A 132,137-nucleotide genomic window follows, 5' to 3' on the forward strand; every position below is an offset into this window, starting at 1 on the left:
CACCATGACATAGTAATGATTGAGGGAGCTAAAGCAGTACAGTGACTACAAACACTAGTTCCATGCCATGTCAGTTGTACAGTTCTGCATGTACCACTGTGGAACTAGCCATGGTCTGGCCAGCCAGCCTGACCAGATGAAAGAGTGTTTGAGTGGAGCAGTCCGTGCGCAACAGCTGGGATTACATAATCGGAGCATTGCTCTGTGTTTGTAATTACCGTGAGAGGGTAGGCACTGCTGTTCTCTCAGAGCCTTATCAGCATCAACATATCATACAGAGTTTGAACTGCAGCACACAGCTCTGCCCACAGCTCACGCTTGTTTGTTCTCACAAACACTCCCAGGACATCACAGTGCAGCACCCAAATTACACTGCCACATTTGGATTGAGCAAAATGCATTCTTCCCCCACAAAGGTGACGTTATGCTAATTATGCATTCTGTTGATGGTGGGTGTATGTTAGGGCAGAGGGAAGTCCTGGTGTCAAAGTGACCTGAAGAAAAAAGATGAGAAGAAAAACAGTAAATGAAAGTCATAAGGGCCCTTGGTTAGGGAACTAATATTGTAAAATAAAAACACTGCACTAAACACACTGCACTGCACAGGCAATTCTATAACTTCCTAGGGGACTTCTAGAACACCCCCCTTTGCAGCTCCTTTTGATTAATTTGATTAATTTTTTGATTCACCTTTATTTAACCAGGTAGGTCAGTTGAGAACAAGTTCTCATTTACAACTGCGACCTGGCCAAGATAAAGCAAAGCAGTGCGACAAAAACAACAACACAGAGTTACACATAAACAGTCAATAACACAAAAGAAAGAAAGATTTTTCAACGTATGTACAGTGTGTGCAAATGTAGAAGAGTCGGGAGGGAAAGCAATAAATAGGCCCTAGAGGAGAAAATAATTACAATTTAGCATTCATAGATGTGCAGATGATGATGTGCAAGTAGAGATACTGGGGTGCAAAAGAGCAAGAGGGTTAGAAATAATATGGGGGATGAGGTAGTCGGGTGTGCTATTTACAGATTGGCTGTGTACAGGTACAGTGATCATTAAGCTTCTCGGACACCTGATGCTTAAAGTTAGAGAGGTTAGAGACTCCAGCTTCAGAGATTTTTGCAATTCGTTCCAGTCATTGGCAACAGAGAACTGGAAGCAAAGACGGCCAAAGGAAGTGTTGGCTTTGGGGATGACCAGGTGTTGCTATGGTGACCAGTGAGCTGAGATAAGGGGGGGCTTTACCTACCAAAGACTTATAGATGACCTGGAGCCAGTGGGTTTGGCGCCGGATATGTAGCGAGGGCCAGAGAGCATACAGGTCGCAGTGGTGGGTAGTACATGGGGCTTTGGTGACAAAACAGATGGCACTGTGATAGAGTACATCCAGTTTACTGAGTAGAGTGTTGGAGGCTTTTTTGTAAATGACATTGCCAAAGTCAAGGATCCCCTGCAGTTGCAGAACCCTGTAAGTTTAGTGCAGACAGAGTCTACCAGTGCAGATATGGCTTCCTCCCTGGGTAAAATCCTCCCAGGCCTGCCTTACATAACACAGTCCACCTCCTGTAGAGAGGTCAGGAAAGAGGAAGTGGAACTGCATAGAGCTGCTTCTCCTTGCTAAGGGAACTACATGGCTGACTGGTGGAGGGGATAGGGGTTCAATGTGCTAGGTCTACAATGACAGTATATTTGTATGTCATTCATCACTAGGGACAATAAATCACCTGGGGTGTGTGAGAAAGTTGGGCCTGCAGGAAGATGAATTAGCACTGTGTGGTTTACATTGTAACTCCAGCCATAAGAAATAGTTACATTTAGTGAGAAAACATCATCAATGCACATTTTTGAATTGAAATGTAGCCGAGTACAAGAGTAGGCACCCTGCCTTCACAGCTAATTATTTGGATGTGTGGTTCTCAACGGCGTAGCTTGGCAGGTAGAGACATGGTAAAGTGCCCTAGAGGGAAAGGTGGATAATCTAAGAATAACACAGTGTAGCCTTCAACCTTGTCATTGAGTGAACTCTGGGCCAGGGTCTCCAAAGTGGTGCAAATGCATCAGTCCTCCAGTCACAGAGGCCCTGCGAGGGGCCATTTATCATCATGAAGCCTAGTTCCCTCCACCCACCCCTCATCAGAGACCGCTCAGTTTCATATAGGCCTCGTTACACAAACACCCTGAGTCGCAACTAACCCATCTCTGCCTCTCCACTGGCGTCCCACTGAGACGTCCCACAGAGATGTCCCATAGAGAGCATTTATCAGGTGAGAGTCAGACTGCTCCTGTTGTCTTAATGTGCGGCTGAGAAAGCACCAACATACAGCCTGAATGATAGCACACTCAGCATGAAGTCTGCCTATTGGACAGGGACTCAGCATGAAGCCTGCCTATTGGACAGGGACTCTAATTGACTGTGAAAATCTGCCGTGTTACATTTCGTCAGCAGTGTATTGTATTTGCTAGGCTTAATGCATGATGGGGTTCGAGTTGAAGCATATTAACAAAGGCCCACGACCTATTGCTGAGCTGTATACGTGTGTATGCACACCAACTGGCTCTTATGCGGTCAATCCTAGAGCAGATAACATTTGATTGAGAACAAACAACTAAGTCAATATTAATTCTGATGCGTAAGGCATAGGTGCTTGATGACAGAAAACTATGTACACTCTGTACACACATCAAATCAAATCAAATGATTAGCAGATGTTAATGCGAGTGTAGCGAAATGCTTGTGCTTCTAGTTCCGACAATGCAGTAATAACCAACAAGTAATCTAACTAACAATTCCAAAACTACTGTCTTATACACACAAGTGTAGGGGGATAAAGAATATGTACATAAAGATATATGAATGAGTGATGGTACAGAGCGGCATAGGCAAGATACAGTAGATGGTATCGAGTACAGTATATGAGATGAGATGAGATGAGAATGTAAACAAAGTGGCATAGTTAAAGTGGCTAGTGATACATGTATTACATAAAGATGCAGTAGATGATATAGTGTACAGTATATACGTACACATATGAGATGAATAATGTAGGGTATGTAAACATTATATCAGGTAGCATTGTTTAAAGTGGCTAGTGATATATTTTACATAATTTCCCATCAATTTCCCATTATTAAAGTGGCTGGAGTCGAGTCAGTGTGTTGGCAGCGGCCACTCAATGTTACTGGTGGCTGTTTAACAGTCTAATGGCCTTGAGATTGAAGCTGTTTTTCAGTCTCTCGGTCCCAGCTTTGATGCACCTGTACTGACCTCGCCTTCTGGATGATATTCGGGGTGAACAGGCAGTGGCTCGGGTGGTTGTTGTCCTTGATGATCTTTATGGCCTTCCAGTAACATCGGGTGGTGTAGGTGTCCTGGAGGGCAGGTAGTTTGCCCCCGGTGATGCGTTGTGCAGACCTCACTACCCTCTGGAGAGCCTTATGGTTGTGGGTTGAGCAGTTGCCTTACCAGGTGGTGATACAGCCCGCCAGGATGCTCTCGATTGTGCATCTGTAGAAGTTTGTGAGTGCTTTTGGTGACAAGCCAAATTTCTTCAGCCTCCTGAGGTTGAAGAGGCGCTGCTGCGCCTTCTTCACGATGCTGTCTGTGTGGGTGGACCAATTCAGTTTGTCTGTGATGTGTATGCCGAGGAACTTAAAACTTACTACCTTATCCACTACTGTTCCATCGATGTGGATAGGGGGGTGTTCCCTCTGCTGTTTCCTGAAGTCCACAATCATCTCCTTAGTTTTTTTGACGTTGAGTGTGAGGTTATTTTCCTTACACCACACTCCGAGGGCCCTCACCTCCTCCCTGTAGGCCGTCTCATCGTTGTTGGTAATCAGGCCTACCACTGTTGTGTCGTCCGCAAACTTGATGATTGAGTTGGAGGCGTGCGTGTCCACGCAGTCGTGGGTGAACAGGGAGTACAGGAGAGGGCTCAGAACGCACCCTTGTGGGGCCCCAGTGTTGAGGATCAGCGGGTTGGAGATGTTGTTGCCTACCCTCACCACCTGGGGGCGGCCCGTCAGGAAGTCCAGTACCCAGTTGCACAGGGCGGGGTCGAGACCCAGGGTCTCAAGCTTGATGACGAGCTTGGAGGGTACTATGGTGTTAAATGCCGAGCTGTAGTCGATGAACAGCATTCTCACATAGGTATTCCTCTTGTCCAGATGGGTTAGGGCAGTGCGCAGTGTGGTTGAGATTGCATCGTCTGTGGACCTATTTGGGCGGTAAGCAAATTGGAGTGGGTCTAGGGTGTCAGGTAGGGTGGAGGTGATATGGTCCTTGACTAGTCTCTCAAAGCACTTCATGATGACGGAAGTGAGTGCTACGGGGCGGTAGTCATTTAGCTCAGTTACCTTAGCTTTCTTGGGAACAGGAACAATGGTGGCCCTGACATCTAACTAAACAGCTGTGGACATAGGGCATGTTCCCTTTTATATGCAGTCAGAGTAGGATTTCCAGTGAAACAACAGAGCTCTAACAAAGATGCATTTATTGTACATAGAGTGTGTACAGTAAGTAATAAAAGAAAACCTTGGAGCTTGGGAACTGTCAGAACATCAGGTAAACCAAACAGACTGTAAAAACACAAAAAAGGTTTAGTGCACAGGGATCAAATACACTGAGTGTACAAAACATTACACTCTGCTCTTTCCATGACATAGACTGACCAGGTGAATCCAGGTGAAAGCTATGATCCCTCACTGATGTCACTTGTAAAATCCACTTCAATCAGTGTAGATGAAGTGAAGACAGGTTAAAGAAGTCAGAGACAATCAAGACATGGTTTGTGGACTCCTAAGTGGCGCAGCAGTCTAAGGCATTGCATCACAGTGCTAGAGGCATCACTATAGTCCCGAGTTCAATCCCGGGCTGTATCACAACTGGCTGTGATTGGGAGGTGCACAATTGGACCAGCATCATCTGGGTTAGGGGAGGGTTGGCTGGGGGGGGCCTTTACAAGTAGGCCGTCATTGTAAATAAGAATTTGTTCTTAACATTCACCATCTGTGCTGTTCAGAGGGTGAATGGGCAAGACAAATGATTGCCCAAAGTGCCTTTAAATGAGGTATGGTAGTAGGTGCCAGATGCACTGGTTTGAGTGTGTCAAGAACTGCAACGCTGCTGGCTTTTCCACGCTCAACAGTTTCCCTTTTGTATCAAGAATGGTCCACCACACAAAGGACATCCAGCCAACTTGACACAACTGTGGGAAACATTGGAGTCAAAATGGGCCAGCATGCCTGTGGAACACGTTCGGCAGCTTGTAGAGTCCATGCCCTGACAAATGTAGGTTTTTCTGAGGGCAAAAGGGGGGTTAAATCAATATTAGGGAGCTGTTCCTAATGTTTTGTACACTCAGTCAATGTCATTATTTGGCAACACTTACAATACACCTATCTTATACAATTTAAATTAATTTCTCATTGAAAGACGGCAATCAGTAGAATTCTAGATAGCTGAGCATCGCCTTTTTGAAATCCACATCACATATACCATGCAGAAAAAACATGTCTCTGATAAGGAATCACAACCTCTCGTCGTTGCATTTCTGTCTGTACCATTCCTAATTTGTTGCCGAAACACGGTCCAAGTGATAGTGTTGCTTCTGATAGAAACATACCCAGAACATGGTTGCTATAATCTCAGAATATCAGAAATATATATAGTATATTTATGCCTGTACTTTCTCACATTTGCCATTTAAGCAATGAGGATGCCAGGTATACCAGAACAATGCACAACACATAGTTCCATCTCCAAGTTGTAATGTGGAAAAATAGATGAATTGCAACAGAATCATTCAGGACCAGTGATATATTACAGAAATATATTTATTGTATGAGTAACAGAGTAATATAAAGAGTTACTGTATTCAAATATGGTAATAGCATTAGTTTATTTTTCAAGAAACCTGTACATTACTTTCAGAATCAAGAGGTTCTGTATTTTTTTCAAAATTTGCCTTGTTCTGTTCAATGTTCTCTCTATATACAGTTGAAGTCAGAAGTTTACATACACCTTAGCCAAATACATTTAAACTCAGTTTTCACAATTCCTGACATTTAATCCTAGTAAAAATTCCCTGTCTTAGGTCAGTTAGGATCACCACTTTATTTTAAGAATTCTCTCTCACAGTAGAGAGAATGATTAATTTCAGCTTTAATTTCTTTCATCACATCACCAATGGGTCAGAAGTTTACATACACTCAATTAGTATTTGGTAGCATTGCCACTAAATTGTTGTACTTGGGTCAAACGTTTCGTTTGGCCTTCCACAAGCTTCCCACAATAAGTTGGGTGAATGTTGGCCCATTCCTCCTGACAGCGCTGGTGTAACTGAGTCAGGTTTGTAGGGCTCATTGCCCGCACATGCTTTTTTCAGTTCTGCCCACAAATGATCTATACGATTGAGGTCTGGGTTTGTGATGGCCACTCCAATACCTTGACTTTGTTGTCCTTAAGCCATTTTGCCACAACTTTGGAATTACGCTTGGGGTCATTGTGCATTTGGAAGACCCATTTGTGACCAAGCTTTAACTTTAACTTGCTTGAGATGTTGCTTCAATATATCCACATAATTATCCTACCTCATGATGCCATCTATTTTGTGAAGTGCACCAGTCTCTCCTGCAGCAAAGCACCCCACAACATGATGCTGCCACCCCGTGCTTCACAGTTGGGATGGTGTTCTTCGGCTTGAAAGCCTCCCCCTTTTTCTGCCAAACATAACAATGGTCATTATGGCCAAACAGTTATATTTTTGTTTCATCAGACCAGACGACATTTCTCCAAAAAGTACAATCTTTGTCCTCATGTGCAGTTGCAAACCGTAGTCTGCCTTTTTTTATGGCGGTTTTTGAGCAGTTGCTTTTTCCTTGCTGAGCGCCCTTTCAGGTTATGTGGATATAGGGCTTGTTTTATTGTGGATATAGATACTTTTGTACCTGTTTCCTTCAGCATCTTTACAAGGTCCTTTGCTGTTGTTCTGGGATTAATTTACACTTTTCACACCAAAATACATTCATCTCTAGGAGACAAGAAGGCGTCTCCTTCCTGAGCGGTATGATGGCTGCGTGGTCTCATGGTGTTTGTACTTGTGTACTATTGCTTGTACAGATGAACGTGGTACCTTCAGGCATTTGGAAATTGCTCCCAAGGATGAACCAGACTTGCGGAGGTTTACAATTTTTTTTCTGAGGTCTTGGCTGATTTCTTTTGATTTCCCCATGATGTCAAGCAAAGAGGCACTGAGTTTGAAGGTTTGAAATACATCCACAGGCACACCTCAAATTGACTCAAATTATATCAATTAGCCTATCAGAAGCTTCTAAGCCATGACATAATTTTCTGGAATTTTCCAAGCTGTTTAAAGGTACAGTCAACTTAGTGTATGTAAACGTCTGACCCACTGGAATTGTGATACAGTGAACTATAAGTGAAATAATCTGTCTGTAAACAATTTTTGGAAGAATTACTTGTGTCATACACAAAGTAGATGTCCTAACCGACAATCCCCAAACAATTCAAGCTTCTACTTTTAAAAAGCAAGTTAATTACTTAAAAATCATACAATGTGATTTTCTGGATTTTTGTTTTAGATTCCATCTCTCACAGTTGAATTGTATCTATGATAAAAAATTACAGATCTCTACAAGCTTTGTAAGCAGGAAAACTTGCAAAATCGTCAGTGTATCAAATACTTGTTCTCCCCACTGTATATAGTAACCAAAAAAGTGTTAAACAAATCTAAATATATTTTATATTTGAGATTCTTCAAAGTAGCCACTCTTTGCCTTGATGACAGCTTTGCACACTCTAGGCATTCTCTCATCCAGCTTCATGAGGTAGTCACCTGGAATGGAATGCATTTCAATTATCAGCGGTGCTTGTTAATTTACTATTTGGTAAAAGACCAATTACATATTATGGCAAGAACAGCTAAAATAAGCTAATTTACTTTAAGGTCAGTCAATGCCGAAAATTTGAAAGAACTTTGAAAGTTTCTTCAAGTGCAGTCGCAAAAACCATCAAGTTCATCAAGTGATGAAATTGGCTCTCATGAGGACCGCCACAGGAAAGGAAGACCCAGGATTACCTCTGCCTAACAGGCCAAGTACATTAGTTAACTGCACCTCAGATTGCAGCCCAAATAAATGCTTCACGTGGTTACAATATATACAGTATATATACCTGAGGCATACAACGTATTAGCATAGCCTATGTGCATGTTATGTTGGCTATGACATGCTGTGGCTGTGGTTTTTGAGTTTCTTATTGCCTATTGGTCCACATATTTCATTATAGTGATTGTGTTCCCCATACTCTATATAATATACACTGCTCAAAAAAATAAAGGGAACACTTAAACAACACAATGTAACTCCAAGTCAATCACACTTCTGTGAAATCAAACTGTCCACTGATTGACAATAAATTTCACATGCTGTTATGCAAATGGAATAGACAACAGGTGGAAATTATAGGCAATTAGCAAGACACCCCCAATAAAGGAGTGGTTCTGCAGGTGGTGACCACAGACCACTTCTCAGTTCCTATGCTTCCTGGCTGATGTTTTGGTCACTTTTGAATGCTGGCGGTGCTTTCACTGTAGTGGTAGCATGAGACGGAGTCTACAACCCACACAAGTGGCTCAGGTAGTGCAGCTCATCCAGGATGGCACATCAATTCGAGCTGTGGCAAGAAGGTTTGCTGTGTCTGTCAGCGTAGTGTCCAGAGCATGGAGGCGCTACCAGGAGACAGGCCAGTACATCAGGAGACGTGGAGGAGGCCGTAGGAGGGCAACAACCCAGTAGCAGGACCACTACCTCCACCTTTGTGCAAGGAGGAGCAGGAGGAGCACTACCAGAGCCCTGCAAAATGACCTCCAGCAGGCCACAAATGTGCATGTGTCTGCTCAAACGGTCAGAAACAGACTCCATGAGGATGGTATGAGGCCCCGACGTCCACAGGTGGGGGTTGTGCTTACAGCCCAACACCGTGCAGGACGTTTGGCATTTGCCAGAGAACACCAAGATTGGCAAATTCGCCACTGGCGCCCTGTGCTCTTCACAGATGAAAGCAGATTCCCACTGAGCACATGTGACAGATGTGACGGAGTCTGGAGAAGCCATGGAGAACGTTCTGCTGCCTGCAACATCCTCCAGCATGGTGTGGGGTGGCATTTCTTTGGGGGGCCGTACAGCCCTCCATGTGCTCGCCAGAGGTAGCCTGACTGCCATTAGGTACTGAAATGAGATCCTCAGACCCCTTGTGAGACCATATGCTGGTGAGGTTGGCCCTGGGTTCCTCCTAATGCAAGACAATGCTAGACCTCATGTGGCTGGAGTGTGTCAGCAGTTCCTGCAAGAGGAAGGCATTGATGCTATGGACTGGCCCGCCCATTCCCCAGATCTGAATCCAATTGATCAAATCTGGGACATCATGTCTCGCTCCATCCACCAACGCCACATTGCACCACAGACTGTCCAGGAGTTGGCGGATGCTTTAGTCCAGGTCTGGGAGGAGATCCCTCAAGAGACCATCCGCCACCTCATCAGGAACATGCCCAGGCATTGTAGGGAGGTCATACAGGCACGTGGAGGCCACACACACTACTGAGCCTCATTTTGACTTGTTTTAAGGACATTACATCAAAGTTGGATCAGCCTGTAGTGTGGTTTTCCACTTTAATATTGAGTGTGACTCCAAATCCAGACCTCCATGGGTTGATAAATTTGATTTCCATTGGTAATTTTTGTGTGATTTTGTTGTCAGCACATTCAACTATGTAAAGAAAAAAGTATTTAATAAGAATATTTCATTCATTCAGATCTAGGATGTGTTATTTTAGTGTTCCCTTTATTATTTTGAGCAGTGTATATGTTTATAGATATGTATTGATGCAGGGCTCACCCACTGCTAAAATAATGGTTGTATAAAATAAGTAAGCTTGAGTTCTAACGGATTTTTTTATATTTAAAAAATATATATATATATCAAAAGTGGTAGAGATGACCTCTGGCAGACAACTCAAAAGAGACCATATTCAAGTCCTCCAGCCCCCACTCATTCAAACGTAGGAACTGGTTCCTCCAGTATAACCCCTGCTGCAGTATCTGGCTCCACACCCACCTCCGCCCGGCCATCTAGAAGTGTGAAGAGGCCAGCCCAGAAGCGGAGGAGGGCCAGTGCACTAGTAGCAACTACCACCGAGGGAGAGGACAGTTGGCTCATTGTGCTAGAGAGGATGACGTGGAGCCACTTCCACCAACATTTCGACCTAAAAGGTAGCCAGGACCTGAGCTGGACATGACTGGAAAGTATAGCCCCTTTCATCTTTGTGTGTAAACATTTTTGATGCTTTCTTTCGTTATATACTTGAAAAATGATTAACTGACCCCAATTCGGCCACTTGGTTACATTTGGGGAAACTAGTGAGGGACACTTGTGAGACTTCATATGAATTATTATGTGGCTCTCTCATCCTTGAATGTATCCGTCTGAAACTTTGCACACACACACTGTTGCCCTGTTGTGGACAGCTTCCTATCTCAATGTATGGCCAGTCTTTGCATTTCAAAGATAATACAAATATATATTTTTAAATATTTGACCAGATCTATTGTTATATTCTCCTACATTAATTTCACATCTCCACACATTTCAAAGTGTTTCCTTTCAAATACTATCAAGAATATGTATATCCTTGCTTCAGGTCCTGAGCTACAGGCAGTTAGATTTGGGTATGTCATTTTAGGCAAAAATTGAGATGAAGGGTCCTATCCAGAAGTGGTTTAACAAGCTGTATCGACTGTATGTTGCCGACTGCAGATACAGTTGGGCCCTAGCGACATCAGATGGCTGCAATAATTAGCCTGGCCACTTCATCCTCATTATACTAGCAGTACCAAAACACTTTGCTCTCATTATCCTCAGCCATTGTGTCCCCAAGCAGTTAGAAGCCATTTTGCCATCCCCATGGAAAAACAGTGTAGGTAAAACAGTTTACCCACAAATCTGCCTTTGTGTGCTTGCTGGTTCATTCAACTTGTTGAGGCAGGAAACTAAAGACCATCTGCTCTTTTCAGACAAAAACCCCACCTCAAAATCCTCCCTAGCCCAAGTCACATTCACCACATTCATAACCATTGGCAAGTAGATTGCTTTACCAAACACCCCCTCTCTCCCTCCATCACAGGAGCTCTTTATCCGAATGGGAGCCAAGGTTGGTAAAGCGACTGCTAGGGGGGATTGTACGTGTGACTGTGAGAGCCAGGGAGTCTCTCAATGGCTCATCTACTACTCACACAGATTGAATGGCATCAGCAGAGAGAGTAGGACAGCACATGGTCACAGCCATCAGTGTCACTGGACCAGCCATGACAGGCAAAAGGATGGACAGCTGCTCTTCGCCAGGCCTGGAATGGGCAGTAACATTTACAGCTAATGGGAAGCCCGGGCTTGGAATGTATTGTTCAGCTTCAGAACTGGCCTTCAGTGGAATACTGGGTGGATATGGGTTACTGTGTGTACAGTTGAAGTCAGAAGTTTCCATACACCTTAGCCAAATACACTTAAAAGCAGTTTTCCACAATTCCTGACATTTAATCTTGGCAAAAATTCCCTATCTTGGGTCAGTTAGGATCACCACCTTATTTTAAGAATGTGAAATGTCAGAATAATAGTAGAGAGAATTATTTATTTCAGCTTTTATTTATTTCATCACATTCCCAGTGGGTGAAAAGTGTACATACACTCAATTAGTATTTGGTAGGGTTGCCTTTAAATTGTTGAACTTGGGTCAAATGTTTTGGGTAACCTTCCACAAGCTTCCCACAATAAGTTTGTGAATTTTGACCCCTTCCTCCTGACAGAGCTGGTGTAACTGAGTCAGGTTTGTAGACATCCTTGTTCGCACACACTTTTTCAGTTCTGCCCACACATTTTCGATGGGATTGAGGTCAGGGCTTTGTGATGGTTACACCAATACCTTAACTTTGTTGTCCTTAAGCCATTTTGCCACAACTTTGGAAGTATGCATGGGGTCATTGTCCATTTGGAAGACCCATTTGCGACCAAGCTTTAACTTCCTGACTGAGGTCTTGAGATGTTGCTTCAATATATCCACAAAATGTTCCCTACCTCATGATGCCATCTATTTTGTGAAGTGCACCAGTCCCTCCTGCAGCAAAGCACCCCCACAACATGATGCTGCCACCCCGTGCTTCACAGTTGGGATGGTGTTCTTCGGCTTGAAAGCCTCCCCCTTTTTCTGCCGAACATAATGATGGTCATTATGGCCAAACAGTTCTATTTTTGTTTCACCAGACCAGACATCATTTCTACAAAAAGTACAATCTTTGTCCCCATGTGCAGATGCAAACTATAGTCTGGATTTTTTATGGCGGTTTTGGAGCAGTGGCTTATTCCTTGCTGAACAGCCTTTCAGGTTATGTTGATATAGGACTCGTTTTACTGTGGATATAGATACTTTTGTACCTGTCTCCTCCAGCATCTACACAAGGTCCTTTGCTGTTCTGGGATTGATTTGCACTTTTCACACCAAAGTACGTTCATCTCTAGGAGACCGAAGACATCTCCTTCCTGAGCGGTATGACGGTTGTGTGGTCCCATGGTGTTTAAACATGCTTACTATTGCTTGTACATATGAACGTGGTACCTTCACGCGTTTGGAAATTGCTCCCAAGAATGAACCAGACTTGTGGAGGTATTGTAACGGATGTTGTCTGGAGATAGAGAGGAGGACCAAGGTGCAAAGAGGCAATGAGTTTGAAGTTGTGCCTGGAAATACATCCACAGGTACACCTCAAATGATGTCATTTAGCCTATCAGAAGCTTCTAAAGCCACAACATAATTTTCTGGAATTTTCCAAGCTGTTTAACGGCAGTGAACTTAGTGTATGTAAATTTCTGACTTGTGAAAAAAAAAAGACGTGTCATGCACAAAGTAGATGTCCTAACCGACTTGCCAGAACTATAGTTTGTTAACAAGAAATTTGTGGAGTGGTTGAAAAACAAATTTTAATGACTCCAACCTAAGTGTATGTAAACTTCTGACTTCAACTGTAGCTTTCAGCTGATGAACTTCCACTCTAACTGTGCCAGTGCTTGTTATGGACAGTTGGACACTGATACTTGTTTGTTCGAGGTTTCATCCTGGTTATTCCTCCACCACAGTAGCTGTCCCTCTGTCTTACTCATGTTATGGGTGGATCTGAAGACATCCACGGGTACGGTGCCCGTGCAGTATGTGGTTTACTATGGCTGTCTGCTCTCGTACTGGGCAGCCACACACAGCGTCCGCAGGCCTGTTTCAAAGCACACCAGGTGGGGACAAACAAACACACATTAATCTACGCTTTTTATGAATATTCAGACACAGCTGTCTGTGACAGGGAGATAGCAGCTGGTGCGTTTGTGCCCTGCTGATACCTCAGTGCCATCCCTGGACAGGAGCTCCTGCATCTGGGCCAACAGTGCAGCAAGCCAACCTGCCTGTCTGCCAGGCCCACTCAAACCCCACGGCTGACATCTTTTACACGCAGAGGGTCAAAGACTCAATCAGACACTTCTAGGGGCCGGTCAGCGGACACAAGAAGTCACTTGTCACTACTGTACACAGTAACTTTGTTGCATGTTTGTGCATCACAACGACAAGGAAAACATTATTTTACAGCAACTACAGAAGCTCAACAAACTATCCCTAATCAATTACATTTGTTAAGTGTCAACTAACACCAATAAGGCTCTATCAAAATGACTGATTAGTGTTTTCCGCTGAACCATTAGACCATATTAGGCTACTCTGTACAAATACTTTTATCCTGCCAATCTTTAATCCTAAAAGGATCATCTTACATCCTTTCATTTTTTCTCTAATGAAACAGCAGGTACATAGGTTGTAATGCTAGTGTTAAAACAGATGGCATTCCTTTCTGTATCACTTTTCATTTCCCATTTAGAGCTTCTGTTAAGAAATCCTAACAAACAAGAGCATCTAAAATGTATTTGAATTAAACGTAATTGAATTGAATCATAAGGACATGTATGTTCAGCTGTATGTGATGTGACTGATGGAGCATAACTTATTGTCATGTCTTAGCACCAGACTGTCTAGGAACAAATTTACGTTTACGTTTACGTTTAAGTCATTTAGCAGACGCTCTTATCCAGAGCGACTTACAAAGATAGTTTCCACATGTTTGTGGAAACATACATGTATGATTGACAGGGAGTCAAATAACACTAAATACATTCCTCGTACCACATAGTACGTATTACTTAACATGGTGTACCATGTTAACATCTGTTGTTGCTGTATTTGTAGTTGATTGTCAACTATAGAAATCATATAGAAAATCGTATGATGGCATACGAATAACTAGGGAGCATCTTTCAGCTAGCCTTTGTAGTGACCAGAAAATGGGTACTGGCGCTAAACATGAGACCCCATGTCTATACGTGTTTAGTGCGCCATTTTAGGGGCAACATACAAAGCTGCTTTTTGTTTTCAGTCCGTATGGTTTCTTTTAAAACCAGATCTCAGCCACCTGAAATCAGAGAAAGTTCATTCCATTGTCTCAGAGTGATGCCATATTTGCTGTTTGTGAAAAGCTCAATGGACCTGACCCAATGTGTAATATCATTCTAATGTCAAGTTAAGAGTTTTAAAAAAAACTATATTTTCTAATGTATAATGTTATGACCTTGTAACTTTGATCCTCTTTAATAAAAGGCTTGGATGTTATTCACGGAAGTCTTTCTTAGTACAGGAAGTGAAGTCAAAGCTGGGATCCTTAATTGGTGAAACCGCCACGTCTGTTTGTAATGTTACAACAACAAAGACGTTGCTGCAAAGCAATGAACACAGTTGTCCCCCTGACATCACTGCGCGTACGCTAGAACAGCAGTGTTCCAAACCTGCTGTCGCAACCTTCATGTAAGTCACATGAACTAAGCACAGACATGGTTATTGTTTGTGGGAGACAAAAAAAGAGATAAGAAGAATAACATGCTTAGAGGTCTGCATACTGTACACCCAGAAGTGTCTGCGTGTGATTACTACATGCATATGTGTGTTTGAGTGTGTGTGTGTGTGTGTGTGTGTGTGTGTGTGTGTGTGTGTGTGTGTGTGTGTGTGTGTGTGTGTGTGTGTGTGTGTGTGTGTGTGTGTGTGTGTGTGTGTGTGTGTGTGTGTGTGTGTGTGTGTGTGTGTGTGTGTGTGTGTGTGTGTGTGTGTGTGGATTTTTCATGCATATGAGTTCACAAAGAGGGTTATTCCGTCATGTATTTCACATTCAAAATCCCGGGCTTGGAAGGACTTGATGCAATGTGCTCCTGGTCAACATTAACAGATAGATAGTTACACAAGATAAAACAAGATCAAAGACTTGAATAAATGATTGAACTCAAGAATATCTTGGAACCAGAGACATGTAGGATTCTCATCTCGACACGCCAGCAAATAAGGCCATTTTTTTATGCCTCCCATGCTGGGCAGACAGATCAACGCACACATGTACACAGACACACCAACACGCTCACGCACACACACACACACACATGCACGCCAACTACCCATCTTCTCACCCACTCACATATAGCTTTGCCTTGGCCTCTCTCTCCTTCAGGCAGAGCTACAGCAGACTACAGACAGGTCGAGATCGCTCTCACACTGTGTCTAATCAGTGAGTAATGCTTGGCCAGGTACAGCCTCATCAAACATAGGCCTGCTCTGCTCTCCACTCCCCTGACCATAACTCGTTTGTCTGCCCCTTTTCACCCCAGCTTCAGCCTCGTTCATCAGGGCCCAGCGCTAAATTTAGCCTGACTCACTGCCTGTCTGCCTGGGGTCTTGGATGTCAGAGTGCCCGCATGGACTTGAAAAAGTATGCCAGGACTGTGATTTGTGCCACATCTAAAGAGTGTTTTGTCCACCAAACTTTTTCTCATGGTAGTATGATATATAAATGTTGCAGTACTATAACTTTGAGAGTACAACAAAAACAATCAGAGGCTGTCTCACTCGGTAAAGGTTTGAGTAAGGATTTGTAACTGACCTGGTATTGAACTCAAGTCAAATATGAGCTCAAAGACCATTCTAGCCCACTGAGCTTAAGCCTCCATGTTAGCTCTGGGAGTTAACAAGAGTCTGCAAGTCAGCAAAGTTACTCATCATCAACTGAGCACAGTTCACTACACCATCTCTGCTACAGAGAGGAAGACAGGACTGACCAGGGATACTAGCCGTCTACCTGGGGTATTTATACAGAGGTTGCTACATGGAACCCAAACGGGTTCTACCTGGAACCAAAAAGGTTCTACCTGGAACCAAAAAGTTTCTTTAAGAGTGTAAGGAAACATACTGTAGGCCCTGGTGTTAATGATCCAAAACACTAATTCATGTGGTGTGAAGAATACTGTATGGTGACATTTTTCATTACTGCTGAATGTCAGCTAGGCTTAAAGTGGCATTTACAATGTCCCACATGAGATCAATCAATTTTGCCCTTTTAATTGCCAAACTTAATCCACCACTAATCCAATAATATTCCCAAAACAAGTAGAGAGAATGGTGAGTAGGTTTGGAGACAAAGCCTGATGGAGCGACTGGAGGAGTTTGAGTTTGGTGGGCCTGGCATTGGCACCTCCCAGATATGTTGTCAGGGCCAACCTGCAGACTGGCATCATCCTGCCAAGCAGGCTGTCAGTGTGCCAGGAACAGAGCACAGCTGCCAGGCCAAACCAGCAGGCACTAATTCATCCAGCCACAGGGAGCCTTCTTCCTCCCCAAGCCTTCCCTGTGGCTATAATCAACCGTCCCCCACAATCTCCCACTTTTTTTCTTCAAAAACATTTGTGACAGATGATGGTGCCAATATACAGATGACTAATTACCAAAAATTCTGGTGAATAAACACATTTTCTTCTATTGACCAGCACGCCCTTTCCTCAAAGCCGCTAAGCCTATGAGATTCCCAGAGCCAGCAAGGCAAGAAACCTCACTGAGTAATGTGCCTTTGCATCTTCATTGATGTTTAGAAAAATTCTGCACAGGTACATTCTATTGTGCTGTCAGTGTCTGCTGTACAATTGGAGATACAGTAGATCTCTAATCTGTGGAACATCAAGTAGAGAGGTTCCATTCATTATCATGGATCTCTTTGACACATGACCATGTTCATATTTGTGAATAATTAATGTCCTATTTGTTTGGTCATTATCCCCCTGGTTTAGAACAAGGCTTTGAACCAAAGGGACTGCAATGAGGCCAGTTAGTCAGCAGTTGGTAAACTTAAGTCCAAAATGCATCAGAAACGTTCAGCTGGCATTCTGATTGTTCTAGATCTTCTCTGTTGACATCCCACTGTGTCCCTGGCCTCTACCCTGGTCTCAGGTTGGGATGGGAAGGCTACCACTTGTCCTCCAGTGATGGGCGTAGAGTTTCCTGGTGCCATGCCATAGGGTCCATCATCAAGGTCAAGTGAAAAGCTCCAGCCCTACATAGCAGACAGGCTGACAGACATGGTTGGTTCCTCTCTGGTCCTCTCACACCCCCTAAGGCAAGAGCCACCTCTCCCCATGTACATACAGGTAACTGCCAAAATAAAGGAAACATCAACATAAAGTGATAAAATGTCTTTATACCACGCTGGGTCACCACAAGCCATCAGAACAGCTTCCACGCGTCTTGGTATAGAATCTACAAGTGTCTGTAACTCTATTGGAGGGATGCAAGCAACACCATTCTTCCACAAGAAATTCCATAATTTGTTGTTTTGTTGATGGTGGTAGAGAACACTGTCTCAAGCACCGCTCCAGAATCTCCCATAAGTGTTCAATTGGGTTGGGGGGTTACTAAGCTGTATGGAATTTTAAGAAGGTCATAACCAATCAATCAAATGTATTTATAAAGCCCGTCTTACATCAGCTGATGTCAAAGTGATGTACATAAACCCAGCCTAAAACCCCAAACAGCAAGCAATGCAGGTGTAGAAGCACGGTGGCAAGGAAAAACTCCCTAGAAAGGCCAAAACCTAGAGAGGAACCAGGCTATGAGGGGTGGCCAGTCCTCTTCTGGCTGTGCCAGGTGGAGATTATAACAGAACATGGCCATTGTCATACCAAGGATCATTTAGCGATTTCATTTAGAATTTTAAGACCCCTTGAAGTATCAAAAAAACACATTGATGAAACATTCTTTGGGGTCTTACTGCTATTACATATTGAATAACAGATTCACTACATTGAATAACAGTCCCAAAAACAAATAAAATAGAAGTATATTCTGAAGTGTCTCTCCTATATATGAAATAAACCCATATTTTTGGCATTAAACAGTCTTCATAAATGCCAGGCGTGGGCAAATCCAGTCCTCCAGGGCCTGATTGGTGTCAAATGTTTGTGAGAGTCTCACCTTTGCAGAGAGGGGTCATTTTAGTGTGTAGCCCAAACGGTTCGGACGCTACAGACAGAATTTGGCAGATCAGCTGTACCGACTTCAGACGAGGCTCCTGACACTTGTGGAGCAAAACGGAGAACACCATGTTTGTAGGTCAAAGCGTTCAAATGCTATAGACGGTTTTGTGAGAAGACAGATTTGTGGTGAGGTCTCATGGACTGACAAACACCACTAGATCTGTTATCTTTCACTGGAGATGCGGAAGTGCGACATAGGCGGATATGGTGGATTGAGACACATCCAATGCAACAAAACATATCTCTAGCTTAAACTGACAGATTTTTATTGTGATTTTTTGTATAATACTAATTAGATTTTCATGGGGGCGCAGACATCAACCTTAGGGGGTTAAAGGCCTGGGTGCGAAACAGGGCATTTAATGCCAGTTGTACAGATTGGCACAGGGGTATTTGAGTACTATTCCGCAGGCCTGCCCTCTGCCCGGCTACACACGGCTCATCTGCTCACTCAATCTGTTCCCACTGTCGATGATTCAGTCTGCTCTGGCTGAAGGTCACAATATGGCACGGGCTTCTGGTGGAGAGAGAGGGTCCTCCAAAGGCCCCAGACAGCTTAGTCTCCAGCCTGCTGCCTCCCTGTGTACACAGGAGAGGAGAGGGAGAGATCACTGCAGAGAAGCCTGTGCAGATATTACACATTCAAGAACTTAGGCATGATGTACAATCACTATTTAGTATAGGGCCTTTAAACGCAAAGGCCCTTACATCTGAAGGCTGATCATTAGGTTTGGTCACAGCTCTCCTCATGTCCTGGTGGAGCCTGACTAGTGACCACAGGGATACCTTAGCTAGTCTTCAGTAGAGCATACTGCAATATTAATGCAGTGTTTTCATTTTTGCCCTACCTGAGTGGCCATCTGTGAAGCTTGGCTGTCCTCACATTAACTATTCATTCCTCTGTTGAATATGACCAGTGCTGCACAATGGGATCTAATCGTGTAACTCTAGAGAGAGAGAAAAGGGGAGCAAAAGAGGGACTATATATGTAGGATGAATGAAAGGGATCTTATGATAACAGAGTAATGTATTATACAAGCAGATGGAAGGTGTGAAATACTGTAGAACCTGATGATGTGTTTGTCCCTGTGGACAAGGATAATAAAGTACAGATTATTAGTTCTATTGTTTTCACATTTAACCAGGATTGGCAGCTAATGCTCAACCCGCCTACCTGCCTCAGTGCTCAGGTAAGACTGACTAATCAAAACTCCCCAACACTACAGGGCAATTAAATCACCCACCTCTGACTGACTCTGCTACTCAGGCAAAACCACAGACACCCAGGGGAGAGATGATGGCTGCCAACAGCAAAGCTCTCGCTGACACCTTATGCCAGTCATCACACCTAACGGCAGAGAAGTGTTCACTTGTGGAGCCACAACCACCCAGGCCTGATGATCAAGACCTGTCGGGGGGGGGGGGGGGGGGGCAGATGTGAAGAGTGCACACACACACACAGGGGGTGAGATGATCAAGTCAATGACCCGGACACCGCTCTCTGCTCCTCTCCTTTCTGCTCAATCTGCTTAATGACCGGCAAGCTGTGGGCAAGATAAGCGCTTGCCCAGGCGAGCGCTCAACTCAAGTGTGAATGTTAATGATGGTTTTGGCCAAGATGTGCTGGTGCAAACCAACAAACTGAATGATAATTCTAGAAAGAGGAGCTGAAAAGGAGAGGGTGGGACAATTCATTCCCCCCCCCTCTATGGTTAATAATTCATGAAGTCCTATTAATTATGAATCAATCTGTAACCTAACAATAGTCAAGAGGGATGGTGGTTTCCTAAGAACATTGACCCATTTTAAATAGGACAGCGGTAACATAGTAGAAAGTAGTGGGTTACAACCGTTGTTTTGGGTCCTGTGACAAAGGGGATAATATACAAGCCACGGCAATGAATAATGCTGTTGTGTGTCGTGTCACAATGCCTCTGTGATCAGAGGCATTCATCCAATGAACCTGGTGAATACGGTGAATACAATCGTGAATGTCTGTAGTAGAGGTCGACCGATTATGATTTTTCAATGCCGATAACGATTATCGGAGGACCAAAAATAAGCCGATACCGATTTTTTTATTTATTTTTGTAATAATGACAATTACAACAATACTGAATGAACACTTATTTTAACTTAATATAATACATCAATAAAATCAATTTAGCCTCAAATAAAGTTCCTTGCTAAGTTCCTTGCTCAGAACATATGAAAGCTGGTGTTTCCTTTTAACATGAGTCTTCAATATTCCCAGGTAAGACGTTTTAGGTTGTAGTTATAGGAATTATAGGACTTTCTCTCTATACGATTTGTATTTCATATACCTTTGACTATTGGATGTTCTTATAGGCACTTTAGTATTGCCAGAGTAACAGTATAGCTTCCACCCCTCTCCTCGCTGCTACCTGGGCTCGAACCAGGAACACATCGGCAACAGCCACCCTCGAAGCAGCATTACCCATGTACAGCAAGGGGAACAACTACTCCAAGTCTCAGAGCGAGTGACGTTTGAAACACTATTAGCGAGCACCCTGCTAACTAGCTAGCCATTTCACATCGGTTACACCAGCCTAATCTCGGGAGTTGATAGGCTTGAAGTCATAAACAGCGCAACGCACGAAAGTGCTGTTTGAATGAATGCTTACGAGCCTGCTGGTGCCTACCACCGCTCAGACTGCTCTATCAAATCATGTTTGAATGAATGCTTACGAGCCTGCTGGTGCCTACCACCGCTCAGACTGCTCTATCAAATCAGACTTAATTATATCATAAAACACAGAAATACGAGCCGTAGGTTATTAATATAGTCGAATGCAGAAACTATCATTTCGAAAACATTATTTCAGTGAAATACGGAACCGTTCCGGCATTTTATCTAACGGGTGGCATCCAAGTCTAAATATTGCGGTTACATTGCACAACCTTCAAATGTTATGTCATAATTACGTAAAATTCTGGCAAATTAGTCCGCAATGAGCCAGGCTGCCCAAACTGTTGCATAAACCCTGACTCTGCGTGCAATGAACGCAAGAGAAGTGACACAATTTCACCTGGTTAATATTGCCTGCTAACCTGGATATCTTTAAGCTAAATATGCAGGTTAAAATATATACTTCTGTGTATTGATTTTAAGAAAGGCATTGATGTTTATGGTTAGGTACACGTTGGAGCAACGAGTCCTTTTTCGCGAATGCGCACCACATCGATTATATGCAACGCAGGACACGCTAGATAAACTAGTAATATCATCAACCATGTGTAGTTATAACTAGTGATTATGATTGATTTTTTTACAAGTTTAATGCTAGCTAGCAACGTACCTAGGCTTCTTACTTCATTCGCGTAACAGGCAGGCTCCTTGTGAGGCAGGTGGTTCGAGCATTGGACTAGTTAACCGTAAACTTGCAAGATTGAATCCCTGAGCTGACAAGGTAAAAATCTGTGGTTCTGCCCCTGAACAAGGCAGCTAACCCACTGTTCCTAGGCCGTCATGGAAAATAAGAATGTGTTCTTAGGGTTAGAAAAGGAAAGAAAAGGAAAAAAAACTGCAAATCGGCATCCAAAAATACCGATTTCTTTCCGATTTAATCGGTCAACCTCTAGTCTGTAGTGGATGTGTTCTTATGGAAATATTGTATACCAATAATAGTCCCCCAAGTATAGATAGAATGGTGAGATTGTTCCTGTTGAATATATAATCAATTCCCATGTAATTAAGATGAGCGGTTTTGAAGGTTGGGTATTAAGTTTATAGTAGTTAAAGCATCCAGTAACTGAATGGAGTTTATTAATTGTATTGTTGTTTAACTGTGGAAGGAATTGCATCTAACACACATGTAGACACCATGAGCAAATAGTAGACCTCCACGTTCCTCCGGGGAAGAGCCACAACATGGAAACAAGTTTCTAGTAACCAATGAACGAACACAGCTGGAATTTCTGAAGATTGTGTTTGTCTGTGTCCTACCTTTCCGACACTAAAAATAACCATGCACATCCTGCTGCGATGTTCAAGGTGTAGTCGACTGTCCTTCTGGTAGGAAGCCATGAATATCGTGTGACAAGCGCCCTGTTCCTTCCTCTCGGGCCTGAGAAACAGGAAGTGGAGCTCATAATGCATTATTGTGACAGACAGGAAATGCAGTGTCCTCTAAAATAAGGGTCCCTCTCTACCCGTCAATGACCGGTCCTAGCTGTCTACAGCCCTGTGGTAGACCTCCCTCTTCCTGCACCCCTTTCTTCACATCAGCAAAACAGAGACTGGGGAGATACAGCCTCCTGAACAACTAGAACCAGAGTGTTTAGTCAGACCCTGAAAAAAAATCGACATCCCCTTCATCATATAGTAAAGAAAACGATGGATAAACAATGGGAACGTTGACTGTTTTATGACCAAAGGCAATGACAGACTGGTCCTGCGCAGTTCCAGGAACTGGAAGAGTATGGCAAACAATGGATTGGGCCATGTGATTTCTGCCAACCATACACAGTACACTTCATATGTACTGACTGACACAGCCCAACAGTGAAGAGAACCTTGTGAAAACCTTAATGCAGAAGGGCTCTTACAGCCACTAGTCAATGTCTCAAGGCTAAATTGATTGGAATTCTATTTTCAGTCACATTACTGGAAACAAGATGACAGTTTCAATTTGAAATCTAAAAGAAGCTCAAAAGGCCTAGGAGGCTAGGAGATGAAGTACAGAATAATCCATGATCTCACCATAAGTCTGCTGCAGAGGGACAAGAGAGCCATGAAAAAAAAGTTTTGATCAGTCATGGAATTTGCTGAAAACAAAACTGGCTTCCGATTTTCTTTTAAGTAAATGGAGAACAAGCTATGCCATTTTGGTGCAGGCTGTGCCTGCACCAAACTATTGCGATAGTCAGAACAATACAATATATAGTCAAAAATATCCCGATATGCAACTATTAATCTGCCCGCCATTCACTACTATCGATCCAGTCCCTAGCAGAAGCTGAGGAGCCAGTTGCTAAGAGAGATGGGTCTTTGTGCTCTGCTCCCTCCTAGTTAATTAATACTACTTTATCTGTTTCATGCCTTCAATGAGGGTACCTGGCATGAGCCTAAGCTGCTATACGTAGATAACCATGGCAATAAGACGTGATTAATGTGGGCCCCATTTGTACTGCGCGCGGTTTAAACACATTGATTTTTTGTCTTAATATCCTGTTGATCCCAAACTGCACCTCTGAAAATGAAATCAAAGTGGCTCTTTGTGGAACACGTGTGTAATATCTGCATTGCAGGATCCTAATTCAGGAAGCCCATAAATTAAGACATGGCTTTGTTTTCCTATGTAAAACATAGGCAGGTGTTGGGTACTTATGATCGCCAGCATCTGAACTTCTTGAGTGATTAGTGCTGCAGACAGGCAATATCAATTTCATGTCAACATCCTGCATTCATTCTGTGCCAGCTCTAATGGTTTTGCAGTCATCTGTAATCAAAGCAACCTTCCAGAAACAATGTTTTTCTTTCATTAACAGCACATCTATCAATGCTTTCCTGCGTTCCACTTCAATTAACAGCAACCATGAAGCCAAATTTAGTAAATTGATCATCCTAAGTTATATTGGGTACTTTATTCTGTGTTAGCATTTGTTTTACACAACTGACTATTGGACTTTGAGAAGAAACATTTTGAAATTAATTAATCATAAAAAGGTTTTTCTTGTATACAATATTTGAACTTGATGTGCTTCATTTGGCTGAACTATAATTCTGCTGGTGCTGCACAGATCATCCAGGTGTGGGCTGGTATGAATTAATACACTATGTTCTGTATTGTTATCAAAGGAATTAGTTGAACATAATCAGGCTGTAGCCTGACAGAATATTCCCTGTACGCAGAGGGGCTCATTACCAAGTGAAATGACTGCACTTAACAGATTCAGAATGTACCATTACTCACGCAAATCAGGCCAGAAAGAAAGAGAATAAATCAGAGTATTGAACTGGTGTTAAAATTAATTTTGTAAAGGAACAAGTGATGAACAGCAATTTAAAAATAGAAGCTTAAATAAACAAATGTACAGGTTAACCAGATACCATGGACACAACTCTAAATATCACTCATCCAATTATGTGATTGAAATAGAAGAGCAGTTAACTAAAACACCCAACATTGGTGCAATTTATATTGCAAACAATTGACAATTTACCGCCACCTAGTGGTCTTAGTAGAATAAAAATGTACAAGTAATTTTGAGCCAACCAATCCCAATCATAGGTGGCTCTTTCTAAATGAACTGAAGGAGAGACTGAGAGGAGAGGTGAGAACTTGGGGTTTCTGAATGAGGCCTCTCCCTGCACCAGGAATGTTTTCAGATGGCTGTACTGGGCTGGGTCTTGGGCCTGGGGGGACAGGCAACTCCACCCTCCCCACTGGGGCCTGGGTCTTCAGTCCTCCGGGGCTCTCCTTGGGGACCTGGGCTGCTGGTATCGGGAGAGCCAGGCCTCTTCCCAGGGAGGGGAACACAGGGAGAATGGCTGGTGTTGGGTCTTTCAACAGGGACGTCCCTCTGCCTGCCATTGTGTCCATCACTATCTCCAAGAGTCCTGGTGCTCCTGATTTAGCCACTGGGCTGACGACTCCAGACGGCTGTTTCCTGTAGCTCTGCTGGGCCTCTTGTGTCAGGGCACTGGTCATAGCATGGAGGTCAGAGGCCCCCAGGGTATTGCTGGGACAGGGTGTCTCTGCTGGGCCCTGCCCTGGTGCTGGGACTACAGGCGCCACTGCTGTGGGGACAGGAGGGTCTGGTTGTCTTTGGGTGGCTGTGTCCTGGCCCTGCGCATTCTGTGATGGGGGTAGGGGTCTGGGGTTGGAGCGCTCCAGCAGGCCCTGCTCAGTGACAGGGTAGCGGTCGACGGCCCACTTCTGGCGCTTCTGACGCATGTGCTCCAACTCACGCAGCTCCCTGGGCAGCTCCAGAACACTGCTCTGTAGACAGACACACAGCTGCCCATTAGCTTATATATCATCACAACACACAGACATTTATATTTCAGACCATTACTGCCATGGAGATCTATTCATTTTTATGTCACTAAATATTCTCTCAACATTGCCATATGGACAGTAATGAGTAAGTGGCTCTGGACGTTTGAGGATGTAAATACTATATCTGCATGATTGTGTTGGGTCGTGTGTGAAGCTCAGTGGCTCACCGAGCCGATGTTCTGCATGTGGACAGGTTCCTCTCGGCTGCCGCTGAGGTAGGAGTCCACCAGGCCTGTGTAGTCTGCCATGAGGGCATCCAGCAGCACCAGTCTCAGAGGCTGCAGGTGGATCACCGACAGGGCCATGACCTTCAGCAGGGACAAAGGGCAGGGACGCACGTACCACACCTCTTTGTCCTCCTACAGGTTTAGTACAGACACACCGATACAGTTTAGTAGACACCTTGTAAACCTTTAACACACACACAAATACAAGTCTTTCAACAGTTCTGTTCCACTGAGACAAAGACAAACACCACATCCATAATGCTGTGCTATGTTCCCTCCTTTAGGGTTCCGTACCTTGGTGATCAGAGACTTGATGTTGAGAGAGGAGAGTTGTGACGAGGACATCTTCAAATGTAGGCTCACCACCTTCGGTAGGGTACTGACCCTGTCTGGCAGGAAGCCACCAGTCTCTGTGTAGAAGCACAGGATATCTGCCACCTATGGAGAAATAACATGACTACATTGCTGTGATAAGGCAGGTAGGACAACACCTGGTATGATGCCTACAGGTAAGTAAGAATCCATTCATAGAACAACATGTAGGCTGCACACTCTACAGTATAGTACCTGAGTGTCAAAGACGTTGGTGAGATTTACTCCAAACTGAGCCATCAAACATCCGGCGAGGCTCCGGCAGTCATGAGTGACCTGAACAACAAATATATACAGACAGAAATTACAGGAGGTGGAAATGAAATGGGATAATATGTCAAACTCTCCCATCTAAATTAGTCACCTTTAATATGTGGTTATTTTCTAGGATCATGGACAGGCCGTTTTTGAAGGCCCGGGCTCCAAGCAACAGGATGTCAAAGAGGTACACCTTGTTCTTAGTGGCAATCTACAAAGAGACATAGTTCAGTTCAAATTTCCAACGATGAAAGGTAATAGATTGTGTGAAATAAAACACGCATATGTAAAAGCCTAGGTAGGAACAGTCTCTTTCCTCACCTGCAGCCAACAGAGTCTCTCGTGCTGGAACGTCCCGACCCCGTCAGCTCCTATCCCGATCACCTGCTGCTTCCGGATGTGCATCATCTAGGTGGAAAGAATGACCAAGCAAGGTGCTAGAGAGTTCAATCCGTACGCCCACAGGACAAGACACACCCCCTTAGGCTCCCACTAGATTCATTTCCCTCAACTGTTATCCACCTTTGTATGCCAATAGGCTATGTAATGTGAAGCTTACACCCAGGGGCTAGGTGATATGAAACTGTGATTGTGAGGGTTAGGTACTCACAGCAGGACCAAACTTCTCATGGAACTCATCAATGACCACAAAGTTGACATGGCTCTCATCATCGTCATCTGAGGATGGCAGATATCTATTTGTAATACTACATAGATCATATAAACCAACTAATGACAAAGGCTAATGATGCAAATCTATGGCTTCTACTAGCTAAACGTGTACAATATAGTATTTAACCTGAGGTCAACTCACTCAGTATGAGACCCTTCCTGTAAGGCTGGAACTCTGCCACTGTCAGGTGACCTTCAGGTCTGTGGTCACTGGTGTTATCTCTGAGCAGACAGTCTTTTGGTATTATTGCATGCAATACTAATGACAAATTAATTTTTCCGTGAGCAAAGTCAACTATTGTAAAATATGACAGATGAATACAAAGAATGATTCCATGGTTAGATAATGATGTCAATATCGGACATACCGTTCAGACTTTGTTACATTTGGGAATTCCACTGAAAGATAGAAGGGTAACTAATAGTTATACATAGCAGAAGACCATAGACGATTAGATTCAACTTGTAAAAGTAGCTAGTAATAATGACAGAAATAAAAGTGCACGATTCTGGCTGCCTACCATTGAGAATTTCATGTCCAAAGAATAGTTTCACTCCAGGGAATTTCCTTCCATTCTTGACATCCACAACTGAAAAATATTAAAGCCATACATTGCAGACTACTGGCTTAATGCAACAGTCAAATACTAGCTAGCTACACTACTGTTCAAAAGTTTGGGGTCACTTAAATATTTCCCCCAAGAATTGTCCTTTAAAATAACATAACATTGATCAGAAATACAGTGTAAACATTGTTAATGTTGTAAATGACTATTGTAGCTGGAAATGGCTGATTTTTAATGGAGTATCTACATAGAGTTGAAGTCGGAAGTTTACATACTTAGGTTGGAGTCATTAAAACTTGTTTTTCAACCACTCCGCAAATTTCTTGTTAACAAACTATAGTTTTGGCAAGTCGGTTCGGACATCTACTTTGTGCATGACAAGTCATTTTTCCAACAATTGTATACAGACAGATTATTTCACTTAATCACAATTCCAGTGAGTCAGAAGATTACATACACTAAGTTGACTACCTTTAAACAGCTTGGAAAATTCTGGAATATGATGTCATGGCTTTAGAAGCTTCTGATAGGCTAATTGACATTTGAGTCAATTGGAGGTGTACCTGTGGATGCATTTCAAGGCCTACCTTCAAACTCAGTGCCTCTTTGCTTGACATTATGGGAAAAATCAAATCAGCAACAATTGTAGACCTCCACAAGTCTGGTTCATCCTTGGGAGCAATTTCCAAACGCCTGAAGGTACCACGTTCATATGTATAAACACCATGCAGCCGTCATACCGCTCAGGAAGGAGACACGTTCTGTCTCCTAGAGATGAACGTACTGTGGTGTGAAAAGTGCAAATCAATCCCAGAACAACAGCAAAGGAACTTGTGAAGATGCTGGAGGAAACGGGTACAAAAGTATCTATATCCACATAACCTGAAAGGGCGCTCAGCAAGGAAGAAGCCACTGCTCCAAAACCACCATAAAAAAAGCCAGACTATGGTTTGCAACTGCACATGGGGGCAAATATTGCACTTTTGGAGAAATATCCTCTGGTCTGATGAAACAAAAATAGAACTGTTTGGCCATAATGACCATCATTATGTTTGGAGGAAAAAGGGGGAAGCACGGGGTGGCATCATCATGTTGTGGGGGTGCTTTGCTGCAGGAGGGACTGTTGCACTTCACAAAATAAATGGCATCATGAGGTAGGAAAATGATGTGGATATATTGAAGCAAGACATCAGTCAGGAAGTTAAAGCTTCATTACAAATGGACAATGACCCCAAGCAGAATCCCAAAGTTGTGGCAAAATGGCTTAAGGACAACAAAGTCTAGGTATTGGAGTGGCCATCACAAAGCCCTGACCTCAATCCTATAGAAAATGTGTGGGCAGAACTGAAAAAGCATGTGAGAGCAAGGTGCCTACACACCTGACTCAGTTACACCAGCTCTGTCAGGAGAAATGGGCCAAAATTCACCCAACTTATAGTGGGAAGCTTGTGGAAGGCTACCTGAAACATTTGACCCAAGTTAAACAATTTAAAGGCAATTTACATTTACATTACATTTAAGTCATTTAGCAAACGCTCTTATCCAGAGCGACTTACAAATTGGTGCATTCACCTTATGACATCCAGTGGAACAGTCACTTTACAATAGTGCATCTAAATCTTAAAGTGGGGGGGGTGAGAGGGATTACTTATCCTATCCTAGGTATTCCTTAAAGAGGTGGGGTTTCAGGTGTCTCCGGAAGGTGGTGATTGACTCCGCTGTCCTGGCGTCGTGAGGGAGTTTGTTCCACCATTGGGGGGCCAGAGCAGCGAACAGAATACTACCAAATACTAATTGAGTGTATGTAAACTTCTGACCCACTGGGAATGTGATGAAATAAAATCTGAAATAAATCATTCACTCTATTATTCTGACATTTCACATTCTTAAAATAAAGTGATCCTAACTGACTTAAGACAGGGAATTATTACTAGGAATAAATGTCAGGAATTGTGAAACTGACTTCAACTGTAGACGTACAGAGGCTCATTATCAGCAACCATCACTCCGGTGTTCCAATGGCACAATGTGTTAGCTAATCCAAGTTTTTCATCTTAAAAGAATAATTGATCATTAGAAAACCCATTTGCAATTATGTTAGCACAGCTGTAAACTGTTGTTTTGATTAAAGCAGAAATACAAGAAAACTGGCCTTCTTTAGACTAGTTGAATATCTGGAGAATCAGCATTTGTGGGTTCATTTACAGGCTCAAAATGGCCAGAAACAAAGATCTTTCTTCTGAAACTCATTAGTCTATTCTTGTTCTGAGAAATGAAGGCCATTCCATGCGAGAAATTGCCAAGAAACTGAAGATTCCAGAACACAAACTGGCACTAACCAGAATAGAAAGGGGAGCGGGATGCTCCGGTGCACAACTGAGCAAGAGGACAAGTACATTGGAGTGGCTAGTTTGAGAAACAGACGGCCTCACAAGTCCTCAACTGGCAGCTTCATTAAATAGTACCCACAAAACACCAGTCAACGTCAACAGTGAAGAGGCGACTCTGGGATGCTGGCCTTCTAAACAGAGTTGCAAAGAAAAGGACATCTCAGACTAGTCAATAAAAAGATTAAGATGAGCAAAAGAACAGACACTGGACAGAAGAATAGACACATTTGATAAAGAAAATTTGATTTGAACAAAATTTTATTTAATCGACTGGTCGATCTCCAAGCCATTCCTAGTCTTTCAAATATTTATGTAAAAAAATAAAGCCTTGCGTTCCCATTTGTTTCGCAATGTTGGTGGTAGCTGCACTTGATTCAGCAGCCCTAGCGCCGGGTAGGCAGTGTTCCCATTTTATGTATCTGAAGATAAAACGATGCCTACCGGGCAGGCCCAGAGAGCAAATCAAGTGCATCTATAGGCTGGCTAATTAGATAACTGCAGACACCGTGATCTGAGCTTCCTCAAGCCATAGACTGTAAAAAGAAACCTTGAACACACAGCAAAGTTGATAATGTGAGATTAACACTTATAACCATGACTAGTGAGACTCAATGAATACAGCGAAGAGCTGCTGTTTTATGAGTAAGTTTATGCTGTTATTCAGCACTGTCAACCCTTTGTTCAACAGTTTTATAAGCAATAAAAATGCACATTCGCCCAACTTCCACTCATGCTACAACCAGTACTGCAATGAAGGAGTATAACAACATGTTTTGATAAGAGTTATTATTTTCATCTTGTCTTTTAACGTCATAGAATATTTTACTTTCTCTGGTCATAGGAGTAACATGAAATGGTGCATGAGGCAGAAATAATGCTGTAGGACAAGTTTCGCCATCAGCTGGAAGACTCCCCTTTTCTCAGCGGATGGAGGGAGAGGAGGGACTATGAGTCGGGTGAGAGGCAGCCTCACCACTGCTCCATCCCTCCCCTCAGACTGGCCATCGGAAGCAGGCAGTCAGTCCAGTAAAAAACGAATATTATAGTCACTCAGCCATGCCTTGCAAGTAATACAACAAATTACATATTACCTGTGTGATCATATATCTAACATTTTTAAACCATTTGAAAAAGGTCTGAAAATAACATTGGGCAATTACAGCATAGCCAATATGCAGTGATAGGCCCAAGTAGGCTGTAGCCTACTATTTACTGAAAAGTGTTTAATTACTTAATGTTGCATGGGCTTACGTTTATTAAGTAATGTACAGAAAAACTGAGCAGTGGCTCTCGTTTTGCATTTTGACTCAGAAAATGATTGACTCCAAAAAGGTTGGTGACCACTGCTCTATAACCACTGTTATTATTACTTGACCCTGCTGGTCATCTATGAACGTGTAAACATCTTGAAGAACGACCTGGTTCTCCACCAGGCAGAGCCAGAAGAGGACTGGTCACCCTTCAGAGCCTGGTCCTAGGGTCATGCCTTTCTAGGGAGTTTTTCCTAGCCACTGTGCTTCTAAATCTGTGGGGGTTTAGGCTGGGTTCTGTACAAGCACTTTGACATCTGCTGATGTAAAAATGGCTTTAGAAATACATTTGACTTGGAGATGATTTTGGGAAACCGTCCAGGTCAGTCTCTAGCACACGCGCACACCTTTCTGGAAAAACCGCCTTTGCTGGCTAACTAACGTTAGCTACCACAGCAAACTTGCTGAGCTGAATGTGATCAGATACCGTGGAGATTCTTTGCAAAAAATATGACCATGTAAAACAGTTCAATCAAGATAATGCAAGTCAGTACATTAATTTTATAACTTACCGTCCTCTAAAATCACAGTTTTATTGGCGTTTATCCGTTGAACAATTCCAAGGAAAGTCGCAGTCTTGAGGGTCAATTTGATGCGCTTTCTCTTGAAGCTATCCATGAATTGAAAGTCGTCCATGGTCATCTTTCTAAACAACAATTGCTATGCTTGTTGTCCAATGTATCAAGCAAAGTTAAAGCTAATGACAGCGAATCAATCTCTGTCGACTTTTTTTTTAACCAACATGTGCCTTGACCAAAGCAGGTGCGAGGAATCAACTACGTGAACGTGATTGATGACGGCCAGGGGGTGGAGCGTGTGAGGGTCAGGCCATACAGTCGCATAGAGATGGGTAGCTAGAGAACGCAACATTATACATGTCCCATATGGCGTCTGCGAGGCCAGATGTAGTTACCACAGCCACAGTTACCCCGCCTATTTTTTATTTGTATTTTATTTAACTAGGCAAGTCAAATTATTATTTTACATTGACGGCCTACCCGTATTTTTACAAAGTATTTTCTTAATATATGATTTAAACCCAACCTTAGCCACGCTGCTAACCTTATGCCTAACCTAGCGATTTTCCCCCCTTTCATTTTATAACCTTAACATCACATAGCCAATTTGAATTTGTGGCTGTGGTAACAAGTGGAAACCGTGAGAAAATGGGCAGCGCCATCTCCATTCTAAAGTAGTCAATTTTCTTCCGCGACTACTTGAGTTGGGAAACAAACTGAAAGGTTCCAAACTTCCATCTCATGAGTATAATTCATTGGCTGATCCCTCCTGATGACCTGGATGGAATTATGTGATCCTTCCTTAACCCATAGGAAGTCCCACCGAGTTGACTACTTAAAAATGGTGAAAGACCTCAATGGAGCTGCTCATGCTAAAACAGACTTTTGGGCCCTAGAGTGCTCTATCTCTGTGGTTAGGCATCATCAGGCAACCTTCTTCTTCTATATAATGGCGGGCCACAAACAAACATTTAAGGTGCATGCCACTACCTATTGTTTAAGCTGGACCTTGCATGATGCTTGGCAATAAATACTCCTTTCAATATTGATTGTTGTCCATAACCATGCTTCCGTCTACAGTTTTTATGTAAGTAAAGTCATATCGTATATAAACAATGTAAAAAATAACCACAGCTATGATGAAAATAGGAAGTGTCTGTGTAATTGTAAAAAAAAAAAAAATAATACTTCATATTGGAGGCTATTTTGTAAATGACATCGCCAAAGTCGAGGATTGGTAGGATGGTCAGTTTTATAAGGGTATGTTTGGCAGCATGAGTGAAGGATGCTTTGTTGCGAAATAGGAAGCCAATTCTAGATTTAACTTTGGATTGGAGATGTTTGATATGGGTCTGGAAGGAGAGTTTACAGTCTAACCAGACACCTAAGTATTTGTAGTTGTCCACATATTCTAAGTCAGAGCCGTCCAGAGTAGTGATGTTGGACAGGCGGGTAGGTGCAGGTAGCGATCGGTTGAAGAGCATGCATTTAGTTTTACTTGTATTTAAGAGCAATTGGAGGCCACGGAAGGAGAGTTGTATGGCATTGAAGCTTGCCTGGAGGGTTGTTAACACAGTGTCCAAAGAAGGGCCGGAAGTATACAGAATGGTGTCGTCTGTGTAGAGGTGGATCAGAGACTCACCAGCAGCAAGAGCGACCTCATTGATGTATACAGAGAAGAGAGTCGGTCCAAGAATTGAACCCTGTGGCACCCCCATAGAGACTGCCAGAGGTCCGGACAGCAGACCCTCCGATTTGACACACTGAACTCTATCAGAGAAGTAGTTGGTGAACCAGGCGAGGCAATCATTTGAGAAACCAAGGCTGTCGAGTCTGCCGATGAGGATGTGGTGATTGACAGAGTCGAAAGCCTTGGCCAGATCAATGAATACGGCTGCACAGTAATGTTTGTTATCGATGGTGGTTAAGATATCGTTTAGGACCTTGAGCGTGGCTGAGGTGCACCCATGACCAGCTCTGAAACCAGATTGCATAGCAGAGAAGGTATGATGAGATTCGAAATGGTCGGTAATCTGTTTGTTGACTTGGCTTTCGAAGACCTTAGAAAGGCATGGTAGGATAGATATAGGTCTGTAGCAGTTTAGGTCAAGAGTGTCCCCCTCTTTGAAGATGGGGATGACCGCAGCTGCTTTCCAATCTTTGGGAATATCAGACGACACGAAAGAGAATTTTGAACAGGCTAGTAATAAGGGTTGGCAACAATTTTGGCAGATCATTTTAGAAAGAAAGGGTCCAGATTGTCTAGCCCGGCTGATTTGTAGGGGTCCAGATTTTGCAGCTCTTTCAGAACATCAGCTGAATGGATTTGGGAGAAGGAGAAATGGGGAAGGCTTGGGCTTGGGCGAGTTGCTGTTAGGGGTGCAGTGCTGTTGACCGGGGTAGGGGTAGCATGGTGGAAAGAATGGCCAGCTGTAGAAAAATGTTTATTGAAATTCTCAATTATGGTGGATTTATCAGTGGTGACAGTGTTTCCTATCTTCAGTGTAGTGGGCAGCTGGGAGGAAGTGTTCTTATTCTCCATGGACTTTACAGTGTCCCAGAACTTTTTTGAGTTACTGTTGCAGGAAGCAAATTTTTGCTTGAAAAAGCTAGCCTTGGCTTTTCTAACTGCCTGTGTATAATGGTTTCTAGCTTCCCTGAACAGCTGCATATCACGGGGGCTGTTCGATGCTAATGCAGAACGCCATAGGATGTTTTTGTGTTGGTTAAGGGCAGTCAGGTCTGTGGAGAACCAAGGGCTATATCTGTTCCTGGTTCTACATTTCTTGAATGGGGCATGTTTATTTAAGATGGTTAGGAAGGCATTTAAAAAAATGACGGGATGAGATCAATATCCTTCCAGGATATTATATCCCCGGCCAGGTCGATTAGAAAGGCCTGCTCGCTGAAGTGTTTCAGGGAGCGTTTTACAGTGATGAGTGGAGGTCGTTTGACCGCTGACCTATTACGGATGCAGGCAATGAGGCAGTGATCGCTGAGATCTTGGTTGAAGACAGCAGAGGTGTATTTAGAGGGGAAGTTGGTTAGGATGATATCTATGAGGGTGCCCGTGTTTAAGGCTTTGGGGAGGTACCTGGTAGGTTCATTGATAATTTGTGTGAGATTGAGGGCATCAAGTTTAGATTGTAGGATGGCTGGGGTGTTAAGCATGTTCCAGTTTAGGTCGCCTAGCAGCACGAGCTCTGAAGATAGATGGGGGGCAATCAGTTCATATATGGTGTCCAGAGCACAGCTGGGGGCAGAGGGTGGTCTATAGCAGGCGGCAACGGTGAGAGACTTGTAAAAGTTCAAATTGTTTTTAGAGAGGTGGATTTGTAAAAGTAGAAGTTCAAATTGTTTGGGTACAGACCTGGATAGTAGGACAAAACTCTGCAGGCTATCTTTGCAGTAGATTGCAACACCGCCCCCTTTGGCAGTTCTATCTTGTCTGAAAATGTTGTAGTTTGGAATTAAAATTTCTGAATTTTTGGTGGTCTTCCTAAGCCAGGATTCAGACACAGCTAGAACATCAGGGTTGGCAGAGTGTGCTAAAGCAGTGAATAGAACAAACTTAGGGAGGAGGCTTCTAATGTTAACATGCATGAAACCAAGGCTATTACGGTTACAGAAGTCGTCAAAAGAGAGCGCCTGGGGAATAGGAGTGGAGCTAGGCACTGCAGGGCCTGGATTCACCTCTACATCGCCAGAGGAACATAGGAGGAGTAGAATAAGGGTGCGGCTAAAAGCAATAAGAATTGGTCATCTAGAACGTCTGGAACAGAGAGTAAAAGAAGGTTTCTGGGGGCGATAAAATAGCATCAAGGTATAATGTACAGACAAAGGTATGGTAGGATGTAAATACAGTGGAGGTAAACCTAGGTATTGAGTGATGAAGAGAGAGATATTGTCTCTAGAAACATCATTGAAACCAGGAGATGTCATTGCATGTGTGGGTGGTGGAATTAATAGGTTGGATAAGGTATAGTGAGCAGGACTAGAGGCTCTACAGTGAAATAAGCCAATAAACACTAACCAGAACAGCAATGGACAAGACATATTGACATTAAGGAGAGGCATGCTTAGTCGAGTGATCAAAAGGGTCCAGTGAGTGGAGAGGTTGGTTGGGAGTCACGGCGATTTAGACAGCTAGCCAGGCCATCGGTAGCAAGCTAGCATAGGATGGATGTCTGTTGTTAGCCACCTCTTGCGTTCCGTCAGTAGATTAGTGAGGTTCTGTGTGGTAGAGGGGATTAATCCAAATCACACAACAACAACAAAAATAAAAACAATAGATATAGTTATAGAGGCCCAAGAAGAAAACATAATAATAATAAAAATAAATAAATTGTCCGATTGTCTATTCAGATAGCAGCCGGTAAGACAGCTAACGGTTAGCAGGCCGCAGATGGGCGTTCAGGTAACGTCGCGACGGAGGAGCCAGCCGGATCTCCTTCGGGTAGATAACGTCGGCAGTCCAGTTGTGAAGGCCCGGTGGGCCTCCGCGTAGGCAGTAAAACGGGTCCGGATAGGTGACTGCAGCCCCGGAGTGATTGATGGAATTCAGGAGTGATTGACGGAGCAGGCTAGTTCCGGAACAATTGATGTTTGCTCCGGAATTGACGAAAGCCGATAGTCACACGGATAGCAGCTAGCTAGCTGTGAGATCCGGGTATGAATGTCCAGAGAGCAGTTGAAATCCAGGGACATGGAGAGAGAAATTGGTCCGGTATGTTCCGTTCCGAGCCGCGCTGCGCCGTACAAACCTGGCGATAGATTTTCGAGCAAAAAGATAGCTGATGACCACAAACCGTGGTTAGCTGAATACTAACGATTTGCCAGTAAAAAAGCTAACTAGCTTCTGAACTAGTTTATGATTAGCTTATGGATTAGCGTCTGGGCTAGCTTCTGGCTAGCTCCAGGCTAGCTTCTGGCTAGCTTCTTGGAATTTATAGCTAGTTGCTTGGAGGATTACAGATTTGAGGTAAATAATACTTTTTTATAAATATAAATTGGTGAAGCGGGTTGCAGGAAAGTGTTTTGAAGATGAGTTGATGGAAAATAAAAATAAAATGTATGTGAAAAAAGTTGTAAATATATATATATACAGGACACGACAAGACGAGGACAAAAGACGTCTGAACTGCTATGCCATCTTGGTATAATGCTGACAGATAATTTGTTTGTTTGACATGGTGGGATGTTTTTGTGTAGGCAGTGGTGGAAAAAGTACTAAATTGTCAGACTTGAGTAAAAGTAAAGATACCTTCATAGAAAATGGCTTAAGTAAAAGTCACCCAGTAAAATACTACTTGAGTAAAAGTATAACATGATTTTGGTTTTAAATATGCTTAAGTATCAAAAGTAAATGGAATTGCTGGTGGGCAGTATTGAGTAGCTTGGATGAATAAGTTGGCCAAAGTAAACAGCCTGCTCCTCAGTATCAGTTGCTAATATATGCATATTAGTATTGGTATTGGATAGAAAACACTCTAAAGTTTCTAAAACAAACATTTATTGTGGACCTGGGATTCCTAGAGTGCTTTCTGATGAAGATCATCAAAGGTAAGGGAATATTTATCATGTCATTTCTTGTTTATGTTGACGCCAACATGGTGGCTATTGTGACAATTTTTCTGAGCTCCGTCTCAGATTATTGCATAGTTTGCTTATTCTGTAAAGTTTTTTTGAAATCAGAAACAGTAGGTGCATTAAGGAGAGGTATATCTATAATTCCATGTGTATAACTTGTATTATCATCTACATTTATGATGAGTATTTCTGTTGAATGATGTGGCTATGCAAAATCCCTGGATGTTTTTGGAACTAGTGAATGTGACGCGCCAATGTATTTTGTTAAATATGAACTTTATCAAACAAAACATACATGTATTGTGTAACATGAAGTCCTATGAGTGTCATCTTAGGTTAGTGATTCCTTTTTATCTCTATTTGTGCTTTTTGTGACTGCTATCTTTGGCTGGAAAAAATGGCTGTGTTTATTGTCGTTTGGTGGTGACCTAACATAATTGTTTGTGGGACTTTTGCTGTAAAACATATTTGAAATCGGACACTGGTGGGATTAACAACAGGATAACCTTTAAAATGGTATAAAATACATGTATTTTTGAGGAATTTTAATTGAGATTTTTGATGTTTTGAATTTGGTGCCCTGCACTTTCACTGGCTGTTGTCATATCGATCCCGTTAACAGGATTTCAGCCCTAAGAAGTATATTAAGCAAACCAGACTGCACAATTGTATTTGTTATTTTCTTATTGACGGATAGCCAGAGGCACACACCAATACATCATTTACAAACTAAGGAATTTGTGTTTAGTGAATCCGCCAAATCAGAGGCAGTAGGGATGACCAGGGATGTTATCTTGATAAGTGAGTTAATTTGACAATTTTTCTTTAAAAATTCATAGTATGGTTTTGGGTTTCAGGGAAAATGTATGAAGTAAAAAGTACATTACTTTTTTTAGGAATGTAGTGAAGTAAAAGATGGCAAAAACATAAATAGCAAATTAAAGTACAGATACCCCCAGAAACTACTTAAGTAGTACTTTAAAGCATTTTTACTTAAGTATTACGTACACTGCTCAAGAAATAAAGGGAACACTAAAATAACACATCCTAGATCTGAATGAATGAAATATTCTTATTAAATACTTTTTTCTTTACATAGTTGAATGTGCTGACAACAAAATCACACAAAAATTATCAATGGAAATCAAATTTATCAACCCATGGAGGTCTGGATTTGGAGTCACACTCAAAATTAAAGTGGAAAACCACACTACAGGCTGATACAACTTTGATGTAATGTCCTTAAAATAAGTCAAAATGAGGCTCAGTAGTGTGTGTGGCCTCCACGTGCCTGTATGACCTCCCTACAACGCCTGGGCATGCTCCTGATGAGGTGGCGGATTGTCTCCTGAGGGATCTCCTCCCAGACCTGGACTAAATCATCCGCCAACTCCTGGACAGTCCGTGGTGCAACGTAGCGTTGGTGGATGGAGCGAGACATGATGTCCCAGATGTGCTGAATTGGATTTAGGTCTGGGGAACGGGCGGGCCAGTCCATAGCATCAATGCCTTCCTCTTGCAGGAACTGCTGACACACTCCAGCCACATAAGGTCCAGCATTGTCTTGCATTAGGAGGAACCCAGGGCCAACCGCACCAGCATATGGTCTCACAAGGGGTCTGAGGATCTCATCTCGGTACCTAATGGCAGTCAGGCTACCTCTGGCGAGCACATGGAGGGCTGTGCGGCCCCCCAAAGAAATGCCACCCCACACCATGACTGACCCACCGCCAAACCGGTCATGCTGGAGGATGTTGCAGGCAGCAGAACGTTCTCCACGGCATCTCCAGACTCTGTCACGTCTGTCACATGCTCAGTGTGAACCTGCTTTCATCTGTGAAGAGCACAGGGCGCCAGTGGCGAATTTGCCAATCGTGGTGTTCTCTGGCAACATCGGGCCCTCGTACCACCCTCATGGAGTCTGTTTCTGACCGTTTGAGCAGACACATGCACATTTGTGGCCTGCTGGAGGCAGCGTAGCCTAGTGGTTAGAGCGTTGGACTAGTAACCGGAAGGTTGCGAGTTCAAACCCCCGAGCTAACAAGGTACAAATCTGTCGTTCTGCCCCTGAACAGGCAGTTAACCCACTGTTCCCAGGCCGTCATTGAAAATACGAATTTGTTCTTAACTGACTTGCCTGGTTAAATAAAATTAAAATAAAGTTAAAATTAAAATTTTGCAGTGCTCCTCCTGCTCCTCCTTGCACAAAGGCGGAGGTAGCGGTCCTGCTGATGGGCTGTTGCCCTCCTACGGCCTCCTCCACGTCTCCTGATGTACTGGCCTGTCTCCTGGTAGCGCCTCCATGCTCTGGACACTACGCTGACAGACACAGCAAACCTTCTTGCCACAGCTCGCATTGATGTTCCATCCTGGATGAGCTGCACTACCTGAGCCACTTGTGTGGGTTGTAGACTCCGTGTCATGCTACCACTAGAGTAAAAGCACCGCCAGCATTCAAAAGTGACCAAAACATCAGCCAGGAAGCATAGGAACTGAGAAGCGGTCTGTGGTCACCACCTGCAGAACCACTCCTTTATTGGGGGTGTCTTGCTAATTGCCTATAATTTCCACCTGTTGTCTATTGCATTTGCACAACAGCATTTGAACTGTATTGTCAATCAGTGTTGCTTCCTAAGTGGACAGTTTGATTTCACAGAAGTGTGATTGACTTGAAGTTACATTGTGTTGTTTAAGTGTTCCCTTTATTTTTTTTGAGCAGTGTACTTTACACCATTGTGTGTAGGTAAAATTAATTCATGCTTGAAATGTCGCCGGGAATGCCTTGATGCGCAAATATTGATATTATCACCATCATACGCCTCAGGAAACCATGCAGTTGATTAAACTACAGATTACATATATTATGATGAACTTCACAGGGTGGTGAAAGTGCACTTGATGAGCTTGATTCTGCTTTCCAATAAATATCGAGGGTCTCTCCGTCCTTTGGATGGCACTTATCGTAAGAGTAGGGGTGTTAACCCCGGTGTCCTGGCTAAATTCCCAATCTGGCCCTCAAACCATCACAGTGACCAAATAATCCCCAGTTTACAATTGGCTCATTCATCCCCCTCCTCTCCCCTGTAACTATTTCCCAGGTCGTTGCTGCAAATGAGAACGTGTTCTCAGTCAACTTACCTGGTAAAATAACGGACAAATAAATAAATAAATGCCATTGAATTACATAACTCATCTCATATGTAATGCTGTATTCTATTCTCCTGTATCTTACTCTATGCCGCTCTGACATTGCTCGTCCATATATTTATATATTCTTAATTCCATTCCTTACTTAGATTTGTGTGTATTGTTGTGAAATTGTTAGATATTACTTGTTAGATATTACTGCACTGTTGGAGCTAGAAACACAAGCATTTAGCTACACCCGCAATAACATCTCCTAAACATGTGTATGTGACCAATAACATTTGATTTGATTTTGAAGACTAAACCATTGAAGACTACACACAGAACAGTTGTGCTATTTGTATTTGAGCAATATGATTGGCAGTTCATTCAAGCACTACTACACTCCTGATAGTCACAACTTCTCCAGCACTCGAGCAGTACAGAAGGCACAGACGTCAATTCAACATCTATTTCATGTTGGTTCAATGTAATTTAATTGAAATGACGTGGAAACAACATTGATTCAACCAGTGTGTGCCCAGTGGGTAGCTACGTTCACACAGTACACAGGAGCTGTCCTGAGCAAAAAGAAGCGCCCATCAATCAACTCGCTGAGCTTATTTATTTTAGGGAAAGTGATTTACAAAAGTAAACATTCAATAGTGAACATATTAGAAATTTCTGACTACTGTTGATAGTCTGCAAAAATAAAGATACAAAAAAATACATTTTAGCATTCGTCTTGGCTAGTCTATGAGACCAGGCTGATCCACCCTCACCAATCACCCTCCTTTAGTTTTTTGCCTTAAGTAACCTTCTGTCTTATGTAACCGCACCAAACGTAACATATCATGCTAATTTGAGTGTCCCGGATTTACATTTACTATGTTACGTCTAGTCTACGAGACCAGGCTGTGTAGCCAGGTCAATATATCTTTTCGAACGCAATTGTCTTAGAGGGGCAGCATCCTATTATCAAAATGACATTAGAAACAAAAATGACTGGAATTAATACAATGCAATTCTACGGAATAGAGTAATGAAATATGAAACAGCTTTTTAATACATTGAGAATTTGATACTATAAGTTCCTATATGCAAAAGATGATTCTGAGATAATTACCTTTAAAGTTCTGAACCCTGATTGGTTTGAATGGTGTCAATACAGGACTAAGATCGAATCATACTACACTGACTCTGACGCTCTTTGGATGTGACAGGACTTGCAAACCATTACAGACTACAAAGGGAAGCGCAGCCGAGAGCTGCCCAGTGACACAAGCCTACCAGATGAGCTAAACTACTTCTATGCTCACTTCGAGGCAAATAACACTGAAACATGCATGAGCACCAGCTCTCATGCACCAGCTGTTCTGGAAGAGTGTGTGATCACACTCTCCTCAGCCGATGTGAGTAAGACCTTTAAACAGGTCAACATTCACAAGGCCGCAGGGCCAGACGGATTACCAGGACGTGTACTGTGAGCATGCGTTGACCAACTGGCAAGTGCCTTCTGACATTTTCAACCTCTTTCTGTCCGAGTCTGTAATACCAAAATGTTTTAACCAGACCACCATAGTGCCTGTGCAAGGTAACCTGCCTAAATGACTCACGTCTGTAGCCATGAAGTGCTTCAAAAGGCTTGTCATGGCTCACATCAACACCATTATCCCAGAAACCCTAGACCCACTCCAATTTGCATACTGCCCCAACAAATCCACAGATGATGCAATCTCTATTGCACACTGCCCTTTAACCACCTGGACAAAATGTTTTTTTAAATATTATTTATATTTAATCTTTATTTAACCAGGTAGGCTAGTTGAGAACAAGTTCTTATTTACAACTGTGACCTGGTCAAGATAAAGCATAGCAGTGTGAACAGACAACAACACAGAGTTACACATGGAGTAAACCATGCCTTTCTAAGGTCTTTGAAAGCCAAGTTAACAAACAAATTACCGGCCATTTCGAATCCCACCGTACCTTCTCCACTATGCAATCTGGTTTTCGAGCTAGTCATGGGTGCACCTCAGCCATGCTCAAGGTCCTAAACGATATCATAACCTCCATCGATAAGAGACAATACTGTGCAGCTCTATTCATGGACCTGGCCAAGCCTTTCGACTCTGTCAATCACCACATTCTTAATGGCAGACTCAACAGCCTTGATTTCTCAAATGACAGCCTCGCCTGGTTCAACAACTACTTCTCAGACAGAGTTCAGTGTGTCAAATCGGAGGGCCTGTTGTCCGGACCTCTGGCAGTCTCTATGGGGGTGCCACAGGGTTTAATTATCGGGCTGACTCTTTTCTCTCTATACATCAATGATATCGCTCTTGCTGCTGGTGACTCTCTGATCCACCTCTTTGCAGGCAATACCATTCTGTATACTTCTGGCCCTTATTTGGACACTGTGTTAATAACTAACTTCCAGACGAGCTTCAACGCCATACAACTCTCCTTCCGTGGACTCCAACTGCTCTTTAATGCAAGTAAAGCCAAATGCATGCTCTTCAACTGATCGCTACCAGCAACTGCCTGCCCGTCTAGCATCACTACTCTGGACGGTTCTGACTTAGAATATGTGCACATCTACAAATACCTAGGTGTCTGGTTAGACTGCAAACTCTCCTTCCAGACTCACATTAAGCATCTCCAAAATCGGTTTCCTTCTTCGCAACAAAGCATCCTTCACTCATGCTGCCAAACATATCCTTGTAAAACTAACTATCCTACCGATATCTTGACTTCTGCGATGTCATTTACAAAATAGCCTCCAACACTCTACTCAGCAAATTGAATTCAGTCTATCACAGTGCCATCCGTTTTGTCACCAAAGCCCCATATACTATACTACCCACCACTGCGACCCGTATGCTCTCGTTGGCTGGCCCTCGCTTCATATTTGGCGCCAAACCCACTGGCTCCAGGTCATCTATAAGTCTTTGCTAGGTAAAGCCCTACCTTATCTCAGCTCACCATAGCAGCACCCACCCGTAGCACGTGCTCCAGCAGGTAAATTTCAACCTCAAAGCCAACACCTAATTTGACCGCCTTTCCTTCCAGTTCTCTGCTGCCAATGACTGGAACAAATTGCAAAAATCACTGAAGCTGGAGACTCATATCCCCCTCACTAACTTTAAGCACCAGCTGTCAGAGCAGCTCACAGATCACTGCACCTGTACATAGCCCATCTTTAAATAGCCCATCCAACTACCTCATCCCCGTACTGTTATTTATTTATTTTTTGCTCCTTTGCACCCCAGTATCTCTACTTGCACATTCATCTTCTGCACATCTCACTCCAGTGTTTCATTGCTGAATTGTAATTATTTTGCCACTGTGGCCTATTTATTGCCTTACCTCCCTTATCTTACCTAATTTGCACACACTGTATATAGACTTTTTTCCTGTTATTGACTGTATGTTTGTTTATTCCATGCGTAACTCTGTGTTGTTGTTTGTCGCACTGCTTTGCTTTATCTTGGACAGGTCGTAGTTGTAAATGAGAACTTGTTCTCAACTAGCCTACCTGGTTAAATAAAAGGTGAATAAAATAATAATTAAATAAAAATTACACAGAGTGACATTCCGTGCTGGCGGCCAGAGTCCGAAAATCCATGGCGAACTCCTCGGCGCTCCTCGTCCCCTGCCTCAAATGGAAGAGACGTTCACCCGCCGCTCTACCCTTGGGTGGATGGTCGAAGACTGCCCAGAAGCGGCTGGTAAAATCTTTGAAATGGTCCAGCGCCGCATCTCCTTCTCCCCACACGGCATTGGCCCACTCCAAGTCTTTCCCAGAGAGGCACGAGACGAGGGAGGACACCTTCTTACGACCTGAAGAAGCCGGGTGGACAGTTGCCAGGTAGAGGTTGAGCTGCAACAGGAAACCCTGGCAGCGTGCAGCCGTCCCGTCATACTCCCGGGGAAGGACGAGACGAATCCCACTGGGACCAGGTGAAGGGGGGCGTGTAGTGGAGACTCTGGTTGTGCTGCTGGAGGCGCTGGAGGAACTCCCTGTCTCTCCAATCGGTCCATAGTTTGGACATCCTCCACCGCTATTCCAGGGGCACCTGCTTCTGCTGACACCGTATTCGCGGTGTGGGATTCTGTAGCGGAGTGCGTAATATGCAGCAGAGAAGTCAGGCGCAGGAGAGCAGAACTGGGTAATAACCGGAAATGTATTAAGCAAAACCAACGGCATCCAGAAAGAAACAAGATAAATGGGCTCAAAAATAACCCGCCGTGCGCTCACGGGAAACGTGCACAAGCACTACAATAAACAATCCCACACAAAGACATGGGGGGAACAGAGGATTAAATACACAACACGTAAATGAGGGAATAGAAACCATGTGTGTGGAAAAACAAGGCAAAACAAATGGAAAATAAAAAGTGAATCAACGATGGCTAGAAGACCGGCGATGCCGACCGCCGAGCCCCCCCGAACTAGGAGAGGATCCGACTTCGGCGGATGTCGTGACAAATATACAATTTTCTGTCCAACTAGCTTACATAACATTGGATATAATTTCACACAGTTTAATCATGATAATGTGTGTAGCCTGCAGCAAAACGATTACAACCTAGCTAGCACATTATTAATTTGGTTAACTTTCATTGAGGTGACATCATAAAGGTTTTCTGTGATTGTATTGACTTGGTCCTGAGCTCGTTAAGGGGAATTACTAATGGGGAATTACTTCTGACTTAGACGTCTATATTATGCTGATATTTTGTATCTTTTGTAATATATTGATTATTTTGGGGTGTATTATGCCTAGAATTAACTATGGAGGTTGTATGGTTAATTTGGTTCCTATTCTGAAAGTTTGATAAATTGTGCATAATGACATTTAATTGTGCAATAAATGTATTTAGTGTTTCAGGCTCATATACTGTATTTTAATACAGATTCAGGGGCACTTATGAAATATTTTGGAGCACCCTCTGGCACTGGCCAGGATGAGGAGCCATCTCCCTCAGCCACACAGACCTCTTCAGAAATTATCTCGGAGCCTGGTCTGGCCCTCAAAATTTGAGGAACTTCAGTTATTCTTGGGGCAGCAGGTAGCCTAGTGGTTAGAGTGTTGGACTAGTAACCAAAAGGTTGCTGGATCGAAGGCAGTTAACCCACTGTTCCCCGGTAGGCCGTCATTATAAATAAGAATTTGTTCTTAACTGACTTGCCTAGTTAAATTAAGAATTTTTAAAAATCTAGTAAATTATCTGGTAAACTTCCACAGCCTTATAAAATGAAATTATATTAATGTCAGGTACTTCTCCTATTTTCCTAACTGGATTGAGTCTTGAAAAGTATATGGTGGTTGTTCCATTTCATATTTCTTTTTCAGAGTAATTATTTTGTAAGTTTTAGACAGTGGATAGCTGAAAAAGTGCGCTGCGGCATTGTGGTTTGCATAGAGTTGCTTTGGGTTATTCTCATAATGTTTTTTCTATTTCATAAAGCCTTGCCCACAGAAGGAAGTTACTGTGTTGCAACAGTAGTACAGATTCCCGAACAATGTATCACAAACTAAAAAACATGCGCTGGAACTTTGGCAACTAGTAATAATATAATAATATATGCCATTTAGCAGGCGCTTTTATCCAAAGCGACTTACAGTCATGTGTGCATACATTCTACATATGGGTGGTCCCGGGGATCGAACCCACTACCCTGGCGTTACAAGCACCATGCTCTACCAACTGAGCTACAGAACCACCACGTAGTAAGTATTTTTTAAACTCCCGCTTTGGGCTGGATGTGACGATGTGTAGTTCATACACACATAATCTATGAGCAGAATTAATGTTCTGTCTCAATTAGCCACGAAATCTCTAGTTTGAAAGCGACTGTTCTCTGGAAGCCGAGTGGCGCCATTTTCCCTACATTTTTTTCCCACGTGGGCCAGCCCCCTAGCAATTCGAGCTTCAGCCCCTCTCCGTTTGAGTGACAGCTAGCAAGATGCACACACATAGTAAAACAAAAGAGAGAGAGAGAGAGAGAGAGAGAGAGAGAGAGAGAGAGAGAGAGAGAGAGAGAGAGAGAGAGAGAGAGAGAGAGAGAGAGAGAGAGAGAGAGAGAGAGAGAGAGAGAGAGAGAGAGAGAGAGAGAGAGAGAGAGAGAGAGAGAGAGCAATTGATGCGTTGCACATATGTGACGTAGGGTCCCACGTGGGCACCACATTTGGCTCGTGAGCGCTACTTTCAGAACTACTGGTTAAAAAGTATACAAAAGTACCAGAGAATCGCTTTAAAGCACAGTCAAATCAAATCTACTTCAAACATCACAAAGCATTCTGGGGTGTGGGGTTAGACTGCACAGAGGGAACTAGCTGTAAAGAGTTATTCACTTTCATAACCATGCAATGTAATGACTTCACCTCACATAAAATAGAACAGTTAACTCAGAAGATAAGAAAGTATCACATTCTCATGGTTGTTTTGTGTGTTTATTGAATCTTGATCTAGAGAAGATATCAGATGTCGGTTGAGAACATGCACTTAGGTTTGATTAAGCTAACTGCTGAGTGCTGATAAGTTAAAGATGCATTTTATAGATGGAATATACTCAGTACTATTTAGAATGTATGACAAACATGCTACCTCAAATTTCAAATAATAGTGGGTTATTGAACTTTCAAACATTTTCCTATGAAGTTTCTGCTATGTAAATGTTTGTCTGTCCTGGTAAATAATGAAGTGAATGTTGACTTCAACCACATGGGGGCAGACTTAAGGCATTTGGGGCCTTAGTTCAATCACTCATTTAGATACCGTAGCCCTGTGAGACAAGTAAACAGTTAATACATTTCATTGTTAAAAGTCAGAGAGCATATGGTTGAATGATGTTCATTCATGAACAAATAAGTGATTTCACGGAAGTGCAAGCAGCAGTGTTAGCAATTATACTAGATATCAACCCTTAGTCCATCTTGCCTCAGGCAGAAAGGGAAGTACAGTATCTCCATCCATATCAGGTCACTTATCACTCAGTTAAGGGTAGAAGGGGGAAAGAAGTATCTGAGTGAGGGGAGTAGGACAGGGGAGTGCAGACAGAAAACAGGAGTTTCAGGAGTTGATTTAATTTTATCAGTCTATAACGACACAATACTATGACTAGTGCTTGTGTCAACATCAGGACCTTCTCCACAACCTACTCATTCAATGTCTCCATGAAGATAGAAATACACTTATTGGATAACTATATATTAAAACAAGCATAGATCCTAATTAACCTCTTAGCAGTTTTTTTTTTGCTTATCTTTATCAGGGATGCCAATAATTATGAAAGGACCTGACTGTATGTATTTAAATGTATAGTTCACCCAAATTACAAAATGACACATTGGTTTCTTTACCTTGTAAGCAGTCTATTGACATTATTTGACAGCAATCCATGCTTTGGTTTAGTTTACCTGGCACTGTTTTCAAATCCTGGTACCGATATTGTCAAAATCATTCTAAAATGTTAGCATTTGGAAACAGTACCCGGGAAATAAAACCAAACCACAGATTGCTGTCATCCCACTGGGCAAAAACTGGTTAAATCAACGTTGTTTTCCAATGTCATTTCAACAAAACCAAAAAAGTCATGTTGAATCAATGTGGAAACCTGATTTGGATTTGCAAAAAGTCGTCAACATAAGGGAATTTTGTATTTTTTTAAGCCAACTTTTAACCAAAACCCAATGACATGGTGACATTTTCTGTTGATGTCATGTTGAATTCCCATTAGTTGACAACTCAAATGTAAATCAAAACATTGAAATTGTGTCTGTGCCCAGTGGGATACCTTGTCCATAGACTGCTTACAGTGTAAGGAAACCAATGCGTAACTTGGGTTAACTACCCCTTTAAGTCAGAAAGTGAGTGACATGTTGTCTACTCCATGGGAACATTCCTAACATACAGTTTATGTCTAACATACAGCTCCCTGTCTGGACATGTGTGATTAGTCCCAACACAGCAGGCTTACAGAAACATCCTCATAGGGGGCCAATGTCTAGTAGAGAGCTATGACTAAAAGGAAGGCCCCACCTTTCCTCTGCTGCAGGCAAGGCAATGCAGCAATATATGAAGTTGTGGTGGCAAATTCCTGAATAAACCTGCCAACTCTGATTAACAAAATGACACACACCTATTGCTGGAATCCATGTAGTTATTGCACACTTAATTAAATCACTTTTATCACAATTAAGTTTTTTAAAATTCAAAATAATCAATATAAGAACAGATATTGCACACAGCCTATTGCACACTTAACTTAATTGTGATGAAAGTGATATAAGATTTTAAATAATCAATGTAAAAACAGATATCTCATATCTAATTGGACATAGGCTTAATGTAAAAACAATATAATCATGACTCATGCTTTAATGACGACAAATCACTAAACAATGGCAATAGGTTCATAAAGAAATGGGTTAGGCGGCCTACTCATTCTACTAATTTGAGCTCTTGCGCATAAATTACTGAGGAGTGAGTCGCATCACCAAAACAACTTTTGTTCAAGTGCGTTTACGCCCACACAGACACAGCACGATGCATCTTAATTTGTGCCATCCTCATTGACAAGTCAAAACAATGGTGAGCTTCCCACCGGCGCGCGGCCGCACACTGAACAAGGCACGCAATGAAAATGCTCTCATCGAAACGGACACAGATGGATAGTCTCGTTCAACCACTTGTTGCCCAGTATCTCGCTATGGGATGCCAATCCAAAGAAAATGGGCAAAATGAAAATGTGGGATCAAATGGAAAGGAAAAAGAACATCCGTAAGTTATTTTTTTTAACGAACTCCTGTATTTGTAAATGAACTGAATAGGTTTATGAAGTGCATTACGCAGGCATTTGAAATAGCCTACAGCAAATATCGTTTTGTCAATTTGAAACATACGCAATTATAAAACCTTTATTGACACCGAATAAACATTATGATCTTGTTGATTTAGAATGTAAATCCAACTTTTGGTGGCTCTTAGTCTTAACAATAACTTTATGAGTGCAACAATTCCGTACCCTGCGATTTATAAAAACATCGACCAGGACGTACAACTGATGCACTCTGAAAACATATTCTCTATAGACTGTCTTCTCTCTTTCGAATGTCATTCCATAGTTAGCCTATATATTGGAAGGAGTTTAGAACAAATGGCATGCATGGCATCCTCTCCGTTTATCAGCCAACTGTTTATTCAGTGGTTCCTATAATAGAAGTCGGCAATCAACAATGGTTTCCCCAAAAGGAAGGAAATGAGAACAATGAAAAATAGCAAAGCTACCTTTACTCTAAAACACCAGGTATGAAACACTTTGGAGTGTAGTATAATGACCTGAAAAGTGTTGTGTTATATTTGCCTGTGTGATTTCTTTAGGATTAACGTGTAGCATTTCCATTGTGTTCTCTACTTCAATTATTGTATGCACTGCATGCTATAAATGGCTGCGCGCGCACACACACACACACACACACACACACACACACACACACACACACACACACACACACACACACACACACACACACACACACACACACACACACACACACACACACACACACACACACACACACACACACACACACACACACACACACACACACACACAGCTGTGCCCTCTACACCTCCCTCCACCTCATGCCCTCTCTCCTCCTCTGCCCCTCCAGAAGGCCCTCTCTCTCTAAGGTCTGCCCGCCTGTGCCTACTCGGCCTCAGCGGTTCAACAGGCCCAATCTGGCCCAGATAACCCAGGGCAAGGTCATGATGTCTCTGGGACACTATACCAAGGGGGCCAGCTGGGAAGAGCTGATCCAGGCCTGTATCCAGTCCTTCGGTGAGTCACTGTGTTCTGGGCTGCTCTTGTGTTTCTGCCAGTAATACTATTGGTAACTGAATGATAATACTGACTTTATATGATTTCACAATACTGAATATGCGCTGCATATTTTCCTTTTTTGTATGAAAAAAGTATTGTTTTTTGTTGCATGAGTTTGTTGTTTAGCTGTACAAAATGGTTGTGCAAGTCAAGATCATTGTCATTAGTTATGTTGTCAGTTTATAGCATCTGCTTCATTTCCCTTTTTAAGTGACGTTGAACGCTGAGCCTCAGTTGTTTTTAAATCAGTAGGGTGAATGTTTCCTGGAAGCACCTGTTTCTCTCGGCCTCTAGCTGTTTGATGTTAAGAGACCCTGTCTCCATGAAACTGTTACCATTTACAAGGTATCTCTAATTAGCCTATAGGGCTAGGTTGACAAAAACAGACCGCATTTAAAGACTTTTCCCTTCTATGAACTAGTCTCTATTTGTTGTCTAACAATATGGTTGTCAGTCTTTGCATTTGAGATGAGACAGGGATTTATGTATGTTTATTTGACAGGGACAATATGCACAACAAAATATACGTCTCCGAGCACTGAGATATGATGCGTTGCACCAGATTTAGTTTTATTAGAATATTACGATCACTTTCACAAAAATGTTAAGTATATATTTTCACCTACACACAGGGGATGAACCAGAAAGACCAGACTACTATAATTCTTTGCATTTTGGTTGTTATCAGTAAAAAATAAATCATCTGCCCAATGGGGCAACCTCAGAGCAGGCTCAATATATGCCATTTAGCAGACGCTTTTATCCAAAGCGACTTACAGTCATGTGTGCATACATTCTACGTATGGGTGGTCCCGGGGATCGAACCCACTACCCTGGCGTTACAAGCGCCATGCTCTACCAACTGAGCTTACAGAAGGACAACTTGCGCGACTGCTCATGTCACTTGCCCAGGGCAATGGACTATTCAATTTCTCTAAGACTATATTTAAATGATAATGCCCGATAAACTGGTGTTTGGAGGATATATTGGCACTGGTGTTGTTAGGCTCGAGACGAAGTTGATATATCCTCAAAACACCGGCTTCGCAGGGCATTATCACTTTTATACAACGGGTTACCAACATATTCAAATAATGATTGACATATTTTCATTAGACACGACCCAGTCGTTCAGTCTTTGTTCTGTATCTATGGACGCAACCCAGTCCTTCGTTCTAAATGTTCCATTGCCATACTGGCTGGCAACGTTCTTATCCCTTGCTTGCTTGCTAGCCAACTACGGCTAACTTACAGTCACGTCAAAAAGTGCAGCCAGAATGAGTAGCTGCCTTTGCATTTGTTTAAGCTGTTTTCTAGTGACATTTATTTGGATACATTCATAACAATGAGCTAATGGTGAAATTTCACCTGGCATAGAAAATGTGCTCACTTGTCAGGACACTTGTTCAGAGGAGCTAGCCAACAACACAGCTACTGTAACACAATCAATTCAAACAGAAGCTGGAAAGACTGAAAATTAGCTGTGTTGTTTGACCTTTTTTCAATTGACCTTTTTTTGTATACAGAGCCTTGACCTATTCCGCAGTTTGTTACGTTACAGCCTTGTTCTAAAATGGATTATTTTTTCCTTCATCAATCTACACACACAATACCCCATAAAACAAAGCAAAAACTTTTTTTTGCATTTTTTGCAAATGTATAAAAACTTTTAAAAAACTGCAATATGATATTTACATAATTGTTCAGACCCTTTACTCAGTACTTTGGTGAAGCATCTTTGCCAGTGATTACAGCATCTAGTCTTCTAGGGTATGCATCTACAAACTTGCCACACCTGTATTTGGGAAGTTTCTCCCAATCTTCTCTGCAGATCCTTTCAAGCGATGTCAGATTCGATGGGGAGCGTTGCTGTACAGCTATTTTCAGGTCTCTCCAGAGATGTTAGATTGGGTTCAAGTCCGGGCTCTGGCTAGGCCACTGAAGGACATTCAGAAAACACTCCTGAGTTGTCTTGGCTGTCTGCTTAGTGTCGTTGTCCTGTTGGAAGGTGAACATTTACCCCAGTCGGAGGTCCTGAGTGCTCTGGAGCAGGTTTTCATCAAGGATCTCTCTGTGCTCTGTACAGCAGGATATTGAATTTCAATTTTGAAACAATGTTGCAAATGTTGAAGAGACAGACAGGAAGATTTTACAAATCTCTGCTGTTGAAAACAAAATGTTAGTCTAAAAGGAAAAGTGAGATGTCTAGATGCATTTTATAGTGGAGATCAAGTTTAGAAGTTGCCTCGCTGGGCTGATGAGACAGTGGATTGCGCAGTCAGATGGAACAGAGTAAATAGGTATTTTAACGTCATAGATTTAGCCGTTGGTAACATATGGAATAGACACCGGCTGGATTGCGGTTTTACCCAATCAGCATTCAGGATTAGACCCACCCGTTGTATATTATTGTATGTGGATCTACTGCACCTCTGCCTGCTCTGAATATGATACAGTATAACAAAATCATTCACCAATTGTGAAGTATTGATTCAGTAGACGTGGAATGTGATTTAAGGATATCACAATAGTAATACATTGACTTTGTCTTTTTACATGTATTTATATATTCTGTATATTGGCTGCAATATGGAAGCTGTCAAAACCCTATCAAGATACCCTGTTAAATGAGAATAATGTGCCCTACTAAGTTGTCTGGAGTGCTCTCAAAGTTATCGTGATTATCTATTGGAAGAGGCAAGCATTCTGATTGCTGTTGCTTGGAGACACAAATGGAGTGAAGAGTGAGTGATGAGGAGGTGGTACAGTGGACTGAATACAGAGAGTGACATCCCTTACTTACAGTTATCTGTCAAGGAAAAGAATGGCAGAATAATAGCTGGCTGTTCATTTAGGATTTATAAAAATATATCAGCCATTGTCATGTTTTGTCATTTATTATCTTGTCTTGTCCCTGTCCTTTCATGTCTAGAATTTCCCTCTGTGGTCTTATTAGGTTCTTTCCTCTTCTAAAGCTCTACTCTTCCTCTAGTCTCAGTAAGGAGATTTTATGTCATTTAGTCTTACCTGTTCCCGATCCTTTCCCCTGATTAGAGTCCCTATTTCTTCCTTTGTGTTCCGTTCCTGCTCCTGTCGGTTCCTTGTCTAAATTCACCGAGCTGTGTCATTTGTATCAAAAGGTTTTCCTCAGAAATTCTGATCAATGTGACATCATCATTGCAACCTGCTGTTCACCTGAGAAATTGTCATTGAAAGTTGTGTTTTTGTTTGTATTCACTTTACAAGAGTGCACACAACCTGCATGACAGAAGGAACCACAAGGAATGGCAGGCTCAGATGACAGCAGGAATTGTGAAAAATTGAGATCAAGCCTCCAGAACCTATGTTTAGCCATACGGCAGCCCACAGTGCCGCTCCTTTCTCACGCATGGAATTGTGTGGATCTTTGAGAATCTAGTGGACTGGACAGTTCCAGAACAGATGTCTGACTGTTCCCTTGCCACTTAGCCAATGTTATTCCTGGCCTGATAAGCCTCCCATGCAAGGTGTATTTAAAAGAGCTTCAAATGGCACGAGAGTAATATTGGCTTAACGGGACATTTCATTTAGGATTTAGCTGTTTTCTAGTATGTCATAATCCTTCTATTAATTGGAGGCAAGGGCTGATTCCTCTTCTATCCAGAACCCAACATGCCCTTCAATCTCACCACAAATGATCAAGGGCTAAGGCTCTCGGCCCTGGACGCCTCCATAGATATGCCAAATACACCATAATGTGTTATTCCCCAACCAAGATCTCAGTGTGCTCTTCTAAAAACGTTTTTCAGGCATTAGTTAATGATGCTCCTTTTCTGGACGCTGATTTTTTCCCTGGACTGTTAATCGACCTTTTGGAAGGAATTCATGTGGACTCTTTTATATCATCCTAACCATCTTGACGTAGACACAGGGCCAACCATTTCCCTCCTCTGGCTCATCTAGCCCATGCAGCTGCATGGCGATAATGGGGAGGGAGGATCAAACTGATCCAGTGAAGTCGAGAACACCAAGTCTCTCCATCAAAACCTGTTTACACTTCTGTGGCTTCTACTGATCCTGGAAAATTCTTCCAAATTAGCACTGCAACACGCGCTTGTCAGAGTTAAAAGTACGCCCTGTTATTTCTTCCCAAACCTCCTCCAAGTAGCTGGCACCTTTTTTTTCAAATACCGGTCTGCCTGCGGGGTGAGAGACCACTTTGAAAATCTAGTCTATTGGTCATCAGCCTATTTTCTAGCCAGTGTTCTTCCGCGACCTTTTAGAGTCCATCCTGTCTCTACAAAGGATTAACATGACTCTCATTTAATCCCATTTATAATCCTCCTGGATTGGGAGGGTTCAAGTCCTTTAGTAACCTCCTTTTCGTTCCTGTTTCCTAATCTCTGTTCAGTGGGCTCATTAAAATTGCTGGTCATCCCGGTGTTGTTGCCGGTCGAGTGGTCGGTTCCGACTCAGGAGCGTGGCGCCTGAGTGGGCTATCCTCGGTACTCAGATCATGCTGTTAATCAAGTGTGTGCTCTTCTAAAGCTCCTTTTATGTCTTTTTAGGAGAATTCATCCATATGGTTTACTAACTATATGTGTTGAATGACTGAAATTGTCATTGAATTTCCAAATCAGACTTCACAGGTCATTGAGAGAAATTCCGATACTTTCCAGGAAATCTAGTCTACAGTAAGGAGATTAACATGCAAGTGTTTTGAATTCAAGTTAATACGAGGGTACAAAATGGACCTACTGTAGTACAGAGAGGTCAAACAGGGCGGAGCGTGCCCCAGCGGCTGCTGTCTCACATCAGAGGCTGACCCCCCAGGTCCTGGGGCTCCTGGGGCTCCGGCACCTTTTCAAATGTGAGAGCACACGTAAGAGTCATTTGAAAGATTGAGCTAGCAGCAGTAAGGCAAAGGTCAGCTACCCAAAAGGCCCTTCTCAGATGCTGACCACTCTTTGAAATTCAGAGCACCAAGGGGTGGGGATCAATAATGTTTGACATCATCATTCACCCCCAAGTCCACGCCCCACAGTTCCACTCACCCACAGGGCCCGAAGTCTCTACACTAGCATAATGTTAATGGACAGCAATAAGCATTGCAGAGATTTGAAAGCTTCAATCGTGGAACCCATTTGTAATTAAATTCATTTTCCAAGTAAATAATGTATGATGCAGGCACACAACCTGTGAATCTCACAAAGAGATATCCACTGCAGGCTCAGATGTACTGTAGACGCTAATGTGAAAAACCTTTGTGCCTATGGTGGTCAACATATGTTTAAACACTTACGGAGCATCATGGCTGTTTGTGGATATTAAATCAATTTCCTGTACTCCATTGTTCTACATGTACTGTAGGCCTACAGCATGTTGGGCCAACATTATAAGGTACATGCAGTAGAGAGTGTGCAACTAATAATGACATGGGAATCTCTGGGGCCTCTTAGACTGTTCCTTACCGATTCTTTCATGTGTACAGCAGAGATAAGCATTGAGCAGACTGAGGCGAAACAAAATGATCACCCATCCCATTAGACCACCAAAAATTCTGAAATATTCATCCCTAACTACAACATTTTCAGACAAGATAGAACGGCCAAAGGAGGCGGTGTTGCAATCTACTGCAAAGAGAGCCTGCAGAGTTCTGTCCTACTATCCAGGTCTGTACCTAAACAATTTGAACTTCTACTTTTGAAAATCCACCTCTCTAAAAACAAGTCTTTAACCATTGCCGCCTGCTATAGACCACCCTCTGCCCCCAGCTGTGCTCTGGACACCATATGTGAACTGATTGCCCCCCATGTATATTCAGAGCTCGTCCTGCTAGGCGAACTAAACTGCAACATGCTTAACACATATCTAAGCTTGATGCCCTCAATCTCACACAAATGATCAATGAACCTACCAGGTACCACCCCAAAGGCGTAAACACGGGCCCGCTCATAGATATCATCCTAACCAACTTGCCCTCTAAATACACCTCTGCTGTTTTCAACCAAGATCTCAGTGATCACTGCCTCATTGCCTGCATCCATAATGGGTCAGCGGTCAAACAACCTCTGCTCATCACTGTCAAACGCTCCCTGAATCACTTCAGCGAGCAGGCCTTTCTAATCGACCTGGCCGGGGTATCCTGGAAGGATATTGATCTCATCCCATCAGTAGAGGATGCCTGTTTTTATTTTAAATAACCAAGCAAATTCCTCACCATCTTAAATAAGCATGCCCCATTCAAGACATTTAGAACCAGGAACAGATATAGCCCTTGGTTCTCTCCAGACCTGACTGCCCTTAACCAACACAAAAACATCCTATGGCGTTCTGCATTAGCATCGAACAGCCCCCGTGATATGCAACTTTTCAGGGACGCTAGAAACCAATATACACAGGCAGTTAGAAAAGCCAAGGCTAGCTGTTTCAAGCAGAAATTTGCTTCCTGCAACACAAACTCAAAAAAAGTTCTGGGACATTGTAAAGTCCATGGAGAATAAAAACACCTCCTCCCAGCTGCCCACTGCACTGAAGATAGGAAACACTGTCACCACCGATAAATCCACTATAATTGAGAATTTCAATAAACATTTTTCTACACCTGGCCATGCTTTCCACCATGCTACCCCTACCCCGGTCAACAGCACTGCACCCCCCACAGCAATCTGGACACTTTCTAAAATCTGCCAAAATTGTTGCCAGCCCTATTACTAGCCTGTTCAACCTCTCTTTCGTGTCATCTGAGATTCCCAAAGATTGGAAAGCAGCTGCGGTCAACCCCCTTCAAAGGGGGGGACACTCTTGACCCAAACTGCTACAGACCTATATCTATCCTACCCGGCCTTTCTAAGGTCTTCGAAAGCCAAGTCAACAAACAGATTACCGACCATTTCGAATCCCACCATACCTTCCCCGCTATGCAATCTGGTTTCAGAGCTGGTCATGGGTGCATCTCAGCCATGCTCAAGGTCCTAAATGATATCTTAACCATCATCGATAAGAAACAATACTGTGCAGCCGTATTCATTGACCAGGCCAAGGCTTTTGACTCTGTCAATCACCGCATCCTCATCGGCAGACTCGACAGCCTTGATTTCTCAAATGATTGCCTCGCCTGGTTCACCAACTACTTCTCTGATAGAGTTCAGTGTGTCAAATCGGAGGGCCTGTTGTCTGGGCCTCTGGCAGTCTCTATGGGGGTGCCACAGGGTTCAATTCTCTGACCGACTCTCTTCTCTGTATACATCAATGATGTCGCTCTTGCTGCTGGTGAGTCTCTGATCCACCTCTACGCAGATGACACCATTCTGTATACTTCTGGCCCTTCTTTGGACACTGTGTTAACAACCCTCCAGGCGAGCTTCAATGCCATACAACTCTCCTTCCGTGGCCTCCAATTGCTCTTAAATACAAGTAAAACTAAATGCATGCTCTTCAACCGATCGCTGCCTGCACCTGCGCGCCTGTCCAACATCACTACTCTGGACGGCTCTGACTTAGAATATGTGGACAACTACAAATACTTAGGTGTCTGGTTATGCTGTAAACTCTCCTTCCAAACATCTCCAATCCAAAGTTAAATCTAGAATTGGCTTCCTATTTCGCAAAACAAAGCATCCTTCCAAACATACCCTTGTAAAACTGACCATCCTACCAATCCTCGACTTCGGCGATGTCATTTACAAAATAGCCTCCAATACCCTACTCAATAAATTGAATGCAGTCTATCACAGTGCCATCCGTTTTGTCACCAAAGCCCCATATACTACCCACCACTACGATCTGTATTCTCTCGTTGGCTGTCCCTCGCTTCATACTCGTCGCCAAACCCACTAGCTCCAGGTCATCTACAAGACCCTGCTTGGTAAAGTCAAATCAAATCAAATCAAATTTATTTACATAGCCCTTCGTACATCAGCTGATATCTCAAAGTGCTGTACAGAAACCCAGCCTAAAACCCCAAACAGCAAACAATGCAGGTGTAAAGTCCCCCCTTATCTCAGCTCGCTGGTCACCATTGCAGCACCCACCTGTAGTACGCGCTCCAGCAGGTATATTTCTCTGGTCACCCCCAAAACCAATTCTTCCTTTGACCGCCTCTCCTTCCAGGTCTCTGCTGCCAATGACTGGAACGAACTACAAAAATCTCAAACTGGAAACACTTATCTCCTTCACTAGCTTTAAGCACCAGCTGTCAGAGAAACTCACAGATTACTGCACCTGTACATAGCCCATCTATAATTTAGCCCAAACAACTGCCTCTTTCCCTCCTGTATTTATTTATTTATTTTGCTCTTTTGCACCCCATTATTTCTCTCTACTTTGTACATTTTTACACTGCAAATCAACCATTCCAGTGTTTTACTTGCTACATTGTATTTACTTCTCCACCATGGCCTTTTTTTGCCTTTACCTCCCTTATCTCACCTCACTTGCTCACATATTATATGGACTTATTTTTCTACTGTATTATTGACTGTATGTGTAACGTTCGTCGTCCTCGTCTGAGGAGGAGTAGGAGAGATCGGACCAATATGCAGCGTGGTACGTGTCCATGTTAATTTATTCAACAGAACACTAAACAAAATAACAACGGAGAATGAAACGAAACAGTTCTGAAAGGTGACATACACTAAACAGAAAACATTCACCCACAAGACACAGGTGGGGAAAAGGCTACCTAAGTATGATTCTCAATCAGAGACAACGAACGACACCTGCCTCTGATTGAGAACCATACCAGGCCAAACACATACAGTGGGGCAAAAAAGTACTTAGTCAGCCACCAATTGTGCAAGTTCTCCCACTTAAAAAGATGAGAGAGGCCTATAATTTCCATCATAGGTACACTTCAACTATGACAAAATCAGATTTTTTTCCCCAGAAAATCACATTGTAGGATTTTTAATTAATGAATTTGCAAATTATGGTGGAAAATAAGTATTTGGTCAATAACAAAAATTTATCTCAATACTTTGTTATATACCCTTTGTTGGCAATAAGAGGTCAAATGTTTTCTGTATGTCTTCACAAGGTTTTCACACACTGTTGCTGGTATTTTGGCCCATTCCTCCATGGAGATCTCCTCTAGAGTAGTGATGTTTTGGGGCTGTTGCTGGGCAACGCAGACTTTCAACTCCCTCCAAAGATTTCCTATGGGGTTGAGATCTGGAGACTGGCTAGGCCACTCCAGGACCTTGAAATGGTTCTTACGAAGCCACTCCTTCGTTGCCCGGGCGGTGTGTTTGAGATCATTGTCATGCTGAAAGACCCAGCCACGTTTCATCTTCAATGCCCTTGCTGATGGAAGTAGGTTTTCACTCAAAATCTCACGATACATGGCCCCATTCATTCTTTCCTTTACACGGATCAGTCGTCCTGGTCCCTTTGCAGAAAAACCGCCCCAAAGCATAATGTTTACACCCCCATGCTTCACAGTAGGTATGGTGTTCTTTGGATGCCACTCAGCATTCTTTGGCCTCCAAACATGACGAGTTGAGTTTTTACCAAAAAGTTATATTTTAGATTCATCTGACCATATGACATTCTCCCAGTCTTCTTCTGGATCATCCAAATGCTCTCTAGCAAACTTCAGAAGGACCTGGACATGTACTGGCTTAAGCAGGGGGACACGTCTGGCACTGCAGGATTTGAGTCCCTGTCGGCATAGTGTGTTACTGATGGTAGGCTTTGTTACTTTGGTCCCAGCTCTCTGCAGCTCATTCACTAGGTCCCCCCGTGTGGTTCTGGGATTTTTGCTCACCGTTCTTGTGATAATTTTGACCCCATAGGGTGAGATCTTGCGTGGAGCCCCAGATCGAGGGAGATTATCAGTGGTCTTGTATGTCTTCCATTTCCTAATAATTACTCCCACAGTTGATTTCTTCAAATCAAGCTGCTTACCTATTGCAGATTCAGTCTTCCCAGCCTGGTGCAGGTCTACAATTTTGTTTCTGGTGTCCTTTGACAGCTCTTTGGTCTTGGCCATAGTGGAGTTTGGAGTGTGACTGCTTGAGGTTGTGGACAGATGTCTTTTATACTGATAACAAGTTCAAACAAGTGCCATTAATACAGGTAATGCGTGGAGGACAGAGGAGCCTCTTAAAGAAGGAGTTACAGGTCTGTGAGAGCCAGAAATCTTGCTTGTTTGTAGGTGACCAAATATTTATTTTCCACCATAATTTGCAAATAAATTCATAAAATAAAATTCATAAAAAATCCTACAATGAGATTTTCAGTTTTTTTTTCTAATTTTGTCTGTCATAGTTGAAGTGTACCTGTGATGAAAATTACAGGCCTCTCATGTTTTTAAGTGGGAGAACTTGCACAATTGGTGGCTGACGAAATACTTTTTTGCCCCACTGTAAACACAACCTTGAAAAAGAACAGACTGCCCACCCCAAATCACATCCTGACCATACTAACACAAAGACAAAATAAAGGAACTAAGGTCAGAACGTGACAGTATGTTTGTTTTACTCCATGTGTAACTCTGTGTTGCTGTATGTGTCGAACTGCTTTGCTTTATCTTGGCCAGGTAGCAATTGTAAATGAGAACTTGTTCTCAACTTGCCTACCTGGTTAAATAAAGGTGAAATAAAAAAATTAAAACATTTGCCCAGTTACTTTACCTCTGTCAAAACAAGGAAAGACTCCTGTCACCATGTCTTTGCTGATGAATGATGATAATAAAACACCTCAAAGTAAGGCAACGCTCCCTGAATTTTGCCTTGTTTGTCATCACATCGCTTGTCCTATCCTAGTGCAGCCTGCTGCTGCTTTCCTAACTTTCCACAGTGAGTAAGACAGAGGGGATTTCCTCAGCAATTAGCCCCGTCTGGGTTGGTAGGGAGGTGTTGTAAAATGGTGAAGTAATTGTTTACCTGGTAGTGAATCAAAAGCTCTTCCTTGTTATTTTAGATGATTTTAGAGCAGAACTTGATTGCAGCAATGAAAAAAAACATGAAGTTTGTATAAGTAGAGGAAGGATAGAGTTGAGTTGTTTTGCATCACAGTCCTTCAACATATAGTGACAGTATAAAGCGTCAAACCTATTACAACAGTTTCCCCTCAGAACAGTCTAATCATGTATATGATTTTCTAGATATTTATTTTCACTCATGACAATTTTTCATACAGTAAGATTATGTCTGTGTCATTGCTGGGAAGGCGACTTTTCGTTGACATTGATCATTGGGGCGTTGTAGCCCTTGTTGGGACCGGTAAATGCAACACTGCCGTACCAGTGGTGCAGGATATGAGAGAAGGATTAGCTGCCTGCTGAAGTTGGCCCAGTGAGATAGTCCTTTCTAATGTTTGTTATCTATGTTGCCATCGTGTCTGAGGTATTTCAAATCGATATGGGATATGTGGAGACCAATGGAAACTGTCATCCTTGTGTGGCATTAAGACAATACCAGCTGCTTAGGTTCAAAAGTTAAACACGATTTTCATGGATTCGTCAAGGTGCTTTCTTAGCTACGATTTCCAGAAAGTCACTGGCAGATTGTTTACCTGCAATGGAAGAGATCAGAATAGCAAAGAGGTTGTCATTTGCTCTCCAATAGACAAACATGATAGTGAACCACTTGTTTATAAACAACATGTTACAGAGGACCAACAAAATGTCCACTTTTCTCAAGTCAGATCATTTGTAAGAGAGAGGCTAATGTAGTTAGAAATTGAATCTGCAATTGCTACGGTGTGGATACAGCTAACAATGTATTCCTTGAGATATTTTTCCACAACGTCATATCCTTTTATCTCCAGTGCCTCTAGGGACAAAGCTGTTTGAGTAGATGACAGAGATGGTGGCTGAAGGTTCCTGTGATGCCATAAGTGTTGGCAGAGATATAGGGAGGCGGTCACAAAGACAGGAAGTGAGATACGACAGAGAAAAGTAGACCACAGACAATTCACAATACCACCACAGGAAAAGACATTCAGAGATGGTGAATACACTTAGATTTGCAGTTTACACAAAACCGGCATGTTATTGTGTTCATGGTTGCGAAGCACACATTAAAATAAAAATAAATAAGGTATGCTCTTTTGAGGTTGATTTCTATCATACTTTGACTGCAGACTTGTGGCTGAATGGAATCAGGAAGTTTTAATGGTTAAACCAATTGTTTTGTTGACATTCTGTAGCATGACATGACTGCTGGATTTGGTTATCAGAGAGCTACGGTAGCATTGGACATTGATATGCAGAAATTATTTTCTTGTCCATATGAAATCTCAACCATCTACAGTACATTATTGGCATTGTGATAGGCAACAGCATGTCTGTTGACGTGCTCCATGTGTTGTGCTCTCTTTCAGATGCGGAGGGCTGTGTATGTGGGAGCAGCCACCTGATGAACATCACCCTGACCATGCACCGACTCCTCATGTCCTCCAGTGACCTCCTGGAGAAACTCATCTCCCTATATCCTTTACCAAGCAGACCCAATGCTCTACGGCTGTTCCACTACAGCAACAACTATTATCGAGTTGGCACCAGGACCTGACCAATCTGTTGTGCCAAACATGGGATCTTTACCGCCTGTGCAGCGCTGTTTTGTGATCTGGTTGTCAGTAGCAACGGCCAATTAAGATCCAACTTGGCTGACAAGGTGCCATGCCATCGACTCCTCTCTCCTACCAGCAATGTGACTATCAATATGTGTGCACCCCAATTCTGTATTGCTGTACTATAGAGCCTCTAAATGTCTGTGTTAGCTCCAGTACACATCACCATGTTCTGTTTCCAATCCAGTGTCTTCCAGGTACTTTACAGTCTTTTTCTATTACCATCTTAGCTACACAAAAAGCACGATTCATCCCAATTTAATTCCCCCTCTTCAGGTCTGGTGTAAAAAGGCCACTGTAGTTGCCTATTTTCTGTTCTGAATGAGCAGTCTGTAATCTAGGGCTCCATTCAACAAAGAGCTCTGACGTCACAAAGCCCAGAGGAGCGGCAGTACTGGCACAGTGAGGAGGGTACTAAGGCTAGGGGCTTCAGGTGTTAATTACCTCTTCCCAGACTGAAGCCCTCTTCAGTTCTATTTAAACACAGCCTCTCAGCTGCCCAAGGAGGATCGCTCACCAAAACCCACGTCACACCTCAAGATGCACTGTGCGTCCTGCCCTCTATTTTCAACCCCTAAGCTCGTTCTGAGCTGAAGACCCAGAAGCATCAAATATGGTTAAGAGTGGCTTAGGAACAAGTGAAAGCACTGGAGCCATTAATGCCATTTATCGTAAAAACAATCTGGCTTTGCGATAGTGTGGGTGGCTCTTCATCTCCCATGACGCAATTAGCCTTTTTATGTGCATCACTTCAAGCTGATTTCTGCCAACAGAGTGCAGCAAGGCTCACAGTGTCAGGCAATTTTTTTTTTTACCCCGGTTTTATATAATAAGAAGAATGGAGATGTTTTTTGAGTTAGGTACTCTGTACCTACCGAGCATATGGCACAGCAGCTTAGCTAATAAACTGTTCTCACAGCCATTGAAATGTAAAATGTAACCTTATGTTGGCTGTGTTTTTACCTGGTTGAGAGAACATGTTTTTACTTACTAAAAGGGTCCTCTGCCAGCACATCTTTTACAGGAATAGGGATTGTCTGTTGTGCATGTTTTAACAGACACTTTTATCCAAAGCAACCAAGGAATCCAGCCCATAGCCCTGTAAACAACATGCTTCAACCAACTGAGCCATTGGAACCACACAACACCAGAATGATTCACTTGCTGATGCTCCAAACCAGTTCTCTTTTTTGTGGTCGCCTCCTCCCACACCACCAAATGTCACATCTGTTCGCCTTTCAGTTTTCCTATTGATGAGTTTCCTGCGCTAAATACATTAAACACCAGTTAGTAATTGTTTACTTGGATGAATAGACACTTTGTCCTGCACAGTGATCCAGATCGTTTATTCCCTGATAAATCCCACATACAGTTCCTGGTCTCTTCCCAGACTCTAAACAATGTGCACATTTTACTATACCAGTGAATCATAATGTATCCTTAACTTGAGGTGTTACATTTAAAAGCGCCCTGGAGAATAAGCAGTACACAGAGTGTAAGAGGATCTGTTACTTCATTAGGTAAGTGTGTATTCCCCCTGCAGTCATCCTAATCATGCCACTACCACTGGGGTCCCCCTAAGGCCTCCACACAATAACTCACTATTCAATCATTCTTATGAAAGGACATTAAAGGGCTTATCCTCATAACACCTAATAATACAATATTCTATAACTGGGTTGATGGTTTAGGAAATGCTTTTAGTGCATTTGCAAGAGCCTATAGTGTTGATTTCATGTTAGACAATAAACAACTAGGGTTTAGTGTTTGAAGTATACTCCCAGTCGGTATTAGATAGAATGTCGCGGCTCCACACGCCTTTGGGGAAAACAACCCGTAGTTACCTAGGTTACCCCATTGGCTCCCTGCAAAAACTGGACTTTTTTTCAAATGCAATTTCCTTGTTGTCTGCTTGTTTTAGTCAATTATAAAACTGCATTTAAGAAAAGTACTTTTCAACATTTCCTGCTTCTGTGCATTCTCACTACATAGAAAAACGCAATATTGTCTTCCCTCACTCCCCTTTTTATGCGGTGCTGGCAAACATGTGAGTGAGTGAGTTGCTACCGACCAGAACGTTAAGCTAGCCAAGACCAACAACACAAACAAACACACTATATAGCTACAAGTAGTGAGTGGAGTTACAAACGGACTATACTGAACAAGTTAAATGTCTTACCTGTGATGAAATGTTTTTCACACACATAGCTACATGGACACCAGGTTTCCACACTGCATAGCCCAAAGCTACATGGCTCTTCTCATGGGCTCTATTTCCCTATGTGGGAGCATTCCAAACCGTAGGTCAAGCTTTTTGACCTGGTTACATGTACAACACAGCAGCTTTTCAGCATACTTGTTATTGTTATTGTTGTTATTTATGTATGACACAAAATCTACAACAAAGTTGGCTCTTTTACAATGGTGGTCAATGAGAAATAATGTTTGTTTTCCACAATTTGTGGGCGTGGTCAAGGGGAATTCCTTCTTATGTGATTATTGACTCGGGGTATAGTATTTAATTGTGGTAAACACAGTCTTATTGTCCATATATTTCAGGTATTGGATCCAGGAGTTCTGGACGATGTTCCGGTTACACAGCAGCCTGTCAGACTCCATGGAGCAGTTCCAAGATCTGGTCAGGGATCAGGGCCAGGAAAGGCTGTGCCCTCTTTTGCAGACTAAATGGATGTAAGTATTCCCAGTATATTACTGAACAGAATTCATGTCTCTCTTGAGGAAAGCATCTAGAATTACCTGAAAATGGTTTCATGATAATGGTTTCAAATGATGCCTGTGTAACACCTGTGTGTTTCTGGTCTGTGTTGTTCACCATGTTGTGTCCCAGAAATGATAGACACTGGTCTCAGAAGCCCAGTCAGAGGATCAAGGCTAACAGCAGTAAGAAGAGGAAAGTGTCTCTGCTGTTTGATCATCTGGAGCCCATTGAGCTGGCTGAGCACCTCACCTACCTGGAGTTCAAGTCCTTCTGTAGAATATCAGTGAGTAGAGTCCCAATCCGCCTATATGTGATCGCTATAAACACTATGACATTCTGAAGATTGTCATAACACATGCGTTCTACAGTAGGTATTTCAATGCATTCAAATGTGTTCTGCAAAACTTCTGTCCTTTTAGCAAAATGAGTCAGCATATGCTTTATTCTTTTTTTCCAGTTTGCAGACTACCAGAACTATATCCGCAGCTGCTGCATGAAGGACAACCCCATGATGGAACGTTCCATTACATTGTGCAATGGTATCTCCCAGTGGGTGCAGCTCATGGTTCTGAGTCGGCCTACAGCTCAGCTGAGAGCAGAGGTCTTCACCAAGTTCATCCATGTGGCTCAGGTATGGCCCTAACTATTTCTCCTCCTCCTCCAGAACCATTGTAGACTAACTCTACAGTATATGTATATGGTCCTTCTGTAGCTCAGTTGGTAGAGCATGGCGCTTGTAACGCCAGGGTAGTGGGTTCGAGCCCCGGGACCACCCATACATAGAATGTATGCACACATGACTGTAAGTCGCTTTGGATAAAAGCGTCTGCTAAATAGCATATATTATTATTATTATTATGTCTAGACAATAACAAAATGTCCACATACAAGGTGTTTAGCCCCCATGTTTTGTACCCTCATGAATTGTGTTTGTTCAATGTCTATATCTGGTACCTTTTCCTTGTATTAAACTAATGCATGTCTACCATATCGTACAGTGAGACCTTCAGTACCTACTACTGTACTGCAGAAGCACCATCATTTGTTGTTACATAATGCATATTAAAAGAGGGCTACTAATGACTCTCAAGAGCTCCATGATGGGCTTTTAGTGCATCAAAGATGCTGGCTAACAGTGAACGTGTGCTCTGAATATTAACAAAGTACAGGCCTTCAGCACGAATGGATTTATCAGTGCTAAGTGCTAATACTGAGGATCTATCAGATGCTATGGGTTCCCTCCAAAAATGGAAAGGTACCGGGATTAGATGTGTTTCCTATAGAATTCTACTGGCTATTATCTGAGCGGTTGATGCCTCTTTTTCTCCCTATGATCAAGTCCTGTCTGGCGAAAACGCTTCCTCATACTTTACGTCTTGCAGCTATTACTTTACTGAAAAAGAAAGATGAAGATCACACGTTGTGCTCCTCCCATAGACCAGTGTCACTTTTAAATGTTAATTATCAATTGATTGCTAAAATATTAACTCTGCGCCTAGAGTCGGTGCCCAATCTCATCCACACAGACCAAACTGGTTCTGTGCAGGGTCGTCTATCCTGTGATAATTGACGTCTATATTTTGTAACCACATTCCAGTTATTGAAAAAGGTTACTAATGACTTGAAAATAATGGACTTCCTTCCGATTTATCTTACAGCCAGCGTTAATGTCATCCAAATGTCAATATTACCAAAATGTCTTTATTTGTTTCAGAATCTTCCAATTTCACCCTCTGCATTTTATCAAAAACATGCAAAGCCTTTTTTCCTCATTTATTTGGAATAACGAATCACCCAGAATTTGTCTGCAGGTCCTGTATCTTCCATATAAGGCGGGTGGTCTGAATTGACCAAACCTAAAAATGTACTATTGGGCAGCCCAACTCACCCAAGTTAAGCAATGGTTTTCTCCCACATTAAGTTCTTGGGCAAGGGTAGAATCCTATGACATTTTACCATATGAGCTGAAATACCTTAACTATTTTGGCCTGCAAAATAAGGTTACAAATAACCCTGTCATTTTTAACAGTATACAATAATACACATATGGAAAGCAACTCATAAATGACTGGGTTACATTGCATCCCTCTCCACTTTTGCTCCCATATGGAGACATCCCTGCTTTGGAGACATTTACAACCTGGCACAACAAGGGTTTAAGGAAAATGTACCACCTCTTCCAGGATGGTACTACTATGAGAGACATTCTGTATTCCATCTGACCATTTGTATCAATGTTTTCAAGTCTGACATATGGTTCAATTGAGGAATAAGGTTCTCTTGTGAAATCCAAATCATCTAAACGTCTTCCTGAATAATAGTAAAACAAATTGTCAACTGTATTTCCAAAGTTTGTGTTGTTAGATCATATGCTAGTAGACACAGATGTTACTAGATTAGGAACTATGACAACTACTGTCAGAGGAAGGCCCTGCAAATTGTCTAAGACTCCAGCCACTCGAGTCATGGACTGTTCTCTCTGGTACCGCATGGCAGACGATACCGGAGCGCCAAGCCATAAGACTCCTGAACAGCTAATCAAAGGGCTACCGAGACCCCTCTTTTAACGATGCTGCTTCTCTGTTTATAATCAATGCATGGTCACTAACTCTACCTACATGTACATATTCCCTCAACTAACCGGTCCACCCTCACATTGACTCTGTACCGGTACCCCCTGTATATAGCCTCGCTTGTTATTTTACTGCTGCTCTTTAATTATTTGTAACCTTTATATTCTATTTCTCACTTATCTATTGTTTTCTTAACTTCTTAAAGCGTTGTTGGTTAAGGGCTTGTAAGTAAGCATTTCACTGTAAGGTCTACACTACTTGTATTCGGCGCATGTGACAAATACGATTTGATTTGAAATGGGAACAAGATTGACAGTTTGAAATAAGCAGAGAGATAATATGTTCTACAGTTTGAAAGCAGACACATTTTCCTACAACTTCAGACACAAACTCTCTCAGGTTCACAGAATTAACTATATACCAGAAAAACTTCACGAAATGAATGCTGAAATGCTGTCTTTTCTTTGTTGGAGGCAAAAGGGTACTTTTTATTCACATGTTTTGGACGTGCAATCTTATTTCAATGTTTTGGGCATCTGTAAACACAATTTCAGAAAGTTTTAACAGATGTCTATCTCTCTCACGCCTTGTGTCTGTTTGGGTCTAGTTAACTTGATCCATGGAACAATAATCATAAAAAAATATATTAATCTGTCTGTGTGCCAATGTTTTTATAACATTACGCTGGAAATCAGATAGTCCCTATACTTTAACACACTGGCTAAATGAAATATCTGGCTACATCCCTTTGAAAAATATCTTCTATAATATCAAAGGCAGACCACATCATTTACAAAACATCTGGCATTCCCAAATCCAATTCATGGCAATAAGAGCAAATAAATAATGAGTGACATGTTTATTATTATAATTTGTTGATGGGTTTTTTTGTGTCTAATTGTATGCATTGCTGTACCTTTTTTGGTACTGTATATGCAAGTACATGCGTGTATTTAATTAATTGTATTATGTGTTGAAATTGTATTTACACATGCTAAAATACACACACACACACAGTTGAAGTCGGACGTTTACATACACCTTAGCCAAATACATTTAAACTAAGTTTTTCACAATTCCTGACATTTAATCCTAGTAAAGATTCCCTGTTTTAGGTCAGTTAGGATCACCACTTTATTTTAAAAATATGAAATGTCAGAATAATAGTAGAGAGTGATTAATTTCAGCTTTTATTTCTTTCATCACATCCCCAGTGGGTCAGAAGTTTACATACACTCAATTAGTATTTGGCAGCATTGCCTTCCATAAGCTTCCCACAGTAAGTTGGGTGAATTTTGGCCCATTCCTCCTGACAGAGCTGGTGTAACTGTCAGGTTTGTAGGCCTCCTTGCTTGCACACGCTTTATCAGTTCTGCCCACACATTTTCTATAGGATTGAGGACAGGGCTTTGTGATGGCCAATCCAATACCTTGACTTTGTTGTGCTTAAGCCATTTTGCCACAACTTTGGAAGTATGCTTGGGGTCATTGTCCATTTGGAAGACCCATTTGCGACCAAGCTTTAACTTCCTAACTGATGTCTTGAGATGTTGCTTCAATACATCTGTAATGCGTCCGTGTGTAGCTGGTGTAGATGAGTCAGGCGCAGGACAGCAGATAAGAGTAATGTACGCAATTTACTCAACAAATATACAATATGCGTCAATAGGCCACACATAACGGACAGTAATACAAGAAACAATCACTCACAAACAAACATGGGGGAACAAAGGGTTAAATAATGAACAAGTAATTGGAGGATTGAAATCAGGTGTGTAAGACAAAACAAATGGAAAATGAAAAGTGGATTGGTGATGGCTAGAAGGCCGGTGACGTCGACCGCCGAACGCCGCCCAAACAAGGAGAGGGACCGACTTCGGAGGAAGTTGTGACAGTACCCTACCCTCTTGAGGCGCGGCTCCAGCGGTGCGCCGACAACGACCTCGGGGACGACCCAGAGGACGAGGTGCAGGGCGATCCGGATGGAGACGGTGGAACTCCCGCAGCAACGAAGGGGCCAAGACGTCCTCCACTGGCACCCAGCATCTCTCCTCCGGACCGTACCCCTCCCGCTCCACGAGGTACTGAAGGCCCCTCGCCCGACGCCTCGAGTCCAGGATGGCTCGAACAGAATACGCCGGGGCCCCTCGTTGTCCATAGGGGGAGGAGGAACCTCCCGCACCTCAGACTCCTGGAGTGGACCAGCCACCACCGGCCTGAGGAGAGACACATGGAATGAGGGATTAATATGGTAATCTGGGGGAAGCTGTAACCTGTATCATACCTTGTTCAGTCTCCTCAGGATTTTGAATGGCCCCACAAACCGCAGGCCCAGCTTTCCAGCAGGGCAGACAGAGGGGCAGGTTTCGGGTCGAGAGCCAGACCCGGTCCCCCAGTGCAAACCCCGGGACCTCACTGCGGTGGCGGACGGCGCTCGCCTTCTGCCGCCTCACGGCCCATTGCAGGTGCACATGGGCGGCGTCCCAGGTCTCCTCCGAGCGCTTAACCTGTTAAGTCGACCCTCTACTTTTTCGAACATTCTGTTAAAAATCGCGCAACATTTCAGCGCCCTGCTACTCATGCCAGGAATATAGTATATGCATATGATTAGTATGTGTGGATAGCAAACACTCGGACGTTTCTAAAACTGGTTAAATCACGGCTGTGACTTTAACAGAGCGTGAGTTTCATCGAATAGCGCAGGAAAACCTGATCACTGAAAATGGAAATAAATATAATTGCGCTTACTTCCAGGAATTGTTCAAAGTGAACCGAATTACATGAGACCGAGGTTTCAGCGCCTACAGCTACCACACGTTGTCTAGAGTCTTGTCATTTGATTCGCAATTGATTCTTGGTCTAACCGGTTCAAGGGAACTCCTTCCCTCCGTTCTCCGACCGGATGTTTTGGTCGAGCTCTCTCGGCCATGTTTTTTCCAGACGACACCTATAGACGTTACATCGCCTCCTGATGAATTTTATCGCTTATTAACGTGTACTAATACCTAAAGTTGCATTACAAAAGTATTTCGAAGTGTTTTGTGAAAGTTTATCGTCGACTTTTTGAATTTGAAAAAATGACGTTACGTTATGAAACGCTCTTTTTTTCGTTTATCATACAGTCTACATAGAACGATATCTAGGCTATATATGGACCGATGTAATCGAAAAAAAGACCCAATAGTGATTATGGGACATCTAGGAGTGCCAACAAAGAAGATGGTCAAAGGTAATGAATGTTTTATATTTTATTGTGCGGTTTGTGTAGCGCCGAATATGCTAATTATTTTGTTTACGTCCCCTGCGGGTCTTTTGTGGTGTTACATGCTATCAGATAATAGCTTCTCATGCTTTCACCGAAAAGCATTTTAAAAATCTGACTTGTTGCCTGGATTCACAACGAGTGTAGCTTTAATTCAATACCCTGCATGTGTATTTTAATGAACGTTTGAGTTTTAACTAATACTATTAGCATTTAGCGTAGCGCATTTGCATTTCCAGAGCTCTAGATGGGACGCCTGCGTGCCAGGTAGGAGCAAGTGGTTAAACCATTCGTCCACCACAGGAGCTTCAATCTGGCTCTGATGCCAAGGTGCCAGAACCGGCTGATACCCCAGTACGCACTGGAAGGGGGAGAGGTTAGTAGAAGAGTGGCGGAGTGAGGTTTGGGATATCTCTGCCCAGGGGATGAACGGCGCCCACTCCCCCGGCCGGTCCTGGCAATATGACCTCAGAAACCTACCCACATCCTGGTTTACTCTCTCCACCTTCCCGTTGCTCTTGGGGTGAAAACCTGAGGTGAGGCTGACCGCGACCGCCCCAGATTTTCCATGAACGCCCTCCAGACCCTGGACGTGAACTGGGGACCCCGATCAGAGACTATGTCCTCAGGCACCCCGTAGTGCCAGAAGACGTGAGTGAACAGGGCCTCCGCAGTCTGTGGGGAGACTGCGCAAAGGGAGGCGACGGCAGGACTTCGAAAAACAATCCTCAACGACCAGGATCGTGGTGTTGCCCTGTGAGGGAGGAAGATCTGTCAGGAAGTCCACCGATAGCTGCGACCACGGCCAGTGGGCTCTGTGCGTAACGCCCGCTCGATGTCCACGTCCAGCTCCCACACTACGGGTGCCACCAGGCAAGAGGCCAGAAGTACCACTCCTCTGCCCGGATGTACTCCAGATTGTGTTGGTCAGTCCAGATGAGAAACGGGTGTTTAGCCCCCTCAAGCCAATGTCTCCACGCCTTCAGAGCCTTGACAACAGCCAACAGCTCCCGGTCCCCCACATCATCATAGTTTCGCTCTGCCGGGCTGAGCTTCTTCGAAAAGAAAGCACAGGGGCGGAGCTTTGGTGGTGTGCCCGAACGCTGAGAGAGCATGGCTCCTATCCCAGCCTCGGACGCGTCCACCTCCACTATGAATGCCAAAGAGGGATCCAGATGAGCCAGCACGGGAGCTGAGGTAAGCAGAGCCTTCAGGTGACCAAAAGCCCTGTCTGCCTCAGCCGACCACTGCAGTCGCACCGGTCCCCCCTTCATCAGTGAGGTAATGGGAGCTGCTACCTGACCAAAACCCCGGATAAACCTCCGGTAGTAGTTGACAACCCCTAGAAACCACTGCACATCCTTTACCGTGGTGGGAGTAGGCCAATTACGCACGGCTGAAATGCGGTCACTCTCCATCTCCACCACGGAGGTGGAAATGCGGTACCCTAGGAAGACAGACTGTTGGAAGGACAAACATTTCTCAACCTTGATGTACAGGTCATGCACCAACAGTCGACCAAGCACGCTGCGCACCAGGGATGCATGCTCTGTGCGTGTAGCGGAGTATATCAGAATGTCGTCGATATACACCACTACACCCTGCCCATGCAGGTGCCGGAAAATCTCGTCAACAAAGGCCTGGAAGATTGATGGAGTATTCATCAACCCGTACGGCATGACGAGGTACTCATAGTGCCCTGAGGTGGTACTAAATTCCGTCTTCCACTCGTCTCCGCCCCGATACGAACCAGGTTGTAAGCGCTCCTGAGATCCAATTTTGTGAAGAAGCACGCCCCGTGCATTGACTCGATCACACTGGCGATGAGGTAGCTGTACCTCACAGTGATCTGATTGATACCCCGATAGTCAATACACGGGTGCAGACCTTCTTCACATAAAAGAAACTCGAGGAGGCAGGTGAAGTGGAGTGCCGAATGTATCCCTGCCCCAGGGATTCGGAGACATATGTTTCCATAGCCGCCGCCTCCTCCTGTGACAGAGGATACACGTGACTCCTGGGAAGTGCTGCGTCTACCAGGAGATGTATCCCCCTGTTGATGAGTTGTAATTGAGTCGAGAGCCATTTCGGCATATTCTGAGGGGATGCGCACGGCGGAGACCTGGTCTGGACTCTCCACCGTAGTCGTACCCACACACACCTTCCTGAGCACGTTTGTGACCAACCCTTGAGAGCCCTCTGTTGCCACGAAATAGTGGGGTCATGACAGGCCAACCAGGGTAGGCCCAGCACCACAGGAAACGCAGGAGAATCAATAAGGAAGAGACTGATTCTCTCCTTGTGACCCTCCTGCGTAACCATGTCTAGTGGAGCGCTGGCCTCCCTAATCAGCCCTGACCTAATGGTCGACTATCTAGGGCATGCACAGGGAAGGGCATATCCACAGGAACAAGAGGAACCCTAAATTATGGGCAAATGAATGGTCGATAAAATTCCAGCTGCGCCTGAATCTACGAGCGCCTTATGCTGGAAATTCTCAGGAAATGTAATAAACACATACATGTGAGCAACAGAGGGCTCTGGGTGAGCCTGGTGCCGACTCACCTGGGGTGACACGATAGTGCCCTGCCTGCTGCCTCGACTCCCTGAGGAACCCCCCCCAGCACCGATCAGCAGTGTGCCCTCTGCGGCCACAGATGGTGTTGGGAATGGCACCTCCTCCAGTCGCCCTAAGAGCAGCACCTCCCAGCTCCATGGGCATCGGAGCGGAGGTGCTGTGGGATGGAACTGACCGGCCCCGATCCGGACGTCCGCGGGTATCCAGCAGGTTGTCCAGCCGGATGGATAGATCCACCAGCTGGTCCAACGTGAGGGTGGTGTCTCAGCAGGCCAATTCCCGACGGACGTCCTCGAGCAGACTGCACCGGTAGTGATCGATCAAGGCCCTGTCGTTCCATCCCGCGCTGGGGGCCTAGGGTCCGGAAGCCCAAAGCGAAATCCTGCGCGCTCTTCGTCCCCTGCCTCAAGTGGAACAGATGGCGTAATTGGCCCACTCCAGGGCTTTGCCTGGGAGGCAAGAGACGAGGGTGGACACGCTCTCACGTCCCGAAGGAGCCCGTTGGACAGTCTCCAGGTAGAGCTCCAGCTGGAGTAGGAACCCCTGATATCCGGCAGCCGTCCCATCATACTCCCTCGGGAGCACGAGCTGAATCCCGCTGGGACCGGGTGAAGGAGGGGTGGACAGTGGGGCCTGCTGTAGTGGGTCTGGTGGAGGTGCTGGAAGACCTCCTCTCTCCCAACGATCCATCGTCTGCAGCACACGATCCATGGCGGTGCCCAGACGTTGCAACATGGTCGCGTGCTGCTGACTCCATTTCGGGTGAGTGATTCTGTAATGCGTCTGTGTGTAGCTGGTGTAGATGAGTCAGGCGCAGGACAGCAGATAAGAGTAATGTACGCAATTTACTCAACAAATATACAATACACGTCAATAAATCCAAGGCCACACAACGGACCGTAATACAAGAAACAATCACTCAAACAAACAAACATGGGGGAACAGAGGGTTAAATAATGAACAAGTAATTGGGGGATTGAAATCAGGTGTATAAGACAGACAAAACAAATGGAAAATTAAAAGTGCATTGGCGATGGCTAAAAGGTCGGTGATGTCGACCGCCGAACGCCGCCCAAACAAGGAGAGGGACCGACTTCGGCGGGAGTCGTGATAATATCCACATAATTTTCCAACCTCATGATGCCATCTATTTTGTGAAGTGCACCAGTCCCTCCTGCAAGCAAAGAGGCACCGGGTTTGAAGGTAGGCCTTGAAATACATCCACAGGTACACCTTCAATTGACTCAAATGATGTCAATTAGCCTATCAGAAGCTACTAAAGACATGACATAATTTTCTGGAATTTCCCAAGCTGTTTAAATGCACAGTCAACTTAGTGTCTGTAAACTTCTGACCCACTGGAATTGTGATACAGTGAATTATAAGTGAAATAATCTGTCTGTAAACAATTGTTAGAAAAATGACTTGTGTCATGCAAAGTAGATGTCCTTGTTATGCAGGTGAATGAGGACCCAAAAGCGACTTAACAGAAACAGAGTTTATTCCAGTCTTAACAGAAAACGACTAATCCTGAATTCTTTCACAGGTAATGTCCAAACAGGAATAACAGAAATCCTCTAGTCTGTAGAAGGGAACAACACGAGAAGCGGCCACAGACTGCAGGTCGCTTCGGGTAGGCGCAGGCCGTTGCTGATAGAGACACCTGCTCACTCGCAGCATCTGATGAAGGCAAAAACACGACGGAACAAGAAAACAGCACAGCAAACATCAAACAAGGATCCGACAAGGACAGAAGCGGAAACAGAGGGAGAAATAGGGACTCTAATCAGAGGGCAAGACATGACAATCTATGACAAAACATGACAGTACCCCCCCACTCACCGAGCGCCTCCTGGCGCACTCGAGGAGGAACCCTGGCGGCAACGGAGGAAATCATTGATCAACGAACGGTCCAGCACGTCCCGAGAAAGAACCCAACTCCTCTCCTCAGGACCGTAACGGGAAACGATGAAGAGGGAATCTAGTGCAATAACTCTTATAAAAATGAGACACGGGTAGAGAACTGTAAGCGTTAGAGCAATCAGAACCAAACAGGCCAGGAGAGTAACAACTAGGGACAGACTGAGACACAGCAAGGCTAAGACCAGGAACAGGAGAGAGGCGGTGGCTGTGGACAGACTGAGACACAACAAGTGCAGGAAAGATGCGGTGGCTGGGGACAGACTGAGACCCAGCAAGGCCAGGAGCAGAAGCAGGAAGAAAGTTACCGGACTTAGTCTGCGCGCAGTCCGAACAAGCAGCCACGAAACGGTGCGTGTCACGCTCCTGAGTAGGCCACCAAAAACGCTGGCGAATAGAAGCAAGCGTACCCCGAACGCCGGGGTGGCCAGCTAACTGGGCAGAGTGAGCCCACTGAAGAACGGCCAGGCGAGTAGAAACGGGAACGAAAAGAAGGTTCCTAGGACAAGCGCGCGGTGACGGAGTGTGAATGAGTGCTTGCTTTACCTGTCTCTCAATTCCCCAGACATTCAACCCGACAACACGCCCCTCAGGGAGAATTCCCTCGGGGTCGGTAGAGGCTACAGAAGAACTGAAGAGACGGGATAAAGCATCAGGCTTGGTGTTCTTAGTGCCCGGACGATAAGAAATAACGAACTCGAAATGAGCGAAATACAGCGCCCAACGAGCCTGACGCGCATTAAGTCGTTTGGCAGAACGGATGTACTCAAGGTTCTTATGGTCAGTCCAAACGACAAAAGGAACGGTCGCCCCCTCCAACCACTGTCGCCATTCGCCTAGAGCTAAACGGATGGCGAGCAGTTCGCGGTTAGCCACATCATAGTTACGTTCCGACGGCGACAGGCGATGAGAAAAATACGCGCAAGGGTGGACCTTATCGTCAGTATGGGAGCGCTGGGACAGAATGGCTCCCACGCCCACCTCTGACGCGTCTACCTCGACAATGAACTGTTTAGTGACGTCAGGTGTAACAAGGATAGGAGCGGATGTAAAACGCTTCTTGAGGAGATCAGTACAACAATCATACGACCGGTGACCGGTGAGGAGGAAGGGAGGTGGCTCTGGACCGACTGAAGACCGTGCGCAGATCATGATATTCCTCCGGTACTCCTGTCAAATCACCAGGCTCCTCCTGTGAAGAGGGAGCAGAAGAAACAGGAGGAATAGCAGACATTAAACATTTCACATGACAAGAAACGTTCCAGGAAAGGATAGAATTACTAGACCAATCAAAAGAAGGATTATGACACACTAGCCAGGGATGACCCAAAACAACAGGTGTAAAAGGTGAACGAAAAATCAAAAAAGAAATGGTCTCACTATGGTTACCAGATACTGTGAGGGTTAAAGGTAGTGTTTCACATAATATACTGGGGAGAGGACTACCATCCAAGGCGAACATGACCGTGGGCTCCCCTAACTGTCTGAGAGGAATGTCATGTTCCCGAGCCCAGGCTTCGTCCATAAAACAGCCCTCCGCCCCAGAGTCTATTAATGCACTGCAGGAAGCTGCCGAACCGGTCCAGCGTAGATGGACCGGCAAGGTAGTACAGGAACTTGACGGAGAGGACAGAGTAGTAGCGCTTATCAGTAGCCCTCCGCTTACTGATGAGCTCTGGCCTTTAACTGGACATGAAATGACAAAATGACCAGCGGAACCGCAATAGAGACAGAGGCGGTTGGTGATTCTCCGTTCCCTCTCCTTAGTCGAGATGCGAATACCCCCCAGCTGCATGGGCTCAACACCTGAGTCAGTGGGGAAAGATGGTAGTGTCGGGGAGAGGGGGGACACAGTTAACGCGAGCTCTCTTCCATGAGCTCGGTGACGAAGATCTACCCATCGTTCTATGCGAATAGCGAGTTCAATCAATGAATCCATGCTGGATGGAACCTCCCGGGAGAGAATCTCATCCTTAACCTTAGCGTGGAGTCCCTCCAGAAAACGAGCGAGCAACGCCTGCTCGTTCCAGTTACTGGAGGCAGCAAGAGTGCGAAACTCTATAGAGTAATCCGTTATGGATCGATTACCTTGACATAGGGAAGACAGGGACCAGGAAGCTTCTTTCCCAAAAACAGAACGATCAAAAACCCGTATCATCTCCTCCTTAAAGTTCTGATACTGGATAGTACACTCAGCCCTTGCCTCCCAGATAGCCGTGCCCCACTCCCGAGCCCGTCCAGTAAGGAGAGATATGACGTAGGCGATACGAGCAATACCCCTGGAGTACGTGTGGGGCTGGAGAGAGAACACTATATCACACTGGGTAAGGAACGAGCGACATTCAGTAGGCTCCCCAGAGTAGCACGGTGGGTTATTAATTCTGGGCTCCGGAGACCCGGAAGCCCAGGAGGTAACCGGTGGATCGAGGCGGAGATTGTGAATCTCCTCCGAGAGGCCGGAGACTTGGGCGGCCAGGGTCTCAACGGCATGTCGAGCAGCAGACAATTCCTGTTCGTGTCTGCCTAGCATCGCTCCCTGTAACTCGACAGCAGAGTAGAGAGAATCCGTAGTCGCTGGGTCCATTCTTGGTCGGATCCTTCTGTTATGCAGGTGAATGAGGACCCAAAAGCGACTTAACAGAAACAGAGTTTATTCCAGTCTTAACAGAAAACGACTAATCCTGAATTCTTTCACAGGTAATGTCCAAACAGGAATAACAGAAATCCTCTAGTCTGTAGAGGGGAACAACACGAGAAGCGGCCACAGACTGCAGGTCGCTTCGGGTAGGCGCAGGCCGTTGCTGATAGAGACACCTGCTCACTCGCAGCATCTGATGAAGGCAAAAACACGACGGAACAAGAACACAGCACAGCAAACATCAAACAAGGATCCGACAAGGACAGAAGCAGAAACAGAGGGAGAAATAGGGACTCTAATCAGAGGGCAAAATAGGGGACAGGTGTGAAAGAGTAAACGAGGTAGTTAGGAGAATGAGGAACAGCTGGGAGCAGGAACGGAACGATAGAGAGAGAGAGAGAGAGAGATAGAGAGAGGGAAAGAACCTAATAAGACCAGCAGGGGAAAACGAATAGAAGAGAAAGCACAGGGACAAGACATGACAATCTATGACAAAACATGACAGTCCTAACTGACTTGCCAAGTCGGTTAGGACATCTACTTTGCATGACACAAGTGATTTTTCCAAATTCGTGGAGTGGTTGAAAAAGCTTTTTAATGACTCAAACCTAAGTGTATGTAAACTTCTGACTTCAACTGTATATGTGTATATATATATAAAGTATTCCAAAAATAACTAGTGGCTCTACTTGAACAAATGCCTCTTAATCACTTCATTCACATGCAAAGCTGTGTTCTGAAGAGTAATGAGGAGCTGAGAGAGTTGGATGAAGAGGCAGCAGTCTGGAGAATCTCTCTGGGTTACATTAATGCACTAGTCAGCTGCCGCTCCTCTAACTCCTCTCAATGCATTCCACGCCAATGGGTTCCAGTGTCCCACAGCAGGGCCATATGATCAATTAGGGAACTGAGAAAAGTTGGTGAAACATTTACTGGGGCGACAGGTAGCCAAGTGGTTAGAGCATTGGGCCAATAACTGAAAGGTTGCAAGATTGAATCCCTGAGCGGACAACGTAAAAAATCTGTTGTTCTGCATCTGATCAAGGCAGTTAACCCACTGTTCTTAGGCTGTCATTGTAAATAAGAATTTGTTCTTAACTGACTTGCCTAGTTAAATAACGGTTAAAAGAAAACAACTAGATTTGTACAACTGTATTATCTAAGATTGTAAGCAACAGTATTATGAATGCCTAATGCAACCAACAGAGTGCTGCTTGTGGAGAGTGCTGTGGGTTGACACTGATTTAAGGTTCAATTAGAATGTTTGTGTTTCCCAGAGCCTCCATCTTATGCACAACTTCAACACACTAATGGCTGTGGTGGGGGGCCTGTGCCACAGCTCCATCTCCAGACTTAAAGAGACCAGTTTGCATGTGTCCCACGAGGTCACCAAGGTACATTTATCTATAACATTATCATAACATGATCTATATTGATCAGTATGTCTAAAATACAATACAAGGTAATAATCTACAATATATTTTCCACTATCTCTTCTCTCCACAGGTGCTGAATGAGATGACAGACCTCCTGTCCTCCTGTAGGAACTATGACAACTACCGTCAGGCGTACAGCAGGTGTGCAGGCTTTAAGATCCCCATTCTGGGGGTCCACCTCAAGGACCTGATCTCAGTCAACGAGGCCATGTCAGACTACGTAGAGGACAACAAGGTGAATGTTCAGAAGCTCCAGGCTCTGTACAACCACATCAACGAGCTGATCCAGCTACAGCAGATCACCCCACAGCTCGATGCCAATAAAGACCTGGTCCACCTTCTCACGGTTAGTATACACCTAAGGACACAGTAATTCACACTACTGTGTCTGTTGGTAAATGACCCTGGTCTCTGACCCTGTTGTCCTCTACTGCTCAGCTGTCCCTAGACCTCTACTACACAGATGATGAGATATATGAGCTCTCTTACACCAGGGAGCCCAAGAACAGCAAAGCACCCGTGAGTAAAAAAGGGGACATGAAAAACACTGTGGGAAATGAAACTATTTGCATAATGATTGAAATAGAAAATACTCCGAGACATAGCAAGTTCACTGTGTTATGGCTAGGGGTGTTTTCAATTTCAAACATGTTTAATAATACTGACAAAAACCCAGTTAGCTCCAGTGAATCATGTCTGATGTTGCATATCCCATTAACAAACCTATTTAAAGAGAATGAGCACTGGAGCTCTTTTTTAATTGGCCCATTTAACATCAGCACAGTCTATTCTACATCTGCTGACAATGTTCTGATCATCTCTTTTGTTTTACATCAGCCAGCCACCCCATCTAGACCTCCAGTGGTTGTGGAGTGGGCATCAGGAGTGGCCCCAAAACCTGACCCCAAAACCATCAGCAAACATGTGCAAAGAATGGTGGATGTGAGTTGAAAATACCAAGGGAAGGAATATAGACATAAGCATTGTATTCTGTTTCATAAAAGCAGTAAATCATGTTTTAAATATTGTTTTGTCATGACCGTTATGTTATTTCCATTAATGTATACTACATACATTATTTCTCTGAAAGTTGTAGTTTTCATACTCTACCAGATCAAACTGAACAGAACTCTTTCCAATTGATCTATTGTGCTTCGTGTATCTCATTACTATGTCTTGTGTCTCTTGTCCTCAACAGTCCGTGTTTAAAAACTATGACCATGATGAGAATGGCTACATCTCTCAAGGAGACTTTGAGAAAATCGCTGCTAGCTTCCCATTCTCCTTCTGTGTTATGGACAAAGAGAAGTATGTATATGGTTCCGTTGTGGCTGCATGGGCTCTCCTTTGGCACATTTGACAGTTCACACTAACAGCATGGGCTCATTTTTAACCGCAGAGAAACTAAAGTGGAATCTGGGCATGTAGCTACAAGAAACAGAAATATCAACATAAGTATCAGCTAGCCATATGTCTCAGCAGTCAACTCTCACTGTGGTCAGCTGAGGTTAAATCATAAACTTCTTAACCAGTTAGCTGGTGGAGTGAAACTGTTGAAGTGAAGTAAGGAAGCCTGCTAGTTTTGGTTCCTCTTATTTCAATGTGACATATAGAAGTCTGAAATTAGGCCCAATATAGTACATACAGTACATTGCAAACATAACATTTCTTATGAGACAGTTTGTTTACATGAGATATGCTTTGTGTTGTCCTGCTCCAGGGAAGGCCTCATCAGTAGAGAGGAGATCACAGCCTATTTCATGCGCGCTAGTGTCATCTGCTCCAAGCTGGGTCTTGGCTTTGTCCACAACTTTCAGGAGACCACCTACATGAAGCCCACCTTCTGTGACAATTGCTCCGGATTCGTAAGTCAAGACAGTACATTACAGCACTATGTCCTGATCTGTCTTTAGCTTAGCTGTGGGTCTCATTACTATGGGCAGGAGTTTTTCCTGAAGTTGTCGCCTGATCAGGAAAGACTCTGGGGCTTAGTTATAGCATACTCATCAACAATAGCAATGCTGTTACGGCTGTAAATGAATATTTAAACATGCACATTCCTCATTCTTAAATATGCATTACTTCTGTTATCTCCAAACAACCTTTTCAAATTCCTCTTTTCCATAACAGTTGTGGGGCGTCATAAAACAAGGCTACAGATGCAGAGGTGATTATTTTTATTTTTTAGACTGGAATATTCCATCATGTTTGCATAAATGTTATTCTGCACGTAGTTTACAGTTCAGTACATTGTTGATAGGATACAATGTTAGCAGAGGTTGCTGATAATGGGGAGACTGCGAGGAGCAGGTCATGTGTAGCTATCTTGAGAAGGTGCATTGTGTGGTTTCTATCATGCAGACTGCTAGCTGAACCCTGCAGCACATGAAAGTCACAACCACAAAACAACTTTTTACTCTCTTCCCCTTGAAACAGTCAGAAACACGCTGTTTGCATGGCAACATGCACACAAAGGTCTGAAAACTGTTCTGTTCCACAGGCACCATTAGGCAACCGAGGGGAACGGAAGTTACATTATCTAGTAGGGTGCTATTGACAACAAAACAAAAACATGCATTCTCTGTGTAACCCAACATGACCATACAAGAATATATTTAAAAAAAACTCCTTTCCACCTCTGCCTGCTCTAACATGTTGTCTGCATTCTCTTGGCCTGTTCACAGACTGTGGGATGAACTGCCACAGGCTGTGTAAGGACCAGGTGGCGTTTGAGTGTAAGAAGAATGCCAAAGGCAGCAGCACCTCTGATGGTCCACTAACACCCGGCTCCACACCCGGCACTACAGGTGGGCCAGAAGGTGAGGAGGGACATGCACACATACACGCATAGTAAATATGCTTGGGCCGTGATCCCACTCTCTGAGGGTGTCTCAGGTGGACAACACATTTTCAATTTACACTGTATTCATGTGTGAAATAGCACAAATATAAGCAAGATATATTTTTTTAATCACACATACTAAATTATTTACCAAAATAGTGATGAACCACTTGTAGTGTAACAGTAGTGGTCCTTCTGTAGCTCAGTTGGTAGAGCATGGCGCTTGTAACGCCAGGGTAGTGGGTTCGATCCCCGGGACCACCCATACGTAGAATGTATGCACACATGTATGCACGCTTTGGATAAAAGCGTCTGCTAAATGGCATATATTATTATTATTATATATTATCAGTAACCAACCAGAGTTGTGATTGCTAGTTGTGCTAGAAATCTAAGGCATCAGAAGGTCGCCATCTGCTGGTCTAGAAGTAATATATCACTCTAGGTCTAGAAGTAATACATCACTCTAGAAGTAATACATCACTCTAGGTCTAGAAGTAATACATCACTCTAGGTCTAGAAGTAATACATCACTCTAGGTCTAGAAGTAATACATCACTCTAGGTCTAGAAGTAATACATCACTCTAGGTCTAGAAGTAATACATCACTCTAGGTCTAGAAGTAATACATCACTCTAGGTCTAGAAGTAATACATCACTCTAGGTCTAGAAGTAATACATCACTCTAGGTCTAGAAGTAATACATCACTCTAGGTCTAGAAGTAATACATCACTCTAGGTCTAGAAGTAATACATCACTAGGTCTAGAAGTAATACATCACTCTAGGTCTAGAAGTAATACATCACTCTAGGTCTAGAAGTAATACATCACTCTAGGTCTAGAAGTAATACATCACTAGGTCTAGAAGTAATACATCACTCTAGAAGTAATATTTTACCCTTATTTAACTAGGCAGGTCAGTTAAGAACAAATTCTTATTTTCAATGACGGCCTAGGAACAGTGAGTTAACTGCCTTGTTCAGGGGCAGAACGACAGATTTTTACATTGTCAGCTCAGGGATTCGATCCTCCAACCTTTTGGTTGCTAGTCCAACACTCTAACCTCTAGGTTACTCTGTCATCCCATATATCCCTCTACTTGTGCTTACTACCTGTATGCAAAGTAAAACCTATCTTGGATAGTCCTAAACTATACCATTCCATGTGGTAACCATTATTGACAGGAGTCACATATATTGCAAATACACAGGAAATATAAAGTCCCAAATCATTATTTGAAAGGTATGTCTTTGCAGGTGAGAGAGCAGGTTTAATCTAGTTTATGGAAAAGTAGCACAGCATCTGGGTAGTTCCCCTATGTGGTGGACTGTCATACTGCTCTCTAAAGTCAAGGACCTGCCTCACTTACTGTAACACTGGATGTGCTTTCTGTCGTCAGACAAACACTCAGTTGACTTTTCCTTAACCTTATGAGATTGACTGTTTGCAAACATATCACTTCAAAACCAGAGAACTGATTGAAATGGGTTGAACAGATCAGAGTTGACTGACTATCTTTATGGTGTTGTTTGTGCTAGGCTCAGAAGAGGGGCCTTTCCCCTACCCGTCAGAGGAATGTAGGGACTGGAGCCCTGACTCTGTGCCCCCCTCCCATCTGAGGCTCCCCCCTAAGCTGTCCATGCCTGTGGGGGTCCACTGTAGCACCCAGACAGAGGGCCCTCCCGCCCCTGCCTCCCCGCCAGAGCCCAGTCGGCTACAGCCAGTACAGCCCTCTCTCCTGGCCCCTGTACCCTCCTCTCTCTTGGCCCCCGTAGCCCCCTCCCTCACCCCATGCCCCAGTCCGGTGCCCCAACGCAAACAACGGGCCTATGCCAAGTGGGAGAACAGAACCTCTACAGTGCTAAAGCCCAGGGAGCCGGATGAAGATATAAAACCCAACTATGATGCTCTGGAAACGGTGAGATTCAGACACCACTACCTCTGGGTTACTGATATGTGTTCAATTGTGTACATTGAATGTACTATATTCTAATTTCTAGAGTTTTGAACGCAAGGTTAAACATTCCAATAAATAAACAATGATGGTGAATGATTCTCAGGAGAACCAGAAGCTTCAGAAGAACAACGAAACGCTGCGTAAGAAGCTGAGGGAGACGCAGCGCGAGGTAGAGATCCTACAGACACTTCTGAAGAGGCACGCCCTGCACCCTGTGGTGGAGGACTCGTCCTCCTCCTCCTAGCCAGGAACACCCTTCAGCAGGTCAGACATACCCACTCTATGACATCACAGGTGATGCTCAGCCCTCTTTCTCCAGAGCCACTGACAGTACTGTTTGTCTTAAAGGACCACAGCGCCACACAATCAAGATACACAGAGGGACCTAAACGTCCCTGTGAGGAGACACTGTTACTCACATTGTTTTATGCCATGGGTACCTCACAGTGCGGTACATACAGCCACTCTAATTACCAGTTGCAGCCAATATGGGGTTATGAGGCATAGCCAATGAAAGTACAGTCCTGAATAGGACACAGCCAGTCAAAGCACAGTACCAGTCATTATGGAACAAAGCCAATCAGTGTGACATTGGGTTGGGGACTCTGACAATTAGAATACCACACAGTATGGCCAGGACACTGGCCAAGTTCATTCAGGTGTACTGTGTAGTTATTATCCTGTCTTAAGTAATAACAAGGTTGCATATTGTAAATCCATGTGATTTCAATGTCACTGTCAATATTTATTGTTAAAACACTACAATACAGGTGGATATAGACATAGATAAATCATTGTTTTAGTCTTTATGTAGATAGGTGCAAGAAGACATTTTCTAAAAAGACTACATTCAACCACAGTGTTCTTATGTATATTTCATCAGCTCAGTGCGGTCCATAGTAGCAAATAACATACTTTTAGATGTTTCACCAATGACGTACCATGTAAATAACCTAAGCATATCATATATTGTGGTGCCATTGTACCAGTAGTTTCTCTCAAGATGTCCTCTCTCAGTATTGCTGTCATAATGAATGTTATAATAAAGACATTTTCTCTATTCATCATGTTCGGTGAGATTTGTAACTCGGTGGGTGTCCATTTTTTCTTCATTTGTATGCAGCCTTCACAGTATGGAACTGACAGTAGCTGTGAAATAAGTTCCACTAGGGGTCACTAAACCCACTAGAATATCAGCATAGCCTACCACTCTGCCTGCTTTCATAATGATTTGATAGTTTAGTTTTATTTTGTTTTCGTCAACTTTGCTAAAATAGAAAGCACCACTCATAGTAACTATACTATTTGCTGTATAAATGCCATTCTCTATTCAACCTCATCAGAATAGCTGTGAACCAGTGCCATTACCTCCTCAGTTGGTGGTTAATGGGAAGTTTAACAGGAAAAGAAGAAAGTCCTTCCATAATGTTAGAGAACATGAGCAAGGTAGCCTGGGCAGGGGGTTCTGCTCTTAAAGGGGCAGACCCCCTCGCCTTCAGAGGTTTGGTACGAAAATGTATGCACTCACTACTGTAAGTCGCTTTGGATAAGAGTGTCTGCTAAATGACTAAAATGTAAATGGAACAATAAGGCTCCACCGTTACAGTCAACAGGTGTGATTGTGACCACCTATATGGCATTAATAATAATAAGTAAATAATAAGTGAAAGAAAGAACTTTCGCAAGAGGATAGAGCAGTGTACATTTGGTGCCTATCTTTTGTGTCTTTTGTAGGTCAATAGCCTGCTGCTCATAATTAGTGCCGTGTTCGCATTTATTTTTGACCTGAGGTCTCTGTAGGTAATTAGTCTTCTGTGGTGAAGCGTATAGTGTAGATAATCATTGTACTTGTTTTTCACATAAACTGATATTAGGCGAACTATTAGAATTTTAGCAGCCAGGAAATGGCGGAGGGGTTTCTGCATAGTGTACCTTTTAAGAATGCTGGTCTATTGGGTGTCAGTTCGAGTAGCCAATAGAGTACCACATTATGAGTCATTATACCCATAAAACCTAGCGGTCAAACAAGGAAATGGTTCCAATCGTTTTTCCATCATTCATTTCCCATGGGATTTTTCATTTTTTTAGAAACACTTAAAATAAGGGCTGTATTTTGTGTAGGCTTACACTGGTGCGACGTTTGGATAACTGTAAATCTCTCGAAGACAAGGTGACTTATCAATATCTTTGCCTGTATTTACAGCCCATAAATTATGTGCTAATTAAGTGCTAATGTGACTATCATAAAGAACTACAAATGCCATGATCTGGACAAGACTGCCAAATCAAGGCAAAGGTAAGAATCTCTGGATTAATGTTAACAACTGTTTTTATATTTTCAAGGCAACAGATAGGCTGAATACATTAGCAGCTACCTCTGTGCTTGTGTAGTCCAGTGGTTATAGCTGCTGACCCCATCACACATATGCTAGAGTTGTCATGGGTTTGAATCCAGCCCACTGCCCTTTGACTTTTTGCAGGAACTCGTACTTTATAGTTACTCTCAGTGGGCTGTATTTGTACTCTTACTCAAGTCATTTCTGAAGGAAGGAACTTACTTTCTACTGTTTTACATTTGACCAAATCCCTTACAGTTACATAGATATTAGATACATACAGCACCAGTCAAAAGTTTGGACACACCTACTCATTCAAGGTATTTTATTTATTTTTGCTATTTTCTACATTATACATTTCTACTATAGTGAAGACATCAAAACTATAAAATAACACCTATGTATCATGTATAATGTATACTGAGGTATAACATATATTTTGAGATTCTTCAAAGTAGCCATCCTTTGCCTTGATGACAGCTTTGCATACTCTTGGCATTTTCTCAACCAGCTTCATGAGGTAGTCACCTGGAATGCAAATCAATTAACAGGTGTGCCTTGTTAAAAGTTATTTGTGGAATTTATTTCCTACTTAATGTGTTTGAGCCAATCGGTTGTGTTGTGACAAGGTAGCATGGTATACAGAAGGTATCCCTATTTGGTAAAACACCAAGTCCATATTATGGCAAGAACAGCTCAAATAAGCAAAGAGAAAATACAGTCCATCATTACTTTAAGACATGAAGGTCAGTCAATGTGGAACATTTCAAGACCTTTGGAAGTTTCTTCAAGTGCAGTCGCAAAAACCATCAAGTGCTGGCTCTCATGAGGACCACCACATGAAAGGAGGACCCAGAGTTAACTCTGCTGCAGAGGATAAATTCACTAGAGTTAGCTGTGCCTCAGATTGCAGCCCAAATAAATGCTTCAGAGTTCAAGTAACAGACATCTCAACATCAACTGCGTGAATTTTATTTAACTAGGTAAGTCAGTTAAGAACAAATTCTTATTTACAATGACTGCCTACTCTGGCCAAACTCGGACGACGCTGGGCCAATTGTGCGTAGCCCTATGGGACTCCCAATCACAGCCAATCGTGAATCAGGCCTCCATGGTCAAATTGCTGCAAAAAAAAAACACTACTAAAAGATACCAATAATAAGAAGAGACTGGCCAAGAAACACGAGCAATGGATATTAGACCGGTGGAAATCTGTCCTTTGGTCTGATGAGTCCAAATTTGAGATTTTTGATTCCAACTGCCGTGTCTTTGTGAGACGCAGAGTAGATGAACGGATGATCTCTGCATGTGTGGTTCTCACCGTGAAGCAGGTGTGGGGGTGCTTTGCTGGTTACACTAAGTGATTTATTTAGAATTCAAGGCACATTTAACCAGCATGGCTACCACAGCATTATGCAGCGATACGCCATCCCATCTGGTTTGCACTTGGTGGGACTATAATTTATTTTTCAACAGGACAATGACCCAACACACCTCCAGGCTGTGTATGGGCTATTTGACCAAGAAGGAAAGTGATGGAGTGCTGCATCAGAGAGAATGCCAAGAGTGTGCAAAGCTGTCCTCAAGGCAAAGGGTGACTACTTTGAAGAATCTCAAATATATTTTTTAAACACTTTTTTTGGTTACTACATGATTCCATTTGTGTTATTTCATAGTTTAAGTCTTCATTATTATTCTCCAATGTAGAAAATAGTAAAAATAAAGAAACCCTTGAATGAAATGGCGTGTCCAAACTTTTGACAGGTACTGCAGATAGTGGCGTTCGGTGCCGTTTAAGATGGACATTTTTTGTTGTTGTTCATGAGCATGGCCTTATTTCTATTACAGCATATTGGATGACTGCCATTCATATTCCATTCACCCAGTATAATGTAACAGTGGCAGGCTTCGACTACTACATAATATTCACATTTTCCCTAGACCATCATGAGTTTGCTACAACCTAATTGCTACAATCCTGAGGCGACAGACAATGACACATGGACAGAGAGTGACACATTCAATACCGCCTTGCACACTCTTGCCAGCATCTAGCTGATCTAGGGTATAATCATTAGTCCAACAGTTGGAAACGAGAGTTTCTATTGGATAAATTCAGGTACAGTTGAAGTGGGAAGTTTACATACACCATAGCCAAATACATTTAAACTTAGTTTCACAATTCCTGACATTTAATCAGAGTAAAACATTCCCTGTCTTAGATCAGTTAGGATCACCACTTTACTTTAAGAATGTGAAATGTCAGAATAAGTGATTTTTAACCTTTTGTTTCTTTCATCACATTCCCAGTGGGTCAGAAGTTTACATACACTCAATTAGTATTTTGTAGCATTGCCTTTAAATTGTTTAACTTGCGTCAAACGTTTTGGGTAGCCTTCCACAAGCTTCCCACAATAAGTCCAGTGAATTTTGGCCTATTCCTCCTTACAAAGCTGGTGTAACTGAGTCAGGTTTGTAGGCCTCCTTTCTCGCACATGCTTTTTCTGCCCAAAAATGATCTATTGGATTGAGGTCAGGGTTTGTGATGGCCACTCCAATACCTTGATTTTGTTGTCCTTAAGCCATTTTGCCACAACTTTGGAAGTATGCTTGGGCTCATTGTCTATTTGGAAGACCCATTTACGACCAAGCTTTAACTTCCTGACTGATGTCTTGAGATGTTGCTTCAATATATCCACAATTTTCCTACCTCATGATGCCATCTATTTTGTGAAGTGCACCAGTCCCTCCTGCAGCAAAGCACCCCCACAACATGATGCTGCTACCCCGTGCTTCACGGTTGGTGTAGAAAAGGCCCATGGAGTTGGTGGAATACTCCTTTAATTCATTGCCATTTACTCAGCTGGTCCAGGGGCGCTTTAATTAGGTCTGGTGGAAATGTCCGACAGATCTCAACTCCATAAAAGGAGGAAATTGCCATCGCCTGATCTCGCTGCTTTCTCTTCCTTAACTCCATCTGATCCAGAAGTTCTGTGCGTCCATGAATCCACCGACTCTTACCTTTCATCTGAATGATCTGTGGTGATCGGGAGAGTGGGCCATTCAGTTATTGTTTATAGTTATCACCGCGGAGCGCGGCTTGGAGCGCACGCTTCAAACATATTGTGTAATGTGAATTGTCAATGATCACGGCCCTACAGATCCTCATAGGCCAATTACACAATCGATATGGTTCATGTGTATTGAAATTAATTATATGTACACATGAAGACTTGAAAGCGTGAAATGAGAAACGTCATTGTTTGCTAACTGATTGACTTTGATCATGGGGATTATAGATTGTATAACCATTCACTGTTTGTATTCTTTCATGATTTATGATAAATAGTTGAGCCTAAATGACTCTCGGATGATTACTATTGACATCTTAATGAACTGGACTGTTGAATTCCTTAACTTATGTTAATAATGACTGATATGATTTGATCTTTGATTATGAATTTGATTGTATACATGTTATTTGTTTCCTTTGTGATGCAGCACAGACTACTCAGTAAATATACCACTTTATGGTTAAAGGAATTCCTGCCTCAGTCTCATACATTCCTCTGTCACCTGACACGTGACCACCTGTTCACCTTCACTGTCAGTCATCCTACCTGTCCAGCAACCCACACAGATTCCACTTATCTTTCAGTTGGGATGGTGTTCTTCGGCTTGCAAGCATTCCCCTTTTTCCTCCAAACATAATGATGTTCGTTACGGCCAAACAGTTCTATTTTTGTTTTTTCAGACCAGACAACATTTCTCCAAAAATGATGATCTTTGTCCCCATGTGTAGTTGCAAAGGGTAGTCTGCCTTTTTTTATGGCCGTTTTTGAGCAGTGGCTTCTTCCTTGCTGAACGGCCTTTCAGGTTATGTCGATATAGGACTCGTTTTACTGTGGATATTTATACTTTTGTACCCGTTTCCTCCAGCATCTTCACAAGGTCCTTTGCTGCTGTTCTGGGATTGATTAGCACTTTTCGCACAACAGTACATTAATCTCTAGGAGACAGAACGCGTCTCCTTCCTGAGCGGTATGACGGCTGCGTGGTCCCATGGTGTCTATACTTGTCTACTATTGTTTGTACAGATCAACGTGGTACCTTCAGGCATTTGGAAATTGCTCCCAAGGATGAACCAGACTTGTGGAGGTCTACAATTTTTTTCCTGAGGTCTTGGCTGATTTATTTTGATTTTCCCCATGATGTCAAGCAAAGAAGCACTGAGTTTGAAGGTAGGCCTTGAAATACATCCACAGGTACACCTCCAATTAACTCAAATTAACTCAAATTATGTCAATTAGCCTATCAGAAGCTTCGAAAGCCATGACATCTTCTGGAATCTTCCAAGCTGTTTAAAGGCAATCAACTTAGTGTATGTCAACTTTTGACCCACTGGAATTGATACAGTGAAATAAATCTGTCTGTAAACAATTGTTGGAAAAATTACTTGTGTCATGCACAAAGTAGATGTCCTAACTGACTTGCCAAAACTATAGTTTGTTAACAAGAAATGTGTGGAGTGGTTGAAAAACTAGTTTTAATGACAACCTAAGTGTATGTAAACTTCCGACTTCAACTGTATGTTTATCCCCGTTTTCGTTCCTTTTGCTTCCGTTTTAAAAATGTTAACAGAATCGGTGGAATGAATACACCCCTGATCATGCGTAAACACAGTTCACTTTCATATCAGCCACATTGTATTCATTCTCGCATCTTTGCGCCCTCCTCTCACCTTTCCACTTCACTTGTGGACTTCAATGCACAACACATCTGTCTCGCTCTTTAGGAAGAAATGAATTTGTTAACTGTTCAACTATTGTCTTTCGCTCTTTTCTGCATCAACTACTCACCACATTATGCACTGCAGTGATAACTAGCTGTAGCTTATGCTTTCAGTCCTAGATTAATTCACTGATCTTATTATTGTGTGGACAACATGTCAGTTCATGCTGCACGAGCTCTGATAGGTTAGAGGACGTCCTCTGGAAGTTGTAACAATTACTGTGTGTCTGTGGAAGGAGGTGAGAACCATGAGCCTCCTAGGTTTTGCATTGAAGTCAATGTACTCAGAGGACGGAAGCTAGCTGTCCTCCAGCTACACCATGGTGTTACACTACAGTGTTGTTGAGGATATTGTAGAACTTCATTGCAAAAAGTTTTAATCAGTTATTTGGTTGGAGTGCATATTTAATAATGTAATTTAAAATGGATGACTTTTAAAAAGTTGATTTAAAAAAATTAAATGAGGATGGTCCTCCCCTTCATCCTCTGAGGAGCCCCCACTGACAGGTGAAAACAATCCAAATTGTGATTTAAATGATCAAATCGTCTGTATGAACAATTCACGACCCCTTGACCAATTAAATATATTTTGAAATAGGGCTATTTGACCAAGGAGTGCTACATCAGATGACCTGGCCTCCAAAATCCCTACCTCAAACAAAATTGAGATGGTTTGGGATGAGTTGGACCTCAGGGAAGGAAAAGCAGCCAACAAGTGCTCAGCATGTGGGAACTCCTTCAGGACTGTTGGAAAAGCATTCCAGATGAAGCTGGTTGAGATAATGCCACGATTGTGCAAAGCTGTCATCAAGGCAAAGGGTGGCTATTGAAGAATCTCAAATATAACACATTTTTTGGTTACTACATGATTCCATGTGTTTTATTTCATAGTTGAGGACTTTACAAGTATTATACAATTAAGAAAATAGTAAAAAATAAAAGAAATAAAAGAGTAGATGTTCTGAATATTTTGACCAGTAGTGTATGATCTCTGCTTGTTGGCTAACTAGCCACCTCGTCATTGGCATAAAGAGTGAACAGATGATGAATCAGACGTGTGGCAATAGCTATAGCGTTAGGTTGCCACTAGATAAGCTGGTTAAACTAGCTAGTTTTAGCTGCAGTGTTAACCATGTAGCTACTGTTAGCTAACATTAGCAAGATGATCAACTGGTCAGTCCAGCGCAGCATCCTCCCACTCTCTGTGTGCGTGTGTCTAAATGTTGCTGTTTGTATGACAAGTCATACAGTGTATCATCTCGGTAAGCTTTTTGTGCCATGTACTAGAAATACAAAATGATGTGTCTTTTATTTACAGCTTGTAGCGCCACAACCGAGGGGGGAGGAGAATGGGCCAGCCAAGAAAATAAAATACCCTTCAAAATGGAAAGGAGAGGTTGGAAGAAGAGGTTGGAGGGTAACTTCTACCTTAGAAGGAAAAAGATGAGTGAGTTGACCATGGCAATTGATATCAAATAAAAATGTATTTGTCACATTTGCCAAATACAACACCTTCCTGTAAAATGCTTACTTACAAGCCCCTAACCAACAATGCAGTTAAGAAAATAAGAGTTACAAAAATGTTTACTAAATAAACGAAAGTTTAAAAAGTTATGAAATACAATAACATGGCTATATACGGGGTACCGAGTCAATGTGATCTGGTACAGTCGAGGTAATATATGACTATGCCTAGATAAACATCGAGTAGCAGCAGATTTGATTATTTGTAACTTACGTGATTCTTACCTGAATAATCTACCTTGACGTCATATTCCATGCTGAAATATGTCTGATATGCACACTTACCTGATCCTCTTAGATATTTAATTATCTTGTGTAAAATTAAACATAGCACTTGTTGTCCATCTTTTAAGTATGCATTCACCATCACGTGATGTACTTGGAATTATATTGTGAAATACATTTTCATGAATGCTATTGATATTGTAAAATTATTCCAATGTCCTGAGTACCATTTACCTTTTTATGAACTTGAGCACATTGATAGATATTAAGTCAACTTTGAATAAGACCATAATTGAAACTGTCCAGCCTGCGGACTTCGTTTGACGTCAGTCTTTATTGGAGTGTATTCATTACGGAAAACGTTTACTGTTTAAGAACCAATCAGAGCAACGGAGCGAAACAGGGAGGGACCTACCTGAAGTTGTCCAATATAAACTCTTGTTTGCGTTTCCGTTTCCGGTTTCAGACGATTTGCAACAGAATCGGCGTAATGATTACACGCCTGTACTGGGTGACTTCTGCAGGATGGTGCTGACAGGCTTAAATAATAAATTAATGTCAAATTATTTGGACTAAGTTGTTATTTTTGTTTGCTGTCGCAGTTATATACAGATCTTTGACTAAGGTAACACCCACATCATCTTTTAGGGATTGGTTTAATTATGTGACTAATAATGGTTGCAATTAAGATCAGCTGTGCGGGTGAATTTAACGCTAGACCCCTTGTTATTTGATTCTATTTCAATAGGCTACATGTTGTAAGCTACCCGTTAGCCTATCCATTGTCACATAGTGAAAGGTGTGAAAACCGATAATAGGCTACTGTTTGTGTTTACCAGTATACCAGCTGATTTGTGCCATCAGTTGATTGACAGATGTAGGCCTACTGTAGAACGAAAAACTTTCCCTCAGTGTGTATGCTCGCCCACATTTTATAATTAGGCAATGTATAATTTTCAGAGCTGGGTAGAGTACTGAAAATCTGTATTCAAGAAGAAGAAAAAAAGTACTGTAATTTACTCAAGTAAATGTTAAAGTAGCCCTCTTTAAAAACTACTCAAAGTAAGCATGAAAAAGAGATGCTCATGTCTCCAGCCTAACAATGAGAGTTCCCAAAGGCAGGAAGGCAGGCGACAAGCTTAGGTCTGCATATTAAACCCATAGAAACGCATTGGGCTTATTCTGGACAGATTTTTGCAGAGAATGAGCCCTCTCACTTTGCCTCTTCCTCTCATCCTTAGTCCTGCTTGTAACCAAAGCCTTTCAAGATATGTTCGCCCATGGTTGGTATTGTCATCGGAATAACTTAATCTTTTTTTAGCAGACTACGGGCAATTTATCTATTTGACAAGCATTCCGTACAATAGAAATACCATAGCAAATCGACTTGACAGTTTGTATGAAAAGAAACTAATGTTGGTGTAGCCTACTGTTTATTTGTTTCCTACTATTGTTATCCAAAAGTGTCTATGGTCATTTCTTATCAAGGTAAGGGTAAAATATCCCTGCACTCTCCATATTTAAAATGTTAAACTATATCAGGGGGATTGTTATTTATGCCAGAAGGGCATGGGCTGAAATTGAACCCACACCGACACAGTAGGTCTACATGTGCACCCTGAAGGTAGCGGCCCTAACCTCTAGACCAACCCAGGCCACAACTGATTTAAATTTTAATAGGACCTAGGCCTAATGTTTGAGCGAGCGAGAGATAATATTATTTTGATAGCAGGACTGATCCCAATGACTTGACTGCCTCCAGATGGAGAGAAAGAGAACTGTACATGTTCAAGGAATCACAAGGCTCATTTGAATTTCCTGATGCAGCAGGAAAATACTCCCTGACAAAAGAGTGATCAAGTTAAGTTCCGACATCTGTACCATGTACTCTATACTGTTACTGAACAGGAAAATAAGAACATATCTCCAATCAGTTCATAGCAAATAGGAGGTATATTTCTCTGAGATGACATTGAACATCTTCACCCCCCCCCCCCCCCCCATGCTCAGTGGAAGCATAACATAGCCCATGCAAACACATGAAGAGGAGTTCCAATCATGACTACAGCTGCTCTGAGCACTCTGAGACTGTGCAGCCTGCAGGCTTAATGTTGCTGACAGTTGATTTACTTCTATTTGGATGTGACACCTAGCTCAGGGAAAGTCACAGCCAGTCTCCCAGCCAGCCTCCTCACAGGATCATTTCCAATAACATGGCTGAGTTGGAAAAAGAGGGACAGAGTGAACAGACAGTTCATTAAACTCAGGGGACAGCATGTGGGGAATGGGAGGTCTTTAATTAATGCAATCTTGGACTCCGGAGTAGATGTAAGATAGTAAATGTAAACCTGGAACACTCCGATTGGTATGACATGTTACATTTCGTATTCATTTGTGGATGTCCATCATCCAATTCATATGATATGTTGCCAATTGCAATTCGTACAATATGTTACAACATGATATAATAAGTCGACATGATATGTTAGGAATTCCAATTTGTTGTGGCTAACGTTAGCTAGGTTAGAGGTTAGGCTTGGGAGTTAGGTTAAAGGGTTACGGAAAGGGTTAGATAACATGCTAAGTATTTGCAAAGTAGTTAAAAAGTAGCAAGTAGTTGCTAATTAGCTAAACACGTTTGCGTTATACGCCTACCCATTCACCCCAACCAACCACCCTACTTTAGTTTTTCCCTTGAGTAACCTTCTAAGGAATCTAGAATTACATTGAAATGTTGGAACCCAAAGACAGCCATATCCAGGCTGAATCACATCCGGCTATGATTTGGAGTCCCAATTGGCGGTGCACAATTGGCCCAGCGTCGGTTTGGCTGGGGTAGGACGTCATTGAAAATAATAATTTGTTCTTAACTGACCTGCCTAGTTAAATATAGGTAACAAATAACAACAGAATTTGCAAAAAAATAAAATAAATGGGTAGTTGATTATTCTGGTGTCATCCACCTCCTTCAGACTGAAAATGAACTATAAATCATAATTCATACACATTAAGATCCATCCATGAGATGGTATAGACAAAAAGCAGAGAAGGATGAGAGTTGAACTATATGTTGAGGCATGGCAGACAGGTCCAGGAATATCCCATTATGGTCCCTATAGAGGGCTTGCAGTTGTATCACAAATCACCAAGCAACCGCACCAAGCGCCATGTTGGAAGATCAGTCAGTCTGGGAGAAGTCCTTCAATCATCCACATGGCTGGCTGCATTTTGCTATCACGGGAAACTTCGGGAAGATTGCCCATTATTTTGTTTTTCTAATGTCCCAGAAAACTGAGGCAGTGGGAGAACCTATTTTCAATTAAGTAAATATATTTTGAAAATGGTAGTCTGCACACAAAGTTCCTATAGCTAACTCAAATGAGCTGCTAATGTAATTTTCGCTGTTTTTTTACAAACTGTATAGCTAGCCAAGGGAATTAAATATCACCAGCTAGCTAACTTAGGTAGCTAACTCGCTAATATTATATTAATGTTTTTATTGTTGTAAATTGAAATACATTTGTTGCTAGGTAGCTAGCTAGCTAACAGCCATGGAAGAGGGTGAAATAGCTAGAAGTTCCAACTGTCAAGAGAAGGGAGAATAGGCTACTGTGGATAGGGCAGGTACCTTTGTGGGAGGACATAAAAATAAATAAAAATCTCTTGTGAGAAAAATGACTGTATGAAGACAGAGATATATAGCAATATAATATTCAGGGCTGTCTAATAATGCAGCCTGTTTCTTTGAGGTTTTCTTTCCTTGATTACATAGAGCTGTGAAACCCTGTCTGCAGATAAGGAGTTCCCAATGAATGTCCCAAGAGAATAAGGGTAAATCCTTGTATACCATGGATGTATACTGTACCTATGTTAGCAAATCTTCTAAACAAAAATACATTTTAAAAAGTCACACACAATGTATAAACCTATTACAACTGGAGCAGGTTAACCCTGCTGGGTGTGCAGTCTTCTGTTCCAGCCCAGCACTAACACACATGATTCACATTATCAAACCTAATTAGTTGATAATCAAGTGTACTATTGCTGGGCTGGAACAGAAGTCTGCTCTCCCAGTAGATCTGTGATCAGTGGAATGAGGATGGTCACCTCTGGTATTGACTTTTTTTTGTTCAGCTGAAATTATGCTTTAGTGATAATAGCTTACTTGTTACTAATATGTCTAACCTCTACATATGAGTTAGCTTACTTGTACATTTTGAAATTATAAAAAATAAAGTATTGATTCTATGAAGTAAAGTGTTTAAACTTGTTTTAATAACTTAACTATTATTCAAGATGAACTAGTGTCATTGTTGATTAATCACAGCTCACAATCCTGCAATAAAGAGGGTAAGGGAATATGTCATTTGTCTGTATTGTATTCTCAAATGAATATTACATTACCTACCTTTTTGTTCAGTTGTAAGCTATCCAATTAGTTTTATTTGATTGTCATGTGAACCCATTTTGCAGCTGATAATTGCACACAACGCCAATGCGGCCATAGGCCTACAGTACCTACAGTATGATTACATTAGCCTTATGGGCATTCGCAATGCACCCCTTGACATTGTGCATCTGAAGCAGAGAATAGCTACACTATGCATACAAAAGAATGTGGACACCCCTTCAAATTAGTGGATTCGGCTATTTCCGTGACACTTGTTAATGACAGGTGTATAAAATTGAGCACACCGCCATGCAATCTCCATAGACAAACAATGGCAGTAGAATGGTCTTACTGAAGAGCTCAGTTACTTTCAACGTGGCACCCTCAAATTAAATCAAATGTATTTATATAGCCCTTCTTACATCAGCTGATATATCAAAGTGCTGTACAGAAACCCTGCCTAAAACCCCAAGCAGCAAGCAATGCAGGTGTAGAAGCATGGCGGCTAGGAAAAACTCCCTAGAAAGGCCAAAACCTAGAGAGGAACCAGGCTATGAGGGGTGGCCAGTCCTCTTCTGGCTGTGCCGGGTGGAGATTATAACAGAACATGGCCAAGATGTTCAAATGTTCATAAATGACCAGCATGGTCAAATAATAGTAATCACAATGAACAGGTCAGGGGTCCATAGCCGCAGGCAGAACAGTTGAAACTGGAGCAGCAGCACGGCCAGGTGGACTGGGGACAACAAGGAGTAATCATGCATCCTCCGAGAGAGAGAACGAAAGAAAGAGAGAATTAGAGAGAGCATACTTAAATTCACACAGGACACCGGATAAGACAGGAGAAATAGTCCAGTTATAACAGACTGACCCTAGCCCCCCGACACAAACTACTGCAGCATAAATACTGGAAGCTGAGACAGGAAGGGTCAGGAGACACTGGCCCTGTCCGATGATACCCCTGGACAGGGCCAAACAGGCAGGATATAACCCCACCCACTTTGCCAAGTGGATGCAAAGGATGGATCAAAGGATGCCACCTTTCCAACAAGTCAGTTCCTCAAATTTCCGCCCTTCTGGAGCTGCCCCGGTCAACTGTAAGCGCTGTTATCGTGAAGTGTAAACGCATAGGAACAACAACGGTTCAGCCGCAAAGTGGGAGGCTACAAAAGCTCACAGAACCGGATCGCCGAGTGCTGAAGCACTTAGCATGTAAAAATCATCTGTCCTCAGTTGTATCACTCACTATAATGTTCCAAACTGCCTCTGGAAGCAACATCAGAATAAAAACTGTTTGTCAGGAGCTTAATGAAATGGGTTTCCATGGCCAACCAGCCGCACACAAGCCTAAGATCACCATGTACAATGCCAAGCGTCGGCTGGAGTGGTGTAAAGTTCACCACCATTGGACTCTGGGGCAGTGGAAATGTGTTCTCTGGAATGATGAATCACGCTTCACCATCTGGCAGTCCGACAGACTAATCTGGGTTGGAAGATGCTAGGAAAACGCTACTTGTCCCAATGCATAGTGCCAACAGTAAAGGAGAGACACAAATTGTACAATAAGGGGAGACATAAATTGTACAATAGGTTAGGCTCCAGGCTATATGGACCTATTGTACAATTTCTCTCCCCCTTTCCTAGTCATGGCTAGAAGGGATCCATCTTTTGTCAGATTAACATTATTTAACATTTTCGTAGCAGATTAGAAGAATTTACACTGCAGGCAATGAGAATTAACATAGCAGGTCAGGAGAATTAGGTTAAGGTAAGGAAAAGGGATAGGGTTAACTAAAATGCAAAAAAAGTGACTTGAAGTTAATTTGACAAAAACTGGATTATATCTAGCCATGACTCTTTTCATAGGCCTAGATTACATGGTTACATTCAAGACAATGTGGTTTTTAATGGTCTGTTGTCAGTGTCAGCAGAGTAGGCCTAGGCTATCCTTGAATTCAAATAGACTTGGATAATGTCTCCAGTCATATAAAGCGTAGTAGAAGTATATACAATGTTTCTCAAATGCCACATTTTTCGCGTGCAATGGAAGTAAACATCTCTCCTACAGGCCGATGCCACTATGCGCTCAGTAATATGCTAAATTATGACTATCCAATCTACTCATCACATTAGGAATAGTAGGCTTACATTAGTCTGCAAATGGGATGATAGATGCATGCAATCCCTTGTTATCAAGGGGAACTTTAAAGGTGAAAAATTGCTTGCAAAAAACTTGAAACTCACGCGACACATGCTATTAGCTAGACTACAAGCTATCTAGCTAGCTAATTTTGGCTAACTAAGTGTTGTTGTTAACACCTGGTTAGCATAACAGCTTGACTTAACAGTGATGAAATGATTGTAGCAGACCCTGTACTGACAGCTGTCTGGGTTCAGTTATTGACGGGCAAAAAGGTTTCTTTGCTTTTCTGACATTTCAGAATGGTGTCACCAATAGTGTTTCATGATGGATGCCACAATGTCCTTAGGATATACCGTACTCAAACTGCTCTGATTTAGGGAAGTACATTCCCTAAATTATTCAAATTAGTTCATTAAGTTCTAAAGATGGCCAAAGGAACCCTGTGCAGTAGCAGAGAGTTGAAGAAATACATTTTTCTTTTTTCTGGAGTGGTTTCAGAAGTAATCTGAAGCCCCCTAGGACTTTCTAATTAACATTGAAGAAGTTTAAGGGAAGATTGGGATGTGTGGGTGTTCGTGAGAAGAAACCTCATCACTCCCATGTTCTTTCTGACCTTTCCCTCTCATTTCCTAATGTCAGTACCAAGCCATTTTATACAATCTACTTTAATCTAGGGCTGGATTCAATCCGTATCGCTGAAGTATCGAGGAAGATCTGCTTAAAAATGTTAAGGTAATTTCCGATTGATCCGTCATATGCAGCGTTTACTGTGAATGCAGTCTCCGCGACCGCGGGAACATTACCTTTAATTGTCAATAGCTCTATAAAGCAGATCTTCAGCGCTACGGATTGAATAGAGCCCTTATAGACATTTTTGTTCCTCAGTTGTTGTTAACCAGGGCAGTAATGCATTGTAAGTTTATCTTAATTGAATAGAAAATGATTGTCAAATGCCCATAATGTCCAGATCTAAAGTCAAGGTGTTAGAAAGTTGATAACATATAAGCACTACCTAAAGGCCAACTGGTTCACTAGATTGAAAGTGTGGCTCTGTGGTACTGTATTTGCCTGCATGAAGCCATTGAGATTGGATGCATCCTCCCAGACCAGGGCTCTCCAACCTTGTTCCTGGAGAGCTACCGTCCTGTAGGTTTTCGATCAAACCCCAGTTGTAACCACACTGATTCAGCTTATCAATGAGCTAATTATTTGAATCAGCTGTGCTAAATTAGGGTTGGAGTGAAAATCTGCAGGACGGTAGCTCTTCAGGAACAGGTTTGAGAGCCCTGCCCCAGACCATGCTATAAACATCAGTTTGACATTTTCCTCACTGCTACACACATTCTTTCTGTCAATGTTCTATTTCACACTCTCATTTCTCCACTAGACACATGTCATGTCTATATGTTTGGGTTCGTGCTGCTGTTAGATAGAATATCAACATTTTTGTGTGACTGCGATAACGGCAAGATATTTTACTTGTATAGAAACCAAAGATCAGATGTTTGAGTGGGGTGTCATTGCCAGATTTTTCTGCCTGTCTTTCACACATTCCCTTGCATACAGACAGTCCCTAAGAGTGACTCCATACACATAGGGCTTTTAGGAGCTGGGTGTTCTGACAGCAGAGCTCTACAGCACAGGCCTGTGCTTGAGTCTGTAAACTCAGCTCACGCAGTTCACATGAGGATTGAGGCTCAATAAGTCCATGTGAAATCACTGGATTGTTACACTCTGAGCTCTATCCCCAGAGTGTCAGAGGTTGCAAAGCCACACAATCAGTGTAGCTGTCAGAAGTACAGTAAGTGGCTGAATATACTATGGTCCCAGCAATCGATGGACTGGTTCAGCCAGCAATCACCTCTCCAGGAGCATTGTTATTGGTCTGTGTTAGTCTTGGCTTGGCGGCTTGTGTGTCATATCTGGATCAGTTGATCAAAACAGAGGTACGCCAGGTGTCATCCAATAATTCCATAACATTACATGCTTGAAAATGGGCTTGCTGTTGTGTATAAGTATGCAAACCTCAGTTTTCTCTTATAAAAACTGAGACTGTGGGCTTCAAATGGATATTCTGCATGGATATATCATATCAGCACATTCACATGGTTTGTTCAGCTGCATAAGACCAATTGTGCTTGAGTAGCTGAACCACATTTACTTAAATAGCATACATTTCAAATATGAATATGGTGTCTCCCCCCTTTAAGATTTAGATGCACTATTGTAAAGTGACTGTTCCACTGGATGTCATAAGGTGAATGCACCAATTTGTAAGTCGCTCTGGATAAGAGCGTCTGCTAAATGACTTAAATGTAAATGTGTATCTCAGTATGACTGTAATTTGGCAAAATCAATCAGCATGTTTCCCATAGCAAGAGAGCCCCCTCACACTCTTATTGCCTCCTGGTCCTTTGGAAGTGAATAAAAAGGAGAACTCAAAAGACTCATTGAATACCTGACTATGTGTTTATGTGGATACGTTATTTGAATGTACTCCCCACACAAAGTTGCAGTCTTCTTGGGTAAGTGTCATAATTGCTTTGCACACCTGTATTGTGCAATATTTGCCTATTATTATTTTTTAAATGCTAGAATTCTTCCAGTGTCTGGTGTAAAGCAGACTGAAGAAAGTTTTACTTTAGGATTTTGCCTGTGCCTAGCTCCATCCTGTTTCTTTTCATCCTGAAAAACTCCTGTCTTTGCTGATGTCAAGCATACCCATACCATAATGCAGCCACCACCATGCTTGAAAATGAGTAGGCATTTACTCAGAGATGTGTTGTGTTGGATTTGCCCCAAACATAAGGCTTTGCATTTAGGCCAAAAAGTGTATTATTTTGCTGTGTTTTTTGCTGTATTACTTTAGTGCAGCCATTGAACTCTGTAGCTGTTTTAAAATCGCCAATAACCTCATGGTGACATCCCTAAGCAGTTTCTGTCCTGTCCTGCAGCTCAGTTCAGAAGGACAACTGCATATTTGATGTGTCTATGTGGTTTAATACATCATCCACAGCACAATTATTAAATTGACCGTGCTTAAAGATATATGCAATGTCTGATTTGTTATACAAAGGAAGGGATAGTCATTCAAAAATCATGTCAACCCCTATTATTTCACGCAGAGTCCATATAACTTATTTTGTGTTTTTGTAAGCCAAATTTTACTTCTGAGATAATTTGCGCTTGCTAAACAAAAGGGGTGATACTTATGCATTGACAATATTTGAGTTAATTCATTTGTATTAATTAGTAAAAATGTGTAGAATCTTCTTTTCACTTTGACATTTATGGTAGTATCTAGTCTAGATTGTCGTGGAAATTCAACACAGGGACACTCAAAGTCAATATTAAATGAATCACTCTTTATTGTCAGCAAGCTGGAGAGGTCACAGTGAAACTTGAACTTAAAGTATCGGTCTGAAGTGAGCTGTCTTGGGGCAGTCCCGTTGGATCTTTTATATACTGATTAGGCAGACAAGTTACATAGGGTTGGTTCCTGAATGTGTCTGGCACCATCTCCCATCTTAATTTATAGAACATATTCTGGGCGTTCATGCGTCCCAAAAAAAACACTAAACACTGCCGGTTAAATCAAAATAACAAAATTCAAGGAATAGTAAAATAGACTCGAGAAACGGTGTTCCTCATTCAGGGGCCCCTCTCTCACTCACTCACTCACTCACTCACTCACTCACTCACTCACTCACTCACTCACACACACACACACACACACACACACACACACACACACACACACACACACACACACACACACACACACACACACACACACACACACACACACACACACACACACACACACACACACACACACACACACACACACACACACACACACACACACACACACACACACAGACAGACAGGACTGCTGATCAATTATAAACTTCTACCTAATTATCAGTGTTTACATATTATATTGAAATCTCTCCCAATGTCTCTAGTGATGTGGATCAGGCCTCACCAGAAAGTCAGTTCAGAGGTCATTCCACCCCATTAACCTCTCTGGTACAAGCGTCCCACCTCGACAACAGCCAGTGAAATTGCAGGGCGCCAAATTCAAAACAGGAATCCCATAATTAAAATTCCTCAAACATACAAGTATTATCCACCATTTTAAAGATAAACTTCTTGTAAATCCAACCACAGTGTCCGACTTCAAAAAGGCATTACTGCAAATGCACACCATGCGATTATGTTAGGTCAGCACCTAGTTACAGAAAACCATACAGACATTTTTCCAGCCAAAGAGAGGAGTCACAAAAAGCAGAAATAGAGATAAAATTAATCACTAACCTTTGATGATGTTCATCAGATGGCACTCATAGGACTTCATGTTACACAATTGTCATGACGTTGACCTGGGGGTAGCTTTATGACAGTCATAAATACCTCTTCCCCTCTTTTTCATCTCTCTACCCTACTGATGTTACATTTGCAGAACCCTTGGTTAACATAGAGATTCTGGGAACATCAGAAGGTGGGGGGAAATGAACTATACTCTGGTAATCCGACCAATTGAACATATGCGGTGGTACTTTTAATGAATATGATGTCAGTTCGGTTGTCATCTGAGACATTCTCATCAATGATAAGATGACAAACTCTACAGTGGAAAGTGTACACATCAGAGTTATCGGATTCACATGGAATTGTTGTTCAATTTAAATGTTTGAATATTAAATTATTCGTGATGGTATGCAATGTGATTTTAGCTTCTAAAATGTGAGATTTGGGTTTTCATAAGGTAGGGCTCTGCTCAATCAGTGGCCCGCCCCTGTCAAGGGGCATGGGCTATAAAACTGTTCAAACACACCCTCCTCTTCCTTCCTATAAAAAGCCTTGACGACAAAGTAAACTCCTGTTCCGAGGATGTGAGGACGACGATCCGATGTCAGAATGGTTCAGATAATAACTACAGAACGAAGCCAACATCAGCGTGAGATTTGTTTGCGAATGGTATGAACTTTGAACTCTTATTCACTACAGAAGTGAGACCTCCTAGCCGTTGAGTTAGCAACAGCCACTGCAAACGAGGTTTAGGAAGGAACAGACAGAGTATCCCGTCTATCACACAAGGACGTTACTACAATGTATCCAATTGACAACCAGAGACATTCTTCAAAGGACTCGGTTGGGCAACACGGTCTTCCATCTACCACCAACCTACCGAAGCACAGCTCAGAGTAAATATTTATTGCATTTTCCTTTTCCAAATGGGCGGTAATTTAGAATGCATAAGATACTGTATTTACGATAGCACAGCTTCGCCCTTTGTTCCTCAGTCTTCCCGCTCTTTCACTCAAACCCAGCCCCTTTTCATTTGTGTAACAAGCTGTCATATCTGTTCCGCCCGCTAGGGACGTTTTCCTTTATGACGTAATTTGTAATCCAGTTATGATTTAATTATGTGTATGTGTAATTCTGTGTGATTAGTTAGGTATTTAGTAAATAAATAATTAAACCTAATTTTGTATTGCTGATTTAATTTATTAGCCAGGGTTCGTGCAGAATTTACAACTTTCAGATGAGACTGAATTAAGATAACGATTAATATTGACTGCTATTGATGTAAAATATTACTAGGTCTTTAAGAGTTTATTCAGAAGATAATAGCTCTATAAATATTATTTTGTGGTGCCCCGACTCTCTAGTTAATTACATTTACATGATTAGCTCAATAAGAAAATATTTATTACGGAGAAATTATTTTATGGAATAGCATATCATATCACTTAATCCGGCATAGCCAAAGACACGACACAATACATGTATGTTTTGTTCGATAAAGTTCATATTTATATCCAAAAATCTCAGTTTACATGGGCGCGTTATGGTCAGAAATGCATTGTCTCAAACAAACATCCAAAATGCAACCACTTCTCCAAAATGCAACCACTGTGTCAGATTTCAAAAAGGCTTTACGGAGAAAGCACACTTTGCGATTATGTTAGGTCTGCACAGAAGCCCATTTTCCAGCCAAGGAGATGTATTGTGTCACAAAAGTCAGAAATAGTATTTCAATTAATCACTTACCTTTGATGATCTTCATCTGGTGGCACTCCCAGGTCTCCATGTTAGACAATAAATGTTTGTTTTGTTCGATAATGTCCCTCTTTATGACCAAATACTTCCTTTTTGTTCGCACATTTTGTCCAGTAATCTGAATGCTCAGGAAGTCCAGGATCCAGTTGTAGAGGGAGGTGTTTAGTGCCAGGATCTGTATCTTATTGATGAGCTTTGAGGGCAGTATCGTGTTGAATGCTGAGCTGTAGTCAATGAATAGCATTCTCACATAGGTGTTCCTTTTGTCCAGGTGGGAAAGGGCGGTGTGGATCTGTTAGGGCAGCATGCAAATTGGAGTGGGTCTAGGGTTTCTAGGATAATGGTGTTGATATGAGCCGTGACCAGCTTTCCAAAGCACTTCATGGCTACAGACGTGAGTACAACAGGTCGGTAGTAATTTAAGCAGGTTACCTTAGTTTTCTTGGGCACAGGGATTATGGTGGTCTGTTTAAAACATGTTGGTATTACAGACTCGAATAGTTAGAGGTTCAAAATGTCAGTGAATACACTTGCCAGTTGGTCGGTGCATGCTCGCAGTACATGTCCTGGTAATCCGTCTGGCACGGCACCCTTGTGAATGTTGAGCTGTTTATAGGTCTTACTCACATCGGCTGCGGAGAGCATGATCACACAGTCTTCTGGATCAGCTGGTGCTCTCATTGATGTTTCAGTGTTATTTGCCTTAAAGTGAGAAAATAATTAGTTTCGCTCATCTGGTAGGTTCGTGTCACTGGGCAGCTATCGACTGTGCTTCCCTTTGTAGTCTGTAATGGTTTGCCAGCCTTGCCACATCCGACAAGCGTCAGAGCCGGGGTAGTACGATTTGATCTTAATCCTGTATTGACGCTTTGCCTGTTTAATGGTTCGTCGGAGGCCATAGCGGGATTTCTTATATGCTTCCGGGTTAAAGTCCCGCTGCTTGAAAGCAGCAGCTCTAGCCTTTAGCTTAGTGTGGGTGTTGCCTGTAATGGCTTCTGGTTGGGGTATGTATGTACGGTCACTGTGGGGACGATGTCATCGATGCACCTATTGATGAAGCCAATGACTGATGTGGTGTACTCCTCAATGCCATCGGAGGAATCCCGGAACATATTCCAATCTGTGCTAGCAAAACAGTCCTGTAGCTTAGCATCTGCTTCATCTGACCACTTTTTTTATTGATCGAGTCACTGGTGCTTCCTGCTTTAATTTTTGTTTGCAAGCAGGAATCAGAAGGAAAGAATTATGGTCAAATTTGCCAAATGGGAGAGGGAGAGCTTTGTATGCATCTCTGTGTGTGGAGTAAATGTGGTCCAGAGTTTTTTTCCCTCTGGTTGCACATTTAACATGCTGATAGAAATTTGCTAAGACGGATTTAAGTTTCCCAGCATTGAAGTCCCTGTCTACTAGGAGAGTCACCTCTGGGTGAGCATTTTCCTGTTTGCTTATGGCGGAATACAGGTCATTCAGTGCAGTCTTAGTGCCAGCATCAGTCTGTGCTGGTATGTAGACAGCTACGAAAAATACAGATGAAAACTCTCTAGGTAGATAGTGTTGTCTACAGCTTATCACGAGATACTCTACCTCAGGCGAGCAAAACCTTGAGACTTCCTTAGTGCACCAGCTGTTATTTATGTAGTCCGCCCCTTGTCTTACCAGAAGCCGCTGTTCTGTCTTGCCGATACAGCGTATAACCAGCCAGCTGTATGTTGATAATGTTGTCGTTCAGCCACAACTCCGTGAAGCATAAGATATTACAGTTTTGAATGTCCCGTTGGTAGTTTAATCTTCCGCGTAGGTCATACATTTTATTTTCCAAAGTTTTCATTTTTGCTAGCAGACTGGGAGGAGTAGGGGTTTATTCAATCGCCTACGAATTCTTAGAAGGCAGCCCGCCCTCTGGCCCATTTTTCTCTGCCTTCTCTTCACTCAAATGGCGGGGATCTGGGCCTTTCTTCCGGGGAAGCAGTATATCATTCACATCGGGCTTGTGAAACGAAAAATATATAAAAATAAATAAATACCATTTTAAAAAGTGACCAATTATACATTCATATATAGTCACTTTATCAAATCTAGTAACCAATTCTAATATTAATGTATCTTAATAGTCTATGTGTTGGTGTGTAAGTTGTATATTATTATTATTATGTATCTTCAACGATTCCTAAATGCCTACAATAACACCTCATGCTATTATCAGTGGTTCTCAGACCACGTGAACTTTTCTATCATTACATCCTATGCACCATATATATCTTCAATGGTTCTTGGCGCAACTTCCTATACAAATAAAACACCCCGTGCTCAATAACACCTCGTGCTAGTAGTCCCCGACTATGATGGGCGGTGGTGGACGCAACCCCTAGATGACGTTAAAGATCAGCTCACAGAACTGGTTTGGTTATTCATTCAGACACGCACCTCTTTTACACTCACACAACTCTCACATCCACATTCACTTAGTACTATTCCCAAAAACTCTCAGTAACTTCCCTTATTACTCTCGCTGTGCATCTTCAACAATTTTGTTGTCGTTACTTCCTATTCATATATAATAACACCATGTACCATTAGTAGTGACTGCAGACCACGTAGATACTTCTTTCAATAAATGCCTACAAACAGCTGTCAGCGGGGATTTCCATGGTACCGTTACTCGCCCTCACTCTAGTCTTCTCACATAAGACTAGTGAATAGCCTTCTCATAAAACTATGGGTACCTTTTTATTGTTCAGTTTTATTGGTTTTATTATTTATTTTTATACAGATGCATTTAAATTTACTTTTTGAAATTCAGTTTGTCGGGCAGCTCACATTAATGGTCTGGGCAGGTCCTCATCATCTTTTGGTCAGATGGCAATTTCCCTCACTCACACTTCATAAAATGTGCCACAGGTTTTCCTCGTAGTCCAACAGTGGAAAGCTCCGCAGGCAGAATAAATCATCCTGTTCGTTGACGTCAAATGGTAGTGGAAATTCAACACAGGGACACTCTAAGTCAATAAGTCAATATTAAATTAATCATTAAATTAATCACTCTTTATTGTCAGTAAGCTTGAGAGGTCACTGTCAAACTTAGATGCATAAAGTACCGGTCTGAAGTGAGCTCTCTCGGAGCAGTCCCGTTAGATCTCTTATTTATTGACAGACAAGTTAAATAAGGTTGGTCCCTTTATGTGTCTGGCACCGTCTCCTATCTAGAATAAAAAGAAAAAGAAACACACACCTATGTAGGCGAGGTGCTGGCTAGCGGTGTCATGTTTTGTCTTATATCATCTTGTCATTTTGCTTTTCCTTCTGTTCGTTTCCCCCTGCTGGTCTTATTAGGTTCGTTCCCTTTTTCTATCCCTCTCTCTCCCCCTCCCTCTCTCTCCTCTCTCTATCGTTCCGTTCCTGCTCCCAGCTGTTCCTATTCCCCTAATCATCATTTAGTCTTCCCACACCTGTTCCCGATCCTTTCCCCTGATTAGAGTCCCTATTTATTCCTTTGTGTTCCGCTCCTGTCCCGTCGGTTCCTTGTTTTGTATTCACCATGCTGTGATTGTGTTTCGCCCTGTCCTGTCGTGTTTTTTGCCTTCATCAGATGCTGCGTGTGAGCAGGTGGCTCTATCAACTACGGCCTGCGCCTACCCGAAGCGACCTGCAGTCTGTGGCCGCTTCTCTAGTTATTCCCCTCTACAGACTAGAGGATTTTTGTTATTCCCTGTTTGGATTTAAATAAACTCTGTTTCTGTTAAGTCGCTTTTGGGTCCTCTTTCACCTGCATGACAGAAGGAACCGACCAAGTAATGGACCCAGCGACTTCAGACGCTCGTTACACTGCCGTCAAGATCCAAGGAGCCATGCTCGGCAGACACGAGCAGGAATTGTCTGCTGCTCGCCATGCCGTGGAGAACCTGGCCGCTCAGGTTTCCGACCTCTCTGGACAGTTCCAGAGTCTACGTCTCGTGCCACCTGTTACTTCCTGGCCTGCCGAGCCTCCAGAACCTAGGGTTAATAACCCACCTTGCTACTCCGGGCAGCCCACTGAGTGCCGCTCCTTTCTCACGCAGTGTGAGATTGTGTTCTCTCTCCAACCCAACACATACTCTAGAGAGAGAGCTCGGGTTGCTTACGTCATTTCACTCCTTACTGGCCGGGCTCGAGAATGGGGCACAGCTATCTGGGAGGCAAGGGCTGATTGCTCTAACAAGTTCCAGAACTTTAAAGAGGAGATGATTCGGGTTTTTGACCGTTCAGTTTTTGGTAGGGAGGCTTCTAGGGCCCTGGCTTCCTTATGCCAAGGTGAACGGTCCATAACGGATTATTCTATTGAGTTTCGCACTCTTGCTGCCTCTAGTGAGTGGAACGAGCCGGCGCTGCTCGCTCGTTTTCTGGAGGGACTCCACGCAGTGGTTAAGGATGAGATTCTCTCCCGGGAGGTTCCTTCAGATGTGGACTCTTTGATTGCTCTCGCCATCCGCATAGAACGACGGGTAGATCTTCGTCACCGGGCTCGTGGAAGAGAGCTCGCATCAACGGTGTTTCCCTGCTCCGCATCGCAACCATCTCCCTCCTCTGGCTTTGAGACTGAGCCCATGCAGCTGGGAGGGATTCGCATCTCGACTAAGGAGAGGGAACGGAGGATCACCAACCGCCTGTGCCTCTATTGCGGAGTTGCTGGACATTTTGTTAATTCATGTCCAGTAAGAGGCCAGAGCCCATCAGTAAGCGGAGGGCTACTGGTGAGCGCTACTACTCTGGTCTCTTCATCTAGATCTTGTACTACTATGTCGGTCCATCTACGCTGGACCGGTTCGGGTACTACATGCAGTGCCTTGATTGACTCTGGGGCTGAGGGTTGTTTCATGGACGAAGCATGGGTTCGGAAACATAACATTCCTTTCAGACCGTTAGACAAGCCTACGCCCATGTTTGCCTTAGATGGTAGTCATCTTCCCAGTATCAGATTTGAGACACTACCTTTAACCCTCACAGTATCTGGTAACCACAGTGAGACTATTTCTTTTTGATTTTCCGTTCACCGTTTACACCTGTTGTTTTGGGTCATCCCTGGCTAGTATGTCATAATCCTTCTATTAATTGGTCTAGTAATTCTATCCTATCCTGGAACGTTTCTTGTCATGTGAAGTGTTTAATGTCTGCCATCCCTCCCGTTTCTTCTGTCCCTACTTCCCAGGAGGAACCTGGCGATTTGACAGGAGTGCCGGAGGAATATCATGATCTGCGCACGGTCTTCAGTCGGTCCCGAGCCAACTCCCTTCCTCCTCACCGGTCGTATGATTGTAGTATTGATCTCCTTCCGGGGACCACTCCTCCTCGAGGTAGACTATACTCTCTGTCGGCTCCCGAACGTAAGGCTCTCGAGGATTATTTGTCTGTGTCTCTTGACGCCGGTACCATAGTGCCTTCTTCTTCTCCGGCCGGGCGGGGTTCTTTTTGTTAAGAAGAAGGACGGTACTCTGCGCCCCTGCGTGGATTATCGAGGGCTGAATGACATAACGGTTAAGAATCGTTATCCGCTTCCCCTTATGTCATCAGCCTTCGAGATTCTGCAGGGAGCCAGGTGCTTTACTAAGTTGGACCTTCGTAACGCTTACCATCTCGTGCGCATCAGAGAGGGGGACGAGTGGAAGACGGCGTTTAACACTCCGTTAGGGCATTTTGAGTACCGGGTTCTGCCGTTCGGTCTCGCCAATGCGCCAGCTGTTTTTCAGGCATTAGTTAATGATGTTCTGAGAGACATGCTGAACATTTTTGTTTTTGTCTATCTTGACGATATCCTGATTTTTTCTCCGTCACTCGAGATTCATGTTCAGCACGTTCGACGTGTTCTACAGCGCCTTTTAGAGAATTGTCTCTACGTAAAGGCTGAGAAGTGCTCTTTTCATGTCTCCTCCGTTACTTTTCTCGGTTCCGTTATTTCCGCTGAAGGCATTCAGATGGATTCCGCTAAGGTCCAAGCTGTCAGTGATTGGCCCGTTCCAAGGTCACGTGTCGAGTTGCAGCGCTTTTAGGTTTCGCTAATTTCTATCGGCGTTTCATTCGTAATTTCGGTCAAGTTGCTGCCCCTCTCACAGCTCTTACTTCTGTCAAGACGTGTTTTAAGTGGTCGGTTCCGCCCAGGGAGCTTTTGATCTTCTAAAAGAACGTTTTACGTCCGCTCCTATCCTCGTTACTCCTGACGTCACTAGACAATTCATTGTCGAGGTTGACGCTTCAGAGGTAGGCGTGGGAGCCATTCTATCCCAGCGCTTCCAGTCTGACGATAAGGTTCATCCTTGCGCTTATTTTTCTCATCGCCTGTCGCCATCTGAGCGCAACTATGATGTGGGTAACCGTGAACTGCTCGCCATCCGCTTAGCCCTAGGCGAATGGCGACAGTGGTTGGAGGGGGCGACCGTTCCTTTTGTCGTTTGGACAGACCATAAGAACCTTGAGTACATCCGTTCTGCCAAACGACTTAATGCCCGTCAAGCTCGTTGGGCGTTGTTTTTCGCTCGTTTCGAGTTTGTGATTTCTTACCGTCCGGGTAGCAAGAACACCAAGCCTGATGCCTTATCCCGTCTGTTTAGTTCTTCTGTGGCTTCTACTGATCTCGAGGGGATTCTTCCTTATGGGCGTGTTGTCGGGTTGACAGTCTGGGGAATTGAAAGACAGGTTAAGCAAGCACTCACGCACACTGCGTCGCCGCGCGCTTGTCCTAGTAACCTCCTTTTCGTTCCTGTTTCCACTCGTCTGGCTGTTCTTCAGTGGGCTCACTCTGCCAAGTTAGCTGGTCATCCCGGTGTTCGAGGCACTCTTGCGTCTATTCGCCAGCGCTTTTGGTGGCCGACTCAGGAGCGTGACACGCGCCGTTTCGTGGCTGCGTGTTCAGACTGCGCGCAGAAGAAGTCTGGTAATTTTTTTCTGCTTCTGCTCCTGGTCTTGCTGGGTCTCAGTCTGTTCCCTGCCATCGCATCTCTCCTGTTCTTGTTCCTGCCCTTGCTGTGTCTCAGTCTGTCCCTAGTTCTCATTTTTTTTAGAGTAGTACCCTAGTTTCCCTTTTTATCGTTTTTCGTTACGGTCCTGAGGAGAGGAGTTGGGTTCTTTCTCGGGACGTGCTGGACCGTTTGATCTATGATTTCCTCCGTTGCCGCCAGTGTTCCTCCTCGAGAGCGCCAGGAGGCGCTCGGTGAGTGGGGGGTACTGTCATGTTTTGTCTTATATCATCTTGTCATTTTGCTTTTCCTTCTGTTCGTTTCCCCCTGCTGGTCTTATTAGGTTCGTTCCCTTTTTCTATCCCTCTCTCTCCCCCTCCCTCTCTCTCCTCTCTCTATCGTTCCGTTCCTGCTCCCAGCTGTTCCTATTCCCCTAATCATCATTTAGTCTTCCCACACCTGTTCCCGATCCTTTCCCCTGATTAGAGTCCCTATTTATTCCTTTGTGTTCCGCTCCTGTCCCGTCGGTTCCTTGTTTTGTATTCACCATGCTGTGATTGTGTTTCGCCCTGTCCTGTCGTGTTTTTTGCCTTCATCAGATGCTGCGTGTGAGCAGGTGGCTCTATCAACTACGGCCTGCGCCTACCCGAAGCGACCTGCAGTCTGTGGCCGCTTCTCTAGTTATTCCCCTCTACAGACTAGAGGATTTTTGTTATTCCCTGTTTGGATTTAAATAAACTCTGTTTCTGTTAAGTCGCTTTTGGGTCCTCTTTCACCTGCATGACAAGCGGAGTAGAAAACTTGAAAATTAAAGAGAGCCGCACACTCTAGGAGCTCATATGCAAAAATGTAATTGTCAGGATTTGGCCAGGGTTGTTCCGGTTTTTGGTCACTAGATGCCCCCATTGTGCCTTTTGACCTTTTGTTTTCCCTTGATCCCCATTATTATTTGCACCTGTGCCTCGTTTCCCCTGATTGTATTTAAACCCTTTGTTTTCCTCTGTTCTTTGCTCTGTGTTTGTATGTTAGCACCCAGCCCTTGTACTCTGAGAACTCTTGTTGATCCCGGTGGACTCTTGTGGAATTCTGTTTTTTTGTTCTTGTTTGTTTGTTTTTTGAGTATCTTTTGAGGCTTTTTGTGCTTTACCTTCCACCTTGTGGATTTACTTTTTTTGTCTTGGAGGATTACCTTTGTTCTTGTAGGATTCCTTTTGAGGTTGTGGAGTTACATGTTTTCCTGAAGAACTTCACTTTTTACTTCATTAAATACACCGTCTCAAGTACTGCTGTGTCTGCCTCATCTTCTGAGTTCTGCCGACTATTCGTTGCTCAGTTGGTTAAGTGACTGTTTCTCACTCCGGAGACCCGGGTTCGTAACCGGGTCCTGACAGTAATTACCAATGTTTCAACAGCCAAGCTGTCTTCATCAGGGTATTATCACAAACAGTGCGGGATGACTCGTTTATGTAGTGTCAAAAGACACAGGTGTCTGTCTCCTATCTTAACTTATAGAAGAAATTCTGGGCATTCTGCCAGATGGTCCTAAGGAGGGGGTCATGTCAGGCTATAAGGTACGGTGATTGTAAACACCGTACACAGTAATAAGGTAAAACACTCATATTCAGCATTGCTGCCCAGAGTTGTAGAATCAAGGATATGATATCTGGTCCTACAGAGGAGTATTGATGGGCTTATGTGTTGTACTGTACCTTCACTTTCATTCCCCTCAACATGTGTAATCCAGTGCTCTGTAGAGGCTCAAGCCCACAGTATCTTCTCTAGCAAACTGTATTTTGGGCTTATTTCCACTGAGGATATACCCTGGTGTTTTACACAAAAAGCTCAGACTTTTCTGTTATCTTCTACGCGGGTGGGCACCCATGTCTCACTGGGCCATGGCTCCGGCAGACCTCCGCTGAGCCAAGACAAGGCCCTGGGTACTTTTCAGCTGGAATTTACAGTACATAGCAATGTCTAACTGGGAACTTTAACACCTTCTCACAATGCAACAGTCTTGAATGATGCAGAGGTTGTTCATTATGCTTCTCACAAGTCTTTAGTCCTGATGGAAAGACAATAACACTACAGTGTACATTAACATAAAACACTGGCGTCACGCTGGTGTGGATGTAAGTCTAAGTGAAGCCTAGACTTATCAAATAAAATAAAATAAAAATGTAAAAATTGTCACATGCGCCGAATACAACAGGTGTAGTAGACCTTACAGTGAAATGCTTACTTACAAGCCCTTAACAGTGCAGTTTAAAGAAAAATAAGTGTTAAGTAAAATATAGATAAATAAAATGACAAATAATTAAAGAGCAGCAGTAAAATAACAGTAGCAAGGCTAGATAAAGTGGGTACCGGTACAGAGTCAATGTGTAGGTAGAGTTAAAGTGACTATGCATAGATAATAAACAAAGAGTAACAGCAGCATAAAAGATTGGGGGACAATGCAGATAATCTGGGTAGCCATTTGACTAGCTGTTCAGGAGTCTTATGGTTTGGGTGTAGAAGTAAATAGACAGCTACTCTCTTGGTAAATAGTGTGGTCAACAGCTTATCATGAGATACTCCACCTCAGACTTACACCCAAAGCACAAATAGCATTTGAATATGGCCTTCTAGTCTCACACAAATCCCAGCCAAATAAAGACCCCATTTTCTCCTTCAGTCCAACACAATTACTCATGGGGGATTTCAAAGGGCTGGATTTATAGGGGAAGGCGATACACAGTGACAGCAGTAATACTGCAGCCCACAGTGGAACATAAGCCAAGCATTCCTCTGGGTTACTGTTAAACTGGGACTGGGCCATCACTGCTCAGGAGAGGACATTACCACACATTTGTACAGGCACAAGGAAAGCACACCTTCGTCATTGAGGAATGTGGGGTTGAAGTTACATGAGTGGATGGACCCACCTAAAACATGGTATATCTGTTGGCATATCTTGAAAGGAGGATGCTCTAGCCAACAAACAGCAGAGACCTGAGGACACCATTCCAACCTGGAACTGAGCCAGGTTGGGGTGGCAGGGTAGCCTGGTGGTTAGAGCGTTTGATTAGTAACTGGAAGGTTGCAAGTTCAAATCCCCGAGCTGACAACGTTTCTGTCGTTCTACCCACTGGACAGGCAGTTAACGCACTGTTCCTAGGCCGTCATTGAAAATAAGAATTTGTTCTTAACTGACTTGCCTAGTTAAATAAAGGTAAAATAAAATAAAATAATTAGCACTAAGGTGTGAAGTAAAAGGCCTTTGGGCCCAACAAGTGTCAGGAGTCTTTGATGGTCCTCTGAAGCCCCCTCCTGCTGTTCAGACCATTCACTGGTGTTTTCTACAAGAAATCTAACTCCAGAAATAAAAGCTTCTCCTAAGTGGGTGTGGGTGTGACACCTGCTGCACTGCTGCTTGGATTCTACCTGGCGATCTGTTCACCGTCTGCCCTGGCCTGTCTCCCCCTGTCTGCTTTCACTCGCCTCCAGCACACACTGTTGGGGCCGAGTGACTCTGACCTTACAATGGCTAGCCCCACATCGTTATATATTTTATTTTTTTCTTGTGCATTTTGCAATTTTCCCCCATGACGAGTGTGTTTGTTCCCACACTCGGGACTCTGACTCTCTATTGGTTACACAGACTTTTGGCCTCCCATCCTATTCTAACCACCTCTCGCCGGCTTAGTATTCATGTTACCTGATGAAATTGCTGTACAATATTATCTTGTTGCCATCTGATGCACATTCAGATGTCATAAATCAGCACTGCAGAGTTCTCCCTGTACCTTGATTGTATTACTGTTGATGATATCTGGAAATGTGCATGTACACCCTGGACCAAATTATGACTTGTGCTTTGATATCTGCTTCACTGATTTCTGCTCTCGTAAAAGCCTGGGTTTTCTGGACACTAACACTAGAAGCTTATTACCTAAAATGGGTCAATTGAAAGTGTGAGTTTACAGCTCCAATCCAGATGTGTTGGTCATTACTGAGACGTGGTTAAGAAAGAGTGTTTTGAACACTGATATTAACCTTTGTGGTTATTACCTTTTTTGGCAAGACAGATCTTCCAATGGTGGGGGAGTGGCAATCTTTACCAAGGATCACCTTCAGTGCTCGGTTGTCTCCACCAAGTCGGTCCCCAAACAATTTGATTTGCAAGTTTTAAGAATTAAACTTTCAAATAACTCTTTAATGACTGTTGCTGGGTGCTATCATCCCCCATCAGCACCGACCTGTAACCTAACTGCCTTGAGCTCCCTCCTGGCCCCTTACACACTTCTATCCAAGATGGCGTAGCAGTCAGACGTCTTTGTCTTGTCTCGTCCCATGTGTATATATTTTTTTCTTTGCGTTCTTTTTAATATTTTTCCTAAACATCAAAATACCCTCCTGCAACCCACCTCACCCAATGTGGTGTGGATCTCTTTTTTTTCCTAAAGTATTTCTATTTACCTCCGAACTGGAATACCTCAACTGAAGCTAGCTAGCTAACTAGCTACCAGCTACCAGTCAGCTAACCACTGCTAGAGGTAATCAGCTATCCTTTGGTGGGGGCTTTGGCGGATTTCCAGTTGACTGGGGTAGGGGTAGCCAGGTGCATGGTATTCAACCGATCACTGCCCGCACCTGCTCGCCCGTCCAGCATCACTACTCTGGACGGCTCTGACTTAGAATATGTGGACAACTACAAATAACTAGGTGTCTGGTTAGACTGTAAACTCTCCTTCCAGACTCACATTAAGCATCTCCAATCCAAAATTAAATCTTGAATCGGCTTCCTGTATCGCAACAAAGCATCCTTCACTCATGCTGCCAAATATACCCTTGTAAAACTGACTATCCTACCGATCCTCGACTTCGGTGATGTCATCTATAAAATAGCATCCAACACTCTACTCAACAAACTGGATGCAGTCTATCACAGTGCCATCCATTTGTTCACCAAAACCCCATACACTACCCACCATTGCGACCTGTATGCTCTCGTTGGTTGGCCCTCGCTTCATACACGTTGCCAAACCCATTGGCTACAGGTTATCTACAAGTCTCTGCTAGGTAAATCCCCGCCTTATCTCAGCTCACTGGTCACCATAGCATCACCCACTCGTAGCACGCGCTCCAGCAGGTATATCTCACTGGTCACCCCCAAAGCCTATTCCTCCTTTGGTCATCTTTCCTTCCAGTTCTCTGCTGCCAATGACTGGAACAAACTGCAAAAACCTCTGAAGCTGGAGACACATATCTCCCTCACTAGCTTTAAGCGCCAGCTGTCAGAGCAGGTCACAGATCACTGCACCTGTACATAGCCCATCTGTAAACAGCCCATCTATCTACCTACCTCATCCCCATACTGTATTTATTTATTTATTTATTTTACTCCTTTGCACCCCAGTATCTCTACTTTCACATTCATCTTCTGCACATCTACCATTCCAGTGTTTAATTGCTATATTGTAATTACTTTGCCACTATGGCCTATTTATTGCCTTTACTCCCTTATCTTACCTCATTTGCACTCACTGTCTATAGACTTTTGTTTTCTTTTGTTCTACTGTATTATTGACTATGTTTTGTCTATTCCATCTGTGTTGTTGTATGTGTCGAATTACTATGCTTTATCTTGGCCAGGTCGCAGTTGAAAATGAGAACTTGTTCTCAACTAGCCTACCTGGTTAAATAAAGGTGAGAAAAAATAAAAAAACTCTTCTTCTTTTTTTAAAGTCTGAATTTGTCCTGCTAGGTGACCTAAACTGGGAGATGCTTAAACAACCCGACCAAGTCCTAAAGCAATGGCACTCCCTATATCTTTCTCAGATGATCACCAATCCCACAAGGTATGACTCCAAACACCCAGAAATGGCTACTCTCCTCGATGTTATTCTCACAAATAATCCTGATAGGTATCAGTCTGGTGTTTTCTGTAATGACCTTAGTGATCACTGTTTTACAGCCTGTGTTTGTAATGGCTGCTCAGTGAAACAACCTGTCTTGATTTGTCATAGACTCTTGCTAAAAAATGTAATGAACAAGCCTTCCTTAATGAACTGGTATAGAATCAGCTTGATCCCCTCTGTCGAAGACGCTTGGACCTTCTTTTTGGTTATTTTCAGAAAATTTAAATTAAAAACGGGTTCAGCCCCTGGTTTGACCGTGATCCTGTAGAGTTACTCCATGTCAGGAATTGCATTTGGCTAAAGTTCACTCTCTGTGGGTCTAACCCCAAGAAGTTATGGAAAATGGTTAAAGACCTGGAGAATAAACCCTCCTTCTCACAGCTTCCTATGTCCCTTAATGTTGATGATGTGGTTGTTACTGAGAAGAAGCACTGGCTGACCTCATACAAGTACTTGGGAGTATGGCTAGATGGTGCACTATCTTTCTCTCAGCACATATCAAAGCTGCAGGCTAAAGTTAAATCTAGACTTGGTTTCCTCTATTGTAATCGCTCCTCTTTCACCCCAGGTGCCAAACTAACCCTGATCCAGATCCTACCCATGCTAGATTACGGAGACATAATATATAGATCGGCAGGTAAGGGTGCTCTCGATCGGCTAGATGTTCTTTACCATTCGGCCATCAGATTTGCCACCAATGCTCCGTATAGGACACATCACTGCACTCTATACTTCTCTGTAAACTGGTCATCTCTGTATACCTGTCGTAAGACCCACTGGTTGATTTATATTGATTTATAAAACCCTCACTCCCCCTATCTGAGATATATACTGCAGCCCTCATCCTCCACATACAACACCCGTTCTGGCAGTCACATTCTGTTAAAGGTCCCCAAAGGACACACATCCCTGGGTCGCTCCTCTTTTCAGTTCACTGCAGCTAGCGACTGGAATGAGCTGCAACAAACACTCAAACTGGACAGTTTTATCTCAATCTCTTCATTCAAAGATTCAATCATGGACACTCTTACTGAGAGTCGTGGCTGCTTTGTGTGATGTATTGTTGTCTCTACCTTCTTGACCTTTGCGCTGTTGACTGTGTCCAATAATGTTTGTACCATGTTTTGTGCTGCTACCATGCTGTGTTGCTACCATGCTGTGTTGTCATGTGTTGCTGTCTTGCTATGTTGTTGTCTTAGGTCTCTCTTTATGTAGTGTTGTCTCTCTTGTTGTGATGTGTGTTTTTTCCTATATTTATATTGCGTTTATAAATATTTTTTAAATCCCAGCCCCAGTCCCCGCAGGAGGCCTTTTGCCTGTTGGTAGGCCATTATTGTAAATAAGAATTTGTTCTTAATTGACTTGCCTAGTTAAATAAAGGTTAAATATATATAGATTTTTTAAATAACTCAACGGGACATGCTGACATAAAAAACAATCTTCCAGCTCTCACTTCTTTATCTTTGAGGAATGTCAAAAATATCCCTGGAGTAACCAACTTGCTCGACTGAAGTTAATTTGGGGCAAGTAGTAAGGAGTTAAAACACAACACACAACTCTGCACCATATGTGAGCCACTAACCCATAGGGAGATGCCAACTGTTCTCCTTAATTTGGCATGATGCCTCCCTCTGCATAGATCTCATGATACCGGCAGCAGTAACATCATAGAGACATGGGGTAAGGGGCTGAATTTTCATGCTAATAAATCATTCCCATCATACCCTTACTTCACCATTTTCCCACTCTTAACATTGGCAGTGGATACATAGAACATGGAATCATTATTGGAAGAGTCTGAGTCACAGTCATAAATGTTACAATATGTTTATTAAGGTTGTCAGTTAAATGAATGCCTGAGCCAATCATGACCTTCCCCCTGCAAACTGAAGTGCTAAGAGCGTTTGAGGAGAAGGATAACTACAGGTGATGTGAGTTGACAGCTCTGGGTACATGTGACAATTAAAGACTGAATCTGAATCTCTGAGCAGTCACAGCTCTTAATTTATAGAGCACACTGCTGGAAACCTCTCACCTAGCATGTCACAAACTCTCCAATGCCCAAAATAGTCAGCATGAGGGGTATACAAAACACACAGAATGTGGCTCAACATTTTTTGTAAACAGAAAACTTATGCCATATTTGGATTACATTTACATTACATTTAAGTCATTTAAGTCATTTAGCAGACGCTCTTAGTTGGTTTGTCTGGTTTATTGATAAAACTTGTGAGAATATTTTAACATCATGTATTAGTCTTAGCAGACAGAGACCTGGTCAACATTAGCCAGAATAATTATGTCTCCTGCATTGTAGTTATGTCATAATAATTCAGATGGCCAGTCTCTACTGGTGAGGCTTGGTCTACTGTTGCTTCAGTTGCCTCTCCCACAGACTGGGTAACCATGGAAACCGCAGGTGCCACTGTCATACTATTTTAAGAAACTATTTCATCCCATAAATGAGTGCACAGTTCACCACACAAATTTAGCTGCAGGAGGAAATGTGTTTTGGTGCTGCTCTATTACAGTGACTATGTAACTGATACTAACACCAGGAAAAGTGACCAGTCATTTAGTTTATTGCAAATGATTGGTTTGTACAATTTGTGCAGTAGGTCTATAATCCCAAATCAGATTTACATTTCTTTAACATTGTGAATAAACCCATTTTAACATAAAAACCCTGCAACAGCATGTTTCCTCCACTGTAGTTAGATGAACAGAATGACTGAGAGGATATAAACTGTTGACCTCAGTGCCCTGTAGCGATGTGTCTTTTTAATGTCACATTAAACACACTTGGGACTCCCGAGTGACACAGCCGTCTAAGGGCACTGCACCTCAGTGCTAGAGGCGTCACTACAGACACCCTGGTTTGAATTCAGGCTGTATCTTATAGTTTTTACCAAAAAGTTATATTTTGGTTTCATCTGACCATATGACATTCTCCCAAAGAAGAAGTTACAGGTCTGTGAGAGCCAGAAATCTTGCATGTTTGTAGGTGACCAAATACTTATTTTCCACCATAATTTGCAAATAAATTCATTAAAAATCCTACAATGTGATTTTCTGGATTTTCTTTTCTCATTTTGTCTGTCATAGTTGAAGTGTACATATGATGAAAATTACAGGCCTCTCTCATCTTTTTAAGTGGGAGAACTTGCACAATTGGTGGCTGACTAAATAGTTTTTTGCCACACTGTACATATGAGATCAGTAATGCAAGATATTTAAGAATTATTAAGTGAATGAGATACCGTAGAATAGTATAGAAAACAGTATATACATATGAGTAATGCAAGATATGTAAACATTATCAAGTGACTAAGATACAGTAGAATAGTATAGAATACAGTTTATATATATGACTAATGCAAGATATGTAAACATTATTAAAGTGACTAGTGATTCCTAGTCTATGACTATAGGCAGCAGTCTCTAATGTGGTAGTGACGGCTGTTTAACAGTCTGATGGCCTTGAGATAGAAGCTGTTTTTCAGTCTCTCGGTCCAAACTTTGATGCACCTGTACTGACCTCGTCTTCTGGATGATAGCGGGGTGAACAGACAGCGGATTGGGTGGTTAATGTCCTTGATTATCTTTTTGGCCTTCCTGTGACATCAGGTGCTGTAGGTGTCTGGAGGGCAGGTAGTTTGCCCCCGCTAATGCACTGGGCAGACCGCACCACCCTCTGGAGAGTCTTGCGGTTGCGGGCGGTACAGTTGCTGTACCATGTGGTGATACAGCCCAACAGGATGGTTTCATTTATGCATCTGTAAAAAAATTGTGAGGGTTTTAGGTGACAAGCCACAATTCTTTAGCCTCCTGAGATTGTAGAGACTGTTGTGCCTTCTTTCTCACACTGTCTGTGTGGGTGGTCGATTTCTGTTTGTCAGTGATGTGTACACCAAGGAACTTGAAGCTATTGAAGAGATTGAGACATGGTCTAACATGTTGCGGGTAAAGCTGAACCCACAAAAGACTCTGTGTCCTCTTTACAAGAAGCACCATCAAAAGAACAAAGAAACCCATAGAACTCAAGCTTTACAGTGAAATAATAAAAGTAGAAAAATAAGCTAAATTCCTTGGAATCACCTTTCAGAAGAACATGCACTGGACTACACATATAGCGAACATAGAGAGAGGGGGATGAGAAGGAATCAAACACTTAAAAACACTGTGCAGAAGAAAATACGGAGCCTCACCCTCAGACAGTGTTGAAAGTCTATATCAGCTCTATATCATCCAATCTCTGTTTGAATACGCCCTACCAGCCTGGATAACAGCTTCACTACAGCAGATGAATCGGCTACAGATAATCCAAAACACAGCAATGAAAATGACCTACAAACTACCAAGATATATCAGTAATCATTACAGCCACAGCATATCTGGACTCACATCAATCAACAATATACAGTCAAACATTGGTCAGAAGTTCATCGATAGGGCCATCCATAATCTATCATTGAAGGAAGAGGCCAAATGGACCACAAACACATGTCCATAATGTTGGAACTGACCTAACATATCCCCCTATCCACAACATAAACATGCAAGACTGTCTTTAATCACACATCATTGATTATTTTTTATAAAAGTAACAAAAAAATAATACAACTGAAAGAACAAATAAAAATACAAATATAAAAAGAGAGGATGTGTTTGTGTGCGCGCATGTATGTGTGTATGTATGTGTGTATATATATATGTTGATACACCCCCCCCCCAGCAGGCCGACAGCAGGCCCTGGACCTTTTGCCTTTAATTTTTTTAATTTAACCTTAATTTAACTAGGCAAGTCAGTTAAGAACAAATTCTCATTTACACCGGCCAAACCCTAACCCAGACGACGCTGGGCCAATAGTGCTCCGCCCTATGGGACTCCCAATCACGGCCGGATGTGATACAGCCTGGAATCGATCCAGGTTCTGTAGTGAAGCCTCTAGCACTGAGATGCAGTGCCTTAGACCGCTGTGCCACTCTGGAGCCTTTTAATGGCCAGAACTGGTCTTTGATAAATTAGTGGAAATGTACCTTTTAGGGAATAGTACTTGTAATTCACTACAGAAATTGGGACAGAAATGCCCATGTACTAAACAGGCTAAGAAGAAGACCTACTCTCAGAAGAAGGCATCAGACTTCAAAGAGCTAGTGTAGCCTGAACGGTACACTTAAAGAGAAGACATTTAGAGCACAGCCTCAAGCAACTTAAGCAAGGAGCCAACAGAGATGAGCAACAAGCATAAGGACACCAACTCAGGACCAAAGGAGCAACTTGAAGGAGGAACCACCCAAACCAACCAGAAAGGACACAGCCTTTGTTCTCCTCCATGTGGCCTAATCAATCAAGATGTCAAAACAGACTTTGATCACAAACTGAATATAAAGTCATTCAATGTTCAGGATCTACAGGTCTGCACTTCTTGTCTTTCATTGTATTTCCTATTTAATTTCCATTTTCATTATGTTTGTTAATATTTTGATGAGCAATTAAATGTTGATTATATAAATGTTTGTCTTGTTATTCTGGTAAAGAATGCCATTTGATTCTCAAAATAATTCATACCTTCAGATAAGTTAATAATTACTATTGGTTTAATCTTATTACAAAAAGATCCCTCATAAGTCAGGTCTGCTTAGAGATAATTTTGTCCAATAACTGTTCTGGTGCCCCGTTAATAACTTCATAGTAATACATGTACACACTACCCTACAGTCCTATGGTGAGAGGTCTTGCCATAATGATACATAAATGTACTCTGGTACTACAGCAGTTTTTATTACCGGTGACAGGGTGCAAACTGCAGGGTCAATAGGGAGATTTTTTTTGAACTGTTCTTACATTTGTGAGGCCACAGTATAATAGGATTTCAATCTGCAGAAGTCAATGTCAAGGGGGAAATAGGGCGCCACTATGCAGTAAGTGAGAGATTTAAAAAAAGAGCTGATTAAATCTGTAGCCGAGCCATCACTCAAGTTAATGAGCACTAAAATGAACACTTAAAATAAATATGTATTCGGCAAATAAAATATGCATACTTTCACCAGTCCATGTGTTACTGGACTGGACTTGACTGAAATGTCTTATATCTTTACAGATTAGCTGGGACTCCAAAGTTCTTTACATTTTTAAACCCCGATCAGCCTAATGAAATTATTCCCTAGTGCAGGATTTCTCAAAATCAGTCCGCGGGACCCCAAGGGGTGCACGTTTCAAATAATAAACTAATTATCATGCTTTGATCATTTGAATGAGCTGTGTAGTGTTAGGAAAAAAGAAAAGGTGCACCTCTTAGGGTCCCGAAGACAGAGTTTGGTAAACGCTACCCTCGTGTTTCTGGTTACAGGTATTCATTTCACTTCTCTCTACTGAAGTGAAAATCCATTCCATTTGTGATTGGGCGGTGATGTATTACCTCTACCTTATGGCACCCTTTTCCCTTTATGGTGACCTACTTTTGACCAGGGACCTTAGAAAAAAAGTGCCATAGAGGATTCTAGATGGAACCCAAAATAGTTCTACCTGGATCCAAAAATGTGCTATGGGAAAAGCCCGTTTTGGAACCCTTTTTTCTGAGTGTACATAAGGAATAGGGTGCCATTTGGGCTGCACAACAATGAAATGAAGTGGTGAGCTCATTAAAACACTCGCACAGGCAGACAACAGACAGTAGCTCTGCTCGTGTGGAAGATAAACAATCAATACTGATGCTTTGCCAACTCAACCGTTAAACTCCAGAAAACAGAATGCCAAATGACCAGTCTCTTCTATAGAAGTGGTGTAAATTGGGGCTTGCAAAAACAATCACATTTGTATCTTATTTCTACCAAACTTTCAGCACACGTCTTCCAACATATGATAGGTAGACATTATGTATTTGGTATTTTATTAAGATCCCAGTAGCTGCTACAAAAACAGCAGAGAGGCGTTGTGCCGTGAGGTGTTGCTTTATCTACTTTTTAAAACCAGGTCTGCTGTTCTTTTGAGCAATATGAGATGAAACGGAGTACCATGCAATAATGTATAATACTGTACGCTTCCTTAAATTTGTTCTGGATTTGGGGACTGTGAAAAAAACCTATGGTGGCATGTCTGGTGGGTTAAGTGTGTGTGTCAGAGCTGTGTGTAAGTTGACTATGCAAACAATTTTGGATTTTAAAAACATGAATGTTTCTTATAAAAATAAGAAATGATGCAGTCAGTCTCTCCTCAATCAAGCGCCAAGAGAGACTGACATTTATATCAGCCCTCTGCCTACAATGAAGATCAAGACATGCCACTCTGTTCTGGAACAGCTGCAGCTAAACTAGGTCTTTACTTGCAGCACTCGACTGAACAATAATCAAGACAAAACTACAGCCTGCAGGACTTGCTTTTTGGAGTGTGGTGTCAACAAATCAGAGCATCTCTTTATGGACAGACCTTTCCCCATCTTTACAACCATTGAACCTATATTTATATGACATTTTACAATCTACGGTAACACCAAGCAACTTGTTCAACAGCCACAACATTCATTACCTGATTCAGCAGAGGTTCTAGAACTTAGGGAATGATTTGTAGCCCAGGGTCCAAAAATGTGAAGCCAGACATCCTTTCCCACCTGTACAGTTCCGCTGCCACACCCTCTGAATCTGAGGGTTCCTAGAAGGCCAGCATCCTGGTGTCGCCTCTTCAATGTTAACGTTGAGACTGGTGTTTTGCGGGTAATATTTAATGAAGCTCCCAGTTGAGGACTTGTGAGGCGACTGTTTCTCAAACTAGACACTCTAATGTACTTGTCCTCTTGCTCAGTTGTGCATCGGGGCCTCCCACTCTTTCTATTCTGACTAGAGACAGTTTGCGCTGTTCTGTGAAGGGAGTAGTACACAGCATTGTACAAGATCTGCAGTTTCTTAGCAATTTCCAGCATGAAATAGCCTTCATTTCTCAGAACAAGAATAGACTGACAAGTTTCAGAAGAAAGTTCTTTCTTTCTGGCCATTTTGAGCCTGTAATCGAACCCACAAATGCTGATGCTCCAGATACTCAACTAGTCTAAATAAGGCCAGTTTTATTGCTTCTTTAATCAGAACAACATTTTTCAGCTGTGCTAACATAATTGCAAAAGGGTTTTCTAATAATCATAGTAGTCTTTTAAAATGATGCACTTGGATTATCTAACACAACGTGCCATTGGAACACAGGAGTGATGGTTGCTGATAATGGGCCTCTTTATGCCTATGTAGATATTCCATAAAAAAATCAGCCTTTTACAGCTACAATAGTCATTTACAACATTAACAATGTCTACACTGTCTTTCTGATCAATTTGATGTTATTTTAATGGGCAAAGAAATGTGCTTATCTTTCAAAAACAAGGACATTTCTAAGTGACCCCAAACTTATGAACGGTAGTGTATTTATACAATTTTGTCGACAGACAAAATTATTTAGAGAAAGGGTTCATAATATAGGGATCAATGAAAGAAAGCCAACTAAATACTGTACATCACATATGTCAGAGTCAAGGCCCGCGGGCCACATCCGGCCCGCGAGAAGGTTTTTTACGGCCCCTGGGATGATCTTGATTTGTTATTAGAACCGGCCCGCAGACCGCAGCAAGCCGGCAGCCCGCAGATCTTTTACACGCACCAATACTACATTTCCCACAATGCAACGGTGACGCACCGAGCAGTAGGCTGCTTCATTTCAATATTTATTGGCACAGCAGTTGTCAGCATCACAGTAAAATTAACTTTCAGATACCCATCAAAAATGGCAAAACGGAAGGTGGACACTGAGAACCGGGGGTTTCAAACAAGGTGGGAGTCGGAGTATTTGTTCACGGAGGTAGCTGGAAAACCTGTGTGTCTTCTGTGTGGAGAAAGTGTGGCGGTACTGAAAGAGTATAATCTGAGACGACATTATGAAACGAAACACGCGGACAAAAACAAGAATATGGACATGGAACAAAGGCTACAAAAGGCAGAGGAATTAAAACGAGGCCTCAAATCTCGACAGGCTCTGTTCAAAAAAGCCAAATCACAAGGCCAGGCTGCTGTCAAGGCCAGTTTTATTTTGGCAGAAGAGATCGCTAAATCAGCCCGGCCATTTACGGAGGGGGATTTCATCAAAAACTGCATGATTAAAGTTTGTGACGAAGTTTGCCCAGAAAAAGGCAACTCTTTTTAAATGTGAGTCTGAGCAGAAACACCATTGCCGAGAGAGTAGACCAGTTGTCCATCAATCTAAAAGAGCAGCTTGTGAAAAAGGGAAAAGATTTCATTGCATATTCCTTGGCTGTGGATGAGAGCACCGACATTTCTGACATTGCCCAGTTGTCAATTTTCATCCGCGGAGTGGACTCCAGCCTAAGCGTGACAGAGGAGTTTTTGGCTTTACGTCCTATGCATGGCACAACTACGGGGCATGATTTGTATGAAGAGGTGTCAAGATGTGTAAATGAGATGGAGCTGCCTTGGGAAAAACTCGTGGGTTTGACAACCGACGGAGCACCTGCGATGTGTGGACACAGGAGCGGACTGGTTGAGAAGATACGGGAAAAGATGCAAGAGGAAAACGCGACAGGTGAGCTGACAGCTTATCATTGTATCATACACCAGGAAGCGTTGTGCGGTAAAGCCTTGAAAATGGAGCATGTAATGAGCATCATCACGCGCACAGTTAACTTTATCAGAGCCAAAGGTTTGAATCACCGCCAGTTCAAGGCATTTCTGACGGAGTTAGAAACGGAGCATGGTGATTTGCCTTATCACACAGAGGTGCGATGGCTAAGCCAGGGAAAGGTGCTTCAAAGATGTTTCGAGCTTCGTGAGGAGATTTGTCTGTTCTTGGACAGCAAAGGGAAAGACACAACACAACTCCGAGACGAAATGTTTCTGTGTGAAATGGCTTTTCTGTGTGACATTACGAGTCATCTGAATGCAATGAACTTGCAGCTGCAGGGTCGGGATCGTGTCATCTCTGATATGTACAGTACAGTGAAGGCATTTAAAACCAAGTTGAGTGGATGATAGAAAATTGCTATTATTGTTTTTTTCTTTGAAGTAAATTTAGCCCACTTGTGCTAAAATAGAAAATATAGGCTACTGATGGTGCCTTGAATACCGGTTTCTTTCATTTAATGTTCATGTTATGGGGATTTTTATATAAAGGAAATTTGTCTTTTGTGTCTGTTGAAAATTAAAGATTACTGACAGAGCCATAAGAAAATATTGCTTTATTTATCTGATCATATTGGAATATATTTGTTAGGTTTTCAGTAGGTTCAATTAGGTTCACTAGACTATATGCGTCATTTAAAAAAATTTCAATGAACATTCGAACAGTCCGGCCCTCGGCTTGTAGCTAAATTTTTTATTTGGCCCTCCGTCCATTTGACTTTGACACCCCTGCTGTACATGCATATTCATCTCAGTTTCAGCACCAGGTAGTAGAAATACTCTGATCTTGTAGACTGTTTGGGCACATTCTTGGGTTAGGAAAGTATGTATGAATCATAAAAAACACTAAATATATTGATGAATAAAAAATACAGTGGTTTGATTCATTCTAAAAGTTGTCATATTCAAGTTCAATCCATGAAATATTGGAATGTGAAGAGGAAACGGGATTCATCAGACCAGGCAATGTTTTTCCACTCCTCAATTGTCTAGTGTTGGTGATCGCGTGTCCACTGGAGCTGCTTCTTCTTGTTTTTAATTGATAGAAGTAGAACCTGGTGTGTTTGTCTGCTGCATTAGCCCATCCGTGGCAAAGACCGACGGGTTGTGCATTCCGAGATGCAGTTCTGCACACCACTGTTGTAATGCGCCGTTATTTGCCTGTTTGTGGCCCGCCTGTTAGCTTGCACAATTCTTGCCCTTCTGTTTTCGCACACAGAACTGCTGCTGACTGGATGTTTTTTGCTTGTCTGAACAGCCCAGTAGGTCGGCCATTTCTGAGATCCTGGAACCGGCATGTCTAGCACCAATGATCATTTTCGTGAACAGGGTGGTGTACCTTATAAACTGGCAGATGAGTGTATAGACATAAAACATTCATTTATAGGCAAACATTCCTTGGCTAATGAATTATGCATAGAAATCATGTATTATTCAGTCTGCCAGAAGGAATACAGCGCTAACATGTTGTCAAGCATCATCCCTGTTCAGACCATGTAGACGCTTCCAGTAATCAGTCTCTTGAGAACTGATACATGCACTGATACCTAACATTTTGCCAAATTACATTGATATTTTCCCCTATTATGTTGGTCTTAGAGAGTCTCTGAAGCACTCAGCTGGCTATCTCCATTAAAGATTCTCCATCCAAGACTGTATATATACGTATTTTACACCCAGAAGACGGTAACCCTTGTATTATACTGACAGTAGTGTGAATGTCATTCTATTCTGAGTGTTTGCTGTCTGGAGACAGATGAACATGTGACATGAGTTGTAATTTACAGGACCAGCCTGTTCAAATGGATGAGCAGTTAAGAATGTCATTCCTCTGTCTCCAGCTTTAACCAGGAACCCCAGGTAGCCTAGTAAAAAATCTGTCATTCTGCCCCTGAGCAAGGCAGTTAACGCCCGGGGCAGCTCCCCGGGGTGTTGAAGACGTGGATGTTCATTATGGCAGCCCCCTGCAACTCTCTGATGCGGAGGAGTTGGGTTCAATTCAGAAGACACATTTCAGTTGAATGCATTCAGTTGTACAACTGACTAGGTATCCCCCTTTCTCTGTGATTAGATCTCTCTCTGGGGGTCAATTTGATGCATATGAGGCCATCGATTTTCAAAAAAGCCTCAGCAAATAAGCACAGGTCCTATTTAGTGGTTGGCTGGGAGACGGAGCTGGTATTGACCCAGTTGATGGTCATGTGACAGGAAGCATGTTTTTTGCTGTGAGCAATTATGGAGGGAATGGAGCATCTCCATGGAAACTGGGTAAACCTTCGATGGCCCGTTTTAGGTTTCTGGGACTAATGGATCGTATCATGGGGCATGGAGAATGAGCAATATTGAGTAGTTGGTGAACCTTGATTGTTGAACCCCTCTTTATTAGTCACAGCACAATCTACAGTGGCAGTCTTGATCTAAAACAGCTGGTCAAGTAATGGCACTCTCTGCATCTCCTCCTGCAGGAGAGAGAGCAATATTCTCCAGTATAAGGCAACAGAGTAGAAGACACGGTGGAGGAACAGGAGGCAGCTAAGCATATTGATCAATAAAGGAGAGAAAAACAGACAAATGAAATGTTTCCACAATTGATTTTGCATTAGCTTCATAAATGTAAAGTTATTTGAAACTGTTTTCAAGTCAAAGCTGCTGATAAGAGTAAAGAATCTCAGGGCCAGGCCTGGAGTTACATCTGCAGAATTCACAAATGCATTAGACTGCCAAAAATAAACTGCAATCACTTTAAAGGCTCTTTATTAAGTGCTAAAACTGCAAGAGACTGGGGTACTATCTAACTAAACCTACAGCAAAGACTGAGCACTTTCCCTTTCAGCTGAAAAGGCTGTTTTCTCGTGGTTTACAACTTCACAGAAACCTATGGTGACTAAATGACATTTCAGCAACTGTTGTGTGTGAAAAACCCAGCGGCGTTGCAGTTCTTTCTCTTGCCCATTCACCCTCTGAATGGCACACATACACAATACAAGGCTTAAAAATCCTTCTTTAACCTGCCTCCTCCCCTACATATACACTGATTGAAGTGAATTTAACAAGTGACATCAATAAGGGATCATAGCTGGATTTACCTGGCCAGTCTATGTCATGGAAAGAGCAGGTGTTCTTTATGTTTTGTATACTCAGTGTATAGTATAGTAGGAAGATGGCACCAGGTCATGAATTCTGCTCCCGTCACATTAACACGCAGTTTTACCAATCTCTACTCCCAGAGTCTA

The 132,137-nt window shown here is 42.9% G+C and overlaps 2 protein-coding genes across 6 annotated transcripts; one reads left to right on the plus strand and one right to left on the minus strand.

The window, feature by feature from the left end:
- Positions 1-18,754: 18,754 nt before the first annotated feature.
- Positions 18,755-32,168, minus strand: exd1 (exonuclease 3'-5' domain containing 1). 3 transcript variants are annotated; one of them, XM_046366810.1, is made up of 14 exons: positions 31,838-32,168; positions 27,581-27,649; positions 27,428-27,458; positions 27,202-27,281; positions 26,998-27,065; positions 26,709-26,795; positions 26,494-26,598; positions 26,325-26,405; positions 26,052-26,195; positions 25,698-25,889; positions 22,473-25,470; positions 19,750-19,913; positions 19,354-19,452; positions 18,755-19,084 (listed from the first exon to the last, which is right to left on the minus strand). In XM_046366810.1, the coding sequence occupies exons 1-11, from the start codon at positions 31,965-31,967 to the stop codon at positions 24,754-24,756; spliced, it is 1,704 nt and encodes a 567-aa protein (XP_046222766.1). In that variant the 5' UTR covers positions 31,968-32,168; the 3' UTR covers positions 18,755-19,084; positions 19,354-19,452; positions 19,750-19,913; positions 22,473-24,753. The 3 variants fall into 3 exon arrangements, with proteins under 3 accessions (XP_046222766.1, XP_046222768.1, XP_046222767.1); XM_046366812.1 differs by lacking the exon at positions 19,354-19,452; XM_046366811.1 differs by lacking the exons at positions 19,354-19,452; positions 19,750-19,913.
- A 16,946-nt stretch (positions 32,169-49,114) lies between these two features.
- On the plus strand, positions 49,115-85,993 carry LOC124046445 (RAS guanyl-releasing protein 1-like). Of its 3 annotated transcripts, none has more exons than XM_046366815.1 (17): positions 49,115-49,348; positions 50,242-50,408; positions 62,757-62,862; positions 64,463-64,525; positions 65,565-65,696; positions 65,854-66,007; positions 66,182-66,355; positions 79,973-80,089; positions 80,202-80,477; positions 80,570-80,650; positions 80,969-81,073; positions 81,330-81,439; positions 81,852-81,996; positions 82,262-82,298; positions 82,816-82,938; positions 84,513-84,892; positions 85,035-85,993. In XM_046366815.1, the coding sequence occupies exons 1-17, from the start codon at positions 49,206-49,208 to the stop codon at positions 85,173-85,175; spliced, it is 2,454 nt and encodes an 817-aa protein (XP_046222771.1). In that variant the 5' UTR covers positions 49,115-49,205; the 3' UTR covers positions 85,176-85,993. The 3 variants fall into 3 exon arrangements, with proteins under 3 accessions (XP_046222771.1, XP_046222770.1, XP_046222769.1); XM_046366814.1 differs by having other exon boundaries at positions 49,116-49,348; positions 50,245-50,408; positions 82,816-82,950; XM_046366813.1 differs by having other exon boundaries at positions 49,117-49,348; positions 82,816-82,950.
- The last annotated feature ends 46,144 nt before the right edge of the window (positions 85,994-132,137 follow it).

The sequence above is a fragment of the Oncorhynchus gorbuscha genome, linkage group LG10, assembly GCF_021184085.1.
Source record: "Oncorhynchus gorbuscha isolate QuinsamMale2020 ecotype Even-year linkage group LG10, OgorEven_v1.0, whole genome shotgun sequence".
Lineage (NCBI taxonomy): Eukaryota > Metazoa > Chordata > Actinopteri > Salmoniformes > Salmonidae > Oncorhynchus > Oncorhynchus gorbuscha.

What these genes read in the sequence shown, in the direction of transcription:
- LOC124046445 (XM_046366813.1), top strand. Translation starts at nt 49,206, where the DNA reads ATGAAAATGCTCTCATCGAAACGGACACAGATGGATAGTCTCGTTCAA. An exon ending in GGAAAGGAAAAAGAACATCC is followed by an intron (nt 49,349 to 50,241) that starts GTAAGTTATTTT and finishes CTGCCCCTCCAG; the next exon opens with AAGGCCCTCTCTCTCTAAGG. An exon ending in ACAAGGCTACAGATGCAGAG is followed by an intron (nt 82,299 to 82,815) that starts GTGATTATTTTT and finishes GCCTGTTCACAG; the next exon opens with ACTGTGGGATGAACTGCCAC.
- exd1 (XM_046366811.1), bottom strand. Translation starts at nt 31,967, where the DNA reads ATGACCATGGACGACTTTCAATTCATGGATAGCTTCAAGAGAAAGCGC. An exon ending in AACTGTGATTTTAGAGGACG is followed by an intron (nt 27,650 to 31,837) that starts GTAAGTTATAAA and finishes AATATTTTTCAG; the next exon opens with TTGTGGATGTCAAGAATGGA. An exon ending in ATGAGAAGTTTGGTCCTGCT is followed by an intron (nt 26,796 to 26,997) that starts GTGAGTACCTAA and finishes CTTTCCACCTAG; the next exon opens with ATGATGCACATCCGGAAGCA.